This window comes from Myotis nattereri (genome assembly GCF_964212035.1).
Source record: "Myotis nattereri genome assembly, chromosome: 11".
Taxonomy (NCBI): Eukaryota; Metazoa; Chordata; class Mammalia; order Chiroptera; family Vespertilionidae; genus Myotis; species Myotis nattereri.
In genome coordinates, this window is record NC_138086.1 from 71,806,166 (window position 1) to 71,941,207 (window position 135,042).

A 135,042-nucleotide genomic window follows, 5' to 3' on the forward strand; every position below is an offset into this window, starting at 1 on the left:
TTGTTATAAGGCTGTGGCCATGATCCTGTAAGAGATGGTAGACCAAGGCAGTTGCGGGAGCGATAGAGAAATAAAGATATTTGGAAGACATCTCCTGGGCATATACACTAACAGAACTTGGAGATCTACAGTTATGGAGTGTAGGAGAGGGAAGTCGCAAGGATGAAGCAAGAATTTTATTAGCTTGTGTGGCTGAGAAATACCACTCACAGAATTGTATAGAGAAAGATCCAGGGATATAGTGCTAATTGAATTTAAGATGCCTGAGGGATAGCCAAGTAGAAACTTTGGGGAGATGTTAGAAATATTGGTTGAGAGTCTAGACACACAAATCTGGACATCATCGGCAAGAGATGGGACTTGAAGCTATGAAAGACGATGAGTAGAGGGAAAGATAAGAAAAGAGAATCAAGATCAGAGCCGTGGACAGTACTGACAGTACTAGTGCTTGAATAGGAGAAATACGAACTGTGCCGTGTACCAAAAGGGTTGTAGACATGAGTAAGTATTCTGGTCTATGACTTCTGTCAACGCCTTTATTTGAAAGAATTTTGGATCTCTTAGAAACTCAAGTTGTCCCAAGCTAACAACTGGGAACTTGGTTGACGGCCTACACTTCTGTGCATGTTGGCTTGCTAGGATCCAGTGTAAGGATAAGGCCTTGTAATTTGGTTAACCCGAACACCCACGTCAATAGCCAAACCCTTGATCAAATTATTAAACAATTAATCTCATGAGCACTTAATGATCCAATCTAATTGGTCAATAGGCTGACCATAATGAAAATCAAAATGCCCCTTTGAAAAAGTTGCACCAATTTATCATGTAGACATTCCTTGAGATAAGCATTTAATTTTTCAACTATTAACAGGCTTCTTGTTAGATTGGCAATGACTCTTAAGCTATGTACCTCATGCTTAAATGCATGAAGCCAGCGCTCAGGAACCTCTTGCACTCTCGTTGCCCTTTCTGAGGGTTTCTGACAGACTTGAGGCATGAGCGAAGGAGGAGGAAAGAAGGAAAGAAAAGAAGACAGGAGAGGGAGAGAAAAGGGGAGAGGGAAGAGTGGAGCGAGAAATGGAAAGAGAGAGAAGGCAGAAACAGAAAAGCAAGTTTATCTGAGCTTGTTCCTGAAGGGTAGGATAAAATATTTCAGCGATCACAAGATTAAGTGAGGTGAAGTAGGAAGCATGTATTTTGATGCCAGACAAACCTGGGCTCTGAGCCCTGGCTCTGCCATTCTATTCATGTGACCTTGAGTCAGGTCACCTCTCTGAGCTTCATTTCCCTCCTCCTGAGAGGTAGCTTGGTAGAGAGGTGAAGAACCACGTTTCTGGGGCTGGGTTTAAAACCTGATTTTGACATATGCCAGCTGCATGGCCTTGCGAAAGTTTGTTAACCCCTAATGACTCCGTTTCCTGGTGTTTTAAGGTGGTATAATAAAAAAAAATCTGCTTTATCTAGATGTTGTGACTCTTGAATGACTTAATACCTGTGAAGCACTTGTAAAAGTGTGCTTGATAATGTTAACTATTAGCTATAAATTGTAATAATTAGATTGTAAACTATTTGTAAAAGCTCCTAGCCCCGCCCTAGCCAGTTTTGCTCAGTGGATAGAGCATCGGCCTGTGGACTGCAGGGTCCCAGGTTTGATTCTAGTCAAGGGCACATGCCCGGGTTGTGGGCTCAATCCCCAGTAGGGGGGCGTGCAGCAGTCAGCCAATCAATGATTCTCTCTCATCATTGATGTTTCTATCTCTCCCTTTCTCTATGAAATGAATAAAAATATAGTTTTTTTAAAAAAGCTCCTAGCCCAGCGCCTGGCCTGTGGAGACCCTCATAAACTGCGAACCACCTTCCCTTGTCTCAAGTCCTCAGATGCCCCAGATGGAGCGAAAGGTAGAAGAACCTTCTCCATGAGGCCACATCCAAGCCCACTTGGGCCAGGGCCTCCCAGGTCCCCGTACATAGGTTGGTCTCTTTGGGTTCTGGGACATACAGATGGAGCACCTCCTGGGAGGAAGATTTTAATAGGTTGCTCTTTTCCAATGTTATCTTAAGAGCAGTTACAAATGGTCTAGCAGTTTCAGGGTTAATTTTGCAACAGCTTCCAAAGCTCAAGACCTGTGGAGCATGGGTGTGGCATATGCCTGGTATGCTGATTAAAGCAACAACCAAGAGAGATCTCAGAGGACAGAATACTTGTAAAGCTCAACAACTGGGAAGTCACTAGGTGTTCATCCTTTGGAGTGCAGAGCATGAAGTAAAAGAGTGAGGCAAATATTTTTATCTTTCCTAAATAATGGTGGCATATACCACACACACACACACACACACACACACACACCACACACCACACACACACACACCACCCACCACACACACACACACACACACACACCACACACACCACACACACACACCACACACACACACACACACACACACACACACACATACACACACACACCACACACACACACACACACACACACACACACATACACACACACCACACACACACACACACACACACACACACCACACACACACACACACACACACACACACACCACACACACACACCACACACACACCACACACACACACACACACCACACACACACACACACACACACACCACACACACACACCACACACACACACACACACACACACATACACACACACACCACACACCACACACACACCACACACCACACACACACACACACACACACACACACACACACACACCACACACCACACACACCACACACACACACACACACACACACACACACACCACACACCACACACACACACCACACACCACACACACACACCACCCACCACACACACACACACACCACACACCACACACACACACCACACACACACACACACACATACACACACACACACCACACACACCCGCCCCACACACTTCCTTTTCTTTTTCTAAACAAGAGGATTTATTTATTTTTGGTTAATCCTCACCCAAGGATATTTTCCCATGGACTTTCAGGGAGAGTGGAAGAGAGAGGGAAAGACAGAGAGAAACATCAGTGTGAGAGAAACACATCGATTGGTTGCCTCCTGCTAGAGCCCCGACCAGGGCCCAGGCTAGGGAGGAGCCTGCAACCAAGGTAAGTGCCCTTGACTGAATTGTACCCGGGACCCTTTGGTCCATAGGCCGATGCTCTATCCACTGAGCCAAACTGGTTGTGGCAAGAGGTCCTCTTTTTTAAAACAATTTTTTATTGCCTGGCCAGTGTGGCTTAACCGCTGAGCCTTGACCCAGGAACCAAGAGGTCTCAGGTTCACTCCCCAGTCAGGGCACAAGCCTGGGTTGCAGGCTTGATCCCCCGTAGGGGCTATGCCGGAGTCAGCCAATTGATGACATTCCTCTCTCATCAATGTTTCTATATCTCTATTCTTCTCCTTCCTCTCTCTCTAAAAATTAGTAAAAATGTATTTTAAAAACATAAATAAAAATTTTTATTGATTGATTTTAGAGAAAGAGGGGAAGGGAGAGAGAGAAACATCAATTCATTGTTCCACTTATTTATGCATTCATTGGTTGATTCTTGTATGTGCCCTGTCTGGGGATGGCACCCACAAACTTGGCATTCCAGGAGGATGCTCTAACGGTTAGAGTCTAACCAAATGAGCTACCTGGCCAGAACACACTAATTTTTCACAAAATTCATTAAGCTGCATTAAACCAAACCTTATTATTTTTTTTAAAGCCATACTTTTCATATTTAGCACAATTCTCACAAACCAAAAGTAAAAAATTGGGCAGGAATAAATCCTGAATGGAGAAGCATCCATGAATGAATGTAGAGAGCGCTGCATGGCAACTTTATTCCTGCAATAAGAGGAGCACAAAAGTCATCCCTCTCCCACCCTACCCCCTCCACCTTCTTCTCACAGCCTCCAGATTACCTCTACTGTACTGTGATTTTCCATTTGCTGTCTACTGCCCTGCTCAGGGGACTGGAAGAAACCATGACAGATCCCCTCTGGTGCCAGCAAATGTAGGTGATGCTAAATAGTTTAAGGGAGATGAGCAGATGGGTCTGGCATCAAAATATCTGAGTTTGATTCCCACACTCATCCCTTATTAGATTTATAAATTACCCAAGTTTCATATCTTCTCCTTGCCTCATTTTTCTCATCCCTAAAATAGAGATGGAGATAGAACTGACCACCTAGAGGTGCTGTGAGGATCGGATCAGATGATTAGATGAGATAAAGTGGTTGGCCCAGGCTGTGACTCATGCTTAGCAGTCAATACATAGTTGCTACTGTTTTCGATAGCTCGAGGTTAAGGTCAAATACCAAGCCAACCGTGGAGAAAATCTTTTGCCCACCTTGGAATGGATGAACAGGAGAAATCAAATCTGCCATAAATGCAGCAATGTGTTAATCACATTGACTTTATCAGGATGAGGCTACCTTTATAAAGTGTTTACTGTGTTCTGCGTTATCCTTCAAGAATTGCTATCTAGGTCACTTGACAGTTGACTTGAAATTACTGATGAAACATTATTGCTAAATATTTGCCTCTTCCACCGTATACGTGGAACCCTAAGCTGCCCAAGGGTGTGTGAGGAATCCTGACGAACGTACTCTGGAGATAAACTCCAGGGAGGAGGCTTGCTAACACTGGCCAAGTGCAGACTTGGTGTGGGAGATGGCAGGGTGTTACGCAGTCACTCTTATATTTCTGCCACCCAGATGGGGGACATCTCCTCTCTCTTAAAGTTGGTTTCCGCTTCTCTCCTGGTGATACCCCACTGTCACATGGAAGAAGAGAGGGAAGGATTGTCATGTCTTTAGGGCTTTGATCTCAGCAAGGAACACCAATTTCTACATGTACTCCTGACACCACAATTAGAGATAAGATCTAGTCAGAGAGAAATGTATTTGTGGGAGGTGTGGAATGAGCAGAGGAGAGCAGAAAGGGGAAAATCCAGGTGATACATACTGGCCTCAAGTGCGGATCACTACTTTTGCATTTTTGGTTTAAATGGGATTAAATTGGAATTGAACGGAGGAAGCAGATTTATACATCAAAATGCCTCTTGTACATCTCTCATATTCCTGTGCCCTGTACTCCTTTATCTTCACCAAATCAATGAGTTAGCTTGGGGAACTTTATTTGAAGGGAGAGATCAGTGTTGTCCTAAAATGGGGGTGGGGCTTCCTCCGTGTCCTATTACACCTGCCTTTGCCTAAAAGCACTGGGAGGAAGTCAAGGGAGGGGGGCGAGATTTGGAGAGTCTGCCTACACAGCCCCACCTGACCCTGTTCTGCCCACTCCAGCCACAACTCTCCCCATCCTGGGCTTTGTTCTGTCTTATTCACTCTTATCTGCAGGTGTATAGAAAGACCTCAATTAACTTTTGTTGAATGGATGAAAGAACTTGGCTTTTGAGGCTCTGTATATTAAGATTACATTTGTGAGTGTGTGCACCAGCCAGAAAGTCTGCATAGAAGGAGGTTTACAGCTAAAAGGAATTTTTTTCTCCCAAAGCAAAGTCTTAGAAGTCCAGAGAGGAGATAATTTTTTTTCCCCCTAAACCTTTCTCTCAGGAGAAGTCTTGGCAAATTTGGTCCCAACTAGTGAAGGATTAATAAAGCACAACTCACTCTTCCCAGCATAAATCAACCACCAATCTAGATTCAAACACATGAGGAGAAAAACACACAGTAGGAAAGAGGAAGGACATAAAATATTAGAATGTTGAAGCTTGCCCTGGCTGGTTTGGGTCAGTGGATAGAGCGCTGGCCTGTGGACTTAAGGGTCCCCAGTTGGATTCCAGTCAAGGGCACATGCCCGGGTTGCGAGCTCAATCCCCAGTAGGGGGGCGTGCAGGAGGCAGCTGATCAATGATTCTCACCATTGATATTTCTCTCTCTCTCTCCCTCTCTGAAATCTATAAAAATATATGTATATAAAAAGAATGTTGAAACTTAAGCAAATTTTAGCCACTGTATCTTCAGATGTATGAGGACAGTAGTGACATTCCCCAGGATTGGAAGACTGTCTATCAATTTAAAGATCATGCTAAGGGTTTGCTGAGGGCAGGGAAGGGGTCTTCTCCCTAGGAGTCCTGTGATTTGCTACTTTTCAGCAGAAAACACTAGATTGTAAACCCTAGGACATGGCCCAAATTCACACGTACAGCTGAGGTAGGATAACTCGGCAAAGCCTTTTGTTCACAGAATTCCAGGTACATAAAGGTGCTCAGGATATGTTGTGAATTGCAGAATCCAATAAATAATTCTCCAGAGCCTGCAGCTACTGTTTTCTGGATCATTTTGAAGTCTAATTTAGGGTGTGCCCAAATGGTCCTAAAACACCACCCTGCACCCTATTTGAAAAATTTCCCTTTTTGGTTCAATCTGAAATTGTTCTTCCAGATTAAAGCCATGGACTTTTTAAAAAAAGAATATATTTTTATTGATTTCCAAAAGGAAGGGAAAGGAAGAGAGAGATAGAAGCATCAATGATGAGAAAATCATTGACCAGCTGCCTCCTGCACACCCCACCCTAGGGATCAAGCCTGCATCCTGGATGTGTGCCCTGATCAGAATCGAACCATGACCTCCTGGTTCATAGGTCTACATTCAACCACTGAGCAACACTGGCTGGGCAAAGCCATGGACTTCTTAAAGCCTCCATTCAAAATAATTTTTTAAAATCTAGGCACATTATCCCATTAATACATTATCTCTGGTTATTTTATCAGATTTCTCCAATAGAATAGGGCCAAGAGGGTAAGGTAAGCAGTGAGTCATGGGAAGTGGGGGCGGGGAGGCGAAGGTTCTCATTTCACCCACTTCAGTCTGATGAGGTAGGCAGAGCAAATAGTTGAACCAATTGAGACTCAGCGGTTAAGTGGCTTGCCTGACACCACAGCTCCAGGACAATGGTCTTTCCCTTATGTAGCCTCCAACTGAGACTTACTTTGTTTATGCTGAGAAATCCAGAGAAATGTCTGGTGAGTGCCCATAGTTCAAGTACACAAGAAATGTAAGATCCCTTATGCCCTCTGGCTTACAGCTCCTGAGTCAAGAACCCCCATGTGCCAAGAACCTCCAACTGAGAAAACAAACATATACTGTCCACAGGGAAATGGGATGTTAATATTATAAATTACATGAATCTATCTAATATTCATCTAACATATATTTATTGATCACCTACTATGTGTCAGGCACTATTCCAGACCCTGAGGATATAATTCTATATAATAAAAGCATAGTATGCAAATTGTCCCCTCGACCTGGAGTTTGTCTGTGGGTTCAACCAGGGGGCGGGGCCAGCCGGGGGAAGGGAGGGAGGCCCCAGCCGGCAGCCGCTAGGCCCCCTACCAGTGCACGAATTTTGTGCACTGGGCCACTAGTAGTAAATAAAAAGTAACAATTTCTGTTCTCATTGAGCTTATATTCTTGTAAGGAGAGACATGCAATAAATAAAACAAGTAATATTTAGAGAGTTGCAGGTAGAGATAATTGCTCTGGAGAAAAGTTGAATGCAGAGTATGGGGTGGGGAGAATGATGGATATAATGTTAAATTGGGTGGTCAGGGATAAACCTATCAATATGGTGAACTTTGAGCCACCTACCTCCCTAGGGAGGTGAAGGAGTAAGCCATGAGTATTTAGGGGAGGAGTGATCCAGACAGAGGGAATAGCAGCGTCTCCTACAAAAAAAAAAAATAATGACATATGTTTAAGAAAACCCTGAGTAAGAAATGTTGTTTGGTGCAGACAGTGGTTTTGATTAAGGAGGATTAATTAATTTAAGCCTGCAGTTTAAACTTTTGGCCTGTAACTACCAGGGAAGAAATCAATATTTGAATCTTGGACTATGGTTTAAGTAAAAAATTATCTTTTTAAATTGCATCCACATTAGGAAAAGCTTTAACTTATTAATTAATAATTTACTGACTGTGAGAAGGTCTTGCATAATGTATTGATCAAACCTGATTCTTTCCTCTTTAAGAGGCGTTTTTGTTCACTTCGTGGCACTGCGCGGGGCGAGGATATTGTGAGCACACACAGATCACCACTATGTTCTAATGCACAATAGACACAATTTGGTTCCACTTAAACTTTATGGAAGGAGCCAGCAGTCCCTGCTTCTGTCTCCAGTCATCCTCAACGCTGGCCTGGTTTGTAGTAGGTATGGATGCCAGGCTGGCAGGTGATACCCTAGGCTGCTCCAGCTGCAGGGCTCAGGGTCAGACCAACTTGGGTAAATCACACTGCCCCAGAGACTGGAATTTGACATCATGGATCATCATGACACATAAATACCCTCGATTAGGGAGAAGATCCTGGGAGCTTCAGAACTCAGCTGTGCTGTTTGGGGGTCTCTAAAATGACAATCATGTAGCTCTGGACACAAATGGAATGTCCTTCCCTGTCTTCTAAATTGTGCTTCTGGAGTTGTCATGCAGTTTGAGGCGTCCTTCTGATCAAATGGCCAGAACTATGACCCAACCTACCCTTCACTTAATGCTACATAAGCCCGCTTATCTGGGAAGGGTGAAATTGAACAGATACAATAGACATCAAATCTCCATGACTTGTCTGAGGGGCTAAGTGGCACAGTGGTACATGGGTCGTATTTTCTGAATCCCAAATAAGGAAATATGATATGATAGAAGATTTGAGGAGACTCCAGTGTATTTTATTTTATTCACGATTTAAAGAAACATTAGAATTTCAGGGACATTTGGGTGACTTTTGAGGACAAGGAGACAAAATATTTAAAGTTAGCAGCGTGTGCCCAGCAGGTGTGGCTCAGTGGTTGAGCATCAACCTATGAACTAGGAAGTCACAGGTCAATTCCCAGTTGGGGCGCATGCCCGGTTTGCAGGCTCGATCCCCAATAGGGGGTGTGCAGCAGGCAGCCGTTCAATGATATTTCTCTTGTCATTGATGTTTCTGTCTCTCTTTCCCTCTCAGCTGGGGTAGTGAGGAGGTATAGCAATGCTTGCCTTTATGTTCAGCATATTAGATTGTTTTTGCTCTCTTCAACTACTTTAGCAAAACTTCCAAGGAGTTCCTACTTCTTTTAAGAGTCACAGCAACCTGATTAATGGAGGAAACCAAGAGGCAGGGATGAGAGGAGGCAGTTATGGGAAGAGGCATAAGTGAGGAAATTCATTCATTTTGCCCACACCTGAGGGCAAAAACCATCCAAAAATACATAGTATTTTCTTCATGTGCCATTCTTTTACTGCTCTAATAAAGATATATAGATTTTGTTGTCAATTTGTTCTTTCAAACTGTACCTTGAGTAGTTTTTCCAAGAGTGATGCACTTGAATTCTATTTCCCCCAATGATTCCCTAGAGATGATTTGTAGTCTGTGGTTAAAGAAGTAAGTAAAGATCATACGTAAATTAAATTAGGTCAGGTAAAGCCCCTTGCTAAGAAAAAGGTATACTGTACAAAATAAATGTTATTTCTCACTCATCACGCCTGCCCCTTATCACAGATGCCAGACTGGATCTATGTCTTTGACCTTACAAAGGCTACCTGAGGATTGTGACCATTTGGATTAATAACAGCAACTTTCTGCCAGTAAAACTTAAAGGGCTAAGACCAATGGACAAAAATATTTCCCAATAACAGAGAGCTCTTTGATCCCCCAGGTCTCCCAGAGCCAGCGTCCAGCTCTCTGGGGCAGTGGAGCCCCGGGCGGGGTCATGCACGGCTCGGTGGCACAAGCATGTCAGTGTTGAAGGCCTTGTTGTGTGGCAGCAGAATCTAGAGTGGAGACTCGTTCCGATGGCTCCCGGGGTTTCCTACCCAGTGACTTCCTCAGCCTATCACAGCTAGGAGCCAGCCTTGCACCAGTTCAGGACTGTAATAAAATGTGACTATGGGAGGAAGATTTGCTTCTTTTCACTCCAGAATTGTCCCACAGGCCCCAGGTACTGTGACGTTTGACTTTGCCACCTTTCAGATCACTTCCCCACTTCAGAGCCCCAGCCCCTCCGTTTATGGGCAGGGCAGCAGGAAGGGTGTGGACAAAATGGACTTTCACACGGGTGAGGTAAATGTCCAGGGGCTCAGTATTACTCACTTAAAGACATTAAACTGGAATTAGGGTTTGGAAAATTGGGAGTGGAAAATGGATAAGAAAAGAGAGTATAACGATGTGTCCTCCAGAAAACAGCACAGCCCTAGTTTGTGCCCTTGACTTCAAATAAGGTCTATTTTAGAGAACATACACTGACCCTGTAAGTGCCAGAGCCCACTGGTGCAGTCCTTCAGTCACTAACAAATATTTTTGGAGCACCAATTTAGGGTAAGACTCTGATTTGCTTTTTAATATATATATATATTTTTTATTTCAGAGAGGAAGGGAGAGGGAGAAAGAGATAGAAACAGTAATGATGAGAGAGAATCATTGACCGGCTGCCTCCTGCATGCCCCACATTGGGGACTGAGCCCACAACCTGGGCATGTGCCCTGACGGGGAATCGAACCATTACTGCCTGGTTCATAGGTTGACACTCAACCACTGAGCCATGCTGGCTGGGCCAAAGTCTGTTTCAAGTAATGGATAACAAAACGGAAGGAATTTTCTTGGAAGCTTATATTCTAGGAGAGACACACAGATAATAAATAAATAAATAATAACAGGAAAAAGCGATTCAGCCTGGTGACGGAGAAATTTGAGTGACATCTGGAAGTGGAAGCGCAGGTAAAGAGCTTTCTGGGAGGAAAGAGGAGCTATTACAAAGACCCTGGACTAAGAAAACGCCAGGTGGTCTTGAACAGCAGAAAAAGGGCCAGTAGGCTGGGGATCTTTTCTCTTGAGACTCAGTTTTATTCTGTTTAAACTTGGTAAGATATAACTAACAAGATTTGCCATTTAACCATTTTCAAGTGTATGATTCAATGGCATTAAGTACATTCACTTCATTGTCTGGCCATTGTTGTCCATCCCCAGAACTCTTTCATCATCCCAAACACTCATTGAATAACAGCTCTTCTTTCCCCTGTCCCTCTACCTCCAGCAGCCACCTGTTCTACTTTCTGTTTCTGTGGATTTGATTTCTCTAGGTACCTCATATAAGTGGAATTATATAAATTTTCCTTTTGTATCTGGCTTATTTCACTTAGCATAATGTTTTCAAGGTTCATCCTTGTTGTAGCATGTGTCAATTTCCTTTTTTCAGCCAAATAATATTCATTGTATGTATCTACCACATTCTGTTTGTCCGCTCATCCCTTGACGGCCATTTGGGCTGTCCCCACCTTTTGGCTATAGTGAATAATGCTGCGATGAACACCCCCTGGACTTTATTCATCCTTGTGGTTTTTCCTGGCCCAAAAGCCAGACAGCTGTGACACTTGATGTAGATGCCAAGAAATTCCTTTCCTACTTCCAAATTTCCACACTAGTCTACAATTCCATCAGATTTTCAGCCCCAAATCAACCAGAGTATCACCACACCCCCAATTTCTCATGTGAAACCTGCAGACAACGTCTCCTCTGGGTTAGGAGAGCAACAGGATGTCCATTTTCAGTGAGTTGTCTCCGTGGTCTAGCACAGTGTTTGTACCCTTGGGAAGTCAGCTTTAGTGGAGACCTTGGCTGTACTGGACCTAACCAAATACCATGCTTGCAATCCTGGCCAGTTTCTACCTGCTGGTGTCCACACTTCCCTCAAATGTAATTAGAATTTACAGCCCAGAAATTACCTCTTGGCAATCTGGGAAAAGTGGATCTAACTTATGACACAGAAACGCTGAATGGAAAGCTGTGGTTGGCAAGATGCCCAGAAAAGCTGAATACACGTCCCTGACCTAACACGGTAAAGAAGACATTCTCCAGATTGGTGGTTTGGGGGAGGGCAAAATGGATGAAGGGGATCAATTGTATGGTGATGGATGGTAACTAGACTTATAGTAGTGAACACTGTGTACAAATATTGAATTATAGTGTTCTACACCTGAAATACATATAATCCTGTAGAACAATCTTTTACCACAATAAAGAAAGATTTAGCCCTAACCAGTTTGGCTCAGTGGATAGAGCGCCAGCCTGCGGACTCAAGGATCCCAGGTTCAGTTCTGGCCAAGGGCATGTACCTTGGTTGCGGGCACATACCCAGTGGGTAGTGTGCAGGAGGCAGCTGATCGATATTTCTCTCTCATCGATGTTTCTAACTCTCTATCCCTCTCCCTTCCTCTCTGTAAAAAATCAATAAAATATATTTTTAAAAAAAGATTTAAACACAGAAAAAAATATATTCTTTGATAAGACTCTTGAGTATACATTTTCAAACTTCAAAAATCAGATCTTCCCTATTAGTCCTTGTCCCACCTCGGTTCCCCTGTTCCCCACCCCAAACTTAAAACCTTATCATACATTCATTCACAAAATAAAGAGCAAGCTCCCTAGCAGACATGGAACCTAACGGGCTTCCCTTTGACTTAGACTCTTCCCCTCCACTCCATGCTCCAGTCGAACGGAAGTACCTGAATCCTCCAAATGCTGTCTCTCAACCCAGGTCAGGCCTTCACCCATATTGACTCCTCTGCCCCAACGGCCTTTCTTCTCTGCTTCACATGCTGTAGAAAACATTTGGCCCTAGCCAGTTTGGCTCAGTGGAAAGAGCATCGGCCTGCAGACTGAAGGGTCCCAGGTTTGATTCTGGTCAAGGGCATGTACCTCGGTTGCAGGCTCTATCCCCTCGCCCTGATCGGGGTGTGTGGGACGGCAGCCAGTCGATGTCTCTCTCTCTGTTTCTCTCTCTCTCCCTTCCACTCTCTCTAAAAATCAATGGAAAAATATCCTCAGGTGAGGACTAACAAAACATAAAAAATAATAAAACACAGAAAAACACTTGGCCTATTTTGACTCACTGTCTCTGAACCCTTTTCGCATGTGTGAGGACATTGCTCACCTTACACATCTTGTTGGGAAACAGCGCTTGTCTCCTGTTACAAAAGGTGAAAGGACCCAACACTCAATTTGCCAGCTTTCCTGGCACCTTAGACGTGGGCAGTAACCTCATCTTGGCCCATCAGCTGCCCCTGTCTGGAAGGTGGAATCTGGAAGCAATGCTACCAAGAAGCAGGGAAGGGAGGACTCCCTTCTGGTGTTGACACTGGTGAGGGCACAAGCATACAGTTCCCTGGGGGCATCTGCAACGCCACACCACAAACAGCAGCCACAACACATGGGCAGAACTTCTCCAAATTGTTCTTTACCCTTCCCCAAACTGTGTGGCCACTGATGTCCTCTCCACGGGTTCTGGCCAGAATCTGTTTCTGTTGCTTGCAGTTACGATTCTGACTGTTATATGTGACTAGTTTCTATTCGTCCTTGAAGACCCTCTCAGTTATGGCTTTCCCCAGAAGCAGTACCCATCCCTTTCTCATCCCTAGCTATGGCTTCTCTTCTGGGCTCACATAGACGTCTGGTCCACCCCGCCTCCACACTAGTGACACCATGTCCTGACCTGCCACTCATTCCCTTGTCCCCTCTTCTAGACTGTAAATTGTCTGAGGACAGACTAGACTTCACTCATGTCTGTCCCCAGAACCCAGCACATATATAATTACATATTGTTTTTGTGATGAATCACTATGCTTTAATTATGTTCAATTTGTGACAATGAAATTGGGGGTCACCACAACATGAGGAGCTGTATTAAAGGTTGGCAGCATTAGGAAGGTTGAGAACCACTGACCCAGACTATTACATCAGCTTTACAACTGGTTCGCCTGCCTCCCCTCTCTGTCCCTGAGGCAGTGTAGCAGAATGGCAAAGTGCATGGACTCTGGAGCCAAATGGTCTGGGTCTAAATCTTGGCTTTGTTCCTTAACAGCCATACAACTTCAATCAAGCTGCAGAATCTCTGTGTATTTATTTCCTTGTGTGTAAATCAAGGACGACAATAGTTTCTATCTCTAAGAATTGTTATGGGAATTAAACGAGTTACTCCATGTAAACACCAAGAACAGTGCTTGGGTCATCTTGAGTGCTATTCGATGTCTTGTTAAACAAATTTACCTCCTTGCTGCTTTCAGGATGAGTTTTCTAAAATTTAAATGGGAACCTTCTGCTGGGAGAGACCATGCTTAACCTGTTTCATGCCTTCAGGCCTCCTTCTCCAATTGCCAGCCCAAGCTGAAACTGGACCTCTTTTTGCACCTTGCACTAAACTCTTCTATTGCAATGATTTGTTTATGTTTGTTTTCTCCCCCCGCCAACCCCACCCCCACCCCCTGCTTTTTTTTCTTTTGCTTATGTTTGTTTTCTTTTCTTTTTTTTTTTTAAATATATTTTATTGATTTTTTTACAGAGAGGAAGGGAGAGAGATAGAGAGCTAGAAACATCGATGAGAGAGAAACATCGATCAGCTGCCTCCTGCACACTCCCCACTGGGGATGTGCCCGCAACCAAGGTACATGCCCTTGACGGGAATCGAACCCGGGACCTTTCAGTCCGCAGGCCGACGCTCTATCCACTTAGCCAAACCAGTTTTGGCCTTAAGTTTGTTTTCTATACATAGTCTGTGAATTCTTGGAAATGTAGACACTTACCTGATTTATCTATGTACGGCCAGTACCTATGTGTCCAAAGGAGGTGTTTAATGAATGTTTTCTGATCGAGTAAAATGAGCAAAATAGTTGGTACTTTGTCCACCGAGAAAAAGATAATGTTATTGTCTTCAAATGTAGTTTCACTGAAAATTGAGAGCAGGAATTCCTGTAGCTATTCCTTTTACTAACTCGCCAGAAAAAATCCAAGGCCATCTTATTAAATGTTACCATCATAGTGATGTTTGTATAGAAATCTAAAGTAATGAAGAGCAGGTGTGGCACTCTCTGGTAGCTCCAAGCAGGGATAGAATCTAGATAGCTATGGAATCTAGATGAGAGGGTAGATTTGCATAAAGGCCTTGAATTTTGATTAAAATATCAGTCAGACTTTTGCTGGACACTGGAGAGTGCACTGTTCGAGGCTATATTCCTTAGCAGATCCTGAAGTTAGAAATGTTGTTACTGATTGAATGTAGACCCACCTGGATTCATTATTGAATGAAAATTCCAGGCCTGCCAAGAGGGTAAGTTTAAATAGAAAGAATTCTTGCCCGGATCTGGAGTCTTGCCACATCATACAAAGGCATAACAGGAGGACACAGGCAGGGCTAGTGATTTATTAAGAAGCCGACTGGAGCCGAAACCGGTTTGGCTCAGTGGATAGAGCGTCGGCCGGCGGACTGAAAGGTCCCAGGTTTGATTCCGGTCAAGGGCATGTACCTTGGTTGCGGGCACATCCCCAGTGGGGAGTGAGTGTGCAGGAGGCAGCTGATCGATGTTTCTCTCTCATCGATGTTTCTGACTCTCTATCTCTCTCCCTTCCTCTCTGTAAAAATCAATAAAATATATTAAAAGAAAAGAAAAAAAAAAGAAGCAGATTGGAAAAAAAAAAAAAAAAGAAGCCGACTGGAATCTGTTCAAATGCCCAAGCAAGCTCTCAGCTAGAGGCCCAGACTTTGGTGTCATTAAGCATAGGAGAGACAGTTCTGGCCAGACCATGAGGGACATTAGAGGGTCTTGAGAAGGCTAGGGGGAATGTCTGCTTCAGAGAAGGGTGGCATTTTGATAGACCCTGGAGCCATCAGCTGCAAAATGTATCCCCAGACAATTTGAACTTACTAGTATTGCATCACCCACAGCAGTGGTTCTCAACCTTGGCTGCACCTTAGAATCACCTGGGAATCTTTTTAAAATCCTGATTTCTGGGCCTCGTCCTCCGGAAATTCTGTTTCTTTGTTTGGGGTGGGGCCACAACATCAGTAACAGAATTTCCGGAGGACGAGGCCCAGAAATCAGGATTTTAAAAAGATTCCCAGGTGATTCTAAGGGGCAGCCAAGGTTGAGAACCCCTGACCTACAGAGATTTAAAAATATCAATGCCCAGGCACCAGATGACTGATTGACTCACTGGGGGTTGGACCCAAGCACCAGCTTTTTTAAAAAAGCTCTGAAGTGGAATAGACTGAGTTGTGTGGCCCTGGGGCAGGGGCTACACACCCAACCTGCCCCAAAGCCTGACCAGCAGCTCCCCCTCATGGAATATCCATTAGCCCTATCCTCTCTACTCCCTGAGGCCCCACCCTGCTGAGCTAGAGCTCCTCCCAGCAGAATCTGGGAAAGACTGAGTTGTGTGGCTCTAGGATAGGGGCCATTTCCGCACGCAGAGCCCTCCCTTCACACAGCCAAATCTTGGTCTGATTGGACCTAATAAACTCAACTGACCTCACCCTGAGACCTTGCCTCACCACAAAGTTGTGCGAGCTTCCAAAGTTGTGTGGCAGCTAGTCTTGGTATAACCTGGGACTTTTGTTGAGTGGACTCAGACCCAGCACTGGCACTGAATTTGAACCTGTATTAATCTGATGAGCACCACTCACCCCACCTGGTTACTCACTGAGAACTTACCTCATGCAACTTGAATACTGGCAGAGGCTCATTCAGCGATTTAGCCTAAAAGGCAGCCGGCAGCTGGAGGTGAATCTCAGGGTAATTTGGAACTTTTGCTGACTTACCCTTTGGCCTGGTGCTGGTAATAGCCAGCTTTGGTGCACACCTTGGTCCTTCCTTCACAGATGCAGTCCCAGCAGAGGCTGTCAAAAACTGAAGATCACTTTATAGCTCCAAACAAATTGTCCAGGGCAAGTCACAGGCAGCACCTGACATTGGCCTGCACCAGAGTCCCTCCCAGAGGCCCAGAATCAACACACCTAGTGACCAGCTTTGGGCAACATCAGAGCAGGATCCAATAACCTTCAAAAGCAGCATATTCAAAGGAAGATCTTGGCAGGCACCAGACCCTGCTGAGGCAGCTAGCACAGCAGCTAGCATGCTGTGGTTGGGGTTAAGCCTCAAGGTCACCCAGCCCAAGGGAAGATCCAACACACAAATGGGCCAATAGTAATATTCAATTACAGTCCTAACCGGTTTGGCTCAGTGGATGGAGCATTGGCCTGCGGACTGAACGGTCCCAGGTTTGATTCCGGTCAAGGGCATGTACCTTGGTTGGGGGCACATCCCCAGTATGGGGTATGCAGGAGGCAGCTGATCGATGTTACTCTCTCAACCATGTTTTTAACTCTCTCTCTCCTTTCCTCTCTATAAAATGTCAATAAAAATATATGTTAAAAAAAAAAAGATTCAATTACAACAGGATGGCCCACATGACCTACACAAGGAACATTCCTGGAGCAACCTGCACAGGTGAAAAAGGAGACTGCCTCACATAAGGCCACCCTGTTCAAACCGGGAGTCACAGAAGATCTACTTAATACATAGAAATAAATACAAAGAGGAAGCAAAAATAGGGAGACAAAGAATATGCCCAAAATAAAAGAGCAAGAGAAATCTCCAGAAAAAGAGCTAAATGAACTTATAAGAGCAAGCAACTTATCAAAAATGGTAATAAGGATGTTCAAGGAAATTAGTGAGAACTACAAGGAACTTAGTGAGAACTAAAACAGCTTGAAAAAGGACACAGAAACCATAAAAAGAACTAGTTAGATAAAAAAATACAATATCTGAAATGAAGAATACACTGGAAAGAATAAACAATAGGTTGGATGAAGCAAAGAACTGCATCAGTGATTTGGAAGACAAGGCAGAAAAAAACACCCTTTCAGCACAGCAAGAAGAAAAAAAAATTAAATAATGAGGATAATTTAACACATTAAGCACCCAGCCTGTTTTGTCTTCTGGATGGAAGTATAGTGTCCGTCATCGGTGACTGACAGGGCACTTAATGTGTTAAGGGACCTCTGGGACAACATGAAGTAAAACAATGTCCACATCATATAGGTACCAGAAGGAGAAGAGAAAGAGCAAGGAATCAAGAACCTATTTGAAGAAATAATGACTGAAAAACTTCCCTAACCTGGTGAAGGAAAAAGACTCACATGTCCAGGAAGTGCATAGAGTCCTAACCAAGATGAATCCAAAGAGACCTACACCAGGACACATCATAATTAAAATGGCAAAGGTTAAAGAAAAACAGAGAATCTTTTTAATATATATGTTTCTATTGATTTCAGACAGGAAGAGAGAGGAAGAGAGAGACAGACATATCAATGATGAGAGAGAATCATTGATTGGCTGCCTCCAGTAAAGCCCCCATTGGTTAGTGAGCCTGCTACCACATGATGTGCCCTGGTTTAACATAATATGGATGCACCAGCCCTCTCTGTGTACATTGAGAGGATTGCTATTAAATGCAACACTTCAGAGAGTATTCTTGAACATACATCTTTGTACATTTATGCAAATAAAATTGAACTAGATATTTAAATAGGTAAAACATCTAGAGATCTCCCCGTAGGCTGGAGACCTTTTCTAAACTAAAAAGAATAATCGCATGGAGGTAGGAGGTTGGGAGAGTTCGGGAAGTTTAAATTGTTCCTGCCTCGGTGAAGATCTGAGTTTACAAAATGTAGGGCAAACATCACAGGGCCATAAAGTTGAAAGAAACAATTGTCACAGTTACCAAGAGAAATTTGTGCTTCCACAAGTCTTCTCTTTGATAAGGTGCTGTAGGTTTTTATGTTCTAGAATTAGCACAGGTTTTAGCTCTATGGGATCATCTTTTCATTGAGATCTGTTGTAAAAATTATTCTAAAAAATGGTTAACTGCAATAAATGTCCACGTAGCCTCCCTGAGTCTGTCACTCTGCTAGTTTTGTGTGGATCTGGGAGCACTTATAAGCTAATACCTAATAGTGCCCAGGAAAGGCAAAAGCAATACAAGGGGAGTCTCCCTAGTAATTAAGTAATGGCCTGTGCCCTCCACTTTTTACTCCCCCTTCCACCTTTGTAGTTCATTCTCCATTGCCTCCCATATAGATTCTTCTCATATTTTCCTATGTTTTATTTTAATTCAGCAACTATCTATTGGGTATTATAGCCTAAGCTCTGGGATAGAAGTATTGATAACAAGTTAGAGTTGCCACCCTAAAAGAGTTTACAATCTCCTGGGCAGAAAGGGGATGCAGAGAAGTTAACAGGCTTTCATTTATTTGTCCACTTAATGAGTGCTTTCTATGAGCCAGGTCTTGAACTAGAAGTTGAAGAGATGACAAGATAGTTAAGGTCCAAGACTCTTGGAGCTTACAGTTAAGTGAATAAGACAGAGAGAAACAAGGAAACTTACAAATATAATAACTGAAAATTGGCACACATTCTACAGAGAAAACAGGGTGCCTGCAATACAGTGCAATAGGGAATCATACCTTCCAAAGGGTGGTGGTCAGGGGAAGCTCCTCTGAGAAAGTATCATTTAAGCCAAGCCTGGAAGATGAGAAGCCAGCCATGGTAACAGTGGGGGAAAGAGAGTTCCAGCTAGAGGCCACAGCCTGTGCAAAGGCCCTTGAGCAGGAATGGGCTTGTTGAGGAAGTGAAAGGAGACAAAGAGTTGAAGAGTGTTGAGTGAATGGCAGAGGTCTGAAATGTTTGGGTGAGATCATTCAGGGCCACGGTAAATAGTCTGACATTGACTTTATTCTAAGGACAATGGGAAACCAGGGAAGGATTTTTATGCAGAGGACTAATCTGATCTAATTTGTGTTTGAAGAAAGTCATTCTTGGTGCTGATTTGTGAATGAATTGGAGAAGGGAGAAGAATGGAAGCACAGAGAATATATGGTAGTCTTTATAGCACTCCAGGTAAGAAGTGAGGGAGAATGGCTTAAGGTGGGCCTGGTTGGTGAGTGAATTTGAGTTATGGTTGGAGCTGGATTTATCAAGGCATTCTGAAGGATTAAAAGTAGAGAGGTAATAAGGGATCAAGACTATCTCCTAGGTTTGGGGCTCAAGCAATTGGAGGGCTGGTATTGCTATTCACATTTTTCCATTTAATAAATATATTTTACTCATCCACAGTTTGTTGTTTTTTTTTAGCCAAATCTAACAGGATTCAAACTCTTTGCCTATAAGTCTGAATTCTTTGTCTCCATTATATAAAAACGTTTTTAATTTACTTGAATATCCATAATACCAACTGAAATAACTGTCAAGTTAAAAAATACATATGTATTTCTGACTTAAGAATTTGATCAGTAGAATTTTATGCAAGACTTCTATTTAAAATATTTAACAACAGGTACAATATGGGCACTATCAAATCTGAATGATGATTGTGAAGCAGGAATTTTCGGGTAACATAAGCAGGCTTAGGGATTTCTTAGAATTGGGGTCCATGGGAAAGTGTGGGGCTGCATTCTGGGAGAAGGTACATTTCCATAACACAAGGAAGCCAGGTGCAGTTACATCTCCATAAGACAAGGAAGCAGCAACAGGTATATTTCCATAAGACAAGGGAACTGGAAGTAGCCAAGGAAGGTCTATATTTACAAAACAAAGAAGGAGGGAGAGCCCTAACAGGTTTGGCTCAGCGGATAGAGTATAGGCCTGCGGACTGAAGGGTCCCAGGTTTGATTCCGGTCAAGGGCATGTACCTGGGTTTCGGGCACATCCCCAGTGGGGGGTGTGCAAGATGCAGCTGAATTGATGTTTCTCTCTCATCGATATTTCTAACTCTGTATTCCCCTCCCTCTCCCTTCCTCTCTGTAAAAAATCAATAAAATATATTTTTTTAAAAAGAAGATAAACCTTAAAAAAAAAAAAAAAAAAAAGGAGGAAGAAAGCCCAGAAGGAATGTGGAGAACAATGATGGAGGAGAGCCTCACATGTTCCATGTGAGGTTTGACCTTTGAGCTTAGGAATCACTATAGTAACCAATTCAAAGGGGAATATTGACCAATCAGAGGGGATATCAGGACACAGGAACTGCAGCCTTTATAAACCATGGTGAAAAAGAACTCAGTGGGACCCTTTCCCCCACCCTACTTGGGAGTCCCTTCTGTGGGACTCTTCCCCGCTCCCTACGTGGGAGTCTGTACTTGCTCTTCAGTAAATCTCCATCTTTGCTATACCACTTTCTGTCCATGGACTCGACCTTCGATTCCGGCGGACAAAGAATCCTGGTTCCAGTCCAAAAATTCGGTATGGCATAAACAATAGATATATCTACCCTACTATGTCCTGGCTGAATACAGGCCTGACTTCGGTGTGGTATTAAACTAGGAAATTTTTGATTTCTGGCTTAAGATTGGGATTTCAAACTTGAAAACTTAACAAGAACCAAGCAAATGATGCAAATAAAGGAAGGGGGCTGAGGGTAAGACAAATATAAACCAGTGAGACCTGGTCAGATTTTAAAGTTCAACAATCACTCCCAGAAGAGAGGAACAACTTAGCTCCAGCTGACTGCTGCCTTGGGAAATGTAGACTGAAAAGAATCTCAAAATTTGGATTTTTGGAAAACAACTCTATTGGCTGGGTGTGGTCCAAGGATTGCCCGTTTGCTCATCTGTTTTCTAAGACCATTCTTGAGTTTTCACTGGAAAAAGTACAGAAATTTCTCATTTGTTTTGAATATCCTTTAGCCAAGATTGACTCAGAAGGAAAAAATTCAGGACTCTTGCTTCTTTTAAAAACATCTTTGTGGGTTTTTTTTTTTCCTATTAAGACTTTGTGTATTTAAATGTATGATAGGACAATAATTATACTTTTGGATGAATGCTTATTGATCCTTTTTTAACAAAATATAAACTTCGTAGTAAGCATAAAACTACATTTTCATAGTAGTTTTACATAAGGTGCTATACCTTATGTAACTTTTAATCTCTGGTCTTTTCTTGACTCTTGACTTTTATTCTCTTTCCACAGATCTGGAAAATTTTTTTCTAGTTACAGTGGACAGATAGAAAGGGGTATAAGTGATTCTGGATGTCACTTCCATTTCTTCCTGTTTCCTAGTTGGGAACCACTCTAAATTAATCTGATTTAATTTTTTTCCTTGAAAGCAGAAAAGAAATGACAGAAAGGAGGAACGTGAGTGGAAGCGATGAGGAAGAGGGAGGGGAGGGAACACTACCTAAAAAAAGCTTAAAGAGTATTTCTGAAATACTATACACGCAAAATGTTTAGCTCTTAGCTTTCATTATTCACTTGGTCAAGTAACATGTATTGAGTGTCTATTATATGTCAGTGTAGAAGACATGCTCTATGATTCATCTTCATAGAAAAGAAACAGCATGTGGCCAGTCATTACTGAATTTCCTCAGAGCAAACAGGATGTGGGAGGTGGGGAGAGGGTATGAGAGCCTGTGCAGGTGGCTTGATAGCACATGTTCCAGGAAGATTCCACCCGTGGTCGGCAAACTTCAGCTCGCGAGCCACATGCAGCTCTTTGGCCCCTTGAGTGTGGCTCTTCCTAAGCCTTAGGAGTACCCTAATTAAGTTAATAACAATGTACCTACCTATATAGTTTAAGTTTAAAAAATTTGGCTCTCAAAAGAAATTTCAATCGTCGTACTGTTGATATTTGGCTCTGTTGACTAATGAGTTTGCTGACCACGGCCCTAGACCAGTGGTTCTCAACCTTCCTAATGCTGCAACCCTTTAATACAGTTCCTCATGTTGTGGTGACCCCCAACCATAAAATTATTTTCGTTGCTACTTCTTAACTGTAATTTTGCTACTGTTATGAATCGTAATGTAAATATCTGATATGCAGGATGTATTTTCATTGTTACAAATTGAACATAATTAAAGCATAGTGATTAACCACAAAAACAATATGTGATTATATATGTGTTTTCCGATGGTCTTAGGCGACCCCTGTGAAAGGGTCATTTGACCCCAAAGGGGTCTCGACCCACAGGTTGAGAACCGCTGCCCTAGACAAAGAGAGGTGGAGGCAATTAAAAAAAGCCTCAGCCCAGTTTTTTAAAATAACCCAATAGGAGACAATAAAACCTAGGTGGCATTTGGGACAGGTTGTAAACTCCAAAGTACTCAGCCAATGAGGAACTGGAGGAGGGATTCTTGTGCAAACTCAAAGGCTAACGCGGGCCAAATAAACAAGGCATGCAGCTCCCCAGGCCGCAGGTTTGACATGCTTGGGATAAATAGTGCCTTGCTAGCTAATTCCAGTGTGTTTGCAACAAAGGACACCACTCTTGAGACTATTATTAAAAGTCTTGTTTTCACCATATTTCTGTCTCCGAGTCCATCCTTTGAATTCGGACAGGTGAACATTTTCTCACACCAGGCACTGTTCTAGGCTCTGGGGACAGAGCAGACAAACTGGTTGAATAAGAAAAAAAAAAAAAAAAAAGGAGCAATCAAGAGTTTGTTTTGCTTTCTAATTGAGTCCTAAGTCCCTGAACCAATCACTATTGCCTGGAAATGTATTGCTCTGATTGGTCAGACTTGAGTCACATGCTGTATTTTTAGCCTTTGAAGCAGAGAGGTTCTATAAAAATATAAACCATTATGGGAGTCACAAATATGAGACAGATGTAAGCTACACATGTAACTTTAAATGTTCTAGTAGCCACATTTTAAAAAGTTAATCCAGTATATCCAGGTTATTATCATTTCAACATTAATCAATACAAGATATTATTAATAAAATCTTTTACACACTTTTCTGGTACTGTCTTTAAAATCAGCATTTTAGCAAGGCTTCTTCTAGTGATGCCAACGTAAAAGGCGCGGAGGGGCATCTCCAAAACATATTTTGAGAAACACTGTTCTACAGGCTCTTTTATTTCTTCTGTGTTCCCCAAATCACAGTTATAATGGCAGGAGGAAGGAGAGATCTGCTGAAACCTATTTGAGCAATTGAGAATTGAAGACAGGGTTGTCACTGTTGAGATCAAGCAGAGAATTAGTGACGTTTAATATTGTTTGCATGTTGCTGCCACCTGTTGGTTGTAGCACATTTTGCAGCCACATAAACCCAACGGGTTTTGGTCATTTGCAAGCCCTTGAAATTTCTTGGTGACACACCTCAACTGTATCTTGAGATAATTTTCCTTCAGAATTCACCTTTCTACCAGAGCTCAGTAACCCTTTTGGTGGGTGGGTGTCGGGGGAATGCTAAATAAAATTTAATACTAAAAATTAATTTCAGCTGTTCCTTTTTACTTTTTTTAAATTACAGTTTATGTTCAATATTATTTTTTTATTAGTGTCAGCTGTGCAGCATAGTGGCTAGATAATCAGATACTTTACAAAGTGGCCAGAAAGTCTTAATAGTTTGTATTATGGATTCTCAGACCTATGTTTACCAGGATGTTTGTGTGTTTGTTTGTTTTTCAGCCCTCTTCAGGACACACAGATTTCCTCTTTTTTAAAACCTTAGGTGTACATGTCAGTAATCTGTCAGTAATCTATTGTAATTGTTCCTGCTTTCTGTTTTTGCAGGTTGTTTCTATCACTATTCTTATACACCTTCTGAAGGCAGTGGACAAGAGCCAAATTATTAACTCCTTGGTTTTTCAGCTGTGAAATGTAGCATAATGTTAGCTGCTTCACCGTGGCATCGTGAAGATTAAGTTGCACCTGGTTGTAAAATGTTTGGCACAGTGACTGACATGTATGGAGACCTCTGCAAATAACACTGTTCATAATGACAAATCCTAAATGGAAATTTGAACAGTGACTGGATATTTGAGGAGTTCATTTTATGTTCCATTTTTTTAAATTCTTATTTTTAAATATCTTTATATTTTAGAGATACATACTAAAATAGTCATGGATGAAAAAATATGACCACTGGCGTTTTGCTTAAAAATAAAACAGGAGGAGGGAAGTGGGTAGTGATATGGGTGAAACAATATTGGTCATGAGTTGATAATTGTTGAAGCTGGGTGATGGACATATGGGATTCATTATACTATATACATTTTTATTTTGTGTGTTTAAAATTTTCCATAAAAATTAAAAATAATAATGAGTTTTTCTATTTCTTACAGCATTGTATACAACTGTGGGTACTGCTTGATTTGTTGATTAATTGCTACATTGGGATGGAATTTTGGCATTTTTAGGAGTTTTGTTATTGTCTTTGAAAAAATATGAATTTAAAAGAACTGGCTGCACATCCTTCCAGAAAAATGTTTGATGGAAGCATGTTTTGGCTAACAACTAAGGCTCATTTTTGTTAGAAAAATAACAAACTGTAATACCTTCGACACAGGGAAATTTTGCGGTTCTTTAGGAAATGCAGAAAGGATGAATTGCAGAAATTACCTCTGAGCATCTTTCTTTTTGACTCTAATAAATAAATGAAGAAAATACTGATTGGCCTGTGGACAGGAATCAAAGAAATGCCTGATTTGTGCAGACGAGGATTATGTTCTTTTGTATAACGGAGAACCCGCTTAATCATAGGGATATCTGTATTTCAACAGAAGTAACATCTCTCTCATCCACGCTTCACCTAATCCCATTACATAAGTGAATTTGTAACCCTGCCTCGCTGTCCCTTTTCACACCCTGTCATGGTCAGAACAAGGTCCACCCCTGACCGGTTTGGCTCTGGATTGAGCTTTGGCCTGCGGACTGGAGGGTCCCGGGTTCGATTCTGATTAGGGGCATGTGCCTTGGTTGCGGGCACATCTCCACTGGGGGGTATGCAGGAGGCAGCTGATCGATGTTTCTCTCTCATCGATGTTTCTGGCTCTCTGTCCCTCTCCCTTCCTCTGTAAAAAAAAAAAAAAATCAAAAAAAGAAAAAAAAAAAAAAAGGTCCAGCCCAACTGATGTGGTTCAGTGGTTGAGCATCGACCCAGGAGCCAAGAGATCACCGGTTCCATTCCTGGTCAGGGCACATGCCTGGGTTGTGGCTTGTATTTGGAATCATTTCTTGAAGCATTAATGGTAAATTCCTTCATCTCTGCCCCAACATATGCATTTCCTTCTTGAAGTTTCCTGCTTTTTCAGAAGTTACCAGAATGAACGACGTGAGAGAACACTGTCCTCCTTCAGGGCAGGTAGTACCGGTGGCTTTTGGCTCTCAGTTTACTTACACTGTGACTCACTATTACCTACTCAATCAACCACAAATGTTTGATTAGCATTTTGATACAATTTTGGTGTTGTTTAAGCGTCACTTAAGAATATGCAATTTAACAGGAACAAAGGAGATGATTAGGAAATGAAGTACTTTCTTCATTAAAACCACAAAATATCCAAGGGAGAGGTCTGTATAGCAATAACTCTGAGACCATTTGAACTAGTTTGTCTCCTGGAAAAACTCACTGGCACTCAAATGCTGTCTGTGTGTCTGCTTCTAGGAACAGTCAACAAAAACAGGGACCAATCAGATATTTGAAACCGAAGTGCGGACAGAACGACCCTGTTGGACGAGTACAGCAGACAGTTGGAAATATGGAACTGGAGATCAGGAGAGAAGTAGAGACTGGAGATGAGCAACTAGGAGCTATCCGGACATACAGACAGGTGCTAAAGTCATGAAAATGGTTGTGATGACCAACATGCTGTGTACTGAGGAAAGAGCAGGGAGAATGGACACTGGATATCATTCACGTCTTTTCCCCTAAAACTGGGCGTAGTTAGGTAAGGAGTAAGTTTGAATTAGTGTTTCAATCCACAGTGCCGGGGCACTAACCTTCCAGAAATGTAGAAGTAACTTTTACCCACACTGTCTAGTTCACGCAAAGCAAGAATCGGACCTTAGACCTCTTGAACACAACGTTTTTCTTTCTTATGAAAACCTAAAACCCCATCAACCACCCCACCCATTCTTCCTTACTCCACTAGGGCGTTGTGTTTGCCAGCTGAGGGGGTAGGTTTTCTACAGATCGCCGGTTAGCGTGCTCAGAGCCAGGGGCTGGGGAAGCCAGGCTGTGGCCACATCCCTCGCGTGGCATTGGGTGTGGGGCTGGGGGCGTGGAGGGGGCGTTATAAAGCTGTGGTTCAGACCGAAGGCTTTGACCTCAAAACTACAGTCTTCTCTCCCTTGAGAGATCTCAGGGGTATTGTTTAAAAACTCTCCGGGCCTCACCCAAGAAGTCGAAACACTCGCAGTTATGTCAGTGATTTTCAACCGGTGTGCCCTCACTTTTAAAACACGGAGCACCTGACTACGTAGGGGCACTGACCTCTTTTCCCTTAGACTGTCAATTTTTTTTTTTTAAGTGACAACAGCGAACACAACAACAGTGGTCCAGCGAGAATGAATAAACACTATAGTTAATTTCTGGCGAGTTGCAGAACTTTATAATGAGTTTGCGTGTGCCATGAGATGGAAAAGGTCGAAAACCGATGCATTGCGGTGTGAAGGTGAAGAGAGGGAATGCCTGGAGAGTGCTCAGATTCCCTCGCCGGACACAATCAGGAGCTTGTCAGACAAAGGTCGGTCTCGCCCGTGTATTTATCTCGCCTTCCCAGCAGATCGCATTGCAATTCCCCACACTTTTTATCCCCGCCCCCGACTGATCCCGTAGCCACAAAGCACTACGCTCCTTACGACAGTGTCGCACGCCGAGCCTGAAGGAAACGGCTGTTCCTGTGGGTCCGGCCGCGCTGGCCAATCGCGCGGCTCCCAGCCAATGACGTCACCGCGCTCGTGCATGCGCAGGGCGGGGAGACCTTGGCGAGGCGGCGGAGGGGCTTGGCGGAGGTGAAAGCGGTGGCGGAAGGGAAAGTACGGCGGCAAAATGCAGAGCTGGAGCCGGGTATACTGTTCCTTGGCCAAGGTGAGGGCCCGCTGGGTGGGGTCGTGCTGAGCCAGAGGCACCGAGGGGCGCGCTGACGGGGCCGAGACGCCGCCTAACCATTGGGAGCGGGGGAGGCGGGCGGCCTGAGTGGGACCCCCCTGCCACCCGGCCCCGAACTGGTTCTGTGCCGGCGGCCCCACCCCACCCCGGAGGCCGAGGCCCGGCCGGCTGTCGGACAGTCCGCAGTCACAGGCTCTCCGCTCCCAGGCCAGGGCCGTGGGGCATACGGTCGCACAAAGGCCTCTGCACCTTGGAGGAGGAAGCCGAACGTGCCCTTGTGCCTTACGGCCGGTCGGTCTGGCCCGTCCCATCTCCTACCCTTCCCTAACCTCGGCTCCCGGTGGCGCAGCTCTCCGCAGTGGTCAGGTTACCTGGGCGCCAGTCAGACTTGGGGTACCCCAGGAATGCCTCCGAAGTCTCTTCCGTGCTTGCAGCTTTCAGCGGATTCATGTTCTTTGCCGTCTCGGGGCGTATTCTTCATGGCAGCCGGTTGTCGCCGCGACAGCCTTCCCTTTCCATCCTCATACCCGCACAGCCAGATTGTGTTTGTGTGGGGTCGTGGCCGAGCGCTGTGACGGAGACCCTGGGAGTAGCCTGTGTTCCCCGAAAGTTTACACCTGGGAGTCAGACGCTCCGTGGGGGCCAGGGCCCGGCTGAGGCCTAGGCTGCCCTCTGGGCTGCCTTCCTGACCACAGGTGCGAGAATGGCCTCGGAGTAGGGAGCATCACGAGGTTCCGTGTAGGTTTTGGCACGGCCGCAGTTTGCCTGCTGTGCTGGGAGGTATTGGGTTTGTTTCTTGGCGCCTCACTCTTTCTAGGAAACAGTAGGCATCCCTATTTAGAGATGGTTGTGGAGATTATGGTGACGTTTGTAAGACCGCAGGAGCTCTTGAAGGCGAATGCGCTACTTAGTGCGTTTTCCGAAATCACCGCGTCTAATTTTCTGTTTTTAGCCGACGGTTCGGGAACATCTCCATAGATGGGACAGGGTAGATTTGAGTTAGGAAGCAATAGTTACAAGCAAAAGGATTGCCATCACGTAGATTATTCAGATACTGAGGTTAGAGCTTTAAGAACTTAAATATTCACCTGAAAATGGTCCCTGACATAAGTGAGCCATGCTTTCTGAAACTTTAGTGAAAAGTAACACTTGAGTAACGTTTTTTATTAGGCTGAACATGAGCTGTTCGAATATTGACAATACAAAGATAATGTGGTAAGCTGAGGCTGAGGACTTTAAATAATTGCTATTATCAAAGAGGAGAAATTGCCGAAACCGGTTTGGCTCAGCGGATAGAGCGTCGGCCTGCGGACTGAAAGGTCCCAGGTTCGATTCCGGTCAAGGGCATGTACCTGGGTTGCGGGCACATCCCCAGTGGGAGGTGTGCAGGAGGCAGCTGATCGATGTTTCTAACTCTCTGTCTCTCTCCCTTCCTCTCTGTAACAAATCAATAAAATATATTTAAAAAAAAAAAAAAGAGGAGAAATTGGTAAGTAACCTCTGGGTGGCAGTGGAAGATACATTAATAAATACGTTTGCTCAAAATCATTATTTTTCATCGACCTTCAGTAGTTCTTTGCTTACATAATAGGGACATTTTCTTTTTTTCTTCCAGAGAGGCCGTTTCAGTCGAATACCTCACGGCCTACAGGGAGTTTCTGTAGTGCCTCTGAGAACTTACGCAGATCAGCCACGTAAGTACTTAGTCAAACAGTTTCCCCTCAAAATTGTTCATAGATTTATTCACGTAAATGTTTTCTGAGCGCCTAGAGTGTTCTAGATGGTGAACAAGACAAAGCCCTGTTCTTATGAAACTTACAGCCCAGTTCCATGAGATATAAACAATACACAAGTGACATAAATATTTTGGGAAGTGATGGAAGATTAAAGCAGGTAATTGGGAGGAAAAGAGACTATTTTAGATGAGGTGTCAGGGCTTTTCTGAGGAGGTATATCTGAGCAAGTGCCCTAGTGAAGTGAGGGAGTGAGAACATTATTTCAGGCAAAGGGAAACAGAAGGGTCTCAGGTGAGAATTCGATTGTGAGGTTTAAGGATTTGCAAGAAGGCAGGAGCACAGACCCATAGAATGTAAAATCAGAGAGGTAGGTAGAGATTAAATCATGGAGGGTTTTGTAAGCCAGGCCAAGGAGTTTGGATTTTACTCCAAGTGTGATGGGAAACCACTGAAAGGTTTTGAACTGGGGGGAGGGTGTGATCCTATATAATAAAAGCTTAATATGCTGTGTCCAGTTGACAAGTTGCTATTACGTGCATTGACCACCAGGGGGCAGACGCTTGGACTGGTAGGTTAGCTTCCTGCTGGGGTCCGGCTGATCGGGACTGAGCAAGGTGGGCTGGACACGCTGTGGAGCCCTCCTACGGCCCCTCCCTGGTTGGCCAAGAGCTTAGAGTACTGTTTGTAATGTGAAATGCATGCTGTCAGGACTTATTTCAAGGTAGCTGGGATAGAATATAGGTAGGTGAACCAGCTTAATTCCGTGGGTGTACACTATCAGTAATTCACTGTTGCTGAAGCTTCAATTGCTTGGTATTAGTGGGTAAGCAGAATGTGATGGAAGATGAGGCTGGAGAAATAGTTCCTGAAGAAATTTGTATGCTGTATTTAGGAACTTGGACCTTATCCAACAAGAGACAGGGAAACCAATGAAAAAATAGGAGAATAAGGTCCAAATTGGGTTTTAGCAGGGAGTAACACTGGAATAGTGGTGTGTGGGGTGTTATGGATGGTGGGAATGACAGTGGAGGCTCCGAGACTAAAGTTGGGAGGTGGACCTGAGAAGGGAAGAAACATTTATTGAGTGCCTTATAAGCCTGGCATCCTCCCAGGGTCTTGACATGCATTATCTCTGATCTTACAACCCTGAGATGCTGGTATTAACTGTCATTATTAGCCCTATGTTACATCAAAACCCAGAGAGATTAAATAATTTGCCTAAGAAATTAAGAGGTGGTGGAGCTCATATTTGAACTTCAGTTTACTTCAAATCCATTTTTTCATTTACTATATTTCTCCTTTATTGTCGAGGCGGTTGTAGGGTTTTGATCGGAAAATGAAGTATTAGAATTCAGGATTTTAGAGCAATTTTGGGTGGTGACAAGTATAGACTGAAATAGACTGAAGATTAAGGGCATTGGCAATTTAAAAACAGAAACCCTCCCTCTGCAATACAACAACAAATTAACCTTACCAAGTTGCTTTATACTCATTTAGTGAATTTGGTAATTAATGTTTACTGCCTTATGATATCTCTTTCTATTTCTGTTTTCTTTTTTAAAATAATTTTGATTTATCTACACTTTGATATGTGCCTGTTTCTCCTAATTATAATGTAAGGTTATTGAAGGTAGTGATGTTTTCACATAGGGTAGACATTTATAAATATTTATTGATTTCTTTCTGAAAGTGAAGAAGCTTCCTTGCTTTAGCCTGTTTGGCTCAGTGGATAGAGTGTGGGGGGGGGTGATGGTGGAGCAGGTGAGCAGGTGGCGCCAGGCCAAGGCAGGGCAATTGCCCCACTGATCGCCCTGCAGAGGGTGACCAGTGGGGAAGCGGGGCGCTGCCTGGCTCCCAGGCGCTGAGGGAGCCCAGCAGCCCAGCCTCGATTGATCGTCCCACAGACAGCGGGGGACCCGGCTCCTACCGATCACCCTGCAGATGGTGACCAGTGGCTGGCAGGCCCTGATCACCTCTCGCTGGCTCCCTGGGGGTGGGGGTGATGGGGATGGAGGTGAGAATGTGGGGTGTCTGCCAAGCTTGCTCTCACTGCTCCTGCTACCCTCCCCCAGGACACCAGGGCTAGCGTGCTAGGGAAGTCCCCACACTCAGGTGCTGGGCACCAGCGAGGAGCCCACCCTGCACCCGCGCGGCCTCTTCCGGGTGAGCTGGACCGCAGCTGCCGGGTCTGCAGGGGCTGGTCAGGCTCCCCGTCAGTTCGCGCAGGAGCCGGTCTGGGCGGTCGGCTGGGAGAGAGCGTGCTGCCCCACTCGGCTTCCTGTGCGATGCTGCTGGGCGGCCCAGAGGCCCACGCTGTGCCTTGGCCCACGGAGTCTGGCCGCACTCACTGCATCTCTGCATGGGGACTCGGGCACCGTGACTCAGGCGGAGGGGGGCGCACAGGGGCCCAGGTGCTGCCCAGAGGTCAGCTGGGACCTGCCTTTCCATGCTGGGCGCTTGCACTTCTATCACCAGCCAGGCCTAGGGACCACACCTGTACATGAATTTCATGCACTGGGCTTCTAGTTTATTTATAAAATCAAAGAGGTAGAAGAAGTAATTTCGTAGAAGAAATGGACTTAGGAAATAAGTTATAGAGGCAAAGGAAAGAAGGGCTCTTATAGCTTAGAAGTGAGAAAGGTCAAGGGGAGGGGAAGTGGAGGGAGTATGGGGAAGGAATGAGTCTGGAGGAGAGGGAAGGGAGGGCGCTGCTGGCTCCTGTATCCTATGGGTTTTAAGGGTGTAGATCTTGAGACCAGCCATCGCCAACCTTCAGACCTCACGCACACCAGTCCGTGGACCACTGGTTGGCGACCGCTGCTTTAGACTATTCGGCAGCTTTCCAGGTGTGTCTTTACTGGGTCGGGGTCTTCACGGATTGGTTGGTCAGCACAAGGGCAGTGGGTCATTATTGAATGCAAAACCAGACCAGCAAAGCCAAGGCTAACCAGGTCCTGAGGTCAGCCTTGGCTTTGCTGGTCTGGTTTTGCTGCTTTTCTGGGCCTGGGGCTGAAATACAACTGAGGCCTACATGTTACCCCTAGGGAAGGAAGGTCAGAGTGTCCAAATTGCAGGACCACTGATATGCTAGGGTAGGAAAGGTCACCCTGAGGACCGTGTCCCACCCTGCAGTTGTCCTTTGCTAGAATTGATAGCTAATCAGTTATCTTCCAACACAGGTTCTATGATTCTGTTCAGGGCCAGCTAAGGTTTTTTGAATGATCATAGCACTCCTACCCCCTCAGGGTTGTATGTTTTGTAGGAGAAGGGGATGGTAAGACATTAAAATTGCCTTCTTTGTAGGTCAAAATATAGCTACAATGTAGGGAATGCTTTTTATTTATCTTCCAGGTCTGTTCTAACCTGTTGACATACATTATTCTGTGTTCTGACCCTATGAGGTAGATATTTTGTGGTCTTTATTTTGCAGATGAGGAAAATAGCTAGTAATTCTAAAGCTTGATATTGCTCATGGGGATTTTCGTTTATGATCCTTGAAACTGAGGAAAGGCATAGTATTGAGTAGTGGAAAGACCATTGGAAGTAGAGACAAAAAGCTTAATTTTGTCTCTGCCCCTTGCTTGCTAGATGATCTTGGGCAATTGACTTCTCTGAACCTTGTGCTTCGTCTGTAAAGTGTTAGTTATATGTCATCCTTACCTTCCTGTAATAAACAACAGTGCCTTAAATTACTGATGTTAGGATTGAATAAGGTAATACCTTAGTACTGTCAATAAATATAAGACTGCTTATTATCTTAAGCATGTTATTAAAAAAAATAAAAACTGCTAAGTGCTACAGTAATTGGGGTTGTAAGATTAGTGGAAGGGGAGAAGGGAGGGAGACTCTCCTAACTTTTAAAAGTTGGATTGAGGAGAATAGGGATAATTGGACTTACTTTGTACATTTGTATTACAATTATTAAATTCCTACGGCTGCTGCTCAGAGTTAATTCTTAATTTTTTATCTTTATTTGGTAAATATCCAGAAAAGTTAATTGAATGCTCTGGTTAGCTTATTATCTTAAACTATGTAAAAATTTTCAGTATTCAAATTCAGTTTAAAACATTTGCTATGTGTTATAGGAAAGCTGATTCTCTCTTCCCTGATATCTCAGAAGAACCTGAAAGGGATAATCAGTCTTATATTTATTGACAGTACTAAGGTATTACCTTATTCAATCCTAACATCAGTAATTTAAGGCACTGTTGTTTATTACAGAAAAATTAAGTCACTTGGTCACACAACTAATAAGTGTCAGAGCTGAGATTCGAAGACAGTTATGGTCAGATTCCAAAGTTCAGGCTCTTTACATAGATGTGTGTATTCCAGTGTCACTTAATGCCGGCTCATTATCATGAAATAAAAGTGTGGAATTTAGCAAAGTCAGTAGATACAAAATTCATAATGAACAAATGTAAAATGAAATATAAAAATCTATGCTATTTTCAGTTACATCAAGGAACACCAAGTACCTGGGAATAAAATAGTACTGTGTAGAAAATGCTGATTATTTATACTTCCTTGGAGGTTTAAAATATCAGGTTGTTGTTTTTTTATGCACTGATTTTGGTCAACATTAAGCAATTTACTGTTTTATATCAATTTGCTTTTATTGTAGTTGAAGCTGATGTAACAGTGGTAGGTTCTGGTCCTGGAGGATACGTTGCTGCTATTAAAGCTGCCCAGTTAGGCTTCAAGGTAAGGGTTAGACTAAAACTGGGTTTTGATTCATTTTTATTTGGGAATAGTTGATCATATTCACAAAATACTTTGCAGCCCAAATGGCATGGCTCAGTGGTTGAGCGTCGACTTGTGAATCAGGAGGTCATGGTTCACTTCCCGGTCAGGGTCCATGCCTGGGTTGTGAGCTCAATCCCCTGTATGGGGCGTATAGGAGGCAGCCGATCAATGATTCTCTCTCGTTATTAATGTTTCTATCTATCTCTCTCTCTCCCTTCCTCTCTGAAATCAATAAAAATATTTTTTTAAAAACTTTCCAGGTAGCTAATAATAGTAAATAATTTCTTAATTCTGTACATTATTTTTAACCTGAGACTAATGGAGAGAGGGTTCATTAGTTGGAGTATTCTCATGAGGGCTGGAAAGTGAAGTCCATTATTTTTTCCCTTCCCCCAATACTTTTCATTTTGGCTTTTAATCACGCTTTGAAAGGTACAGTAATAGAGCTAGAAGCATGTATTTAGTAATATTAAACAAAAATGTCTCTAAGAATAATTCACTTCTGGTGGGTTAGCTTGAGTTTGGTATTCAAATGATAAGTTATAAAAGAATATATTTTATTCTCACAAACACAGCTTGAGTAGCTTGTTTTGTAGAAGGAGGAAGAGAGATATACTTGGAATTTTAGGAAAGTGGAACATTGCAGCTTATGTGCTGTTAAATACGTAATGTGTTTTTTTTGGTTGTAGACAGTCTGCATTGAGAAAAATGAAACACTTGGTGGAACATGCTTGAATGTTGGTTGTATTCCTTCTAAGGTGAGCATACATTTTTGTACAGAGCAGAAATTTTCTTCATTGGCCACCAATTAGATATGTTTAGACTAGAATATTAGTCATTAAAAAAGAAACAGTCCATGGGTGATAAAAACCACTTTTTTTAGTTGTAAATTTAGAGTGCTGTTACCAGTCTGCCATACATTCTTGAAATAGCTTCCTTGTCTCAGAATACCTAGCCTTTCCAATCAGTCAGACTTAAGTTACTTTTTTTTCCTCTTTAGCTTTCCTTTACCAATGAAACACATAGTAGGTAGTAAATTCTTTTAGTTACTTTATGTATTTAGTAAACAAGCCTGTACTTTTCATGTCATGAAATGGAGCAAACACCCTGAAATGTGTATTTAATGCCTTTGCTTCTAAAGAAAGTAATTTGTTTTCTTATTTGTTAAACATTTTTCATGTCATTGTTTGTCTTAGATTAATTATAGAAATTGACTTGGTGTACTACTTCTTGTACAGACTGTCATTTCATAAGTGCTTTTCTATTCTGCTTTTGAAATTTTGATAATTTTGTCTTATATCCTTTAGGCTTTATTAAATAACTCTCATTATTACCACATGGCCCATGGAAAAGATTTTGCATCTAGGGGAATTGAAGGTAAGTATACTTTCCATATTTAGTGATATTAGCAACCATACATGACTTTTCTGACTAAAGACTTATGTGTGTTTGATACATGTGTAATAAATGTTTAGGGAGGGAAGAGTGAGAAAAAGATCTTAAAAATATAGAAAGATTTACTTATGAAAGACGGCTTAATACAGATTTCTGCCATGACATCTTCTGTTCCTCTGTTAACTTTTGCAAGCAGCCCATTCAGTATGTGTGTGAATAAGTGTGTGTGTGAAGAGTCAGTTTTCATTTTTCTGAAACCTGGAAGTCACGGTGGTGGCCGCTGGATTCCTGAGTGCTATGGGCAGGTGAAAGAAGAAAGGTCTACCTTAATTGTTAGTATTGGAAGAGCAGAGGAGAGGGAGGGATGGTGGCATAGTGGAAAAGGACATTTCATAAAATTTTAATGTGGTTTTTCTTCTGCCATTGTTTTGGGTCTGTTATTTCATTCTTTCTCTCCAATTATTGTTGTTGACCGATACATCAAAAGGGTAGTCTGTTCTAGAAAGGGCTTAAACACACATTGGAGGACTGTTTTTTCCTTCGTTTCTTTGTAGCAGTAGGCTTTTGAAAGAATGGGATATAACATAGGCAATCCGTTGGGTTTAGAGGTGGTGAATATACATTAGAGCAAATACTGTATTAAACTAGATGAAAAGTGGAATCAAAACCCATTTTCCTTACCCACTAAGAAAAGAAGAGACAGGGTTAGTCAAGAGACGTGCATTGTAGACAAAGATTCATGTTCTAGCTCTGTGACCTTAGGTAAATCAAATCTCTCAGGGTCTTTGCTTTCTCATCTCTAGTATATGTTGGTTGCATGAGCTCATTTTAAAGATAGCCTTCTAAAGTTCTATGAGTTGAGCTTCTCTTTATCCTCTTACATTGTTGCTTTTCAGAGTTCTCTTCCGAATTAAATGAGTGATTGAACTTTTATATTAAGCTATCTATATTTGAAGTTTTCTCATGTATGTTTTTATTAGTTTTTGTTTCATGAAATTTAGCATTTCCTTTTATTTAAAACTAGAGGCCCAGTGCTTGAGATTTGTTCCCTGGAGGTGGGGGGTGGGGGAGGTCCCTGTGCCCGGCCTATGCCCTCTTGCAGTCCAGGAGCCCTCAGGGGATGTCCACCTCCTGGTTTAGGCCCAATACCTCTTGCAGTCTGTGGCTCTCATGGTCCAGAACCCCTTGCTCCTTACTGCCCGCCTACTCACCAGCTGTGAGCCCAGCTTCTGGCTGACCAGTGTTCCCCCTGTGGGAGTGCACTGACCAGCAGGGGACAGCTTCTGCATTGAGCATCTGCCCCTTAGTGGTTGTTGCGCGTCATAATGACCGGTCGTTCTGCTGTTCAGTCGATTTGCATATTAAGCTTTTATTATATAGGATTTCAGGTAATGTTTTCCTATGCCATTTCGACTTAAATCTCTTCCAGACTTATGATGATCATAAGGTGTTTGGAGAATATGTTGTCACAGTGGGAAATATTTTATTTTGGACTGCATTTTCCCCAAAGGCGAATTTTTTTTATAGTATTTGATAAGTTATGTTACTATGATATGATGCTGTTAGCCTTTTGCCAGCTAGGACTATTATATCAGTTATTAAATTTTAAAATGTTAATACTGCCTTACATACAGTTTTATAAGCATTAGGTTGAAATTTTCCATACCATGATTAGTGAAAAATATCATGTTGCTTCAAAATTTAGCTAAGTACTAAAGATTTATTTAACAAATTACAGTGTCTGAAGTACGCTTGAATTTAGAGAAGATGATGGAGCAGAAGAGTACTGCAGTAAAAGCTTTAACAGGTGGAATTGCCCACTTATTTAAACAGAACAAGGTCAGTGTGTTGAATATCGCATTTTTGCTTTATTTTATATACACATTAAACATTGCTTTATGCTGATAGAGTGATACTATTAGAACTTGGCTGCTGAAAGATAGTTACTTAATTTAAAACAATATGCTAACCTGAAATGCATAACAAATTTTTTTCTGCTCCATGTGTAGCATTCCTAAGTAAGGAAGCATTTTGTATTGTATAAATTATTTAATAGAATAATTTTTTGCTGTTAATCGTTTTTTTGTCAAAAAATTTATTTTAAACTTTGTGAATTTATATTTTATAAAGGTTGTTCATGTAAATGGATATGGAAAAATAACTGGCAAGAACCAGGTCACTGCTACGAAAGCTGATGGCAGCACTCAAGTTATTGACACAAAGAACATTCTTATAGCCACAGGTTCAGAAGTTACTCCTTTCCCTGGAATCACGGTATTTGTTTCTTACAATTGTCAAAGCCTTCCTTTGGAAGTATATTTTATAAACTACTTTATTCATGCTATTTATGAACTTTGAGAGATTTCTTACTGAAATACTGTTTGTTGATAGTCATTCAATTTTGGGAAGTTGCCTGTCTTTATTCTGCAGTGATTTTGACCAGAAATAGAACATTTTACATTAAGATATATTTGAATTCAGTCTTAAGTTAAAGTAGATCATTTTGTTTTGACATGCTGAATGATAAGATTTAAGTATTTTAATTTTTAATTGAGTATATGGTTAGAAGTCAAGATACCTTGAAACAAATAAATGACTTAGTATTTTTAGTGATTATATTGTGTGAGATCACAGTTTATAAATCTCTTAAGTTTTCCAAATAATTTTGATTGTATCTTTTTTTTAAATATAGATTGATGAAGATACAATAGTGTCATCTACAGGTGCTTTATCTTTAAAAAAAGTTCCAGAGAAGATGGTAGTCATTGGTGCAGGAGTAATTGGTGTAGAATTGGTAAGTGATGTCTTTTCTGTCTCATATTATCTCATGGTGTTGGAAGCGACTTAAAGGTCTCCTATTTGATTCTTTGTATAATGTCGAAGACAGATCGGCATTGAAATTTACTTCAATACTTCTAGTTGTAAAGAGTTTTCAAGACAACTTATTGTAATATAATCATTAGTCATTAGAACATTCTCTTTTATTTTGGGATTTGTTTCCCTGTATCTTCCACCCTTCCTATTTCCTAAAATTTGACTAATTGTTAAAAAATCTTGACAATCCTTCAGCCATTTAAATCTGACAGCCCTTCAGGCCATTCAACCTTTGAGAAGGCAGCTCTTATTCTGAGAAAATTGTATTTCGGACAAAGACTGTGACTTACATGATCTGGCTCTTTCCTTCCTCTCCATCCTCATCTCAGTCCCTCTACACTTCCGTGTTAGAAATGTCAAACTACTTGCAGTTCTCTGAATACCATGAAGTTTCATACCTTCTGCATTGTTCTCCCTTTTGTCCATCTGGCAACTTTCTTATATTTCTAGTGATCTCTTCCCTCAGTTTCAGTTTTCTTTTCCATGGCTGTTTTACTTTGTAATCATCAAGAATTGCTTTATTTCTAAAAATCACAAATTAGACCTTTTATTCTCTAACCATAACCTCCTTTCCTCTCTTACTCTGCTATTCCTAGTAAACAGGCATTTTATTTTTTTATTTTTTATTTTTTTAAAATATATTTTATTGATTTTTTACAGAGAGGAAGGGAGAGAGATAGAGAGTTAGAAACATCGATGAGAGAGAAACATGGATCAGCCGCCTCCTGCACACCCCCCACTGGGGACGTGCCCGCAACCCAGGCACATGCCCTTGACCGGAATCGAACCTAGGACCTTTCAGTCCGCAGGCCGACGCTCTATCCACTGAGCCAAACCGGTTTTGGCCCTAGTAAACAGGCATTTTAACTCTATCAGGTTTTCTAGTCCATAGATCCCTCTTCATTTTTGCTATCTTCCCTTTCTTGTTTTGACTGCTTTCAAGCTCAGCTTAAGATTCCATAGTATATCACTTTAACTATTTCTTACAGCTGTTCTTGAGTCCTTTGCCTTGCTGTCATACCTGCTTGACAAAACTCTGGTCCTGCCTTCTTTATGCTATATCCAGGCTATTGACTACACCAGGAGAAAAACACAAACCCTGCAGATTAATGCTTGTATAAATTCTTGGTCATAAATCTCAAATCTCAATAGGATTAAACCTGCTGACAATCCCCATTATTGTCCTAGTTGGTACACTTTCCTGTTTCATTTCTCACTTGTCTCAAACTGTTGCCAGTATACTGTCTTTCCCTGCCTGCAGATGACCTTGTCCTCTAAATCTATCTTACCTAATAATAGACAAACATGTAAATTGACCATACCTTCGCTACGCTAACCAGCCAATCAGGAGTATGCAAATTAACCCAACAAAGATGGTGGTTAATTTGCATACATAGACTCCAAGCGGCGGAGTGAAGCCTGACGGCCCCAGGGCCGGCTCCAGCCGGAGCCTGACCAGAGCAAAGGCCTGGGTCCCGGGTGCCAGAGGCAAACCAGTGCCAGCAGCCAAGGGAAGGGAAGGCCTATTGCACGAATCTCTTCATGCAACAGGCCTCTAGTATATATATAAAAGCCTAAGCAACCGTTAACGACTGGTCGACCAGTTGCTGCGATGTGCACTGATGACCAGGGGGCAGATGCTCAACGCAGGAGCTGCCCTCTGGTGATCAATGCGCTCCCATAGCCAACCTCCTGCAGCCAGCCAACCTCCCACCGTCTCTCCCCCCAGCCAGTGCCCCCAGTCGGCCCTGATCGGGACTGGGTGAGACAGCCCCAATTGGCCAGGCCGAGAGATCCCACCTGTGCATGAATTTGTGCACCGGGCCTCTAGTATCACATAAAAGAGAAAGAAACCATCAGATGAAAACTCCCTTAATTTGATAACCCAGATTTGAAAAATGTTTTTATCTATTGTTACACCAATTCTCTTGATCTTCTATAACTGGAAATGCAATTTTTCCTAACATGGAGCCTTTCACCTCTGCTTAGTATTGCATCATCTCCTGCCTTCTCAGGATCTTGGCTTTGTGATTTTTATTTGTGCGTATTTTAAATCTTCAAACTCTCCCCTCTTGCTTCCTTCCTATTTACGTCTAAACATCCCTCTCTGTGGGCACCTATGTGCCATTTACACATGCTCAGATGCATTTGCACTCAGACACAGGCTGTGTACATATAAATAAACCTCTCTTTATCCCACATCCTCCTGCAGTTATTAATCTCCCTCTCACCTTTTCACAGCCAAACTTCTTTGAAAGAGTTGTCCATACTCTATTTCACCAACTCCACTCACTCCTTAAGTCCATGGCTTCTGGTGCCATCGAATTGCTCTTGACAGGACATGAATGGATTTGTTACTTAGTCTAGTGGACTGTTTTCTTCACTGTTTTATTTGGTAGCAGCAGTGCCGATTTTCTTGTGTTTGAAACTCTTCCCCTAGCTTCTCTGATTCTGTTGGCTTTCTGTCCATCCTTTGAACTGACTTCTTTATTTTCTATGCAGGTTTCCCTTTCTCAGTCTTCCCTTGAATTGTTAATATTACTCTGGATTCTGTCTCAGGGTTCTATTCCAAACCCTTTTTTGTCTTTCCATAGAATATTCCCTTCACTCCTGTATCAGTTACCTAAGGACTTATAAATATTTGTAACCTAATTTTTTCTCCTTGCCTCTAAACTTTATATTTGAATGCCTGTCAGCAGTCCTCATTTCAGAAATGTGTAACTTACCCTTAACCTTACCCTCCTTCTTCTTCCACCCTAAACAAGCAAAACAAAACCTTTTTTAAAATTTCCCATCTCAACAAGTGGTACTGCCATCCCTCTAGAGACCTATGCAAGAAGTTTGGGAATTATACATGACTTCTCCCATGCCTTCGTGCTCCATATTGAGTTACTGGCTCCTAATGCGATACTACCTAGTAGAGATCTCGTGAATATATGCTCTTCTTTTTCTTTTTTATCCTCACCCGAGGATATGTTTCTATTGAATTTTAGAGGGAAAGGATGAGAGACAGAGAGAGAGGGAGAGAGAGAAACATGATCTGTTGCCTCGTGCACATACTCTGACCAGGGATTGAACCTGCAACCTTTTTGGTGTATGGGACAGTGCTCCAACCAACTGAGCCACCCAGCCAGGACTATCCTCTATTCACGTACTTACTTGGAGTCCCTGTTCAGGGCAGCATCATGTCTTGTCCTGGTCTTTCTGGTTTCTTTCATCTTTTTCTAATCTATATTCCCCAGAGTTGCTGGACTGATCTTTCTATAACATAAATGTAATCATGTCCCTTTCCTGCTAAAACCCTTTAATGACTCACAATAGCTGTCAGGGTAAATCTAAACTCTTAAATGTTGTTTAAAGATATAGCAGGATGTGGCACTGACTCAGATCTCCATTGCTAGCTCCTCTTTCTCAAACGATGTTCTAGTTATATTGAAATATCAGTTCCTAAACTGGGCTTTCCTTTATCTGTAGGCCTTCCTTCTGTTTGGAACATTTCTTCCCTTTAGTCTCTGCACTCTAATGAGCCCTTTACCTTCCCTGACTACCTACATGTCCTTAGGTACTCTTGCTGAGTGTTCCCATTGCACCCTGTACTTCTTGTTACAGTATTATCTCCCTTTTTTGATATTACTTGTTCACTTGTCTCTCTCTCTCAATAAATCATAAACTCCACGAGGACAGAGATCCTGGTTTTTAATTACTATCTTTAGCATCTAGCATAGTGGCTTTTAGGAAAAATTATTACTCAAAAAGCTTTTATTGGTATAATAACTTTCAACAGTCAGCTTAGAAGTTACCTTTTTGGTGAAGACTTCTTTTAAGAAAGTTCAAGTTTGTCTTTTTTTGTGTGTCTGTAATATAATGTGTCTATATCTTTTTATTATCTAACAATAGATTGCATTTATTTGTGTTTCCTACAGAACCATAACTGCTTGAAGGCAGGGACTGAGTTTTATTCATGTTTGAATCTCCATTGCTTAATGTTTATTATTAGATTCTGTAGATACTAGATCCATTATTTTGTCATTATCCTTTTAATCCAGTCTAGTCTGTCTGGATCACTTGTAAATGGTGTTTAACACTAAGCATAATCTGGATTTTGGAGAGAATAATGTCTTTTGATATGTGTAATATACTTCTTTTAATGTAATCCTTTATGATCAGTTTGTTTACTTCATTTAAGCACATAGCTTGTAGTCAGATGAAAACCTTATATCCTTTGCTTTAAGAATTCTGATTTTTTTAAACTTAATTTGATTTTGATTGCTATTTTAGTTTCCTTACTAGTGATTGGTCTGTTTTTCTATTTCTTCATGGTTTAGTCTAGGAAGGTTATATTTTTAAGAATTTGTCCATTTCTTCTAGGTTACTGAATTTTATGGCATATAACCTTTCATAGTAATCTTCTATAATCCTTTTTCTTCCTATGGTGTTTGTTGTAACTTCTCTTTCATTTCTGACTTTATTTATTTGAGTCTTTTTTTTCTTACTGAGTCTAGCCAGAGGTTTGTCAGTTTTATTTATCTTTCCAAAGAATCAGTTCTTTGTTTCATTAATTTTTTTCTATTGTCTTTTCTTCTCTATTTCATTTATTTCTGCTTTAATTTTTATTTTCCTCCTTCTACTGACCTTTGGTTTCATTTGTTGTTTTTCTAGTTCTTTAAGGCACAATGTTAGATTATTTGAGATTTTTCTTGTTTCTTGAGGTAGACCTGTACTGCTGTTTACTCCCCCCTTAGTTCTGCTTTTACTGTGTCCCCCCAAATTTTGGTATGTTGTATTGTCATTTTCATTTGTCTCTATCTTTTTTATTTTTTTTAATATATATTATTGATTTTTTACGGAGTGGAAGGGGGAGGGATAGAGAGAAACATTGATGAGAGAGAAACATCGATCAGCTGCCTCCTGCACACTCTCCACTGGGGATGTGCCCACAAGCAAGGTACATGCCCTTGACCAGAATCGAACCTGGGACCCTTGAGTCCGCAGGCCGATGCTCTATCCACTGAGCCAAACCGGTTAGGGCTGTCTCTATCTTTTTATTGCTTCTTTGACCCAATAGTTGTTCAGTAGCATATTGTTTAATATCCACATAGTGTGGTTTTATCAGCTTTCTTCTTATAGTTAATTTCCAGTTTCATAATGTTGTGGTCAGAAAATATGCTTGGCGTAATTTTAATCTTCTTAAATTTATTGAGATTAGTTTTGAGCCCCAACATATGGTCTGTCTTTGAGAATGTTCCATATGCACTTGAAAAAGATGTATATTCTGTTGTTTTGGGGTAGAAAGTTCTATAAATATCGATTATGCCCATTTGACTTAGTGTTATTTATGGTTGATATTTTATTGGCTTATGTGATCTATCCATTGCTGTCAAAGGGGTATTCAGGTCCCCAACTATAATTGTATTTTTGTCAGTAACTTCCTTTAGGGCTGTTAATAATTACTCTATATGTTTTGGTGTTCCCAGGTTGGATGCATGCATATTGATGTGTTTATCTTCTTGACAGATTATCTCCTTTATCATTATAAATGTTGATTTCTGTCTTGTTAACTTTTTTATCTTGAAATCTGTTTTTTTCTGATACAAGTATGGCTACACTGCTTTTCTCTGGATACCATTTGCTTGGAGTTTCATTTTTACTTCCTCACTTTGAGCCTATTTGTCTTTGCAGGTGAGATGGGTCTCCTGAAGGCAATATATAGTTGGGTCTTGTTTTTTAATCCATTCCACTACTGTGCCTTTTGGAAGGCAGCTGTGCTCATCACTATACCATCAACGCTGCTCTGTGCCTTTTGATTGGTGAATTCAGTACATTTACATTTAGGATGATTGTTGATACAGACAGTCCTCGAGTTACATCAGACATCAGACTCGATGTACGCCATCTCCCATTTATTTATAAAAAAAAAGTTCCATCATTTCGACGTATGTACATATGTGCTTTATGTTTTTTATTATTTATTTACCACAAGTAAAGGTCAGGAATTGTTATCTTTCTTTTACATTTTTTTTACTGTTTCACTTCATTACTGCTGTGTATGTGCTCCATGTGAGTGACATAGGTGCTTATGTAGGTGGCTTCCGACTTACGATGAAAATCTCGTTACACTGTGCTGTAGGAACCGGATCTCCGATGTAACCCGAGGACCTACTGTATATGAGAATTTACTGCAGCCATTTTATCTTTTGTTTTATAGTTGCTCTGTATCTCCATTAATTCTTTTTCTTCATTTTTTTCATTATTGACAGTATTATATATGTCCCCATTTTCTGCTCCTTGGCCCCCTGCTACTCCCCAGGTCTTCTTTTCCTTTGTGTTTCTGTCTGCCATTTTATTTATTTAATTAATTAATTATTTATTTTTAATATTTTTTTATTGATATTTTACAGAGAGGATGGGAGAGGGATAGAGAGAAACATCGATGAGAGAGAAACATCAATCAGCTGCCTCCTGCACACCCCTTACTGGGGATGTGCCCACAACCAAGGTACATGCCCTTGACCGGAATCGAACCTAGGCTGATGCCAAACCGGTTAGGGCTCTGTCTGCCATTTTAAAACTAAAATATATTCTGTGATTTTTTTTTCCTTCTTTTTTTTTTTTTTTTTTATTAAATCTTTATTATTCAGATTATTACATTTGTTCGTCTTTTTTTCCCCCCATAACTCCCCTCCACCCAGTTCCCACCCCACCCTCTGCCCTTTCCCCCCCACTGTCCTCATCCATAGGTGCACAATTTTTGTCCAGTCTCTTCCTGCTCTCTCTCTTCTTCTGGCACCCTTATAATTTGGATGTTGGTACGCTTGAAGCTGTCCCAGAGGCTCCTTACACTATCTTCATATTTTTGGATTTTTTTTTCTTTTTGTTTTTCCAGTTAGGTGTTTTTTGCTTCTTTGTATTTCAAATCTTTGACTTGATTCTTGGGATCCTCTTGTCTGCTGTTTGATCTTTGTATATTATTCTTTATTTCAGTCAGTGTATGCTTAATAATTTTTCACTGGTCCTTTTTCATATCCTTGAGGGTTTTACTAAATTTATCGGTGGTTTCTAGAAAATTCTTGAGTAACCTTATAACCATGGTTTTGAACTCTATATCCAGTAGTTTCCTTTCCTCCATTTCTGTCATTTGTGACTTCTTAGTCTCCGCATTTTGGCTGCATCCCTGTGTTAATAGAGTGGCTTTGTGTGCTAGGTGTCCTATAAGGCCCAGTGGTTCAGCCTCCCCAATTACCTGAGGTGGATACTCTTGGTGCACCCCTTTGTGGGCTGTGTGCACAGTCTTGTTGTAGTTAAGCCTTGATTGTTGTTGGTATCACTGGGAGGAATTGACCTCCAGGCCAATTGGCTGTGAGAATCAGCTGTGGCTATGGTGGGATAACTTCTGTGCTGGAGACACCCTTCTGGGTTAAGACTTGCTTCAGTGAGGCCACCCAGCAGGAGCTACACAGAGATCTGCAGATTCCACTTCTTTGTTTGGGGTATGGAGGTGCCAGATGAGGCTCAGTTGTGAAGCAGTGCAAGCTGCTGTGGGGCCTTGGGCCTTCTTTTGTATGGTCTGGTTTTCTCTGACCCAGCTGCAGTTTGTTAGGTAATTTTCAGATTGCAAAGGGCCAGGTCATTCATATGCAGAAGCCTCTGCGCACAGCTTGGGTGGAGTGGGGTCTCAGGGAATCAACAGGGCAGAGCAAACAGCTATGGCTGATCCTCAGTTCTACCCTAAGGGGCCCCAAGTCTCAGTGTCCCGGTAATTGCTGCAAGCACCTCCGAGAGAAAGCCGCCCTTGAGTTCTGCCCGATGCCAGACAGTCCAGTTTCTCCCCGTATGAGTCTGGGTCCCCAGAGATTCAGCCGGAACTGGAGTTCAGAGCAGTCGGGAGCATGTGTCTCCCTCCCGATTGAAAAAGACAACCGCATCCTCAGTTGCCAGCCCTTTCCGCACGCGCCTCCGTACCTCTGCACTTCTGCACCTTCTCTGAATCTCAGTGTGCTTTTCTCTTTCCTTCCAGTTGTAGAATTTCCACTCAGCCAGCCTTCCTGTGGTTCTGGATGATGTCCATTTTGTCTTTTAGTTGTATTTTTGAAGTGGTTGTGCAAGGCAGCAATTTCAGGTGTTTATCTATGCCACCATCTTCCAGGCTAAAACATTTTTTGTCTCAGTTATTGAGTTCTTCAGCTCCAGAATTTCTTTTTGGTTATTTTTTACCAGAGGCCCGTTGCACAAATTCATGCACAGGTGGGGTCCCTCTTGGTGGCCTGTAGGGATCGGGCCAAAACCCGCAGTCCAACACCGCCTGGAGCACCTACCTGCCACTCCTGCTTACCCCGGCCCCACTGTGCCCGCTGTGGACATGTGCCCAATCAGTCCCGATCACGAGAGGCTCGTGCTGCCACAGCAGCACTCGCCAGCCATGAGTCCTGCATCTGACACCCTCCCAAGGGGAGTGGCCTGTGGGATCAGGCTGAAACTGGCTCTCCGACATTCCCCGAGGGGTCCTGGATCATGAGAGGGTGCAGTCCAGGCTGAAGGACCCCACCAGTGCATGTTCAGGCCGGGGAGGGACTGCAGGAGAGCTCCAGGGCATGTCTGGCCCATCTTGCTCAATCCTGATTGGCCAGACCCCAGCAGCAAGCTAACCTACCGTTTGGAGCATCTATCCCCTGGTGGTAAGTGCACGTCATAGCGAGCGGTTAAGCAGCCTTACCATATCATTAGCATATTACCCTTTGGTTGGTTGTCCTGCCATTTGGTCTATTTGCATATTACCCTTTTATTATATAGGACTAGTGGCCTGGTGCATGAAATTCGTGCATGGGGGGGTATCCCTCAGCCCAACCTGCACCCTCTCAAATATGGGACCCCTTGGGGGATGTCTGATTGCCGGTTTATGCCCTGTGGGATCAGGCCTAAACCGGCAGTCAGACATCCCTCTCACAGTCCGGGACCGCTGGCTCCTAACTGCTCACCTGCTTGCCTGCCTGATTGCCCCTAACCCTCTGCCTGCCAGGCTGCTCGTCCCCAACTCCCTGCTCCTCTGCTGGTCTGCTTGCCCCCTATTAGTTGGGGGGTGATCAGGCCCCCCACAACCGCCCCCCCCAACTGGCCTGATCACCCCCAACTGCCCTTCTCTTCTGGCCTGATTGCTCCAACTGCCTCTGCCTCAGCCCTGCCACCATGGCTTTGTCCAGAAGGTCTCCTGGTCTAATTAGCATATTACCCTTTTATTAGTATAGATTAGCGGTTCTCAACCTGTGGGTCGCGGCCCCTTTGGGGGTCAAATGACCCTTTCACAAGAGTTGCCTAAATACATCCTGCATATCAGATATTTACATTACGATTCATAACTAGCAAAATTACAGTTATGAAGTAGCAACAAAAATAATTTTATGGTTGGGGGTCACCACAACATGAGGAACTGTATTAAAGGTTCATGGCATTAGGAAGGTTGAGAACCATTGGTATAGATAGTTTCACTCTCGTATTTCAGTACTCCTTTTTTGTTGTTGATTTTATTCCTGAGCTCATTGAAGTGCTTTTCTATGTTTTCTTGTTTCTTACTTAGTTTTTTTCATAACTGCAGTCTTGAATTCTGTCACAGTCTTCCATGTCTCTGAGTTTGGTTTCTGGGGACTTCTCATTTTCATTCTGACCTACCCTGTTACCTTGATATTTATGGTACTTGATGGATTGCTTCTCTGCCTGGTCATTTGCGGTAGTGAATTTTCTTTTTTAGATACTGTTCTGTTCTTAACAATTTAACAGGTTAAGTTGAGGTCTGTCTTTTATTGTCCAGTAGATGGTGCTATAGTGGTTTTTATTTTTTCTTACCTTACCTGGCACCCCAGAGATCTTGGTGGGTTGGTGTGGTCTTGGTCTAGAAAAATGCCTTGTACTAGTACTACCTCTGGAGGTAGGTATCCTCTCTCTGTCCAGGTTGCCTTGGCCTTAGGGTATTATCACTGTAATGGGGTATGGCTGGTGAAGGGGCTCTGGGCCTCGAGTTCCCAGTGCTGGCTCCTTGTAACTAGAGGCTGTCAACCAAGCTGTGCTGAGGCATCTCTGCTGCCTCTATTGGGTTCTGCTATCATGGGTTCGGGGGGGCGCGGCTTGATAGTAATGGTGGGCACTAGTCTACTGCTGTCACACCGCTGCACTGCATGTCCACCCTTGTCGCCAGGTTAAACTTGAACGGGTGCTGGCCACTCAGGCCGGGATGGTGCTTCTGCCCCCCCGGCCCTATGGACTACCGTGCTAGGGCTGCAGCCTGACTTCTGCTGCATAAGCTGGGGCTGTGGCAGACAACTGCATCTGCAGCCCAGTCTGTTTTTCTCCCTTCTACCTTCCATGCTCGTTCTACTACATCCACCTTCATTGGCTTGATGCATGGATCTCTCAGACATGTTTGTGTGTTGAGCAGGGAATCAATCATTTGTTGAATTATAGTTTTCCAACTTGTAACTTTAAGAGCAAAAACCAAGGGTCTTCTCACTCTGTGATGCTGATGTCATTGTCCTCTTTTGTGTTCTTAATATTGTCTTTTGAAGAGTTTTTAATTTTGTAAGATGTTACTTTCTATACATTTTTTCCCTTTTATGGATTGTGCTTTTGTTGTAGTAGCTAAGAAGTATTAGTGTTACTCAAGATCACAAACCAGAAGTTTTATAGTTCTATGTTTTACATTTAGGCTCCTGATCCATTTTGAGTTAATCGTTTTATATGCTTGTTATTTACGTCCTCTTGCTTGTTTTACATATAATTATTCAGAAGTTACAATTGTTAAAATGTTCTTTTTATAAAATAACTAGAGGCCCGTTGCACAAAGAGATTCGTGCAATAGGCCTTCCTTCCCCTGGCTGCTGGCACTGGTTTTCCTCTGGAACCTGGGACCCAGGCCTTTGCTCCGGCCGCAGCAGAGAAGCCAAGCCTCTTTAGTCTTCAGTTGTCTTCAGTCTTCGCTCTGAGCCTTCATATGCAAATTAACTGCCATCTTTGTTGGGTTAATTTGCATACTCATCCTGATTGGCTGATGGGCGAAGCAGAGTGACACCAATTTGCATGTTTCTCTTTTATTAGTGTAGATATTTTTATTGATTTCAGAGAGGAGGGGAGGGGAGGAGAGAGAGAGAAAAACATTAATGATGATGGAGAATCATTGATTGGCTGCCTCCTGCATGCCCCCTACTGGGGATCAAGCCTGCAACCCGGGCATGTGCCCTTGACCGGAATTGAACCTGGGACCTTTCAGTCCACAGGCCAACGCTCTATTCACTGAGTGAAACAGGTTAGGGCTTAAAATTTTCTTTAAAAAACCAGCATTCAGTTTAAATTATAACTTCAATGAAAAAGTAAACATTTCTCTGTTGAGAAAATAAAATATTTTTTAAGCGTTAGAAATTAATAGCATTAAGAGGTAGTATTAATATTTCTCAAGCGTTAGAAATTAGTAGCATTAAGAGGTACTTCTTCCTCTTCATGGGGCCTTTCTTCCCACTTGTTCCTCTCTGGACCAGTTGCCTGTATAGTTCATTCCTTCTCTTCCAGTCTTTGGGCAAATGTCACTGCTAGTGAAGCCTTCTCCAGTCATACTATTTAAAATTGCAATTCCTTTCCTTTCAATAGTCCTAGCTCTACTTCCTGCTTTATTTTTCTCATAGCACTTTACCATCTTCTTTATGAATTTTATTTATTTTTCTCCTCTACCGGGATATAAGCCTAGCATATGGTAGGTGCTCAATAAACATTGAGTGAATAGAGTGAATAAATATATAAAGTTATAAATACCACAGTGTTAAAGCTCAGAGCCTCTAATAGGAACATAATAACAAAGAAAATAATCTTGTAATAAATTATTTAAGATAATTCAGTAAACATTTGCTCTAGAAATCTTGATTCATGATTTTTTATTGTTATTTGCAGGGTTCGGTTTGGCAAAGACTTGGTGCAGATGTGACAGCAGTTGAGTTTTTGGGTCATGTTGGTGGAATTGGAATTGATATGGAGATATCTAAAAACTTTCAACGCATCCTTCAAAAGCAAGGATTTAAATTTAAATTGAATACAAAAGTTACTGGGGCTACCAAGAAGTCAGATGGAAACATTGATGTTTCGTAAGTATGCTACATTTGATTTTGATGATACCCTCATCTTTTTCTTTAAGAAAAATTATCAACCTTTCAGTATTTTATAATTTTAGGTTATTTTATAATATAAAACCATTTTATTGCTTAGTATAACTCAGTATTGTTAAATCAGTCTATTGAAATTCATAATTAAGAAGATGGTAGAAAAAGTAATTCAGTGTTCTCATTGTAATCATTGTTACAATGATTAGTGTGGTTTCTTTTTCATAGTATACATTCAGAAAATTTAAGCTCACAAGACTCAGTAAAATGAATTCAATATTTTTAGACTGGTATGTAGGGAAATCAGTATTATTAACTAGATTTACTATGTGCCTGGCACTCTATTTATTAAACACTTTTATAACTTAATAACTCGCCTATGGTCACACAATTAGTGTCAGAGTCACTACTTATACTTGGATCTTTTTTACTATAAGACCTATTTTCTTAACCTGTGTTATACTGTCTGTTTTTTTTAAGATTTTAATGATAGACCTCAAGGGAATATGTATGTTTTTTCATCGTCTGACCCTATGTTATAATTATAATAAAATAAACTTACACTATTAGAAGTGTCATCAATACTTGAGAACTGTCTGGTCTTAACATTTCCAAGTCTATCAGCTATTTATGTAGAAGTGTGTTTAACAGTTGTAACACTGTTCATTATCTAGTATTGAAGCTGCTGCTGGTGGTAAAGCTGAAGTTATCACTTGTGATGTACTCTTGGTTTGCATTGGCCGACGACCTTTTACGCAGAATTTAGGTCTAGAAGAGCTTGGCATCGAACTAGACCCTAGAGGTAGAATTCCAATCAATTCCAGATTCCAGACTAAAATTCCAAAGTAAGTTGCATAATTAACTGCATTTTCAATAATTTTGAAGTTTATGTCAAACACTACTTTGAAAATAAGACTTCTGTCATGCTTAAAAATGCTGATTTGGCTCAGTGGATAGAGCGTCGGCCTGTGGACCGAGGGGTCTCAGGTTCGATTCTGGTCAGGAGCATGTACCTTGGTTGTGGGCACATCCCCAGTGGGGGATGTGCAGGAGGCAGCTGATCGATGTTTCTCACTCTCTATCCCTCTCCCTTCCTCTCTGTAAAAAATCAATAAAATATATTTTTGAAAATTGCATTGGCTTTGGGGAAAAATAGTAAATTATATGTGAAAGCAAAATAGTTATTTTCATTACTGAAAATTAGAACCCAAACTTTGATATTTAAAGAGCTGAATTTAATATATTTTTGGGTGACTTAATAACTAGAACTTAAGATTTTGTGAACATGGCATAACTGAAGATGAGTATCTGTGCTTTCAGAAGTTTACTCTTTCTTTTGATCTGTGTTGTAGTATCTATGCTATTGGTGATGTGGTGGCTGGTCCAATGCTGGCTCACAAAGCAGAGGATGAAGGCATTATCTGTGTTGAAGGAATGGCTGGTGGTGCTGTGCACATTGACTACAATTGTGTACCATCAGTGATTTACACACACCCTGAAGTGGCTTGGGTTGGCAAATCAGAAGAGCAGTTGAAGGAAGAGGTAATACTGCACTAGGGTCGCTTTACTCCAATGTGTGTGAATTGAGTTATGATACTGGTGGCTGAGAGTTATTAATATATTAATGTGTTTTAATTACTATGTAGAACATTATACTTTTAGTTTATATATTTTTCCCTTAGTATCATGAAGGAGATCATTCACTTGCCTGCATTCCAAAACTAATTCTAGAGCTTTTCATTTTGGCTTTGACATATACACAGATGGATTGAAATTGGCATTTGTTTGTGTTTATACCAAAATATATCTCATTAACAAGTCTTTTGGTATTTCCTTCTGTATGTTCTGTGAAGAATTACTTTCTTGGCATTTATTTTCTGAACAAATGGCGGATGGTTTCACCAATGGGAATAAACTTTTTCAGAGTTTATGTAGGTTGTCATTTTTCTGTCTTTCACAGGGTATTGAGTACAAAATTGGGAAATTCCCATTTGCTGCTAACAGCAGAGCTAAGACAAATGCTGACACAGATGGCATGGTGAAGATTCTTGGGCACAAATCAACAGACAGAGTATTGGGAGCACATATTCTAGGACCAGTGAGTATTGTAAAACCAGAAATTTCATTAGGGTTTTTGGAAAGCATTGCTATTTAGTAGATTGATTTAAAACCACCAAGTGTTTACATTCTGAGGTTATATTTACCAGTAAAGTTTGAATATGGCTTCTTTGTGCACCATTTCTAGCAAGGTACCAGCATCACCCTCACAGTTTTACCCACTGTATCATATACTATCCACACTGCAGCCATGATTATTCTTTTAGAACAGTCTTTCTTTTAAAAATATATTTTTATTGATGTCAGAGAGGAAGGGAGAGGGAGAGAGAGAGAGAGACATCAAGGATGAGAGAGAATCATTGATCTACTGCCTCCTGCACACCCCACACTGGGGATAGAGCCAGCAACTTGAGCATGTGCCCTGACCGGGAATCAAACTGTGACTTCCTGGTTCATAGGTCAACACTCAACCACTGAGCCATGCTGGCTGGGCTAATTATTCTTTTAAAACATGCACCATATGCCTGCTTCACACTCACCAAGTTTCTTTTCAACTGAAGACTTACAAATCCTCCCTGAATCTGGTCCTGCCTACCTTTCTGCTTCATCTCTTTCTACTTTTCCTTTTTGGACTTTCTCTCGATTTCATAAGAGGTCAAATTTTTTTCCTGGTTAGAACTTTTGTGTTTATAGTAATACCCTTTGCTTAGAATGCTCTGCCTCTACTTTGTGTGATTGGCTCCTTTATTGTTCGCGTCTCAGCTCGTGTTACCTTTTAAGAGAAGCCTTTCCCTACCACTAAATCTGAAGCATGCCCTCGCCCTAGGTATCTGATGTAACAGTAATGAAAGTAGAACATTTGAATTCCTACTCTAATCTTTCCTAAATACATGCATTAACTTTAATTTTCATAACTCTATGAGGTAAGAATTTGCTATTCCCATTTTTGAGGCAAATAAATGTAATGAAGTAGTCTGTGAGTAGTTGAGGTAGTAAGTGATATAATTTGAATCCAGAGTCCAAGTTCTTGACTTCTGTGCCACCTTTTTCTGTTAAGCTTTTCCTGAGTGAGTGGAAGAAGTTAGTTAACTGCTCTTACAACTAATCTTCCTTTAGTGTGTAGTTGTTTTTGCCATGGAAATAAAATTACTTTTTGGCTTACTATTTTAAAGGGTGCTGGTGAAATGGTAAATGAAGCTGCTCTTGCATTGGAATATGGAGCATCCTGTGAAGATATAGCTAGAGTCTGTCATGCACATCCGGTAATTATTAACAACATAACAGAATCAATAGCTACTCTCTTTTCTTCTGACACAAGTCCTTGATTTTTACTATTAAATTTCTCCTCTTGCAGACCTTATCAGAAGCTTTTAGAGAAGCAAACCTGGCTGCATCATTTGGCAAACCAATCAACTTTTAAATTTGAAGATTATATTTTTCTGAAATTTCCTGAGAGTGTTTAAGAGATCACATTTCTGAACAGGATATGCTCACAGCTCCAAGAAATTCTAGGACTGAATTATGAAACTTTTGGAAGGTATTTAACAGGTTGGAACAGAATGGAATAATGTCATAGCTACATTTTAAATAAATTTAATATTTTGTTTTAGTACATTAATATTGCAAAAGAAATGCTACTTATAGTAGCACTCTGGAAAATTTTTTAACGCATATTTCCATGCTGTTTGTATAAGGTTCAACCTCAGTGAATTTGTTAACTAGCTTTTATCCCTGGTATAGTAAAGTTGGATTTACTTATTACATGGATGGAGCTGGAGTATGGTATGTGAAAGTATGTTTGAAGCAAGGTGATCAAGTTATTTTAAACTTGGTTTTCAGTATTGGACATAAGAGTCAGTCATTAAAATAAGATTTAAATATGTATAAACTGAACTCATGTAAATAAAAAATGATTGTCTCTCACTTGGTTTATTTAATACCGAAATTCTTGCAGTTTAGAGGTAGAATTTATGTGTTTAGGTTTTTAAACTATCATCAAAGTCTGTAGTCTGAAGTATATAGTTAACCACATTTAGGAGGTATTCAAATGTTAAATAGCCACTCATGTATTATAATGGGGAATGAAGATATGAAAATAAACATTTCTTAAGTATTCATTTATTGAGTGGATATCAAGATAATCTGAGTTCTTTTATGACTACTTCTTATGCATTCTTATTACTTTTTTAAAAAATTTATTTTTATTGTTGAGAGTATTATAGATGTCTTCCATTCCCTCTCTCCCTAATCTTTACCCCCCTCCACCTGGCTCCTGCCCCACCCCAGGCCTTCACTGCACTATTGTTTATGTCTGTGGACTATGCATGTAATTTCTTTGGTTTACCTCTTTCCATTCCCATCACCCCTTCACTCTGAGTTCTGTCAGTCTGTTCCATACTTTCATGTCTCTGGACCTATTTAGTTCATCAGTTTATTTTGTTCATTAGATTCCACATATAAGTGAGATCATGTGATACTTGTCTTTCTCCGACTGGCTTATTTTGCTTAGCATAATAATCTCCAGGTCCATCCATACTGTATTACATTGTAAGCTTAATTTTTTGTTTTAAATTCTCGCCCAAGGATATGTTTGTAATTTTTTATTTTTAGAGAGAGGAAAAGAGAGAGAGAAGGAAACATTGATCAGTTGCCTCCAATATGCACCCTGACCTGGGATTGAACCCACGATCTAGGTATGTGCCCTGACAGGAAATCAAACTGGCAATATTTTGGTATATATGACAACACTCCAACTGACTGCATCACCTGACCAGGGCTTATTTTCTTTATTATCTATACTAATAAAGGGGTAATATGCTAATTAGACTGGGAGACCTTCTGGACAAAGCCATGGTGGCGGTTAGGGCCGAGCAGGCTGGCTAGAAGGGGTGGCAGTTGGGGGCGATCAGGCTGGTGGAGGGGTCGGCAATTGGGGGCAATCAGGCTGGCAAGGGGGGGCTGTTAGGGGTGAGCAGGTCAGCAGGGTGGGGGGAGTTGGGGGTAAGCAGGCCGGCGGAGGAGGGGCAGTTGGGGGCGAACAGGCCAGTAGGGGGTGCAGTTAGGGGCGAATAGGCCAGCAGGGGGTTGCAGTTGAGGGCAAGCAGGCTGGTGGGGGGGGGGCGGGCAGTTCGGGGCAAGCAGGCTGGTGCGGGGGGCAGTTGGGGATGAGCAGGCCGGCAGGCGGAGGCAGTTGGGGGTGATCAGGCCAGCAGGCAGAGTGGTTAGGGGTGTTTAGCCAGGCAGGCGAGTGGTTAGGAGCCAGCAGTCCCGGATTGCAAGAGGGATGTCCAACTGTTGATTTAGGCCTGATCCCTAAACTGGCAGTCAGACATCCCCTGAGGGGTCCCAGATTGGAGAGGGTGCAGGCTGGGCTGAGGGACCCCCCCCACCTCCCCCACCCCCACCCCCACCCCCCGCACAAACTTTGTGCATCAGGCCACTAGTAGCTCTTACAAACTTGATGTACCTTTCCCCCACATTGTAGTATTAAGACATTTAAAAGGTCATTACCCTTCCACCTGTTTTGGTGATCCCTACAAACTGTTTAGCTTGTACTTTTGGAGAAACAATGTAAGCGAATCTTTAATGTGTCTTTTCCTATGTAGGTTTTCATTGTGTTCTTGGCTGGGTAAATGACTGTTTCTTTAAAGTGTAAACTGTTTTCTTTAAAGTTATATTTCTTTAAAGTTATACAAAAAATTTTATTTATTGGTAAATATTTAAGATGGCCTTTCTTGAAATATTTAATGGTGTTAAATGACAAATAGGCTTTTGCATGTATTAACTAAATTTAAGAATCATTTTAGATTAAATAGTTCTCCAATTTGGGATAGCATGAATTTAAAGAGGAAAATAAGCTGTCTTCAAATACTAGGAATAGGCAAACTAGATATTCATTTGATTAAAATTTAAAGGTTATATTAATCTTAAGGAAACGTTGGGAGAATATAATTTATCAGCAGAAAGCTGTATAGAATGCAATACCATCAGTTGATCATAGCTAAAAAGAGAATCTTTAGTATTTTTCAGGTTTTAATCATATTATATATGGGTCATATTTTCCTTTTTCTGATGTCTAGTGATCCTGGATTGTACATGATTCTTATGAATGATACTATGTAAAGATTCTGGATTTTGTTACATACTTAAAAATAGTGATTTTTTGTTTCAGTGGGCAGTTAACTTCTTTGTGGGGGACAGCTGCCGAGATCTCTATTCGGGTATTTTACCTTCACCTGATTGTCTGTTCATTGCATGTATAGTTATCTGGTCAACCAGAGATTGGGCACAATTTGGGGGACCTCTCCTGTGCCTCTTGCTTTTCTGGTGTTTCCCTCCTTCATATTTCAACTACTTTGGTTGCCCTAAATTCTGTCCTCCTAGTCTTGAACCAGTAAAACTTGGCTTCTGCCTAAAAGTTGCCACTTATTGGGATCTCCCCTCAAGTGAAAAATTGTTAAAAATGGGAATTTCATACAATGTTGATCTTTCTTCAGTGTCAACTCCCCTCTGCCTGCTTGGTTAATCTCTAATATCTTTAGGGGGGAAAAACACATTTTGTGTAGAGTTTGCAGTTATCAGCAAGAGTGTTGGTCAGATATATGCTATTTGCCATTTTTTTGAAATCCCAATATTATGTGAAGTGTTAGTTTATTTAAACCTCAAACTCTAGGGAAAAAGTTTCTAATTAGAGAATACTGAAATACAATTTAATACGAAGTCCTAGCTATAGAGAGACACAAAGTAATAGTTAAATTCAACTTTAAAGATTTCCATTCAATATGGGAATGCAAATTTATTGGGGTGGGCCTGAGTAAACAGTAAGTGAAGATTTAAAATTTGTTTTATAAGTTTGAAATACTTTCTTGGCTTGTGAAAGGTGGGGCTGAGCTCATTGTCCAGTTCATTAAGCTGATTAAAATTCGTAGTTTCAATGTGAGATCTTTGGTTGGTTAGCTGTATGGGAATAGGGAAGTAGTGACAGTGTCTATTTTAAAATACATAGGGGAAAAAATAGTTTCTCTAGTAGGTGATGCGGTATGACCACTTTCTTAAAGTGACAAAATAACTGCCTCGAACCAGAGGGAAGTTGCCTTATTGTTTAAATTACAGCTGTTTACATAACTTTTGTTCAGGCCCAGCTTCAAATGCAGCTGTGTTAGATGTGTGGGTGGGTAAGTAGTACACAGAATGGTTGCTGAAGAATGTGTGAGAAAACCAGGGCTTGGCCTGTTACCCAGCTAGCTCAGCTATAAAGTTGGCACAGGCTTGGCAATTGTATTCCCGTTATTTTCTTTGTCATATGATTGTTTTGGCCTCACCTACAGATCTTAGCAAAGAATCTGTAGTTTGTGAGTTAAAATATAATATAAAAGCTGAGAAATTACGGTCTCATTCTGTACTTTCTAAACTCTGGCCCACTTTAATTTAAACCTTCCCCAGAGCAACCCCGAACCTGTTCTAGGTGGTAATACCTAAAAGCCACAGTTTTCTAAAAATTGCTTTTTGTTCTTTTTCCTAGAGCAAGGAATACTGTGGGAGTTTTGGAGGTTGGAGCAGCTAAGCAGCCACTGAAATTGTGCAAGTAGCTCCAGCTCTAGCCTGGGAGGTGGTTTGGGGTGGATTTATGGAGGATATTGACTTAGCAAAGAGATGAATAATAGCTTGTTTATAGACAACAGACATTGGGCTCCATGGAGGCAATCAACTTGTTTATAAATCCATCTTTACAGTGAAAATAACATTCTTTGTTCAAGGGATTCATGAACACTAAAATCAGTAAAAGTAACAATTTAAGAAATATACTAAACATATTTATACAAAAGCACTATTCTTTATTAAACTCCATACAAAATGTGGTGATTAAGAACATTAAATAGGCCATGAGTTTTACTTTGAAGATCAGTAAGTCAGTTTTTAAATGTAGTTATTTTACTTTGGTCACCTCAGCTGTCTTATAGCCCTTCCTCCTTCATTACAAGCAGGTGCTGTAAATAGTAACTTTCTGGCTTATATCCTTCAGGAGTGAACGGACTTCTCCTTCCAGTCTTTCTAATTCTTGAGCTTTATCTTCTAAATATTTTTGATTGTCCTCATATTTTCTTTCTAAATCTGTGAGAGAGAAAAAGAAAAAGTCTGAGCAATTTATACTGTGATGATCTCAAAACCTAATAATTATCTTTGCTTATAAGGTTTTATTAAGTGCCTGAGACAAAGTGAATGGATTTTCACCTTTTAAATAAAAAACTATTAATGTATTTATTTAAAAATGCTTTGTGAAAGCATGAACCTAGGTGAACAGACCTACCTTTCAGGAGCTGAAGCTTGCTGTTTGCTTGAGCCAAAAGTGTTTTTGCTTCATTTTGTAGCATTTCAGCTTTCCTTCTGGCATCAGCTGACTCTTCGGTTTTTTTGGCAATTAAATTTTCTACTTTCTTATATTTTTCATCAAGTTCACCATCCAGAGTCTACAGTCCCACATTTAGACACAACGAAGTGATAATGTTAGTGTCAGTAATTACATAGAAGAACAGTAGTATAATTGTGGCAAGCTTGGGTCACATAGGTATTAACTTGGACAGCAAGCATTCTGGATTAAGGGTCCCCATCAAGGGGGCTCAGGCTTCAAGCTATTCAGTGGTAAACAATTGAAAACTTAATCTTGAAACAGTGGAATTACATACAATATTGACATAACTTTTAAAAACATTTTGGAGTTTTAACAGGTCTCTAGGGCTAAGCCCTCTCCTGCTGATTAGCACTTTTCTATGGAGACATTGTAGAGAGAGTAGGAGTTTCTCAAAAGTAGATGTGCTGAGATCTAAACATTTAAATTTCAAAAAGGGCTCATTTTGAAGAAATGGAAGGAGGGCCATCTCTGGATTCTTGACTAATTTAGGGTTTGTAGAGACTTGTTACTAAGAAATTGGGGAAAAGACAGGTTTAATTAAAGGAAGGGTGAGATGATAGCATATGTGGGTGGTTAAGAGGAGAAATTGGTGTAGGTTTGGAAAGACAGTTACAAGTGATTCTTTTGAGAAACACTCTGAACAATAGCCATTGTTAATAGGAATTTCACGCCAAGGGGTTTTGTTCCTATTTATTGTAATCAATGTCATGTATGCAAAATGATCTGTAAGAAGATTATTTGGGAAATTTATGCTCTCAGAACTGCAGGAAACGAGTGGAAAAGAAAGATGTGGAAGTGAAATTTTCTTATTGTATTGTTCTTTTCCCTGACCCAAGAGGTATAGGGTAGAGTGTAAATTCTACAACTAGAGAAGTGAAGAAAGAGCATTGAGACCAGTAAGAGCTGGCACCTGGATGTGCTCTTCTTTAAACTGGGAGGGAGATACAAGTTCCCACCCCAAAGCCAAAGTAATTTCAAGAAAAGTCTTGAAATTAATTTTAGTTATAACTCCCTACAGTGTGAACATTCTCCCCAAAAGTTTAAAAGGGTTCCTTGGAAATAAAACCCAGGAAATTTAGAAATAAATTACTTGGCTTCTTGGTGAAAAAATTGCATCATGTGAGATTTTCTCTGCAAAATTAGAGTACCTTCCAGTGAGAAGCACGAGAAGGGGGGTTTAATTCAAAATGAGTGTGGAAGGGTGAGATGTTGGTTCCCCTCCTACTAGCTGGTCTCTGTTGTGAACTCTTTAATGATTCCTCAAGTGGCCAGGTAATTGCTGTATGCCATAAAGATCTTCCTGATTGAAATACAGAAATAGATGCTCAATATGCTTGTTTTAAGACTTCCACCCCTACGTAAATTTCATTTTTCCAAACTCTGTCTACGTTTGGATTTGAGGATCTAGGTCACGCTTATTGGATACTTTTCATATCCACTTCCATTCTTTTCCATCTGTGTCTTTAAAGACTGCTGTGTCGGGACAGGTCATTTGGAAGTTTCTGATGACTAACCATATTAGGGCTGTGTTCCTTAATCCCAAGGAATGCAGTGAGACTAGTTGCTCTTTGACCAACACAGCCATGAAGTGACAGAGATGTACTTGCCTTTTTAACGTCTTCGGCACTTTGTTTCACAGCATAGACTACTTTTTCAATATATTCTGCCTCCCCAGAGTTCTGCGCTGCCTTCCGCTTAAGTTCCTCCATATTCCTTTCCAGCTCGCTGATGCGCTGGGAGGCGTTGAATAAGGTTTCCTCAGAAGCTGCTGTTTCAGACTCAATCTAAAAATATAATGTCAGTCATTCAGCAAGCCATTAACCTAAGAGGTGGTAGGAAGTGCTGTGAACATAAGTTACTAGGAAGATTTAAAAGACTGCTCTGCCATTTTTTTCTAGACGAAAAGAAGTAATTATTAAAAAGAAAATATAAATTCAAGGAAGCATAGTAAAGTGCCCAACTTTAAATGGTGTTTGACACATCTCATGTTAACACATTGTTTGCGGGTAGTTTTTATCGCGTGCTAACAGGTGGCGTGGGCCATTTTTGCAGTTGAATAGATTGATTACTGTTATACCTGGAAGTACATACATAATTTACCATTGTATGTGTTAGAGACCCAAATTTTGTCCTTTGGAATTCGTATATCTGCCTGTTAGCATCCCTTTAGAGCAATAAAAAAGTATAAAAATAAACGTATTTATACGTTACCCGCATTCTACCGCTAGTCTATAAAAAACGTATTAATACGTGTCCTGCGCTCTACTACCAGTCAACGTAAAATGTATAAATATGTTTCCCGCATACAATGTGTTAACTATATTCTTTTGGTACTTCTGGTGATCTAGGCTGAAATGCATATGAAGTTTCTCCTTAGGGTAAGAACCACCCCAGGCAGCTTGATGTGTTGAGAAGCACTTTAAGGACATCTGCAAATGTTGGCCAATGAGCACAAATAAACAGATGTGAGAAGAGGGATTTCCACATAAACTGCCAGATGTTTGTGGGAAAATTATAACTTCCAGTCACCTTTATTTTTTTCTATCAACTTGAAAGGAAACTCTAGTAATGGAGTTTATGGCACTTCAGAAACTACCTGTAAAGTTAATTACTGAAGACAGAGACCAGGAATGTTAAGACTGCACAATTACTGATAGGATTGGGATATGGGAGCTGTAAATAAAGTTAGGGGAAACACATCATCTGGGCAACTGGCGAAAAATCCACATTTGATTTCTTTTCAAAGTATAATGAATAAACATTGATTTTTAAAATTTTTTTAAGACTAGCCAAAGTAAGCAATCTGGCCCATGATAGATAGAAAAACCAGTTTCACTCAGCACTCCTTTTTTCTTAGAAATGATTCTTAAGGATGGGCCTATTTCCATAGGATTATCTCTGAGTAATAATAATGCCATAGTGAAACTAAAATTTGTTTTTCAAACCAAATGATTCTTAACCTAAAAGTTTATCTATTAATTAACTTAGAAAAATTCTTAGAGGCGGATAAACCAAGATGGCGGCATAGGTAATCACCTATATATGCTGCCTCTCACAACCACATCAAAATTACAACTAAACGGCAGAACAACTACCACCCAGAACTGCGGGAAAGCTGGCTGAGTGGAAATTCTACAACTAGAGAAGTGAAGAAAGTGCATTGAGACCGGTAAGAGGTGCAGAGACTCGGAAAGTGCTGGCACCTGGATGTGCTGTTCTTTATTGTATTATTTTTATTTTTTAAAATATATTTTTTTACAGAGTGGAAGGGAGAGGGATAGAGAAGTTAGAAACATTGATGAGAGAGAAACATCTATCAGCTGCCTCCTGCACACCCCCTACTGGGGATGTGCCCGCAACCAAGGTACATGCCCTTTACCGGAATCGAACCTGGGACTCTTCAGTCCGCAGGCTGATGCTCTATCCACTGAGCCAAACCTGTTAGGGCGGATGTGCTGTTCTTTAAACTGGGAGGGAGATACAAGCTCCCGCTTGCTTTGAACTCCAGTTACAGGCAAGACTTGGGGGGACCCAGACACATGGGGAGAAACTAGACTGTCTGTCATTGGGACAGAAACGTGAGGGCGACTTACTCTTAGAGGTGCTTGCAATAATCATTGTTCCTGCGTGGGGTGCGGAGAACCAGGGACTTCTCTGGTTCAGGGCAGCCATTGCTGTTTGCGCTCTGCCCTGGTGATTCCCAGAGACCCCACCCAATTTACAACCCACCCAAGCTGTGCGCATCGGCTTTTGCATATGAATAGCCTGTCCTTTTGCCTAAAACAAACTGCAGCTGGGTCAGAGAACTCTAGAGATTCCAAAAGAAGGCCCACTACCTGGCAGCAGCAACGGCCTTGCTTCACAGCTGGGCCTCGTCTGGGCACTTCCAAACCCCATACAAAAAGGAGGAATCTGCAGATGTCTCTGTAGCTCCTGCTGGGTGGCCCCAGACAGTGGCTGACCTTGCACCTCCTTGGAGATGATAATGGATTACAACTCTTCACATCCATGAGAGACACACTCAAGGGGCAGACTCAGCACCAAAGCCCTACTGAAGCAAGTCCTGCCCCATGAGGGTGTTTCCTGCACAACAGATCTTCCAGTGTAGACACAGCTGGTCACCACAGCCAGTTGGCCTGGAGGTCAATTCCTCCCAGTGATACCAACAGCAATCAAGGGTTAACTACAACAGGACTGCACAAACATCCCACAAAGGGGTGCACCAAGAGCATCCACCTCAGGTGACTGGGGAGGCTGAGCCACTGGGCCCTATAGGACACCAACAACACAAGGCTACTCTATCAACTCAAGGAGACTTAGCAGCTAACCAGTACATAGAAACAAACACAGGGAAGCAGCGACAAAGAAGTCACAAATGAAAGAAATGGATGAAAGCAAAATACTGGATATAGAGTTCAAAACCACGGTTATAAGGTTACTCAAGAATCTTCTAGAAACCTCTGAGAAATTTAGTGAGACCCTCAGGGATATGAAAAAGGACCAATCAAATTAAGTATACAGTGACTGAAATAAATAATAATATACAGAGATCCAACAGCAGAAGAGAGGATCAAGTCAAAAGATTTGAAATATGCCCTAACTGGTTTGGCTCAGTGGATAGAGCGTCAGCCTGTGGACTGAAAGGTCCCAGGTTCGATTCCGGTCAAGGGCATGTACCTTGGTTGCGGGCACATCCCCAGTAGGGAGTGTGCCGGAGGCAGCTGGTCAATGTTTCTCTCTCATCTATGTTTCTAACTCTCTATCCTTCTCCCTTCTCTGTAAAAAAATCAATAAAATATATATTTAAAAAAAAAAAAGATTTGAAATACGAAGAAGCAAGAAACAACCAACTGGAAAAGCAAAAAGAAAAAAAAATCCAAAAATGTGAAGATAGTGTAAGGAGCCTCTGGGACCACTTCAAGCGTACCAACATTTGAATTATGGGGGTGCAAGAAGAGAGAGAGCAAGATATTGAAAACCTATTTGAAGAAATAATGACAGAAAACTTCCCCTCACTGGTGAAAGAAATAGACCTACAAGTCCAGAAAGCGCAGAGAACCCCAAACAAGAGGAATCTAAAGAGGACCACACCAAGACACATCATAATTAAAATGCCAAGGGCAAAAGACAATATTAAAAGCAGCAAGAGAAAAACAGTTAATTACCTACAAGGGAGTACCCATACGACTATCAGCTGATTCCTCAACAGAAACTATGCAGGCCAGAAGGGAGTGGCAAGAAATAGTCAAAGTGATGAATAGCAAGAACCTACAACCAAGATTACTCTACCCAGCAAAGCTATCTGACCTTCAATTCTGAATGATAAAGAGCTTCACAGACAAGAAAAAGCTAACTGAGTTCATCACCACCAAACCAGTATTGTATGAAATGCTGAAGGGTATTCTCTAAGAAGAGGAAGAAAAAGGTAAAGAAAAATTATGAACAACAAAGTGACAACAAATACATATCAACAAGTGAATCTAAAAATCGAATAAAAAAATCTGAACAGAATAAACTGGTAAATATAATAGAATCAGGGGCATAGAAAGGGAGTGGACTGACAATTCTCGGGGTGGGGGGGAAAGGGTGTGGGGGGTAGAGAAAGAGATTGGACAAAAGTCTTACACCTATGGACAAGGACAATGGGTGGGAACTGGGTGAAGGGGAGCTATGGGGGGTAAAAAAGAGGAACAACTGTAATCTGAACAATAAAGAATTATTTTTTTAAAAAGTTAAAAAAATGAAAAAGAAAAATTCTTAGAGTAGTTATAATGCATAGGAGATAAGCTTTATAGTTTTACTAGCGACCCGGTGCACAGATTCCTGCACATTGAAAGAAAATTAATTAGAAGGTGGCTGGCGCGACTGGGCAAGACAGGTTGGACACGCCTTGGAGCCAACCTCCTATGGTCCCTCCCCAGTGTCTGCGGAGTGAGCAGGGTCCCTCCGGCCGGTAGAGTCCCTCGGCCTGACCTGCGGGTTATGGGCTGAAACCAACTCTGACATCCCCCGAGGGGTCCTGGAGTGAGAGAGGGCACTCTGCAAAGTTGCTGTCGTACAGGGTGTGGAACACAAATGCAAGTGTGCAGTAAACCAGATTCGGGGCTGACAGTGCCTCAGCAACAACCCACAGCCGAAGGTTGGAATCGCGCAACCTGGTGAGGAATCGGGATTCCTCCTCTCTGGTTCTGGGGTGTGTCACCCAAGAACCACTGCAGCTCAGCAGCTCCTGTGCTGAGCATCTGCCCTCTGGTGGTCAGTGCACCTCATAGTGACTGGTTGGACGTTTGGACTCTCAGCACATTAGCCTCACATAGATGAGTGAATTGGTTCTGACAAGCTTTTCATTAGCATAGTTAGTTGTCTTAATTTCTTGTCACTAACCTAAAACACTTATTGTCCCCCCCATTCCCTGAGAAACAGACCATTAACATGCATCATTAAGGCAAATACAACTCACCTAAAATTTGATTAATATTTTAACTTGCTTTTCAAAACAGTAATTTAAAAAAAAATTGAAATACTGTTCATGTTAGCATACTGAAAAATAATTATAGTGTTAGAACATAATTTTCTAAATTTGAACATGTAGCCTCAAGAAAAGGCTTTATTGGTGCTCACAGTTTAAGAGGAAGTGGCGGCTAAACTGCCGGGCCTGTCTTAACTGAGAGCAATAGAGGTTTGTATCAACTAATGGCAGGAAGGCAGTTTGAATAAACCATCTCCCAGGTATTAATAATCATTAAGGGCAGTTAGCCTGAGATGGCTCGTAGTACTAGAAGCATCTAATCTTAAAACCTAGTTTTATAAAAAATGAACATTCCTAAAATTGGAAGGAAAAATTTGCTTAGAGAACTGATTAAAAAAGAACTATGTTTGTATTACTTTGAGAGGATTTTTACAATAAAGCATTAAATGCACGTGAAAAATTCTTTGTTATCTGGTTGTCTCTAAGAGTATTGTATATAATAAAACCCTAACATAAAAGTTGATCAAACAGCATACGACCAGTTACTATGATGTGCACTGACCACCAGGGGGCAGATGCTCAAAGTAGGAGCTGCCCCTGGTGGTCAGTGCACTCCCACAGGGGGAGTGCTGCTCAGCCAGAAGCCGGGCTCATGGCTGGTGAGTGCAGTGGCGGGTGGTAGGGAGTGAAGGGTCCCGGACTGCAAGAGCCCTGAGACTGCGTGGGGGATGTCTGCCGGCCCGATCCCCCCCGCCCCCAGGGGTCCCGGACTGCAAGAGGGAGAAGGCACAGGCCAGGCTGAGGGGGACACCCCCCCCCATGAATTTCGTGCACCAGGCCTCTAGTTTTACTTATAAAACATGTTTCCCATGCATTTTGAACACAAGATTGTTTATGTTAAGATCTCTTAGGTTCCTCTAGAATGGACATTGGAAACTGTCATTTTGACACTTTGTTGCTTTCCAGTCCTTTTCAAAACTAGTAGAATTTTACTAATGATCATCTCATAAATCTTAAGACAGAGGTGTTAACCATGTAGTTGCTTTGGGGCTGCTTCATAATAGCAGGGGTTTTCTAACAATGGACCTTGAAATTAATACCATACTTCATACTGCGGAGTGGACTCTATGGGATCTCTTGAAGGAACAGGAAACTTATTTTAAGCTTTTTGGGGAAGTGAATATGAAGGGGGGCTTAATGTTCCAGTGTTGTCAGAGTCCTTTTTCGTCTTTGAAAACACGTCACTGTTAGCATCTGTGCTAAGGAAATAGTTCAGATTTTTATTCAAGTGAAAGGAATCCTTAATGTTCAATTATAAGGATTTCGTAAGTATCAAAGGCCCTTTTGGATAAAAGAGTACATGCGAGTGCTTTCACCTACATATAATAATGACTAATATCTTACCGAAGTTAGCAGGTTCTGGGTTCCTTGGATGTCTTCATCTGCTTGTTTAATTGCCTTCTCTGCTGCGATCTGGGCCTTTTCTGCTTCTTCCAGAGCTTCCTTTACCATGTCTGCAGTGACTTTAACACTTGTTGCACTTTTGCTGAGTAAAAGAATGAGACAGTGTATTATATGTGAACATGAAAAGAGTACTTCTTTCAGAAAAAAACATTTAAAGAGCAGCCTTCCTGAAATGACCCAGAGAGACTCAGAAATTTCTGTTGGTTAATTACTTCTTTTACTCCAGCCTAGATACACAGAATAAGCCGCCCCAAATGCTGTTAGTGTCTTCAGATACCTGGCTCTTTTAGCTTCTTCTAGCAGCATCTCAGCCCTGGCAACGTCAGCAGCACTTTGCTGTAGAATAACCTCCACTTGAGAAAGGCTTTCAACTCGTTCACGAATATCTTCAGTCAAGTTCTGTAACTGCTCTGGGGTGCTAGGCATCTCCATTTTCAATACTTCATTAGCAACTGCTTCAATGCTGTCCAAATCAGCACCATCCTCTGTTAAAAGCAAAGATGTTCCCGTAAAGAGATGAAAATCATATGGTTCACTTATTCAACCACTTAATGGTCATCTACTATGGTACTAGCACAGTGTGGTTACACCAAGACAAAACTTCCTGTAGGATAACGAATGTGCTGCGGTCTGGGAGTCTTTGTGGAGATTGAGGAGCCCATCAGGTTTTGGAGGATAACAGTATTTGAAAGAAGAAAGGACATCTCTGAATGGAGAGACAGTGTGGGCAGAGTGATATGTGAAAGTTGAGTGGTGTGAATGATTAAGATTGTAGAAGATACAGAGGCCAGGGTAGAAAGCTGGTACTTGATCCTAACAGGCAATGAAAAATTTCAATTGAGGTTGAAAGATTAGGTAGGAAACTACTATAAATGCAAATATAAATAGTTGCTATTCCTTATAAACGATGTGGATTCAGGAAACTAAAGAAAAAAATCCAGACAAAGAAGCAAGAGAATCAGGCTGGTATATCTATCAGAAGCCAAGGAATTTCAAATGTCAAATGTGAAAAGAGGTAAAAACAACAGGTTAAGCTTTAACCCTTTTAAAAAACTCAACATAAAAATGGACCCCTAAGATTTTAAGTATAGGAAAATATGTCATTGAATGAAAACTTCCACAGAATATTCCATGCGGTATTTTAGTAAGTACTGTTAGCTTTCTTTATTAGCCATTTCCCCTCCTTCCTTGCTAACAAAATACTGATTTGGTTCGGGCACCTACCTCTAAGGTAAGGTAAGCTTATCAAGTCAGAGTTATTAAATCCTGATTGTGTGTGTTTTGTGCCCTTCCGTTGGTTCCAATGCCTGGCAACCCTATGAGTGAGCTATGTTCACATAAATTCTAATGAGTCTGCCAAACAAATATGGTAGTTCCATTCCATTTGCCAGTGACCATTATGCATGGGACTCATTTCTGGCCAGTGAGATTTATGGAGATGACTGCTCAGAGGGTTCTGGTGAATACTTCATTCCTTTAAAAAAGATGCTACAAAAGGGACAGGTGGTCTTGTCTTCCATTAGATATCACAGTGTCTTTATATGAAGGCTGGAACTTTGGCAGCCACCTTGTAACCATGAGCAGCGAGGCTGAGAACAAAGCTGATGTGCTTAAAATGGTAGAGCAGAAAAGATGAAAAGTACATGGGTCTTTGAACCATAGAGCTATCCTACTATTGAAGTTATGTTATACATCTTTTTTTATTAATTCCATTTCCGTTGAGAGTTTTCTGTATCTTGTAGCCAAAACTATACTTACTGATAACCCTCAAATTGACAGCAATACTTACGTGCTAGACCACAAATTCTCAAGATTTTCTTTACAAAACACTTAAGGTACAGAACTGTCTAACCATAGGTCTAATATCCTGTAAATAAAAGCATTACAAGGCTTGGGGGGCAATGCCAAAATAAACTATTTCAAGTTAAGGTTCTAATGACATTATATGTAATCTCTAACAATTTTCAAATTCAGTTCTTACAGTGTATGATTTGCTCTCACTTTTTGATTTGCTCCTTGGGTATCAGGTGTGTCTGTATCTGCCTAAAATCAGACAAGATTATTGACATACACATAGATAAACTTAAGAAATGGAAACATTTTTAAATTTGGAAATCTTATTTCCCACCAGAAACTGATTTTCTCTGCAGATTTGAATTATGGCCTCCCAAACACATACTCTTATAGAATACTTTTATATTCCAAGATAGGAAGAAATATCTATAAGTAAAAGGAAAAAATTCCTTACGCATCAAAAAGTCTCTGATCTGCTTGATTAGATTTCGCAGGTCCTCATTGCTCTGGTCCACTTTTTCTTTGGTAGCATTGGTTTTCAACAGAACATCTTGAGCATTCTGTTTTGCCTCATCTGCCCTTAGTTTCGCTTCAGAGACCTAAACATGAGGAATAAATTACCCAGGGAACAACTTCATTCTTTCTAAGCAAACTAGAATTTTATAAACGGTCCAAAAAATGATGTTGAAAACTAGCATTTGGAATCATGACTTTTTGAAACAAGTATCTCCCATTTAACCGTATTATATTCCTTTATAGACTGAAAGTATTCAGTATAAGATTCCTATATAGTATTCTCATGTAGGTAGGGCCAGCATATTATTTTTTTCCTAGTTGTTTTTAACTCCTTCAAAACATTTGGTGGCCTATAAATGTTCCTTAGTCTTTTTCTCAGGTACCCACATACATACTTCAGTTGATATGAACTTAAGACTTCATGCATCACTTCAGAAGAATAAATGCTTGGTTGCTTAGTAGAGAATTTTTGTAGTGCAGCTGGATGTATTCATAACCCTGCACCCATGGTAAGTAACATGGTTATCTCAAATTATTGTCATGAGAAGAAAGCAAATTCTTAAATATCTATTTCCCTGATCTCGCAAAAACTTGCACTTTCATACGTGGTGTGAAATGCCCTTTTTTTTTTTTTAATAGTCAGCACTTTGAATTGGTTTCTCCTTTTCAGACCTTCCACTCCACACTGAAAGCAAACAAACAGTAAAGATGAGGCTGTCCGCTGAATTACCATCTTGGAGAGCTGTTCCACCTCGGCCAGGGCACTCAGGATGTCTCGGTCAAAGTCCACGGCCTTCTGCCAGGCGCTGTGCGCGGCAGTGACCAGACCACCACAGCCAGGCCCGCCGCACTTCTTCTGTCCTTCGTCAGTTCTGCAGTTGGGGCCACCACATTCCGTCTCGGAGCAGGAGGCCCCTGGAGGCGTGCCACAGGTCTGCAGCAAGCCAAGAGAGAGGTTCAGACAGTGAGTGTGCTGCAGCGTAACAGCTGGGCAGGGCCTGGGTGGCCCCGGAGAGTGTGTAGGTGGTCCTCAGCGAGGGTGCAGGATGGAGAGAGGAACAGAGAGTTTAGGGAATAAACTAACCTGCTTTTTTTGCAAGGAAACAACAAAAATGTACGACCCTCATCAGTACCTTCTGCCCTAATGAACTGGAATACCAGCTGGGCTCTGTGCAGGGTGCAAACATTATCTGCTCTCTCAGATTGAAGCCCGCCAATCCGAGAGCCACAGAATGCTACCCCTGTACTCTAACTAGTTTTGATTAAAAAAAGAGCACACAAAAACCCAGGTATTGAGAACCTTCTGTAAACTTGTGCCATGCTAAATGTCCTGGTGAATAGGTTGACACAAAAGGCCTGTTATCTAGCCTTTTAGTAGCTTCTCATCTAGTTAGGAAGACAGGATCATAAAGCAGCCAAGAACAGGTCAGATGCAGTTAAGCACGAAGGACAGCAGACAGAGGAGAGACTACCGAGGACTATAGTAGTTGTGGTTGGGGAAGGGTATTGGCTGGTGGGATTTGAGCAGGGGACATGGGGGAACATTCCAGATGTGAGAGGGAGAGAAAACTAGAAACCAAGATGGATGTAACTTTTCCAAATAAGCAACACTCCATAGACTTTCCTCCTTCCTTATCTACCAAAAATCTCCAAAGATAGAGCTTGGTCATGCCATGACATGGCAACTTGGTAAATTACAAGTTTGCTATATGATGTAAAGGGCTGAGCAGGAATAACATTGTATTTAGAGCTTTTGTAGAAAATGCTTGTACTAAAAAGAAGCAAAAGAATTACTGCAGGGTAAAGCAGTTAACAGAATATTCCCAAACAAGGAAATTAATTTTAAAGATAGAGGGGAGGTGAGAGGGAGGAGTCGGAGAGAAACATTGATGTGGGAAACGAATGTTTCAGTTGTCTCTCATGCACACCTTCACAGGGGATTGAACCTGCAACCTAGGTATGTGCCCTGACTGGGAATCAAACCCGTGACCTTTCAGTGTATGGGAGGCTGCTCCAACCAACTGAGCCACACTGCCCAGGGCAGAAAGTATTCTTTTTAAGAGGTAAAAAAGTATTTTTTTAATAAATAAAGTCAACTCTTTAGACTAATAATTTTGTGATAATTACAACCCCATTGTCTCTCAAAATGAATCTTTCATGTATCTGGTTTACAGCACATAAAAAACTGCAGAAATAAAATTTATTCTGTGTGCTACAGAGCACAGCTTTAATCGGAGCAGCATAAGATCTCAGGGATGCTTTCTAAAAACAATCTGACAGCACATTAGATCTGTTTTATTTCAACAGACAGGGCAGGCCTGGAAAAACCAGCACGGGTCTAGCTAAATAGACACAAAGACAAAGAACTGAAGGCACTTGAAAAAACACAAAGGGACAAAAATCTCCCTGGACAGGAAGTGGCGGTATGGAGTTCTCATAGAATAATTAACTAAGACCAACACATACCATGAGAGACCATAAGAGGCTGGCTAATCCCTCGGTAGCTAGCTCACCACATGGAAAAGCCAGCACAGGGGAGGGTGCCCATTCAGATGGCCAGAGGCGCCTGCCACCGCCACCCACTCCCAAGAAACTTCCTCTGATGCCAAGCAAACATCCTTCAGCATGCTTGGCTGCTTTTCATTTTAGTTTGCGGATTTTTTGTGATTCGTGGGTCTTTATTAGACTCTGTAAGGAATACTGAAAGCAAAGAAGATGGAAAGAACTGGCGTTTCATGCTCACGTGTAACAACTTTGTCTCCCACTGGGTGCCATTTACACATTGCTCTAGGCCTCCGTTCTCTATCAAATAGTGACAGGATTACTTAGGCCCTGTTTGCACTCGATGAAATAATGAGTATATATTGTAGACACCAATTAAATTAGTCACACTGCAGCACAGACAGTGTTTTTGTCCATTTCAGAGAAGGGGGGGACGGTGGGGACAGGCAGGGAGGAAAGGGGACCATCACTAAGACAAACCAAATGGTCTGAGCTCTCACAGCTTGCTAGGCACTTACCTTCCTCTCTCCACTGACCCTATTTCTAAGCTAAGAGAGCATAAGCCTTAGGAAATAAAAGTCTGTACAAAAAGTACCCTCCAAATTCTCTGATAGCTACTCATCCATGAAAAACAATAAGGAATCAGGAGGAAGAAACAGGCTCCCTTTGGCTTTTTTTGGCCTTCAGCCTGATTTTCATCAAAGTCACTACTCAATTTCATTTGGCTCCAGAGTTACCGTTTAAAAGCTTCTGGAAAATGCAATCTTTCTAGGCGGGTCTCAGGGTTAATCTTCACCAGGTAAAGTTACTGGAACAAAGGAACATTTTCATGAACACCCATGGAAAAAATTCTTTAGCTCCCTCTAATTTTTTTTTTTTTAGAAAATCCCAGAATGATTCTGAATTGCTCTACCAAAATGGAGTTTGCACTTCAAATCAGAACCAAGTGAAAAAGAAATGTCCACAGCATGAAAAGGATCAAGTTTAAATAAGTCACAGTACGTGAGAGCAGGCATGGTTCTCTGGGTGTTCCACAGAGAGACCGCTTGGAGAGAAGGAAGATTCGAAGCACAGAGCCTTGTTTTTAATCTGGTTCAGTCATGGTACCCACATCGGTGTTCAGAGATGGGACCACTCCTGGTTCCTTTGCAAAGAGAACAATATTAAAGACTAAGCAGGGAGTTTTCCTCCTATAGCACCACAGCTTTGAGGCCACGCCCCCTAACCCTTACCATTTCGGCAGCGGCTGAAAGGTCTAGACTTTGCAGTTTGCCTGCCAGTTCGTCCAGAAGACGGGCCTGCTCCTCTTGTTTTTCCCGGAACTGGGACTCCTGCTCCATCATCAAGTGTTCCACGCTTTCTCTGGTGAGCTCCGACTGCTCCACCGTGCTGTTGGGGTCTGTGGTGGAGGCATTCACCCTCTTCTCTGCCTCTAGGGACATCTGGAAATACTTGGTGATGCTATCCAGGGCGCCTAGGGCACGAAATCCAATTGCCCACAGTGAATCCCCTTGTACTCAATCTCATTAAGCAATGTCTGTCTGTGGTGTCTTCCAGCCTAAAGGTACTGTATGGTTTGTTATAAAATGCAAGAAATAAAATCTTCATTGAGAAAGATAACTTTTCTGTCATGGTCAATGAATAGACTGTCCCATTAAGCCTCCTACTCTGGCTCTGGAGGACGCTGAACATCTGAATGAAAAATTAAGTCACCCTGCTGAATTGCTTCTATACAGGCAGCATCCAGGTCTTTCTAAACAGCTGGCGCCAGGCAGCCTGCAGATTACGTTTCCCACTAATTTCCCCTTTTCTCAGTCAGATGCACTCGCAGGGCTAGCCCTGTATACATAAAGCAGCGGGCTGTCGTGGCTTTAAGGACCCAGCCTAACAATAAGTGATCACGTATTAAACAGCATGGATAGTGTGACTTGACATATTTCTACGTCCTTTTGCTTTTTTGGGGGTGGTCCTATTTAGACCATGCTATGACAACAGTAAATGAAGGACTGGCCAAAATTATTTCCTGACTAACCAACATTCTTAAGTAGCAACTTAATTTCTTAACTACTCCAGAGCCTCTTTCCAAGAGAAGCCCAGGAGGTTAAACCACTAACTGAAAAAAATCAGGAAACGAATGCCATTCTAATGAAGTGACCGCTGTGTACTCCTGGGGCCTCTGCTGGGCCCCAGTCTCTCTGTGGCCCAGGTCCCACATTTGTAAAATGGAGACTTCAGTCCTCATTTGGTTCAGAGACAATGAGGAAAAGCTTTAACATTGTTAGAAGGCGCTTAATTTTTTTTTTTTTTTCTGGAAGTACTGTATGAAAGAGGTTGCACAGAGGGTTAAATCCATGTCCAGGATTGAGTGCTTGCACGGAAAACTCTCACCTCGAATATCTGAGTTTTTGATGAATTCCAGTTGCTCAGCAAGTTCTTTCACTGTGGTGTCCAGGCTCTCTGCTTCTGCCTGGAGAGTGTCCAGTTCTTGGGCTGTGCTGTTTCTTTGTGAATCTGTGTCAGATAATTTCACTTCTACTTGAGCCATCTTTTCCGTAACATCTTTGGTTAGTTTCCTGCAAAGAGAAGGCTAAGTTTATCCAAGTAAAATAAACCTTTTTACATTTTCTAATACAGTGATTTCAAACCAGGTCAGGAGTTGGTAACAATTTATTTCTAAATTCTGGTTTTATTCCCCTTATCGTTAAGAGACTGTATGACATCCAACAGTTTTCTTTCTTCAAGGACTTTGAAGGAAAACAGAAGCACCGCTGAGCTGTGCGGTGGCGGGTGGGCCATGTGAAGGGTGCCGAACCTCTGCTGTAACATGAGCACTGCCCAGAGTGAGGAGTCCCAGTTCAGTAGGTGAGCAGCTTCAAGTCCATACAGTCTCTCAAACTCGAGGGACTAAGCGACTCCAAGCGTAGAAGTATGCCTCCCAGCCAACCACCGGAAATGCTCTGATCCAACCTCAGGGACCTCCTTCAAGATGGGACATGCAGGACAAAAGCCCCAGAGCCCGCAGGGAGACAGCAGGAGCCACCCTGCCTTCCACACGGTCCCCCCTTAGGCAAGGGCCCAGCGAAGGAGCCTCCTCCTTCCACCAACAAGCAACCCTTTCATTTGACAGGAGAAAGAAGGCAGTATCTACGGAGAATGAAATATGATCAACATTTAGCTTTCACAGCATTTCACTGGGATCTAAACCCAACTGCACTTCGTTCTGTATCTTCAAAGCTGTACGTGACGCACCTACTTATCTATACAGTGTACGTGCACATACATCACAAAAAAGGTAATCTTTGAGGAGACGAGCTTAGCTCTGGGTCTTACTGAGTCACCAACTGAATATAATTGTCTTTTCAGGGACATAATAGTATAAAAAACTGGGAAAATGTAGAGATGCTGAAAGGTTGGGGGCCATTAGAAAATAATGGAATTTAAGGCTGAGATGCCATAGCCCAATTCAGAGAAAAAGCACTTAAAAGGATTTGTTAGGTTCAATTACATTTTATAAGCCCAATGATTGTTTTCCCCAGGCTATTATAGTTTTTCAGTCTTTGCTCTTACTACCAATCTGCTGACTGGCAGAAGGCTTTCATTTCGTAAGTCTCATACAATGTGACAAAAATCTAACATTGCACATTTTTAAATAATGCCACTTTGGAACCTGAAACTTGCATCCTTGTATATTGTGTTGAGAAAAGATTCATGAAACCAGTTTCTCTGAGGTGCTTACAATCTACCTGTGAATTGACTAGTGAGGGTAAAACAGCTGCTTCGGGAATGTAAACGCTCCTCCGACAGGCTGAAGGGCACCACAGTTTTTCGTTCTTCCTTAGCTGCATGAGACCAAGGCCAAGAATCATTTCCTAAATGGGCTTGCACTCAGCACACAGCCTTCTAAAACCCATCGCTACGTTAGGAGGCTGGGCTGCTCCAGCCTTTTCACGAGGCAAAATTCCTCAGTAAAGGCATTATCGCCCACATGGACATTTCCTAACAGCCCGGTCAACCACATGGTCTTGGACACAAAACCTGAGGTTTGACATCAAGGGACTTTGAATGTAGAAGGCCTAGGAAGGACCTTCTACCAGGTACATGAGCTAACGCCAGCTGTTCCCTGCCTGCTACTCACAGGTAGCGGCGAGATGAAAAGTCCATCTGGCTTCTTAGAGATGCTGATTAAAGTCCCGTAAAAAAATGTTACTGTCGTTTTGTCCTAATGTAAAATCACTTCAATGTATAGGATTTAGCTATGAAACATTCCCTTTGCTCACACCCAATGGTGAAATCTGCAGTAAAAAACAACAACACAGCATTTGGGGAAACAAATGCTTCCTGCCCTTTCCTGCTTTGTTCCTCAGCCTAGATCTTATTGTGCTGGTTTTGGGGGTCCTTTTTGGCAGAGGTAGTTGGAACGTTTCAGAGCGGGAGAGAGATGGCGAGGAGAAGCATGGACCCTGTGGAGTTGGCACCACTCAGCTCTCTGCTTCCACCGGCAAAATAAACTCCCCGTCAGAGAGGTGATTACCCAGAGAGAGCTATAAGGAGGATCTTTCACTGCAGGGAATTGTTATAATTGGATGAATGAAGCACTGTTCCAGGGGACCAAAGGCTAGGCAGCGGAAATAACAGTCTTATCTGTGGTAATGGAATTTCCCTGGTAGTTGCAAAACATATAAAATGATGTATATTTATAATGATTTCTGCAATTACATTAACCATTTCAGAGATCACTCTTTTTGCTACTCTGTAAGGTAAAGGCAAACATTATTCTTCCCTCCTCCACAGGGGAGAAAAGCAGCTCAGGAATAGGTGAGTCATTCAAATTCACAGCCTAGCAAGTAACCGGGCTGACTCCTCAGGGGTCCTTTGTCTCCGAAACCAGTGTTCTTGCCGTGCAGCTGCCTTAGAGCACCATTTGCAAGGAGGAACGCTGAGTATCACACGCACCTTCTATACTGCAGCTTCCACAGTTTGGGTCCCCAGTGATGTGCCAACGTGCACACACCCAAGGCCCAGAGTAGAGACTGCCGGGAAGTGAATGGCCCAGCATCTGCTTTCACTCACAGGACTAGCCGTGCCTCTGATGGAAGCCCCACGCCAAGCCAGCTCTGAAACAACACTGACCTCTCACGCACGCTCATTCACTACTTACTCTGCTTCCTCAAAGAGACTGCCAATGTTTTTCAGCGGCTCCGCAGCTGGGTTCTGGGCCAGGATGTCTCTGATCTCATTGACTTTCTTCTCCACCGAGTCCACAGTCTCCTGGTAAGGCCCGATCACACCACTGATCTTCAAGGCCTTGGCTTTCTCCAGGAACTTCTGGGTCCTGTTGGTCAACTCAGCGATGATCACGTCCCAAACAGCAAAGCACTGGTGGCAGGGTGTGCAGTCAGGGAAGACCCCCGAGTACCCTCGAGTGCACTTGTCACAGCGCAGACCTTCGACACCCTCGACGCAGACACACTGGCCGGTGGACTGGTCACACTGCGCCGTCTCAATACCCCGGGGGTCACAGTCACAGGCTAGAAGGGAAAGAACAGTGCTAGCTGATCTACTAGGTCACAAACCCCAGGGATGAGGTTTGGCATTCAGAACCCTCAGTCACCGTCACAGTGGCAAGGTAACAATCATCCATGACCATAGCTTTCCCGGAGAGACCGCAGCGGCTTCCTCCAAAACCTGCATTACCTCAGTCCTTGCTGACCACTTTGTAACATAACTAAATAGTGCACTTTTTTTTGCCTTTAGTATTAAATATATTTTTATTGGTTTCAGAGAGGGAGGGAGATAGAGACATCAATGAGAGAGAATCATTGATTGGTTGCCTCCTGCAAGACCCCTACTGGGGATCAAGTCCGTAATCCAGGCATGTGATTAGAGCAACGCTCAACCACGGAGCTACACCGGCCGGGCGGAAGCTGTATTTAAAAAGGACAGTTATGCCCAATGAATTGTAGCTGTGTATGCAGTGGGGGGTAGTGACCATGCTTTCCACCCCTGGTAGGCCTTGGTGCACTATGTTGAATCACTTCTTTGCCCTCTCCCATGATAATTTGAAATCGGTCCCTCTGTGGAGAAGTTTTTAAAGTAGATTATGGCTTTTTTGCAGCAGGTTTGCTGCCATACAGTGCATATTTTTTAAGGTTATGCTTACTGTGTGGGCTCTGTAGAAATGGTTTATATGCATCGTCTCACTGAACCCTCACAATAACCCTGTGGAATGGGTGACCTGCCTCAGGTCTTACAGCAAGGAAATGGCTGACCTGGGGTTCAGATTTAGCCCTTTGCAACTCAAGAGTCTGTGCTCTTAAGCTCTGTCCTGCCTCTGCCTCCCTCTTACTGGGACTTTCCTTAGACCCTATCAGGACAGACAAGTCAGGTGACTTCCTGATGCCAGGAGGCATCTGGCCTAAGATACAACACAGAAGAGCAGCTAACACCTCGACCTACCTGGTCACGAAACAGAATGGTGAATACTTGGCGAAATGCAATGAACTCGATAAAAAGGAAACTAAATCCGAAACAAGTCACTGGAGTCCTAAGAATCTAGTTCACAGGCTTTCTACTAAGTACAATCTAACTTGTGGGAGCTGCCACTGTGATGACTGCTCACAGCACAGGCTCTTGAGAGGTCAGTGATGGAAGCCACTCCAGTCCCACCCTCTCCCTGGCTGGGAGGGCTGCACCTTAGGCAGAGCCTGACGGTGCCGGGGAAGACTGGCGGGCCTGGCCAGTGGACGGTGGCTGAGATTCCTCATCACAACGCCTGTGCCACTGACCCCTGGCTTAGTCTCAAACCTCAGGTGAAACACTTATTTTTGTGTCAACACTTGACATTTCTGAGTATTTGTACAGAATTTAAATAACAAAAGACCTGTGCACACATCTGATCTCTGGCCTTAAATCCTTTCTGGGAAAAGGTGTGGATTAATGAAAAGCAAGCCGAATGTCTTATTTCCATAACTAGACAGGATTCCAGGGCCCTATTTCCATTTTCAGCACCGAGCACAGGGTTAACTTGCAAACTGGAGTTGTTGTCTTTGCCAAATGAGGCCCTGACCTCATTTCTGGTACAGGCATTCGAGGGACATTTACACGCTTCTATAACAGAAAATAATCCTCCTAAAATGTCAACGGTGACCACAGCACAACAGACCCATACTCTCTCAGATGCCTTTATAAAATCATCTTGGGCCAATGCTATGACTTGCCTCTGAAAGACTCCCTAATTGAAACATCCTCTAGCAGTGGTTCTCAACCTTCCTAATGCCGCGACCCTTAATACAGTTCCTCATGTTGTGACCCCCAACCATAAAATTATTTTCGCTGCTACTTCATAACTATAATTTTGCTACTGTTATGAATCGTAATGCAAATATCTGATATGCTATATGTGTTTTCCGATGGTCGCGACCCACAGGTTGAGAACCACTGCCTAGCGTCTAGACCAGTGATGGCGAGCCTTTTGAGCTCGGTGTATCAGCATTTTGAAAAACCCTAACTTAACTTTGGTGCCGTGTCACATATAGAAATTTTTTGATATTTGCAACTATAGTAAAACAAAAACTTATATTTTTAATATTTATTTTATATATTTAAATGCCATTTAACAAAGAAAAATCAACCAAAAAAATGAGTTCGCGTGTCAGAGGTGACATGCGTGTCATAGGTTCACCATCACTGGTCTAGACCCAGTCTCACTGACGTCCTGAGAGCTGCTCACAGCACCTCTATCCTCCAAACCCAGAGAGATGTGTTTGCAGCCTGGGACCTTGCATCTGACTCTCCCTACATCCTGCCTTATATTATTGGTTGTTTTCATTGCCTTTGTTAGCCAACCACACCCAAGTGCTGGAGTGGCAAGTTTGCGCAGTACAGTGTCGTGGCCAGAGCACAGCCTGTGGGCTCCACTGCCTGGTTGTGAACCCTGCCATCCCCACACCCCAGCAATGTGACCCTGGGTGGCAAGGAAACTGAGTCACAGTTTCTTTATCTGTAAAAAAGGATCCATGAGTATACCTAACTCATAGGATTGCTTTCAGGATGAGATAACTTAATTCTAAAGTGCCTCAGGGGAGGGCTGACTCACAGTAGGCACTCAGTAAATGCCTTTTATTACTATTACTTTCTGTGTCCATATAAGCACCAGGTGGTCTCCTGCTCAAGGTGTTGCTTGATCACATTTCCATTGGATGAAGAGAAAAAAGAGTGGTCATAGCCCTGGCCAGTGTTGCTCAGTGGTTAGAGTGTTGGCCCGGGCACCAAAAGGTTTTGAGTTCTGCTCCTGGTCAGGGAACATACCTAGGTTGTGGACTAGATCCCCGGTTGGGGCGTGTAAGGGAGGCAACTGATTAATGTTTCTCACTTTGATGTTTCTCTTTTCCTGTCTCTTTAAAAATCAATTAAAAAAAAAAAAAGACATACATATCCTTGGGTGAAGATTTAAAAAAATAAAGAAAAGGCAAGTGCATTCCCATTAAGGTTTTCCTCATTTGTCTTTTACATAACCATGTTTTTTTTCCCCCCATAAGGAGGATACCTGGCTATGGTTTAAGTCTATTGCTAACAAGGTGGCAACAGGAGGTCTAAAATTCTGTTCAACAAACGATTTCACTGGACATTTTTGGCAATTAACTACATAACTTGAAAAAAGCAGCCATGTTCTTTTCCCATACTCCATCTAATTTGGGGTGACACCTATTCTTGTTCCTGCCGATCTCTGGGTCCTGTCCCTTTAAGAGCAGTATTCTGAAGGGCCGGCAGGAATTCAGCTATTTCCAGTAGGCAAGGACCAGTTCGGCTGAACTGACCAACATTCCTTTCCTTCAATTGAAAAGTAGAGAGTCAAATTTCACAGACGGCTGGACTGCAGTTTCATCAATGAAGAACTGATTCTGATCTCTCTCTGAAAAGATACCAAATGTCTAACATGCATAAGGTTTTAATGTCAAATTGCCGCTGGGAAACGGCTAACACTCCTGAGGACCTGTGCTTCCTTCCCTGCCTGTTGTTCCAGAATTGCTTCTCCAACCGGGTAAAAAGACGCCCCAAGAGTATTTTTTGACTGAAGTGGACAGGTTGGTTCTCACCTGACAATTTAAAACTTCACGGACACAAACTAGGAAGGAGCCCTCCAATCATCCCTTACACTCACGGGCACCTACAACACTGCAGCAGTGCAGACCATCTCGGATGAGCGCCCGCGGATTTTCTCCTCTCGAGGGAAAGGGAGAGGCGACCAGGTGGGCCTGGAGCTCAGCCTTGCTTTAAGAAATGGGATTTGGGGGCAGAGGATCAAAAACTTCCTCTTGGAAAGAAGGAGAGAGTGTACAGCAAAAGTGAACAAAGCAGGATGATGAAGAATAGCACTTCGAAAATGAGACAGTCCTTTTTAATGGGCCATAAGAATTCCACCTTCCTCTGTAAATATATTCTTGGTGGTGGGGTCAGTAGATTTCCTCCACTTTTACTGTTTTCTTATCATTTCAAACAGGCTCGCTGAAAGGTAGGTAAATGAAGAGTATTGCACCATTTAATAGATACTGAGGCCTGGGGAGGGGGGAAAAAAACCCCTAGTAAGTCAATGCGAGAATGGGAAACAACCAATGGAACTCTTTGTCAGTAGGTATAATCTTTCTGCTTTTTATATCCTTCCTCACTTCTCCAGCCCTCCTCTGCCCACTGAAGGAAGTCCGCCTCAGTGGCTTGGTATACAAGGCTTTTCACAATCTGGTGAAACAGAATCTCTCCATGACTCTGTCCAGTGAAACCGTTTCCTGAGGGCACCCCTCCCACCCCAGGCTTGCTGCTACATGCTGTCCTTACGGTCCTTTAGCCAGAACAACAGTTCTCTCTCTCTAAATATCACAGCAGGTCCTCACTTGCATTTGTCTTTGGGCAAATCACTTAACCTCTCCGAGCCTGAGAGGGCTCTGGACTGTGAAACGGAGATGACCCTTCACTCACAACTTGTTTTAAGGATAAAATCGAGAATTTGCATCCCATATCCCCCAAAGTGCTCAGCACACGGCAAATGCTCCGTAAAGGACTAGAGCTGACCTTTTCTATGAAACCGTGCCCAACGACGTTAGCTCCTGCTGGTCTTGCCTCTCTGACAGGTAAAAAGGTCGCCGCCACAGGTTTCTTGCTCCTGCCATTGCACGACTTTGCCCCGTTTCCCCAGAGAGCCTGCAAGCACCTCCGGTTCAGGTGGCAGCTTGTCTCGTGTGTCCACGCCCTGCAGGCCCAGGGGGCCGCGCTCAGGGCTGTGTTGGTTCTCGACCTTTCCTTCTGAAACAAACCCACCAGGGCCAGGGAAGGTGCTATGTCCAACCACCAGGAAACAGGTCCATTCTTTTCCGCCAGCAACCTTGTCCCAAAGTGACATGGGACTCCAGGTATCATTCCCAAAGGTTTACTGACACTTTACCTCGGCATTTCCATTCTACTGTAAGGGCAGGAAATCTAAAACTTTTAATCTCTTAAATGTCTTGTTTTTTGCTTTACATCCTCTTCCACCCCTCAGCTCCGCCTCCTTTTTAGCCTCAGTAATATAACTTCGGTTTTGGAATGAAAATTGGAGTCTGACTACGACTTCACCTGCAGAAAAAAGCTGGCCGTCTGGTCCAGGGGTAAGCAAACTTTTTCTGTCAAGGCCCAGATAGTAAATATTTAGGCTTTGGAGGCCAGTTGGTCTCCGTCACACTATTCAGCTCTGGCATTGCGGCGTGAAGGCAGCGCTGGACAATTCGTCACACACGGGCACAGCTCTGCCCAATGAAACCTGACAGACAGTTAGCTGTACTTGGCACATGGCCATGGTTTGCCTGCCTCTGGCACAGCCCAGCTCTTCAGGGACCATGCCCTGTGACCAGAATTATGTAAGACAACCCTTCCCTCTACTAACAAGAGTATGATGATAATCTAAAGAACTGAATTAAATCTGATTTCCCGAGTCACACTGACAATATATAAAGAATAAAGGGGTTGTAAATGAATCCCAGGCTGAGAAAGGAATACAAGCATTCTAAAAATTTATGCCCGGCCAAAGAAACGGACTTCATTTTTCTACTAAAACCATGTGAAATGAGCAACAAGCATGACGGCCACTGCCCAGAGCGTCCCACCTCTGGCCCACATTTCCCGCTTGCCCGGGTTGAAGGAACACTGGCCTTTCCCAAGACGCGCGACTCTTTGCTCCGAGTCCACAGAGAGATTCCTCGTGTGACCCGTGGACTCCGAGGGGCCGCGCAGAGCTGCAGGCTGAGGTTGTCTCTGACATGGTCAGCGGGGGCGGGCGCGTTCCCTCCACCCCAGCACAGTGGTGGGCTTGTTCAGACTGGGCGCGATCGGCCAAGCGCCTCAACCCGCCCGGACAATAGGAACATTCAACAATTTATATGCTGGAGCCTCCACTGATTTGTCTTGTACGTCACGGCATTTCTTCCCCCCGAGGAGAATGCTTAGCGAGGGCCTCAGCTTTCTATAAGGTTATTGTGACTGAGGTGGCACCACAGAGTCTAAATCCGTGCCCTGTTCGACTGGAAGATCTGAAGTTGAAGACAACTCGGCGATTCACTATGTAATGTGAGAAAAGGGGTCGCATTCTTCTCTCATAGTTCCCTCTGATTTCCAACGATAACCGTTCTGGTCCCTGCCGATCACTGGGGGGCCAGTCCCTTCAAGTTCTTGTCCTCCCATTACCATTTGTGACGACACCCCAGCGCACGGAGAGCCCCGGCTCCATCCGCTTCTGCATTTTTGGTCCCTGCCCTGGTCCTGCTCCTACTGCCTCCCGGCACACGCTCTGCGGCGCCGGGGCCTGCCCGGGGTTAAGTCACTCCTCACTCCCGCTGGACCCTTTGTGAACCAAGAGCTTCCTCCACAGGGTGTCAGAGGCATCTGGGCCCCAAGTTTCTTATGTAACGGACTGACCTTTTTTCTGGGTAAAACAACGAGTTTGGCAAACAGTTCGTTGCTTTCGCTCTTTGCAAAGTTTCCAAAGCATGATCAACTTTTGACCCAAATAAAACTGATACTGTTCCTACGCCACCATTTTTCTGGCAGATTGAGAGCCAAGACTTTAAAGATAAAGGGTAAAGATCCAAGTACTAAATGGACCATTCTCTGGTGGACTCCAGCTCCGGTCACAGGCTTTTTATGTGAACTGAGCTGAGATGGAGCGAAAGGTCAGAACGCTTTGGCAGCCAATGCAATTTTCCCAGTGACACATGCTAATAGAATCGGGCTATGAGCAATGATAGAGCCATTATCTGGGGGAAATCAAGCCGCTGGGACCTTAGGGCCATTACAAGATTGAGGGGTGTAGCAGAATAGCGGTCAGAACTCTGGGGAAACCAGATTCCAGGCAGGGTTTTCCTTGCAGGAGATATCTTGGCGCACGTGGTGCACGGCATGTCCTGGGCATTGAATGGTAGTGAGAGAATCAGCTCCCATTGAAACCAACATCTGGGCCGAGGACCGATGAATGGAAAAGCACTTGTTTGTTGACACAGCAAACATCATGTCCTTTGTGGAACAAACCCTAACCCAACTTAAGATGTTGGTCCAAGTCCTTCTGGCTCAGCCTCAATTGGAGAAACAAGTCATATGCCCTTTGTTCTGGTCTTGTCCACTGTTTGAAATGTCCCTGCTGTTCAGGAACCGTGGTTGACTTAAAGAAGACACAGTATCTGGGCTTGTGACCTTTGGTAGGAGAAAACTGAATGGACTGCTAACTTTCTCACTACGGTTGTACCCAAAAAAGAAAAAGTTGATACGTTAAACAATTTTTTTCCCCACTTGTACAGGGATAATACACTGTATTAAATATGTAAGGTCTTAATCTACCTGGGTTTGATTACAGAAACCAATAAAGTATTCTGTAAATTAAAAAAAAAGGAAAGAAAGAAAAAGATAATTTTTAAATTTAAAGCCCAACAGGGACCTAGAGTTTCAGATATGTAACAAAGAAAAGATATCAAAGAACAAGTATGAAACTACAGAAGATGTTTAGCTATAGTTTTAAACTTAAAACACAGGGAAGAAAACCAAATAGGAAAACAGAACAGACACAATCTTTTAAAATCTTTTCTGTAAATGTTTTTACTTCCATATCTGAAAAGTAATCTGGCAGGTCAAAAAAATATATATTGCTACAGCATAAGACTTGAGCAAGCCTAATGACTCATAGGACTTTAACAGGTTTCTGTTCTTAACAAAATGTCAGGCTCTCTCTCCCAGTCCGATTCTACCAGAAGCTTCGGTAGGAGTCTGGGCTTTATTCACATCGACAGACCTGCAGCTCCTGTCCTGTTTGCCTTGCTGTGCAAGAAGGCGCCCGTGACTGTGCCCTGCAGTTCCCCGTCGCGGGGACGCTGCACAGGGTACAAATGCCGAGGGTTTACCAGTTTATCGAAATACACGGCTGCTATAAGCATTTTGCAGAAAAGCATTTTAAGAAGCAATTTTGTGTATCTGTGATACCTGTGTGTGTGTGTGTGTGTGTGTCTGCAGAGACAAACAAGCATTTTAAGGAGGAACACAGCAGGTCCATTTTTCACTACCCACACTTCCACAGGGCCACGTTGTTAGATTTTTAAACCAGTAAGTGTGAATTCATTTTGTCATTAAACATAGAGTTTGTATAGACAACTTAATTTGCACTGCACTTTAGAGTTTACACAAAGCTGTTCCCTCCACTCTGAGCAAACGCCAGCCCAGGCCTTACCTCGGCACTCCACGTTGGGGTCTCCCCAGAAGAGCTCCTGGCACTCGCTGCAGGTGCGCCCCCCAAAGCCAGGCATGCACTGGCACTGCCCTGTGAACTGCAGCCAGAAACAGGTCTCCGTCAGCGGGCTGCAGGGCACACGCTCACACTCTCTTTCCCGGCTGCCAGTTAGGGGAATGGGACTGAGCAGCTGGCCTGAGGCCTCCACACCCTGACTGGAGAGGGAGTCCTACTTCTGTCCCGGGTGCCAGGGGCTAGCTGCTCCTGTGCCGAGCACATCACATCTCATTTACATGCTTCTTCACCTCATGGACAGGCCCTTGGGCTCACCTGCCGGGGCAGCCCTCCTTTCCTTCCCGAGGGTGTGTCCATGAGCAGCTCTGACAGTGCTGCCGGGGCTACACGGCTAAGGAAGCAGTCTGATCCAGCAGCCAGGGACCTTCTAATGTGGGTCGGCAGTGGCGGGGGGTGGGGGGGGGCCCTCTATTAAAAGGCTACGGCTGCATCAGATGGGGCCTCCATGTATGGTGATGCCCCAGCCGAGGGGAACAAGTGATGGCTGACAGGCAGTCTGTGCTGTGTTTGCCAAGCTGTGGGTCATAGAGGCATCTTTCCTCAGCCCTGAGGCCTCCCCGCCCACCCTCACCCCACCCCCCACAGCACCTCACCTCATTACAGGACGGCCCGAAGGAATGAGCTGCATCACAGTTGCATGGGTCACACCCAGTCCCGCTGGCCAGCTGCCAGGTATTGGGGGCACAGCGGTCACAGTTCTGCCCGACCACATTGGGAAGACACGGACACTGGCCGGTGGTTTTGTCGCACTGGCAGTCGGAGCTGTTACAGTAGTCCTGCACGGTGCCCAGGGAGTTGCAGACACACTCTGGAAAAGAGCACGACCAGACTGACTCACACAGTCACGTTCATAAACTCCACAGGCAACGCAAGTGAGCTAGCCACCTCCCAAGGGCTAAGACGTTCCCTCTCCAGGCTGCAACCTGGAAATGCAAAGAAGCAGTGAAAAGAATGGAGGTGGTAAAAAAACCAGAAACACCACAAACACACAAGGAACTCCAGCTATTGCTCTTCAGAGGTTCTGAGGATGTTCTATTCTGCACAGTCCTGACGTTCCCCAGGAAGACGTGCACCACAGCACACTCTGTCTAGCAGAATTTTCAAAATACTATGCACATTTAATAAGCTGCTGGTGAACCATTGTTAAATTGAGGATTTAACTAGAAATAATAAAAAAATATGCCGTGGGAACTGAGACATTTAATGATTTCAAACTCTTGGCAGGGAGCTGGCAGTAATGGATGTGTGAGACAGCAGATAGGAGCCCTTAAGCTAGTAAGACTTGAAGGAATCCAGCCCTGCAGGTCCTCAACATTCCACACGTGTTTGCATAAACAAGGACGGGGCCTGGGGCTGTGCACAGGAACAGCAGGCAATGCTCCCTGATCTCGGTAAGAGAGAAATAAGAAAGTTCTGAAAGAGAGGCGTTAGAGGTGGTTCTTTCTTTTCCTCAACCCCGGAGGCTCTGTCCATCCATGGCAGACAAGGCATGGACCAGAGTGGGCATCGAGGATCTCCAAGTCCTAGCCAACCAGCAGCTTCCTGGGCAGCACCTGGAGAAAATCAATACACTTTACTGGATGGCATGGATCAGCTACACAGTTTTTCCTTTTGGTTGTCTCTCTCAGGCACCGAGTCATACCTTGAGACTTCAGTTCTGCTAGAAAATGAGGATATAAAGAAAAGAAAAGGAAGGAAGGAAGGAAGGAAGGAAGGAAGGAAGGAAGGAAGGAAGGAAGAAGGAAGAAGGAAGAAGGAAGAAGGAAGAAGGAAGAAGGAAGAAGGAAGAAGGAAGAAGGAAGAAGGAAGAAGGAAGAAGGAAGAAGGAAGGAAGAAAGAAAGAAAGAAAGAAAGAAAGAAAGAAAGAAAAGATCAGTCTCATCTTTCTTTTGCCAAAAGAGGACTTTTACCTCTCTGAACAAGGGACAAGTGTATTCCCAAAGCAAAGAAATACCAGAAGAAGGGGATCCCCCAGGAAGAAGAAAGCGGAAACCCTCCCAGTAAGCGGCACAAGGAATGCACATCTTACTCCGACAGTCCTGCTGGAGGGCGTCCCCGTAGTAGCCGAAGCGACAGCGCTGGCAGTGCTCCCCTTCCGTGTGGTACAGGCACCTGAGGCACCTCCCAGTCTCCTTGTCACAGGCGTCTGGGTCGGTCGTGTCAATGTTGTGGTGACAGTGGCAAGGCCGACACGCCCCTCCAACATCAGAGGGATTGCCAAAGAAGCCCGGGGCACAGTCCTCGCATCTGGAGCCTGTTGTTCAATGAAACCAAGCGCAATACTTTAGCCTGCGGTCACAAAGGCCCAGTCCATCCACATTCCTGCCGGGAGTCGGCCAGGCTGTGCTCCTCGCCGCACTAATCACCCAGCTCGGGGGTCCCTCCCACACCCTAGGGGGGAAAGCCAGGCTTCTGTAAGTAACACTGCTGCAGCCTGGCTCAGAGGCCACAGGGGGCATGGACACCTGGAGGAGTTCCGGCTCAGGGGCCTTTAGCTTCTCACGGCCCAGGAATCAAGCAGATTAGGAGCTAAATTAATGATCTAATGGGTAACGCTTAGCTTGGTGTTAAATCCTAATCCAAGGATTGTATTGCCTGAAAAATCACTGCTCCTGCCTGAGCAACCTGAAAAATGGGGTCCTTCATGACGACCAAATTCCCTAAGAAATCCCGAAACCACAGGTAAATGTTTACTGAGCCTGGATAAGGGTAACGAGTATTTGAAAGCATGGGATCAAGTGTAAAATAAAAGGGAGTTTATTTTCACAACCCGCTGCACTCCTTGAGTGTTGACAGATAATGTAAGTATAACCAGCCAGAAGAACGTATCTAGCGATGGCTGACTCGGTGCCCTGGGGACTCCCTACATGATATTCTTTTCTTCCCTCTGTCCGTCCATTGGCCACACCACTCCTTTGAGAGTCTTCTGCTAGGAGCTGGCCAAGGGAAGGGAGAGGTCAAATGTCAATTAAAAGTGTTCACAGGGATTTGTTAATGGATTCAAATGAGCTTGCTCTCCTGCACGGTACTGTAACATCATCATCGAGACTCAAGAATGACTCTATCGCACGTGCCAAACAAGAAAAGAGTATCTTTTCAGATTCCCTTCCCTGGTAATGAAGGATCGGCTCATTCTTCATCTATTTCCTTCATTAACAACTAACTCATAGAAGACACCTCTCTTCCTTCAGGAGTTTCTACATGACTTACCAATGTACCCAGGGTTACAGACACACGCGAGCTGCAAAGTGACAGGATCCTGATAGCAGCTACTGGCAAACTGGCGTCCGCTGTCGGGACCGTCTGGGCAGGGACAAGGGCGGCAGTGATCTCCTGACCCAATGATGGGGTCGCCATAGTAACCCGCCAAGCACCTACATCAGTCACAAAAGAGAGAGGGCCCTGAACCAGACTTGTAAGAAACCTGCTACAAGAAAACGTCTTAGAAGCTGCATTCTCTGTTTGGGAACACACTTCCCAATGGAACAGTGGTTCTCAAACGTTAGTTCTAATCAGAATCTCCCATTTCTGACTCAGGTGGTCCCAGGTAATGCCGACACTGCTGGTCTGGTTTCACACTTGCAGGGCCATTGCATTAGGGTGCCACCCCTGGCCTCACCGGGACCCTCCCTACCTCCTTCCCAGGGAAAGAGGTATATTTCCCCATGTGCACCCGACTGTCCCGTCAGCGGCCCGCCTGCCCTGAGCATTCTGGTCGGCTCCCTCCTTGCACCGAGTCTGGGGAAGGGGTGGGGGGACCTGTGGTTGTCGGCCTCTGCCTCTGCCTGAGAGGGTGACATCCTAGCTAGCCCACCATGGAGGTTCTGCAGCCCAGCCTTTACCAGAAACAGAGCTGATAAGGAAGCGCTCTAGCTGCACGGCTCTTGTGTCTATCTCTCAGGTGGTTTCAAAGTTGGTCAGGGGTGAGGAATGCTATTTATCAACTCCTACGTCCCATCTCCTATCCTCGCAGATAAGGAGCCCTTGGCGGTTAACTGATTTGCAAGGCTTACACAACTCGTTAGTAACGAGCCAGGATTTGAATCCAGCCTCTTGACTTCCAGCAGGAATTCTTGGACTATGTCATGCTGCTTCTCAATATGAATGGAGTTTAGGTTACTTGCTTACTTCCTATAACCTAAGAGCGTAAAGGAATTTGAAGATCATCCAATCCAACCTAGTTATTCACGAACAGAAAGCTGGATACTTGGAAAAGTGAGATCACTCCTCCAAGGTAATAAAGCAGGTCAGAGGCAGGACAGGGCCTGGAACTCAGGTCTAAGGATTTCCGATTCAGTCTGTTTTTCATATATATATTATTTTCTTTTTTTGAGGCAGAGGTACTATTTTTTAAACGGGAGTGGGGAAAGATGAAGAAATAGAAGGGAAAAGTTGTTCAAAGGAAATTAACCATGTGCTGGGGGAACTGGTGGTGGTGGAGCAATTTCATAACTGGGTTTTGAGAAAGCTTTCTAGGTGAAATAAACCCAAATGCATTATGACAGAAACTGAGTGTCCATTTCCTGGCTCCCCCTCCACTCCTCACGTCGGGGACAATCTGAGCCTGGAGCTTCTTTTTAAATTCATGGGCTTGATACTAATTATCTTGGAAGAGGAAAAGAATGATGAGAAATCGGCTCAAGCAAGAAGTAAATTACTTAATAAAGTTTTGTCATCCAAACTAGGCTAAATATCTTTCCTCCTCCTACACTCTCTCGTTGTCCAGCAAGAAATCAAAACGCTTTACAAGTAAATCCAAGAACAGTCGGAAATATAAACCAAGCCATTCTCACGGGATGCTCTTGCAAAGACATTACACAGTGTGCTGATTGCGAATCAGCATGTGGACACCACCTTTGTTGACTGTGCTCCCCTCATAATCTGATTTTCTCATCTGTCTCCTTTTCTCTAATTCATTTTCTATCTCCCATTGAAAAAATAATGGGAAATTTAATGCAGAAAACAAAAGAGGACACCAGTATACTAATTTCTTTCTTCCAATCTTGTATAATTCTTTCCTAACAGCCTTTTACAACACAGTTTTGTGGTTGGAAGGAGTAATTTTTACTCAAAGAAGTAATCGCTGGAACCACCAATTCTTGAATATCCTCTAGCACAGAGCCAAGAGCCACACACTGGCTTCCATGCACACCTTCATGCCATAAGTTAATCACATATTCATTTTTACTAACAATTTCTCTTTCATGTGATGAGCGACTTTTGCACCGACTGAGGCGACTTGCTGAAATTTTAAAAACAAAAATCCCATATAGAGTGGACGGATATTAAAAGAGAAAATTTATTGACATGGAGGGTGAAGACCAGTACTAAAAAAAAGGCAGGTTCTAATAGCACATCTGCCTCTCTTAATTAGTGGTGAATAGTTAAGTCAGCATGTCGTTCTCTCATAGGGACTATTTCTTATCGAGCGAGCAGGGCTGTAATGTTATTAGAAGCACGTTCTACGTCCCATGCTTATTACACCCAGTGCGGTGCTTTGCATCCGTAACAACTCTCCCATTCACATCTGCTGACTGCAGAGCAGATCTACTTTTGCACATTTTATGTGGGCCGGTCTCCTGGAAACTATAGCTACATAAAATGTTTTAAAAACACACACACACAACACACAGCTATTTAAAATGACTCATCCCATTTGGATTGGGTTTCCAGTTTGCCTGAAGTTAGGCATCAACATTTCACAATTCTCATCCTCCGCCAGAATCTGCTGGGACAGAGGTGATTTCCGCACAGATCTACGGCGGCCTCCAGGACGCCCCTCCAAGAGGGCAGATGCCCGCCGGCCGCGTCCCAGCCCGGAACAATGCCTGCCTGGCACACAGAAGGTGTAAACCAGAGAGGCACTCGGCGAATGACTGAGTTCCTAGAAAATCCTGACGTGGTCAGAAACGACCGAGCCATCTGGAGCCCGGTGAGGTTCCTTCTGTGGTTTCCCGAAGATGTTGGCTCGGCCGAACATGATCTCTGTTCCCTTTACTTCCCAGCGGCGCGCCCACGTACCTTTCGCAGTGATGACCCGTGGTGTAGTCCTGGCAGCTCAGGCACTCCCCCGTCACCGCGTCGCAGTCGTCGGCGTGGCCGTTGCACTGGCAGGGCTGGCAGCTCGGGAAGCCCCAGTACCCGGGCAGGCACCGGTCACACTGCCGCGCGTACACCCCCTGGAAGCAGTGGCACTGGCCAGTGACGGGGTCGCAGAAAGCACTGACAGACCCCTGCAGGTGGCAGTCGCACGCTGGAGAGACACGCAAGCGGGGAGCCACCCTGAGAAACTCATCCCGTGCGAACACACCCCTCGTGTCGGCTCCCGAGGATGCCCACGGGCGCCCGGGACCGACTCCCAGAGGGAAGCAGTGCCCCCGAGGCGGGGGCAACCACGCCAGGGTTTGCCAGGTCATCTGGACGAGCACCTGACGGTCAGGTTAACCTACGTTTGCAGCCACTGGGGCCAAAGCCGAAGGTTCCAGGAGCACATCTGTCGCAGGTTCTTCCCACCACGTTCGGCCGGCACTGGCACTGGCCCCCGTTGGGGTCGCAGACGGAGCTTAAGGAGCCCTGCGGGTCGCACTCACACGCTGCAGGGGAAATCGAGGTCACCACCTGGGACACAGCGGCGGCTCCTCCCACAAAGGAGGGCAGCTTGCCACCCCCGGCTCCGACCCGGCCTGTCCCTTCCCTGGGGCTCTCTCTGGCCCTTCCTCCCTGACTCCCTGGGCCGATTCAGAATTCCCACGGAAACCAATCTCATCCCTGTCATGAGCAGGAGGGAAGCCACAGGACACACAGAGTTGGCAGATACAGGCCGTTTTTCTAGGAAGAGACCACTAAGGTTTTCTCTCCTTCAAAGCTTAAACATCACAGGACCTTAAGACAAAGGCCCAGGGACCTCTGGGAGATGGTCCGACCTTTCAAAGAGAAAACCAAATTTCAGTTCTGCACGGCTCCTCTGACCCCCGTCCCAGCGGCCCACCCTGCCCGTGGGCACGCTGCCGCCTCCTGCCGCCCACGTGTGTGTCTTGAATATTGATTGCATTTGCAATGGGGCTTTATCACTGAAATATTCTTTAAAAAAAAAAAAAGACAAACTATTTTTTGTTGTTGTTCATCCTCAACCAAGGATATTTTTCCATTGATTTTTAGGGACAGTGGAAGGGAGAGGGACAGACACAGAGAGAGAAACAATGATGTGAGAGAGACACATCGACTGGTTGCCTCCCGCAAGTGCCCCAACCAGGCCAGGGAGCCAAACCGGCTAAAGGCGAACAAATGTTGAGACACGATTTTTCCTGTGCTGACTGCCTAACAGCTATCTATACGGCGTGCTTTCCCACGTACCTCACGATGCCAGGTGTACTCTTGGCTCTCAAGAAAAAAGGGCAGAAGCAGCTGTGCTAACACCTACCCAAGCCTGTCTGGTGTATCAGCGCAGAAATGCTAAAGATTATGTTCCTGCAAACGTCAGTCATTGGCGTTTTCACAACGCTTCTGCTGTTCTCCAGACATCGGTATCTCTGAAAGATTTCCCAGGCGCCGTTGGTGACAGGCCCATCCCCTGAACCGCCCACGGTGAAGATGTCCAGTGACTGACAGAACGGCATGAGGACAAGCTGTGAAGAAACGAGATCAGCAAAGTGTTCTTACACTGGTGCCCCGTGTCCACAAGGAAAGCAAGTAAACGTAAAAACCCAGATGCCTCTTTGACTCTTGAAAAGAAAAAGTTCCATTCTTTTCATAAGCCTTCCCATTCTTAAAATCTTCCTGCCAGAAGGAGTTTAGATTGATGGTTTTTGAAGTGTCATTTTTAAGACATTTCATATTTTCAGAAAGAATCAGAGGGTGGAGTTTTTTTTTTTTGTTTGTTTGTTTTAAATCCTCACTTGAGGACATGCTTAGAGAGAGGAAGGGAGAAAGGGAGAGAGAAACACCGATCTGTTGCCTTCAACATGTGCTCCGATTGGGATCAAATCCACAAGTCAGGTACATGTCCTGAAGGGGAATCGAACCAGCAACCTTTGGGTGCACAGGACGATGCTGAAACAACTGAGCCACTCAACTAGGGCCAGAGGCAGGGTGTTACTAAAATAAATAAGCAAAGCATCCTTCGAGGTAGAAAGATGACTCTGCCTAGGCTCTCAGCACGACCCCTCCACAAACCCTTGGGGAAGAAGATGAACACTTCCCGCCCAGCCTTCCCTGCGCGTGTCGGAAACAGCCCTGCACTTACTGAATCGATAAACGTGTAGGGACTCTCCACACCGCTATCGGAGGTGGTGTACTGGGGCAGCTCCAGCCTGACTGTGTAGTTCACGCCCTTCTCAAAGCACACGGGGCGCGGGAGGACGACGTACCTGCCCCAGATCAAGAGACAACAACAAAAGTCAACCTTTAAGTATCCAGTCGGTCAATCAGAGTGCTACGCAGCTCTTTCCGAAGCGAGCAAGTCAACAGTCAGTGTTTGCCTTTGGCCCTGACATGGAAACTGTACAACGCACAAGGCAAGATACCGAAAAATAGAGAAAATATTTAATTTGCATATTGGTTCTATTGAGCTGCAAACCGCTGTCACACTGACCTCGACCCAGGCGACAAGGACACCACCTGGTTGTCGTCATCAGGAACTGTGTTACCACATCGGCTGCTGGTTGGAATCTTCCCGGGTCGCTGCACCGTGATGACAGCCTTTTCCCATTGGTCGGGGAGCTAGAAGGAGAAGCAGCCAATCAAAAGGACCATCGTCACTGGCCCACTGCTCCTGTTTATACAGACCTCTGCCAAGTTTCACTGGAGAACTCTTGCTTGCGTTTCTCTTCCCTCTTTACCACTTCCTCTGCTATCACCCCAGTTCCAGCCCTAATCCCTTCTCACCTGGACCTGAAACAGCTCCCCAACTGCTCTCCTGGCATCTCCCAGCGTCCCTTCCCACCCATGTTAAAACACGGGTCAGATCATGGCAATCCCCTGCTCAAAACCTTCAATAGCTTCCTCTTCATAGAGAGCCCAAGTTCATTCACTGGTCCTAGCATCTTTCCTAGCAGCATGCCTGACCATTTCCCTCACACCCAGCTATGTGGGATGACTCTCAAAACACTCTCCTCTCCGCTGCTCACGCTATTCCTGACTTCCTCGTGTCAAAATGTCATCTATGTTGAAGGCAAGGCCTGCATCTGTTTCTAGGCAGCCCTGACCCAGCCTCCAGCTGAGAGACTCTCATTCTGATCTTACAGTTAGGGGCCTGTGTCTGTGCCTGGGAAGTGCAGGTCCTGAGGGCAAGGACAGGACCTGGTACATTCTTGCCGCCACCTCAGCTCTCAGCAAGGTTAGGTGCCTGACAAGAGATTGCTAAATGCTCCTGAAATTGAATTCAAGAAAACTGTACATTTTCACTTCCCTGGAGGCTGGAAAGTCAGAGAGACGTTCTCTATTCCAGTGTAACCTCCAAATTTCACAAAAACAGTGTCCATTAGAGGAAAGACTTCTCTACCAACATCCTCCCCATCCCCAATAATTCATGGGGGGTTTACCTGTGGCTCGTAGCGAATTAGGATTTCATACTCCATGGAGTACGGTATGTTGTCAATGACAAACTCCAAATAAGCCCCTTCAGGCACTTGGACGAAGCCCGCTCCGGTCCAGGAGGGAATCCGGTCCTGCACGTACTGCCGCTCCACGATGGTGACCCCCTGGGGACAAGCGGACAGTCTTTATGCTTTACTTGCAGTGCAGTTCAATGGAATATAACAAAGTAATCTGAAGTCACCCAAAGGTGCAAAACTGTATTATTATGCCTATTTTTTGTAGTCACATTTTCCCAGTAGCCTGTAAAATGTTTTTAATATATAAACAGCAAATTGGTTTTTTAGTTTTGTGGTTGAGGTAGTCTTGGGATATTGGAGGCAGGACTCAAAGGCCTAAGACAGACCTTCTGTGATATAACCAGTGGGATGAGCATAAAGGAAGGAAAGAGGACATCCTACATGTTGCTGTGAGCCAGTTTAGGCGTCACAAGGCATTTCCCAAATTTTCTACAACGTCAGTCCAATATTTAGTGGATTTATTTCTATTTGTCTTTCTCATTGACATTTGTTTCAAGCACCAAGGACAAGTGAGGAAACGAGAGAATCAGGGATGCTCACTACAGATGAGTTCACTGTGACTGTCACTGAGGCTGAGAACTGACCAAGTTGAGCTGCTTAACTCAACACACATTCGGATTTGTTCACAGGGTGACATGGTGCCTGTGATTAGTCATCTCCAAAGAAGTCCTGCATTCCCTGTGTGTGTGTGTGTGTGTGTGTGTGTGAGGCTTTACTCAGGAAGAGGTAGGACCTACATTATCTCATCCTCAGATCTGGTCTAGACTTATGAGGTGATCAAAAAAAAAAGGCAAGAAAATGACACTCTGGGTCAGGGGTCCTCAAACTTTTTAAACAGGGGGCCAGTTCACTGTCCCTCAGACCGCTGGAGGGCTGGACTATAGTTTAAAAAAAAACTATGCACAAATTCCTATGCACACTGCACATATCTTATTTTGAAGTAAAAAAACAAAACGGGAGCAAATACACTATTTGTATTTGCCTGTGGCCCGCGGGCCGTAGTTTGAGGGCCCCTGCTCTGGGTCTTCGGGGCCCAGGCTTTAAGAGACCTGATAGCTCTGTTTCCTCCTCCTTGGAAGCCAGGCGCCATGTAAGAAGTCTCACTATCCTGCCTCCATCGTGCTGTGAGGAGGCGCGAGACAGCTGCATGGAGAGGTCATGCAGAGAAAACCGCCCAGCCAGCCACCAGCGGCTTCAGCCACTCAGGCCAAAGTGCCAGACACACGGCTAAGCCAGGACATGCTAACGGCTTATTCCACAGCAACAGAAAATGGAAACAACGTCCTCTCTGAGTACTCATACAGCAGCTCAACAGCAACTGTGCAGCGTAAGTGGAAAGAAGATGGGAAGAAGAAAAAGCACACAAAATCACCCGCAGGCACCAAAGGCCTTACTAGTGAATGTCTCGGGGTGTCTGCGAGCCACCTATTTATTTGGCTTTAAACATGACTGTTCCCAAGTTTGTATGGGCCTGATCCTTACTTTGGGCTCACCGAAAAGATACTTCTGGTTTGTTTACAAAATGTGTACACGCCGTCACTGCTTCCAAACGCCGCGTCACCGACCTGCCAAGCACCCCGCTACTTACGGGCCCAAAGTTGGCTTCTTCTGCTTCGTAGATGTAGTGATCCAGGGTGGTAAAGTAGTAGCCTGACTCCACTTCGTTGCACTGACGTCCGATCATGTGGGGCCGACACATGCACTGGCCCGACTCTGTGGAGCAGCTGGGAAGGAGCAGAGCCGGTCAGCGCGCTCGCCTCTTAGAGAGGAACCCACCGGATGTGGTTGCACATCTGCCATTAAACACTAAGTGGGGTGCGAGATTCAGGTGGGATTTTCTTATTTCCTTTGGAAAATAAGTACTTGGAAAAACCATCTTCCGGGGTTAATCCCAAGCTCCGCATGACCTGGTCTTCCACGTTTCCCTCCCCTGCCCTGTCTTCACTATGCCCTGTCCACACCATCTTGGGGGTTTCTATAAGATATAACAAATGTTCCTGTTTAGATTTTTTTTTCTTCTCTTGCTGCTTAGATTGCTTGCCTAATTTTCAGCTGCAACCCCTCTCCTGGGCCTTAGACCCAACTCCTAGGAGGACAGTTCTGACTTAGCTGTCCCAGAGACTAGCAGCACTCACATGGACAGCACTCAATGCCTCCCACACTCTCTACTCGGGGAAACACCACCAGTGAGTCAACCAAGTCAGAGGCCTGGAAACTACTCTCTGGATTCCTTCTTCATATCAGTCAGGAACCAGCCTCTGCGAACTCGCCTCCCGCCTCTGGTGCGTCTCTTCCCCTTTCCATGGGCTGCGCCATGCCTTTCTTCCTTCTCTCACTCACAGGAAAAGCAAATACGGTCTTCTAACTGGTATCCTTGCTGCCAATCTTCCAACTTCCCAACCTAAGCCACTGCCCCAGAGCTGCCCAAGTGCACCTCTCCAGGATGCATGAACTGCTGCCACTTCCTGGCTACAGTGGCCTTGGGAGGTGCCACAGGACTTCCACAATCTGCCATCTCTACCTTTCCAGCCTCATCTCTCCCCTCCGCTCCCCCACCCTGAGCTGCTTACAACCTCTCAAATGTGCCGGGGGACTCGGGACCTCCTGCCTTTGCTTATGCTGTTCTTACAGCCTGGGACGCCCTTCTCCTCCCTGACTCATCGGCAAAGGTCCACCTACTCTTTCCAGATTCACCAAGGGCTCCTGCCGTGGCACTCCCTGGCCCTCATCCCACTCCATCAAATGCAACACCTTCTCTTTATGCCACCGCCTCCTTGCAGAAGGAAGGATGTATCTACAACATCTACAACAAAGCTGTGACACGGCAGGTGTTCATTAAAGTTGAGGCCCTGTGTCTTCAAATCCTACTTATTTTTCAAAGCCCAGCTCAACTTTCATGAAGTTTCGTTTGGTTCCCTCCTCCTACATTCTCCACTGGTGCTTCCTGAGGCTTCCATTATTCCTTAGCTGTCCCGTTAAGGCATTTACGGCCTTCTCTCTGTAGTATAATTATTGGCAGACCTATTTAACCCCTCCTGGACTGCAAACTCCTTGAGGGCTGGGCTGTGCCGTATTCACCTCAGTCACCCCGTAGGGCCTGGCCCAGGGCTGAGTACACTCAAACCCCTGCTCAACAGACAAATGCATGAAGGACAGGAGTTCTGAATTTTAAAAAAAAACAAACAAATGGAAAAAGAATAGGAGATTTACTGTAATAATACAATTTTAAAAAAATTAGTCCATTACTCTTTTAGGTAATAAAGGCCTCGGGATGAACTATAATTTATTCCTTTTGTTCTCAGCCTACGTCTATCTTTTTCCTTAGTATCATGACTTTGTGTACATGGTAAAACCAAATTATACACATTCATTTTTACTTCATTAAAGTCATGTGGTTTGAAACGATTACTTTAAACCCATTCCCAGACGTCGTTATTTTTTTTTTCTCATCCCAAAGTTCATTTTAAACCAAGTCTCTAAGTCCAAACAAAGTCTTCTTCTGTATATCATGTGAGTCGTTTTTACCCTGCAGGAATATGAACACTTAACATCCCATAGCCGATTCCCGGAGGAGAAAAGCTTGTTCCAATTAGGACCTAGCCCTCTTTTGGCCCAGTCCACCAACAAAAGCCATTGCCCAAAACCCAGGCACCAAACGCTACATCCTATGGACAAAAGAAAATCTTCAGTTCCTGCCCAGATGATTACCAAGGGAGCATATGTCCAAAACACGAACCCCCGAAGAAAAGAACTTGAGTCTTCAACGCCATCACTAGAAAATAAGCAAATAAAGCTGAGGACAAGGCCAGTGGGCAGACCCCTGGCGTGGCCTTACCTGCAGCCCAGTTCTAAAGAAGAAACAGCGCAGGAGGACCCGACCCAGGTGAAAGGAATTCCCTTAACAGCAGCCCTGGCACTCATTCCTCTTTGTGTCCACAGACCTGAACTGTTGCCACTGCGCGGCACGACTCCCATCCCACACTCACTCCTTAGCGAACTCACTCTTTTTTTTTTTTTTAAATATATTTTTTATTGATATTTTACAGAGATGAAGGGAGAAGGATAGAGAGTTAGAAACATTGATGAGAGAGAAACATCGATCAGCTGCCTCCTGCACGCCCCCTACTGGGGATGTGCCTGCAACCAAGGTACATGCCCTTGACCGGAATCGAACCTGGGACCTTTCAGTCCGCAGGTCGACGCTCTATCCACTGAGCCAAACCGGTTAGGGCTGAACTCACTCTTGTGGCTTTACCTGCTTCTGAGCAGACGGCCCTCACACCTACAGCTCTCGGCATTCATTCAGCCGTGCTCTGGGTGTACACGTCCAGCCACGAATGGGACATTTCCATGGTTTGCCCAGCGGTCATCTCTAATTCATCTTGTCCCCACCTGCTCGTCGCCTCTCCCACTGATTTCTTACATTCAGCTCTGCTATTTCTGTCAGCAGATTTAAAATTCTTCTGATGTTTTAGGCGAGACATAACCTTCCCCTTTCTTTATCCCCAATATCCAAGTCTTATTTCAAGATGTTTCTCCACTCAGTTTCTGCTCATTGTCACTGCCACTCTCCTAGCCCAGTATGTCATCTTTCTATACCTGCTACTCTAGCAACCTTCCACACTGACCTCCTAAGCTCTTCTCTGCCCCTGCCCAGTCCATCCTGTCTATACAGCCAAACCAATCTTCCCACAGCACTGCTTTCAGCATTTCACAAAAATCCACGATTGTTTCTGCTCATCTTATATCAAGTCACAAGGCCCCTGCCTGGTTTCCAGCAGCCTCTATAACCCATGCTTCTTTCTCTGGTGCCCGCCCTTTAATTTCAGATCAGCCACACTCCTCATACTCTTCCACAAATATTTACTGAGCAAATATTGGTCCTGGAGGCTATGCTTGCTGGTGTTAATACTCTCACATTTTGGTCCATTGTCAATGTTCTTCTGAATCAATCCTTACTTCCTTGGTAAAGTCCATTATTTCTGGCTAAATAATGAGAAAGGAAAATGGGGAGGGAGGGGGGATGGTCCTTGTCCTTAAAGAAATTACCATTTAATTTGGGAGACTAAAAAAATAAAGCAATTGACCAATACAGCAAATAAAAACGCTCTAAGTACTTATATAGAGTTACAAGCTAAGTACTGTGGGCTTAGAGGCAGGCACTGCTCATCTGATTAAAGGCAGCATCATGAAAGAGGTGACTCTGAAGGTCGCAGAGGATCTTGACAGACAGAGAGGACAGGAACAACAGGAGCAAAGAGGCTAATAGAGGAATGTGAGCAGAGATGGTCAAGATCAGACCAGATCTGGACCTTGCCACACTCACTCCCTCTCCATGCCTTCAGCAGTCTTCTTCTTCGCAGCTAGAAGGCTTTGCTGCCCACTTGTTACACCCCTCAAATCTCACTCATTTTTAAAAAAGCCAAGCTCAGAATGGGCGGGGGGAGATGGGGGGGGATGGGGGGGATAAGGGCACATATGTAATAACTTAATAAAAAATTTAAAAAAAAAGGCAAGCTCAAATGCTATCTCCTCCATAGTGAGACAAAAGATTTATTACGTGTAATTATCCTTCCCTGTGTTCAAGGAAAAATCATATTGGATAGAAATGGTACATTTAAAAGTATGTTAACTAGATACAGATTTAATTCATTTGGATCAGTAAGGTAGAATAAGGATGTAAGATAAGACAAAATAAGTCAGGACTTACGGTAGGAGATTAATGACCCCAAAAGATGTCCATGGCCTGATCCCCAGAATCTGTGGGTATGTTACCTCACAGAGCTCAAGGGACTTTGCTGATGTGATTAAGGTTAAGGATGTTGGGATGGGCCCAATCTAATCAAGTGAGTTCTTCCAAGTGGAAGAAGAAAGCAGAAAAGCGGGTAAACGTTGTGACATGAGAATCATTTGACTCACAGTTGTTGGCTTTGAGGACGAAAGGAGAAGGCCATGAGTCAAGGGATGTGGGCAGCCCTGGGGAGCTGGGAGCCAGCAGGAAAACGAAACCTCATCCCTCAACCCAAAGCAACTGGATTCTGCCAACAAGTCCGGTCGGCAGGAAACACATTTTCCTTTAGAGCCTTAAGAGAGGAACACAGCCCTACCGACATCTTCATTTTAGTCAACAAAAGTTTCTCATAAATACAGAAATTAGCAACTTATTTAATTGGAAGGAACATTCTATTTCATTTAAATAGTGTGAAGCAGAGCAAATACTGTACAGTTTTAACTTTTTTCTATTACTGAGAAACTGGGAGAAAAGTGAAAGGATAACAAGATCATTCATAAGAACCACCACGGTTCAACACTGATTTCTCCTCCATCATTCTGATCACAAATAAGAGTTGGTTCTACATTGATTAGCAGTCAGCACTACTCATTTTATCCAAAGCAGGATACTTTCTTAAAGGGAAGGAGCTGTCCTCTGCGATCCTTTTATGTCCAACTACCTAGAATTAACAAAGGGTTAGATGCCCACTCAATATATTGATGAAAACATATATTAATTTCTGCTCTTGTTTCAAAGTATAAGCAAGTTCATTTCCTCATTTATTGATCACCTGCAAGGCCCTCTGTGCTGGGTACAAAGGGAGATTCAAGAACAAGTAAGACACAATTCCTGTCTAAAGAGACCTTTCGAATACAAACAGCTATAATACGTAGCCAACTAAAATAAGTGCGAAAAGAGATGCAGAAGTAATGTGTTGTTGAATGATCAAGTGAGGGCAGGGGACTTCGGTCTAGGAGTTAGAAGTCTTCAAGCCAGATATCAGTCATAAATTAATTGATGAAATGATTTTGAGGAAGGATACAAAGGTGTTTACATTTTTAAAAGTTTTTTTTAAAGCATTTATAAGTAGTATTTACCTAGCAACCATTCTTATGTATCCATTAAAACAGGTTATCTGGTAGACAAAACTTCGTTAACCTGGCTTAGGTTATATTATTCACATTAATTAGGTCTTACTGCTTAAAAATATTCAAAAGTCCAGATTAGCTGTCAACATAATAGACCCGGATTACTAAGCTTTTATTGTTCTCCAAAAATCCATTTGGCTCATTATACAAAACATTTTAAAAGTTTTTCCACTTCACATGATTTTTACACTTAGTTCAGTCCCTGGCCAAAGTAACTAAGGCATGTTTGGGATCACATTTAGATACTGCCTTCTTCTCAGGGGCACATACATAGTTTTTATATTTTAAAAATATTTTGTTTCTCAAATTCTTTAAGTCAATCGACATTTCATCAATACCTACTATGTGTCCAAGGCGAGGTAAAGGAATATTATCAGAGAGAAGATACTGATGAGTGGTTGCAACAAACCATTCATTTCGCAAGTATTTCCTGAGAATCTGCTCTGCCCCACGCATTCTCCAAGTGGAACCGGTGCTTCAGAGACTGGGCCTCAACCACTCCCATGGGGGTCCTAGAGAAAGTCCCCTGGGGGCCAACTTGGAAAAGGATCTCGACAAAACACTGCAGAGGCACAGGACCAGAGGCAACGCGAAAGGTTCTTTTTCCCATCACTCATGCCAAAAGATAGAGTGTCTCATCAATCACGTTAGAGAGATCAAATTACCTGCCTTAAAATTTTCACTAAAACATCTGCTTCACAGACTCTCTTGATTAGCACACTCTGGTTTTCACTAGTATACATTCTTTTTGCAGGAGACAGGAGGGGCAGCTCAGGGGTTGTGGAGGGGTGGATTCAGAGACAGGAAACGTGTGTACAATAGAGAAAAAGAGGAAGGGAGTGGAAGTAATAGAAACCATTTAGGGTAAAGGAACATAGGACATTCCTGAGTTTATGACATAATTTGGAAAATTATGGGTGCCATTTTCACCTACTCGAGGAGTGTTCGAGGTGTGATGACAGTTTGGAACTGAGGAATAAGTCACTAAAGGAATCAGTGCATGTTCTGGGAGTCACAAAGGAAAGCCAGAGAAGTGGTTCCATAAGCAGGCAAGTAGTTGGTCTTTCCTTCCAGCTTTTATGGAATTATCCTCGCTTCCTCCCCTCTGGAGGTTTTCGAAGAATAGACATTCAGTACTGGAGTTCCAGAGGGCTACATACACGCTGTGTTCAGTTTGCTACGCGTTCTGGAATAGGACAGACCCAAACACAGGCCAAACAGAACACGCTCTTGCTGCCTGGAATCCCATTCCCTCCCAGCAGACTTCCATGGTGTTGAGAAATAATCTTGTAAAAAAGTCAATTTATGAGTACATAAAGCTTGCTCAATGAATTCAGCATGTTCTCTCTGGGAAAGTTCAGGGCCAAGGAAACATCTGCCTGTTCTCTCAGCAGCCACTCACCCTATCTTTACCAGATGTTCTGACTCTGATCCTGTAACCAACGGAGACCAAAACTCTCTTCGACTCCAAGGTGGTTCATTAAACGCCCAGAAATTCAACATCTTGCCAAATGTGTATTATGATTCATTTCTGGTAGAGCTTCATGTCTCCTCTATTCAAGGAATACCAATGTATTTAAGTAACTAAAAGGTATTATATGTCATTTTCATTAATAGGCTTGGAAGCTGAATAAAATAAAATGAAATGATTCTTTACACAAATCAAAATGGGAGTTCATTTTTCATCTTATGGATTGGTGAAAAATAAAATGATGATGCCAACTGCTGGTGGGAATAGAGAAAAGGGTACTTTTGTAACTGGTTTGTAGAAAAATAAATCAGCACAATCTGTCTGCAGAACAACCTGACATTCTATTAAAATAAAAAATGTACATCCACATTGACTTCGAAGTTCCATCATTAGGAACCTAATCTATAGTTATATCTACATTCATCAAAATCTATCTACAAGAATATTCACTGAAACATACTTAAAAAGCAAAAAGACTGGAAGTAAATAAATCATCGCACTTTCACATGATGGGGGTAGATAAACACATGCTGATATGAAAAAAGATCTCTAGATAAAAAAGCAAGTTGTGCAATTGTGTACATAACATCTATTGCTTTGATTTTCAAAAAATGTCAGTAACGTGAAGTGGGAAATCATGGGCTTTTTTTCTTTGTACTTGTCTCTTTTAAAAAATAAAACCTAACATGTTATTTTAAAAAAAATGAGAAGAAAGAAATTGTAATTTTTAACACATATTCTGAGCACTATTATTGATGTCTACAGAAATACAAGAAACTGTTAACAGTGGCACTACTAGGTAATGGAACTTGAGGAGAGAAAGGACAGGATAGCTGTCAGAATTGTTTGAATTTTTTAGAACTACTAGAGGCCCAGTGCATGAAATTTGTGCATTGGGGTGGGGGGGGTCCCCCAGCTCGGCCTGCACCCTCTCCAATCCTTGTGCAGGGATTGGGCCTAAACTGGCAGTAGGACATCCCTCTCGCAATCCAGGACCACTGGCTCCTAACTACTCGCCTGCCTGTCTACCTGCCTGCCTGATTGCCCCTAACCCCTCTGCCTGCCTGCCTGCCTGCCTGATTGCCCCTAACTGCTTCTGCCTGCCTGCCGGCCTGATCCCCCCTGACTTGCTCCCCTGCCAGACTGATTGCCCCTAACTGCCTCTGCCTTGGCCTCCGCCACCGCGGCTTTGTCTGGAAGGACGTCCAGAAGACATCTGGTCTATCTGGTCTAATTAGCACATTGCCCTTTTATTAGTATAGTGGGCATACACTGTTTCCATAATTTAAAAAATACTGTAAAGGGAAAGCATAAAAACAAGGAATATCAACACTATTCAAACCAAGAAACATAAACATACTATAAGGTTTCAAAGCTAACTCTTGGAACGAATAAGTCTTTGAAAGCATTGAGACCACAGGGAAAGTAATGATCAGGCATTCAAACCAAAGGTGAACACACTCTTGAATATCTCCTTCAGAGAATGATGTCACTCCTCCTAGGGATAAGGGGGGCTTCCCTGGGTGACGGAGTACGAACGTGTAAGTGAAGCCCCACTCACCTACTGTTCAGGGCTCCCCCAAAGTCACAGTCACAAGGTCGACATCCATCCAAATCGTTGCTCAAGCCCCAATGCTCTGGCTGCAGAACAAAAGATTAGACATCTAAAGGTGGGTTCCTGTAATTACACAATAGACTCAGCAAGAAACAAGTTATGGCGTGTTTTGGCTGTTCCGCCAAGCGTTCATTTGCACCGGGAAAGAAGAAAGTCTACAAAAGAAAGGAGTACAAGTATTCTGAAATAAGGACACCCAGGCTGCAGGTCACAGGGGTCAGAGAGGGTTACACATAATCACACGATAACCCCAGATGGGAGTAGTTTCTTTGCCCTGCAAATAGCCAATCGCCACGAGAAGGTAGCAAAGATGCCAATTTTCTTCAATAGAATTACTCTGGCAGTAAGAGAGTTTTGGCAAATGTTTGGCAGGCCTTTAAATTTTTCTAAAGTTCGGTCTGTCATAAACTCCATAAAGAAAGTTTTTCAAGGATTTGTTTATGTGGAAACATAGCCTAAAAAGCAAGGACTATTTTCACAACTGAAAGGTGAGGCGATCCCAGAGTCCTGGAACCACTGGAGATGGAAAGAAATGGGACAGAATCCATAGAGGGGTAAAGAACTCTTATGCCTCAACATATGCATGTTTCCTAATGAGCAGATAAAAACCGGGCTCAACATTTAATTCAGACTTCCAGAAATTTAAGAATATGCTAGGATATATGCAATATGCATATTTAGTGATCATATAGTTTGGGTTCAGTAGTATTTCTTCTCCCAAATTATAAAAGCAATCACAAAAATGTTGTAAGAGATATAGGATAATTTTTAAAAATTACTCTCCTAATTATTCCACCTGGAATTCAGGATGATGAACTTTTGGGTATATTTCCTGCCAGATTTTGTTTTCCTTGATGAATTGTTTTCTACATAATCAAGATACCACTCATATCATGAGGTTTTGTTTTGTTTTATTTTTATACCACCATAAGCATTTCCTCATGTTGCTGTTATTTTCAGTGGCAACCAAATATCACACTGTATGGAAGCCCCCAAATTTACTTAACTATTTCTCCCCACTGTTGCTTCTAAGTTTTTTTCTGTGATTAATGAAAGATGCAATGATTTATTGGATGATCACTTCATTAGACACATAATATCTAATCACTATGTTATACACCTGAAATGAATATAATATTGTATGTCAACTGTAATAGAAATATAATCTTAAAGATACTATGAGTCCTCTGGTGAATCCCTCTTTGTCCAATTTTCTGATTCTTTCTTTAGGATCAATACCCAGAAGTGTGATTACTGGGTCAAAGAATATGTGCATTTCTACAGGCTATTGATAAACTCCAAATTTTGGAGCTCCAAATTTTCAAAAATTATAGCCAATTTGCATTTCTATCAGCAGCATATGAGTACCAGCCCTTCATTTTGTCTGTGTTAGTCAGATTCCCATTTTTTAAAACTTGTATTAATTTTGTCTGTAAAAACGGCATTTCACTGAGGTTTTCTTTTACAATTCCGAGAGTGACGGTGAACAGCTTGTCAAAATTATTCCTTCGTAGTCGATGTGTCTCTCTCACATTGATGTCCCTCAGGTGAGGATTAAAAACAATTTATTCCTTAGTAGTTCCTCTTTTGTGAAGTATCTACTCATGTAACCTTTACATATAAGGGTGATGACAGAATCTACAATAGGGAAAAGCATTCTCTATTAAAACACGTCACATTCACAAACTACCCACCCAATGCGATGAGGCTTTACCTACCACACACTGGTCACAATGCTGTCCTGTCACCAGACGCTTACAGTAGCAGTAACCACTCTCAGAGTCACAAGGATTCGCGCCAGGGATTGTTCCCAGAGGATTGCAAGCGCAAGCTTTAATGAAGATAAAACGAAGTAAAGAAACATAAACCAAGCGAGTCCAAAGCAGGAGTCTGGATTTAGAATTGCAAAGGAATCTGGGACTTATGCACACATGAGAACTCCCAAACTTTTAAACGAATGTACTTACATTGGCAACCAAATGGATCTTCGGCACTTAAGCCATAGAAGCCTTCTTTGCAAATATCACAATGTTCTCCTTCCACGTATAATTTACACCGACACTGACCAGCAATGAGCCCCGCAGAGAAATCCGTGTAACTGTCACAGATTCCCTCGTTCTGAGAGCCAGCTGGGTCACAGGTACATTCTAGCAAGAACGAAAAGCACCAGGTTACACAACGTGTGTTTGTATAAGTACATATATTCCCCTTGTCCTTCAAATGTCACAAAAATAGACTAAAGAAGGCTTTACTTTACTACCAAGTAAATTCCACTCCCGGCATCCTATGCAGCAGATAAAATAAGGCTGAGTCTCATGCCCATACGATGAGTTCCTACAGAAGGATGGTGACTACCACACTGTTCAAACCGAGCCCGACAGGCCCCACCCCGTGGCCTGTCCCCACTTACGTTCACAGAAGTTAGGATCTCGGACATCTCTCTCTGGGTGCTGATAGTAAAAGGGTTTGCACTGCTCACAGCTGCGCCCCATTGTGTTGTGCTGACAGTCGTCACACACTCCTCCACTGACGTTCCCGGTGGCCAAGAAGACTGCCATGTCAAAGTGGCATGAGCTGGAATGTTCGTTGCAGTTACACTCTGCGTGACAAGACCAATGTCAAGTGAAGCCTTTTGAAGTCTGTTGACCAATGGAGGGTGGGGGTGGCAGGAAGGAACCTCATTGTGGAAACTAGGGATGAAGTTCAGGCAAAACAGCAACGAGCCAGAAGGCACTGTGGTGGAAAGGACATACCCACCGCTGCGTCACCTGAAATCCCGTGTCAAGCTGGAACCTTCAAAGTGTGGACTTTAGGAAAGAAACTCAACAACCTGCCCTCCTTGGAAGACAATGGGCTACAAAACGTTGAAAACCTTTGGGGGGAAGTCCCCGTGGGGGCTTCTTGGCAGGAAGGCTGTCACTGCCCGGAGGGCCCCTTTGGGTCCCGCTCGGGGTGGGATGGGAAGACGTCAATCGCCCAGAGGATTTTCTAGGCAATGTGTTCCTGGCACAGACTGTGCGGGCCGCCAGCTTTGAGGAACATGGTCTGGAGGCCTGATTCACTTCCTCCCCACTCCCACCCCACACCAGGCCAGGCTCCTCAGTGAGAACTGAGGTCTGCTGAGCAGCCAGCTGGCCGGCTTCAGGGCAGTCTGTTCCTCCTCTAGCCTGCTCGGCAGTCATCCTGGTCCAAGCCAGCTTTCATCATAATCTTCTCACTCTCACGATCAACAATCCCCCGGGATCCCTTTATCATCTCACAGTGAAGCTTAACTCAGCGTGGCCCTCACGGGGCTTTACATTCTAGCCCAGTGATGGTGAACCTATGACACGCGTGTCAGAGGTGACACGCGAACTCATTTTTTTGGTTGATTTTTCTTTGTTAAATGGCATTTAAATATATAAAATAAATATCAAAAATATAAGTCTTTGTTTTACTATGGTTGCAAAGATCAAAAAATTTCTATATGGGACATGGCTCCAGAGTTAAGTTAGGGTTTTTCAAAATGCTGACACGCCGAGCTCAAAAGGTTCGCCATCACTGTTCTAGCCTCATCTCTCCCCATCACACATGTCCTGGAGACAGAGAAGGTGTCTTATCTGCTGATGTCTGCTCCGTGCCCAGCAGAATGTTGCCCTTGATACATTGGTTGAATAAAACCTTCGAATCATTTCCCAGCCTAGATGCTGTGGTGGTCACCAGATGTCCCTGGGCTTTGTGCTAAATGTTGTTCTCCTTATCTTAACTCCCTCCCACCTTCTCCCCTCCCCTTCTTCTTATCTAAACCAGTGGTTCTCAACCTTGGCTGCACATTAGAATCACCTGGGAATCTTTTTAAAATCCTGATTTCTGGGCCTATTCCTCCGGAAATTCTGTTTCTTTGTTACGAATGTTGTGGCCCCATCCCATAACAAAGAAACAGAATTTCCGGAGGATGAGGCCCAGAAATCAGGATTTTAAAAAGATTTCCAGGTGATTCTAATGTGCAGCCAAGGTTAAGAACCACTGATCCAAACAATCTTAACTATTCCCCCAGGGACAGCTGGGGTGTATCACTAACAAAACCTGGACCACTCCAGCCCGCACTGCTTTCCGAACTTCTAGAACAGCCCTTCTCAGTGGGGGCAGAGGCAAACACGCTCCGGAGGGGAGGACAGTATATGGGAACCACTGCTTGTGGGGTTAGAAGGGTGGTGGTGGGCAAACACCTCTGCCCAAGAATCCCACTGGGATGGATGGATGGATGGAAGGAAACCAGAGGCTGCAGCTGGGCTGGCAAAGAAACAAGGCCAAACATTCTACTCCATAGCCCAACCTTAATCATCTACCAGGCCATACTTTTCTTTCATTTTTCTCTCCTAGGCATCTTGCCTTCAAAACAGGTACAATGTCAGGGACAACATCTTCGTCTTCTACTGAATTTGCTAAACACCTAGGTGCTGCTCAGTAAATAGTAATTTATTAATTTAACTGGGTGAATATTGGTCTCCTTAGAGTATCAGGGTAAAGCTGGGAAAAGGGTAGTAACTTTTCTTTTTTTTTTCTTTTTTCAAAATAGTGTACTATCACCTTCTCTCTTACCAAAAGATGGATACTGGTGTCCGAATTGACTCAAAATGTCCTTCTGGCTGAGACTTACTTTTGCAGGCATGGCTGTTTCGACCTTCGGCTGGTCTCCACGGTAAATCATGGTAGAAGTCCATGCACAGTTCACAGTTCAAGCCCTTGGTATTATGCCTGCACATGCAGTGGCCATGAACCTTGAAAGTTGTAAAAACAGGAAAGAGCAGAGTAAGAGGTATGCCAATGGCTAGATTTTTCCACGATCAATGGAAAATATAAACCCCTTTTCATACCAGTTCTAAGCTCTAGTGCACCACAGTGGGGGTTTGTTTTTATTTGGTTCCTCCCCACGGTGAGTTCCATCTATTTTGTTGATGGCTATAGCACTCATCTCTAGGAACTGTTCCTACTATATAATGGAAACTCAATACATATTTTATTAAAGTATCAATGGAGAGAACCCAGATGAAGGAAAATAGTAACATAGGAATATTTTAAAAACCATAAAACTAGTTACTTATGAGTTTAAAAAAATGTATTATGATAGAAATCAACAAAAGTTGTAATGGAGAATTAAATTATACATACCACTTGGGAACAACTCACATTACTGCAAGTTTTGCCACTTATGCCATATGAAAGATATTTGTTTGCTTGTTTTGTTTTTTTACTTCTGGCATAGCACTTAAATTTTTTTCCAACCAATTATTTTACGTTTACATTCTACCTTTTACAATTTTTTTTTCCTTTAAGAAAGGAAATATAAAAACTCAGAAAAAACATACATATTATTTTGCTTTATGAGGGCCCATGATGCACTATTTTGCATTGTGTCACTGCAAGGCACACTTAAGCCCCTGAGACACATAAACCGTAAGTTCTCCCAGCCTACCAAATGGCATGTATGCAGGCGGGCATCTCACCTTAACACTAGTCTCTGCAGAATGGAATTCGGGAACAGGACAGACAGGTCCACCCTGCACCCACTCTGTCAGGAATGCAGTTAGCAGAAGACTAATATCATGTCATTACAAGGTGGTTTCACATAGACTGAAAAATAGCTCCAAAGTACATACCACAGGACTCTACGGTTTCTGAACAAACAGTCCAATGCATTGCGAGATGCATGACAGTGACATGACTGCAAGACATTAGCTACACACCCAAAAGGCTACAGCGAAAGTAAATATAATCTTGACAGGGTTCTCTGATGTCGTAACAAGATTAGGATGAGTCCTCCCTCTAAGCTCCGTTAAAAAGTCAACTTTATGCAACAACTTCTCATGAGAGTGAAGGGAAGACAAATTTTAGACGGTCAAGTGCACTCAACCCTGCATCTTCTTCGATGGGACTAATAAGCTTTGAGAAGGCAAACAGCAAGCCGTCAAGACCCAGCCTTCATCCGGAAGGAAGGCCCGCGGTCCAGAGGAAGGAACCCTGGGGAAGACTCGGTTTGAATCTTCATCTGTCACATACTTATTTAGGGCCCTCTGGCAAACTCAATGCCTGGTCTCTTCTAATAAGGACGGTTGGTTTAATAAATCCTGTCTGGCTTTAACATCATATGGGTCTACAACAGGGCTGGGCAAACTACGGCCCGCGGGCCGGATCCGGCCCTTTTGAAATGAATAAAACTAAAAAAAAAAAAGACTGCACCCTTTTATGTAATGATGTTTACTTTGAATTTATATTAGTTCACACAAACACTCCATCCATGCTTTTGTTCCGGCCCTCCGGTCCAGTTTAAGAACCCACTGTGGCCCTCGAGTCAAAAAGTTTGCCCACCCCTGGTCTACAAGAATTATCATTGTACTTAGAAAACTGGTAAAACACTCTATCTTAATCCATTTTGCAAATCACCAAAATCCCCAGTTTTTAAAAGTACATGATTCAAGAACACAGGGGAAAAGGATGAACCTAGAAGATATAAAGAAACAAAGTCCATTTAATTCCTAAATGATATTCTGTGGTTCTAGGTTCAAATTTCCAGTTTCTTTAGACTGGGATCAATTTCTAGCATAAAGACTGGAATGCTTGTGATTTTTAACCTCCCCTAAAGTAAAGGAAGGTGTATTGTTATTTAGAGAACGTTAATATTTGTTGATTAAAGTATCTACTGTAGTATCAGCCCGTAGCAACAATCTCCAAAAATGAATGCAGTGTCTATGAGCAGTCCTCACATCCTCAAAGTCCAAGAAAGTCAGCAAAGGGAAAATCAACTACGCTGCAAAGGCCTCATTGTAAGTCTGGAAAAATAAAACCCCTAGAAAACGTGAAAGGCTCATGGTAAGTCCAGCTTCCATTTTCTTCACCTGTGTAAGCAGAAAGCCGCATGGAGCATTTGCTTACCATTCCTTCCACCTCTTCGTCGACTCCATCCACAGGGGCACATTCGCTGGCATGGCCGTAGCAGAAGCAATTTCCTCGAACCACCATATCATAAACTGCATAGTAGTACTTCTCCCGGATTTCCATCCTGGAATCCAAAAGGTTATCTCCCAAAGTATGTAGTTTCACAAACTTGATTCTCAAGTTGGTGATTTTTAAGAGATCTATGAAGGACACCAAGCAGATGAAACGTTTGATCAAAGAGGCAAGATTTCTTTTGCAGCTACACATCGTTTCTCTTCACCAAAAGGCATGACAAACTAAGATGGCTTGTGTCAAGTTTACCCTCCTTGTCTGATCTCGATGATCATGATAGTAAAGTGTAACACGATGGGACAGTCTCTGGAAGACAGACAGGCTACAGCCTTCCCTTTAGTTTAATGAGAACGTTTACTCTGTGACAGATTTGTGTGCAGATTGATGTTTCGGGAAGAATGGAAGAGCGGAGACATTTATGACTGAGGTGGCATGACTGTCAGAACCCACGGGCACACAGTAATCTAACTATTGCAATGCCACCTGGTTCCTGTAGCAACCAGTGCCAGTCTCAAAATCAGAAAATTCCATCCAGGTGGGAAAGGGTTTATCAAAGCACCCAATTTCTCATTAACATCAGTGTAAGGTAGTTAGGAAGAAACATACAGGGTGGGGCAAAAGTAGGTATGCAGTTGTTCATATAGGAAATAGTACAATAATCTATATATATAAAAGCCTAAAGTGACCTTTACAACCAGTTGACTGAACGACCAGTTGCTATGATGCACACTGATGATGCACACGCTCAACACAGGAGCTGGCCCCTGGTGGTCAGTGCTCTCCCACAGCCAACTTCCCATGCCAGTCAACCTCCCACGGTCCCTCCCCCTGGCCAGCCTGGATCGCCAGCCAGGCCGAGGGACCCCACCGGGCATGAATTTGTGCACTGGGCCTCTAGTTAATAAATAACAATACAAGTATAAACTCTGTGTTTTGCGTACTCACAACTGTAAACCTACTTTTCCCGTACCCTGTATTTCTGTATTTATTTCTGGAGAGGTAAATACTATCTGAAATTCCCCACCATTTAGATGTATTCCAAGTTACTAAAATAGATTTAACACTATAGGATAACCACATTCCAGGTACAGAATATCTCAACCAAGTTTTGAGGCAACATGACGATCTATAAGTTTCTTTGTCCTAGTTTTACAATACAAACTTAACAACAAAATACAGTGGCAGAAGGATAAAGGAGCTTAGTATTAGCATGATGGGGCAAATGGTTTTTTTCTCAATCTCTCTTATTTTATCTTCTTTTTCCTGGGTCTATAGATCTATGCTGATTACAGAAGCTGGGCAGCCAGTTGCATTCTACAGTAACTTTATAAACCAAGAGCCATTCCACCTTCTGATCAGTGTTTTCATTAATTACTAAGTCGCTCTTGCTACAGTGGACACCACCAGATTGATTGTTCCATCTGCCCTCCCTCTTAGCTCTGTAGCCTGAAACTGCTCCTAAGCTTTACTTTCATTTCTGCTGATGCAGCCTTATTTCCCACCCCCAGCCTTCTAATTTACAACACAAGGCAACAGGGAATTGGCCCAGCACGTCAGATACTTTCAAAGCTTAAGTACAATTTTAAATACTTATAATATATGCATAGCTTACAATAGAGACGATAGAGGAGCCGTGGGTGGAAAGAGAAAGTCCATGACTCCATGCATTAAAGTTGGGCTCTTTGTAAAATCAAAAACTAAACAGAGGAACCGAATGGAATTTATGAATGCCAACATTTCCTCCTGCACAAATGCTCCTACGTAGAAAGAGCACAAGCGCCCATTGACGAGGCCAAACAACAAACTTGAAGAGCAGCTGGAGTATTTAGAAACCCTTGAACTGATCTTTGTGGAAGCCCTCAGAAGAGCAAATACACTCCCCTCCGCTCTCCTGACATATTTTACAACAACGGAGTCTCGCACTGACTGCTGTTCCAAGAAGCAAAAATCACTTGTGAAGTGAGTCTCAAAGGTCTCAACAATAGAAACAACCAAAGAGCGATTGTTCCCTTGATTACAAAGTAAATCAAAAGCATAAACAGCTAAAATGGATGCTTCTTCGATCTAGAAATAGGTTTTCTGGTTCCATTTCACAACAGAAGACAACAGAATTATAATGGCAACACGATCCCCAAGTCCCACAAGTTTCACCTAAAAAGGAGTAGACCCTGAGTCCTTCTAGGGACGTGGCATTGGGGCCTGGGGGTGGGGGTGAGGGGTCATAGGAGCCCAGGCGGACATTTCTCACAGCTGGACTTTGAGAGCAGGGAGGGCAGGCCCCACAGAGCTCACTCAGAAATCGCACAGGGCTGGACGTGCCACTAAATATTTGTTTTACAACAGAATGAAAGAGCAAATTGCAGATCAGAGACAGTCTGGGCCACAGTGAAGTTAAGTTAAGTGGGGAAACAGCAGTCTCCTGGCAATGCCCCCTGGACTTCTTCCATTCTCCTTCTCCGTGCTTCAGGCTGGGGGCTCCGTGGGGCGCGGCCGTGGTTAAACAGGCCATGCCCAGCTGGGAGGTAAGGATTGCCCTGCCCCACTACCTGACTGTATGCAGCTCAGAGCCCCCCCCCTTTTCATGCTGACCGGGGACCAGGTCTACACAAGACCTAAGCCACCGCTGACAGCAACAACAGTAGCAGCGCAGCTTCAACCTACCGAACACTTCCTATGCGTCAGGCATGTTGGTAGGTGATTTATGTACATGAACTCATTTTCCCTCCCTAACAACCCTAAAGTCAATATTACTCTCTCCATTTACAGATGAAAAAAACAGAAGCTTTAAAAAGTTTTAAGCAAATGACTTGCTCTAAGTCACAAAGCTATAATACACAGGCACTGGGACTGAAACCCAAATCTGTCTCATTCCAAAGCCCATCCTTGTAATTAGTGCCTATTCTGCCTCCCAGAAGATCTTAAGGTAATTCTGAAAAAATCGTAAGCATGGTTACTGAATGCTGCATAGAGCTCTGAACTGACAGTCCTAACTTAGGGGTTTAGGATCTGACATTAATGTCACCTCTCTCTCTGTCTGAGCTTCAGTTTACTCAGCTGTAAAATGGAAATACAACCCTCACCTCACTGAACATATTGAACGTGGCTGAGACTTCTGATTTCACTATTTTCTTTTCTTCCTTTGACATAAAAGCCCTAGTCAAGAGTGTGAGAGCGCATGGCCATCTAGCTAGAGTTGCTCTGCAGCATAGCCTGCAGTATAGTCATGTGACCAATTGTGGCCAATGAGATGTGAACAGAAGTGATAATAGCTTCTGTGTCACTTGCCCTTCACTTCTTCCCCTCCCACAGGTTGGGACAAAGCCATTGGTTCAGTTCTAACCATGCGGACAGATAGAATAAGACGGAAGGCACCTGGGAACCTGGGTGACCTACTGGCTAGGGTTCCCAGATTTAGCAATAAAGACACAAGAAGCTCAGTTAAATTGAATTTCAGACAAACCATCATTTTTTAGAATAAATATGTCCCAAATATCACATGGGACATAGTTATACTATGGGGTATACTTGTGCTAGTCACAGATATTACATAGGACATAGTTATATGAAAAAAATAATTCACTGTTTATCTGCAAGTCAGATTTAACCGGATGTCAGTCTGCCTTTTAAGTAGTGAGCCTACATGTGGCAATTGAGCACCTCTTCTCTGAAAATCCCTCTGGGTGATTTTGTCAGAGAGAAATAACCTTCCATTTACTTGAGCCACTGTATTTTTTGGGACACTTCGTTACAGCAACTTAATGTGAGTGTGTGTGTGTGCTTACACACACATACTAGTAAACATATATTACACTGAGCAAAATAAGTAAGGTATTAGGACAAGCATAACTGCTTGAGTATTATGACATCAGTCTTTTACTCTTATCAAAATGTATTACCCATCAACGAGGACTTTGATTACTGCCAATTTCGAGTTTCTGGTAGGGTTGTGCAGAGAAGAAAAGAAATGAAGAGGGTGGATTTAGCACTGTATATTTAGATTCTGGGTAGCAGTGCTCTGGGCTAAGAGTTCTTCCATGATTGCTATTTTCCATCAAAGTTTTATCTGAAAACAAGCTTACTCTGTATCCTTGGACTATAAGGATCATCTATTTTGAACGCAGGATCTAAAGCCCGAAATATCACCTAAAAATAGAGAGAAGAGTAATTGGTATTTCTGCAATGATCAAAAACTAGATTTGCAAGTAGAATGTAATACAAAAAAAGGCAAACAAACCTCTCCTTCTGTTGAAGGTTCAATGTCAGAATATCGGGAATCACAAATTATATCATCGACGTTCTTCATGGGGCCAGTGGAAACGCCCGGAAATGAGCTCTCACAGTCATAAGCGAAGTATCTGTACACGCCCCAGGTTTTCCCAAAGTCCGACGATCGTTCTATCAGCATCGCGGCTGGGCGGAATGTCTAAAGGCAGGGTGGGAAAGACTCATTTGATGTTTTTCTGTTGTTGTTTTTTTTTTTAATCTCAAATGAAAATAACACTCAACTGTGTGCCACACCATGAATGCTTGTGGCTGGTATTGCAGACAATAGCTGGACTTCAAGTACTTCAAGCTGTTCCACGGAACCTCTTCTTGCAAGGAAAGTGTCTAGCCTCTAAATTTTGCACTTTCTCCCACCCTACCAAAGACTAGTAAGCTGTTTCTCTTTAGAAGCTGATTACAAACAGGCCTTACTAGCCGACAAGTTTTGATACATTTAGTCACCAGGCCCATAAGATGACTGGTTAGCATGAGTGCTTATTCTTTCCATCTTTCATTTAATTATTCAACAGCTGTGTAATGACTACTGCTCAGTACCACACACTGGTCTATATGCTGTAGACAGTCCAATGAGGTACCAAAATAGATATAAATCATTTATAACACAATACATCAAACGCCACAGTAGAGTCACATATGGTGTGCTTTGGGAAAACAAGAGGAAGGAATTACTAACTCAGGAATCTGGGGAATCCACTCCTTAGCTATACACCCAAAAGAACTGAAAACAGGGACTTGGACCGGTGTGTGTACATGAACGTTCATAGCAGCATTATTCACAACAGCCAAAAAGTAGAAACAACTCAAATGTCCACCAACAAATGAATAAATAAAAACAATATATACATACAATGGAATATTGTTCGGCCATTAAAAGGACTGAAATTCTGATATTTCCTACAGCACAAATGAGCCTTGAAAACATTATAGTAAGTGAAATTAGCCAGGCACAAAAGAACAAATATTTCACTTACATGAAATGTCTTGAATAGGCAAGTACACAGAAATAGGTTAGAGGTTTCCAGGGGTTGTAGGGAGGGGTCAATAAGGAGTTACTGCTTAATGGGTAGAGTTTCTATTTGGGGTGATGAAAAGTTCTGGAAATAGATAGTGGTGATAGTTACACAAGGTTGTGGCTATACCTAATGCTACTGAACTGTACACTTCAAAGGGGTGAAGAGGGCAGAGTAGGAAGGAATTTGTTTGCCATGCTAAGGGGTTTCCTTTATCTTTATGCAATGAAAGGGCAATAGATTTAACTGGACAAAATGAACTGATCAGATTGCGCTTCAGAAAAATAACTCTCTGGCAGAGATACTGGACACGGAAATAAAATGAGACAAGGAAACCAAGAGACAGAAAAAAGATGAAGGTCTTAACTCAAGCCTTACAGTTTTAATACAGATAAAGGGATGGAACTGACTACTGAAAATGCAGTGAAAGTAAAATATACTGAATTTTGTACTTGGGGCTCAATTAGGTTTCAGTGGAAAGGGAGGGAGAGGAAAGAAACACAGGCACCTGAGCTTGGGTAGCTGTGGGGACTGTGCTGCTAATAACAAAGACACAGAAGAGCTGTGAAGGCATTTGGTTTTGGACTAATGACATGTGAGGCATCCACATGACGATGCCCACTGGACAATTGAAAGCAGTGGTCTGCAAGGATGGAGCGTGAAACATGGATTTGGGAAACACTGTATATATACAATATTTGAAACCTCCACATAAACAACTTCTCCCCACAAAGCAATGGGCAAGCCCTGGCCGGTGTGGCTCAGTTGGTTGAGTGCCGTCCCGTGCACCAAAAGGTCGCTGGTTGAATTTCTGGTCAGGGCACATGCCTGTTTGCAGGCTCGATGCTGGGGGCGGGGGGTGGGGGGCCAAGATAAATGAAGGGGGCAGCCAGTTCATGTTTCTCATATCGATGTTTCTCTCTCTCCCTCTAAAAACAAAACAAAACAACAACAACAAAAATGGGCAAGATAAAAGAGAACCAGTCAGTGCTCCAGGAAAATCCATCAGCAAAGGGCTAGACAAGGAAGGAGAGTGGTGCCTTGAACTTTAATTATATTATTTCATTTAACCTTCTGTTATGGACTGAATTGTGTGGTCTCAAAATTCTTATGTTGAAGACCTAACCCCCAGGATCTCAGACTGTGACTGTACTTGGAGGTATGGTCTTTAAAGGCATAAGTAACGTGAAATGAGGCCATTACAGTGGGCCCTCATTCACCCCGACTGGTGTTCTTTATAAGAAGAAATTAGGCTACAGACATGTATAGAGGGAAGACCATGTGCAGACACAAGGAGAAGACAGCCGTCTGTAAGTCAAGGAAAGACAAGGCCACAGAAGAAAGCAACTCTGCTGACACCTTGACCTGGGACTGTCGTCTAAGATAGCGGTTGCCAATCTTTCGGACCTCACGGACCACAGTGGTCCACAGACCAGCGGTTGGCGACCTCTGGTCTATGCCACCCAGTGTGTGGTGCTTTGGATGGCAGCCCTAGGGAACTACTTTGGCCTCACAACACATTTGTCTTACGGATGAGGAAACTGAGGCTCAGAGATATCAACTGACTTGCTAGCTATCGGCAGAGCTCAGATTCAAATCCAAGCTGAATGAAGACCAAACCTATCTTTCTGCCTCCGTAGCTAACGGCATAATAGAAGACTGAAAATGGATGTCAGACAAGAAGGAACGAGAAGATAGAAATCCTGGAAACTGAGGCAGGACAGAGGTTTAGGGGGGTGTGGTGAACAAGGTCAACCGGAAATAAGAGATGAATTAGAATGAGCATTGAAAGCAGGCAAAGGCTTCAACACTGATGTAAGCGCATTCTGGGACGTGAAGTCAGATCCCAATGGAGGAAGATCAAGAAAGTGAAGCGGACCTTGCAGACAGACACTTCTGAATTAAAACCAATGCCCAACAGAAATCTGGGTGACAACTAAAGGCACATTCCCAGGCCTCCTCTTGCCTCTCTTAATCCTGATGGTCTTTTCCATGGATAAGAGGAGACAAGTGTCCGATAATGAAGGTCACATTTTGACAGTTTTTGATTTATTCAACTACTAGTTGTTCAAGTCCTTTTTTTTTTTTTTTTTAAACCTATTCAGGAATATTAAAAAAATGATACTTTATTAGAATTTTAAAGTAAGGGGGGAAACCCTAATGGCTAACTGAACCAGGGCACACTCCCCATGGGAACAGCTTCTGGGTGGTGATGTGTGGGGACAGACCAGCCTGATGTCTGTGTCATAAGGGAGCAGAGAGGAAAAGCCTCACAGCCAGTCCTGGCGAGGCTTCCTTCTCCCTCCCTTCTGGAAATTTCTGAGTCCCAAAGGGCCACCGGAGGATTATCCAATTTCCTGTGGAGTTAAGAAGCTGCTGGAAACGAGAACAACACATTTTACCTACAGAACGGAAGCCTTTCCACGCTCTCTGCTTAGTCACCAACCTCTTCAGGCCTCACACTGCTGCACAGTTGCCTCTGAATTTATACTAAATAAAAGAGCTGTGCGTTTGAAAACATCTGGCTATAGGCAAAAACACACCGAGTATATGCTAAATAAATTTTGCTAGCAATCCGCTTAGCAACCGGCCATCTCCATGGCAAACACGATTAAGAGTGACATGTATTCTCCATCCTCACCAGCTTCCTGTCCTCACCATTGTTAACAGTGTCACTACCCTCTAGTTACTCAGCTTCGACATCTGAGTGATCTTTGATTCAGCCCTTTCCTTACCTTTCCTTCCACTGCTCAGCTCATCTTTCTCCAAGTCATGGTTTGAGTGAACTTTGATTCTAAGGGGTCCAACCGACTTTCTTAGAAAACGGGCTCCACCTCTGGGCGATGATTCTCAGAGGCAGGAGTAGCAGGGGCAACGGGATATGTGTGATCAGGAAAGCTTCCCAGAATGCTTCCCAAGACCTCTGGACTGCAGGAGGCGGCTCCCTCCTACCTGAGGGTCACAGACAGCCTGTGTGTGGACACCAGCCATCTCGTCAGTCAGCCCTTCCTCGACACTGACCTCAACAAGAAGCCCCCAAGATTGTCCCAGGCTCTCCTTCGCCATTTCCGCTTGACTCCCTCCCTGAAACACAGGTCTCTATTCCTTGTCAATTGTTCCCTATTTCCTATGAAGTTCACATTCCTCAGCAAGGAGTCAAGGTCCTTCTGTCATCTTATTTCCCTTCCTCCCCTCACGGCCCACAGCAAATCGACACTGTACGTGCTGAACAAGCCTTGCCAAGAGAGTCCCATCAGCAGGGCCCTGTTCTCAGGCTGTTTCCTCTGCCCAGAAGGGCTTTGCTTCCACCTCCTCCCACTGAAATCCTGCTCATTCCCCCTGGCCCAGGTCCAGGGCAGCCCCAGTCCTCTCCCCATGAGGCTTTCTCTCCTATCCCAGGCTCAAGTTACTCTCCCACGCCTCCATGCTAATGTACATGATCTGAACTTCTGCTATGGCAGTTGGCATATTCTGTCTTGTATTAGAAGTTATTTGTAAGTATGTTTCTTCCCTAGAAGCCTGGAAGCTCTGGGTAGGCAGTAACTCCTCTATCTTTAAGCCCTGGCCAGGATGGCTCAGTTGGTTGGGCATCAGCCCGTGCACTGAAAGGGTGCCAGTTCGATTCCTGGTCAGGGCACATGCCCGGGTTTCAGATCTCCATCTACAGTAGATGTTGTGTAGGAGGCAGTTGCTCGATGTTTCACTCTCATGTCGATGTTTCTCTCTCTTTCTCCCTCTCTCTTCCTCTCTCTCTAAAAATCAATTTAAAAAAAATTTTTTTCAAAATCCCATGAAGCCTGGACCAGTTTCTCACAAACACAAGATGGCTGGTTTATCAGTAAATTAGAGCAGTTATGTGCCAAGCATTAGCATATATACAAGTGATCACATTTCCACTATGGGCCCGGGGAGCAAGATTACCCCTATAACCAGAACAGAGGGGTATGTCACACAACCTCATAACACAGGTGTTGTTACTGTTCCACTTTACCAAGGGGGAAGCCAAAGCTCTGGCCACACCTGCCAGGAAGGGGCAGAATGGGGATTCACACCCAAGTTTGTCCAACGCCACATAGATGTTGCTGTTTACACACGAGCTAGAACCAAAAGGATGAGTTCTCTCTCATAAAGTCTGACAACTTGCACCCATTCTTCACATCTCAGTTATGAAATCACCACCTCCTCCATTTGACCTTCTGCACTGTGGTGCAGAATTTCATCCTTGGCCCACTGGGTTCACGTGAACGAGTTTCAACTACAGAATACGTGCCCCAAGGACTTTTAGATAACCAAAAAAAATCTCAGAGCTACCCATGTATGTAAACAGAAGCCTCTTCCAAAGTAAAAGATAGGACCATAAATATTAATAAAGATGACTGAGTATATTCAGGTGTCACATAACATGAAGGCAGTACCCTCATGCGTAGCTGCGTGTTCATTTCAACTGCCAGGTTGAGTGTGCGATCAATGAAGGGACAAGAGTAAGTGAAGAAGGTGTTTAGTGGAAGCCCTCCCCACCCTCGCGGTATCGGGTGTCACAGTGTAAACGGTCAGCAGTAACAGCAGCGAATGAGCAGCCCAGTACCTCCCGGTCACATTCTGACCTCCTCGCCCGCCCCTGCCCCCGCCTCCCCGGCTTCAGTAGAGGCCACAAGCGAGACTTCCATGGCCACCTGCCCACATGGTCACTCTACCCTGGCACCTTCTCTGAACCCGAGAGGGGGTAGATAAGGCCCCCGACTCCCACTGAAAACGATTCACAGGTGATTTTAATCGGAGAAGTAATAAGTAAATTATGGGTTTTGTGTGAACCAACATGTACTCTAAGCCATGTGAAGTCTGTCATTTCCAGGCAGCTGCTGAGGAGGAAACAAAGGGACTTTGTACAGAGGCATTCCCTGGTCCCGGAGTCATTTTACATCTCGAAAAGAAAAAGAATGAGAAAATCCGCGCTTAAGAAGGCCTGCACATTTCGCGAGGAACTGTGCACTGTTCCCACAAATTCTGCAAAACCTTGGAAATGAAAGATAATACACTTCCTTTCCAGTTACCAAACTCAGCACTAAATCAGCAACACAAGCGATCAGGGAGTTACTCTCCAGATGTTTTATGGCGGTTGGGAGAGTCAGAGCTGCCTCTCTCTCCCCGGGGAAAGAAAAAGATACCTAGTTGAAAGTTTACAGCGGGAGCACCTTAGAATAGTGGCTTTCTCTACTTATTGCTGTGTAGAGTATTTAAGCATAGTTATTCATGCCCGTGTTTAAAAACCTGCTCAACTATCCCAATTTATAGCAACAATCATATGTAAGTGCCCATTTAGGTCAATTCGCAACAGGCATCTGTTTTGAAAGTGGGAGTATAGGGTGCTTTCACGTGTCATTTGTGAGAAAGTTATGGATTCCTTACCTTGAAGGTCATTATGAGATGAGTAAAATGGAATTCTGCTTCCAAATCCAGTTGGATGGTTACATTTTCCACACCTATAGATATTTTTAAATAAAAAGGAAACAGCAAGGTAAACAGGCACATCTGTGAACAATTGAGACCATTAAGTTATTTTTTTAAAAATACATTTTATTGGTTTTTTTACAGAGAGGAAGGGAGAGGAATAGAGAGTTAGAAACACTGATGAGAGAGAAACATCGATCAGCCGCCTCCTGCACACCCTCCTACTGGGGATGTGCCCGCAACCAAGGTACATGCCCTTGACTGGAATCGAACCTGGGACCCTTCAGTCCGCAGGCTGACGCTCTATCCACTGAGCCAAACCAGTCAGGGCCCATTAAGTTATCTTTACGCTTCTCACAGAAAGCCTCTTTGTCTTCTACCTTAACCTAAAGGTGCAGACAAGACGACAATAAGCCTCTGCCCCGCCCGGCTGGCGTGGCTCAGTGGTTGAGCATCAACCTATGAACCAGGAGGAGTTCACGGTTCGATTCCCGGTCAGGGCACATGCCCGAGTTGTGGGCTCGATCCCCAGTAGGTGGCATGCAGGAGGCAGCCGATCAGTGATTCTCTCTCATCATTGATGTTTCTACCTCTCTCTCCCTCTCCCTTCCTCTCTGAAATCAATAAAAATATATTTTTTTTAAAAATTCAAGTGGTAAAGCCCAAGTCCAAGGATCCTCGTCTCCCACACACCCTTCTGGAGCTCAGCATGTGGAATCTGTTCCGGGGAATAAGGCATCTGGCAGAGTGCCTCCTGCTGCATCAAGGACATCTTTTCTTAGGAAACATCTCCCCAGCCCTCTAAGCCAAGAGGCTCTCCAAGGGGAAGGAGAGGGGCGCTTCCTGTGCACAGCAGGGACTGGGCTTGCAGTCTAAAGCGCAAGGGCACAACCCGCCTTCAGAAGAAACACAAATGCTCCCTTTTGTCTACGTAGCAGCTAGGAAAAGAAATGAATCTACCACATATGTTAGTCCTACTCCAACTTAGAAAAGCCCAGCCCTGATGGAGAAGGCTTTGGATGCATTTCCACAACTGGAAAACAATGCCAAAGAGACAAAGGGTCGGTCCAGTAAACAAACGAGCCCAGACAAATACTATCATCTCCCCTTTCCAGGGGAGAGCCTGCACAAACACATGAGTCTTTGCACCAGGCCCTGAGGGTCCATCAGAGCGGCTTTCACACACTGAAAAACCACTGGAATTCCAGAGATGGAAAAGGCCTGCCACCCCAGCCCTAGCACCCTGCCTGTTTGGGAAAGGAGACCTTTCCAGCTTTCCTACACTTCAGAGAGCTTTGGGGGGTCCACCTTCCAGAGCAAAAGAAGTCTTAAGTGCAAGAAGACAGGAATGTGTCAGAATGAATCATGGCACTGGCACTGGCACTGGTGTATTTTCAGGAAACCAGCAGGACTTTTGAAATAAACTCTCATGCTGAAACTCTACCATGTCAACTGGGGGGAGGGGAAAGTGCTCACTGGGATGGATATGCATTAGTTGGGAGGTTAAAGAAAAACATGATAGTTATACTAACTTTATCTAAATTCTTAAAAAGAACCACATTATAAACCTGTTCTGGACATTTCCTTTCAGATGAAATGTTAGCCAAGTAACCACATGTCTCCCCTCTCCCAGGCTTTTAAAAACTCGCAATATTTGTTCAAAGTGAAGAGATAACGAAATAACATAAATACCAACAAGACTGGTGCCATTTCTGCAACATAAGACCATGTGCTGCAATGTGTGGCCTAAAAGCACATTCCATTTTAGATTTATAACCTAATAAAGCACTACAGCTGTTTGTTTTTTTTTTTAATATGGGGAGAAAAATCCATGGAGAAAAGAAACAAGATCATCTTCCACAGTGTATCTGATTTCTGTCAGACCTAGGAATGGATCACCTTGGAGGGTAAGTTAAAAGTAGCTGTATATGCCGAGCCTGATTCTATGCCTGAGAACTGATCACTTAATGCCTTCATGTAAAGCTCATTTTGGACAGAAAACAGATAAAAATCACATTTACAAAGAAAGTCCTTAATTGTCAACTATCAGACAACAGAGAGATGACAGGGGACAGTAACAATAGTCTGGCTTTCTAAAGACCACGTTCCATCAGTCTCGTGTCATCTAATCTTGTGCCAGAGCGACAGAGGAATCTAATTGAGAAACATCTCCTCTGTGGCATTTGGCCTCTCTTGCCACACAAATTAAAAACTAGAAATTTTTAAACTCCTGATGTTACCAAGAAAAACCCCTCCTCTAGAACTACAGCACCTGTTCTGGACATTTCCTTTCAGATGGAATGTTAGCAAAGGAGACCTTTGCTGACCTTGATGAACTATTTTACTGTCTATCACCTAAAATGGGAACGGTCCCCATTCTAAAGCTCAGGCATCCTTCCTCTGTCTCTCCATTTCACTGGAAGAATGAGAGCAGTCAGGAAATGCTCAGAGTCTACTCATGAGCTTGTGCTATTCCAGAAGTCCTTTGTGATTCAGGAACAGATTTCCAGAAACTTCTTTCACCCTGATCTATCAACCAAGACATCCTCCCATCAGAATTAACGAGGCTCTGACTGATGCATGCTCTCTGCGGACCAGTCTATCTCAATCAAGCTGGTAACCAATGGCGTCCTAAGGCCAACCAGTGAATAGTCAACGCTCCTCCGAAACCAACAATCTTCTAGAATGCATGTGGGATTTTATAGTGGATGATGAAGAAGTCTACTAAGAGTTCTTCTTTACAGAATGATGAATGACTGCCAGCATCCACAAACTTCTCAGGTGTAGGGCATGTGATAATGAGATCTAGTAGTGTCCATGCTTTCTATGGCCAGGCTCAGGTTCATTTCTGAAAGCCCTTTCTCATATTTTTTAAAAATATATATTTTATTGATTTTTTTACAGAGAGGAAGGGAAAAGGATAGAGAGTTAGAAACATCGATGAGAGAGAAACATCGATCAGCTGCCTCCTGAACACTCCCTACTGGGGATGTGCCCGCAACCAAGGTACATGGCCCTTGACCTGAATCGAACCTGGGACCCTTCGGTCTGCAGGCCGACGCTCTATCCACTGAGCCAAACCGGTTAGGGCTCTCATAATTTTTTTTTTTAAATCTAATGAATTACGAACATCATAACTCTATCTCTATTCCCCAAAGTTCACATTCTAGCTTGAAACAAATGCAAAACTAATTTTGGCTTAATTCCACAGCAATAATAACAGTATATTTGATGAATTTATTAAACCAAAATCCAAAAGGCAAAGAAGGGACAAAGGATTGAAAGGGACACACTCACTGGGGAAACTGACTTGGGTACATTCATGTCGACCAGGTCTTTGAAAAACCACACCCAATGCTTACTCATAGCACTATTATTAAGTTTTCTTTCGATAGTAGGAAGGTGGTGATAGTGGTGGGGGCTTGGGATTGATCAAAATGAAAGATGCTACATTTTTGTGGAAGAAGACGGGCCTGCAATAGTACAGGGCCTTCCCACGCCCTCCTCAGCACCTGCACACACGCCCCAAAGGCCCTCTCAGAATGAGGACTGCGAAATTCTTCGGTCTAGCATGAAAGACTGCCTTCTGGTGGGAAATGCATGAGAAGTCAGTGCTTCGGGCAGTACATCTGTCAAAGGCTGTGCTCACAGGACAGAGGAACCATCGTCATTATAAACACCCAGGAGTCTGGAAACCCCTTTCAACCACATTCCACAGACTTGTTCCCACACCAGCCACATACCATTTTCAGATTGCCACCAAATCTTAAGGCGGTTTGGAGCAAATGTAGTGACCACATTTTCAATGAGATGACTGTCAGGATTGAGGGTCTCATGATAAGGATCTTGAGAATTGCAAATGAAGCATTTTTTGTCCTCCTGAAAGCAAAGTGAGTTTCATGAGTTTAGGAAACAATCTCTCTCTCTCTCTCTCTCTCTCTCTCTCTCTCTCTCTCTTTCTCTCTCTCTCCACAATAAAAATCAAGCCCACAATACAAAAATCAAACCTGCTCGCTTCCAGAAAAATGAATGTGCCACAATTACTTAAATGACATATCACATGCCTTTCACTTCAATTTACTGAGTATGAAATTCTCCTGAAAATGTCCTCCTCTCTTGCAAATTCAAGGTCAAAAGTAAAAGAAAGCATTGTTCCCACCAGCTATTAATGTAATTAAAATTAAATTTCTAGGCTTAAGGCTTAATCTCAGTAAATAGCTAGAGGAGCTTAGTCTTCAAGGAAAATGCAGAAGAGGTCTCAGAGAATTTTTGCTAACATAAAGCAAACAGAAAATGAAAGGGGGGAAAAACACACAATTTGGCCCTTATTTCCTAAAACCTACATCAGGCAGAAACCAAGTATTAGGCAGAGGTATTGAAGAAGCTTTAGGAACTACAGAATAAGATTTCTTAGCTTCTACCCTGCCCAAGCTGTGAACCAGTAGCGGTGGCCTGCAGGCTACCAACTTCTCAGGATACCTGGGGAGGGGGTACCAGGCTGCCCTACTGTGTTGGGAGCACTATAAACTGTGACCAACTCAAAGAACACCAAAGTGGACCTGGACTGGAATTGAGGCATACTTTAGGTTTTAGAGTAGCTTTCAACTGCTCTCTTCTCACTTTCCTTCTCCCTAAAATGGGGGCCACAGACACTCTGGCATTGGGTCAGGAAAGTTCAAAAATCCCCTCTTTGTCCTCCAGCACCGCAAATCATCAAGAGCCAAACTTAATCGTTCCCTTCTCCACACGGGGCTCTGCTCTCTACCTAATTTTTCTGAAATGCAAATTAACCTTAAGTCTGGAAATGATGCCGAGACTGAAATCTATAGAGACCCACACACACATCTTACAAATAACATTTAAGCAAGGGTGATGTTCCTATGAGGACAATATCAACTGACTGTACTTTTACAATTTATCTCCTTCCTCCCAAAAGGATTTAGAGCCTGGCAAGATGCACTAATGAACTAACTTACAGAGCGCAGAAGTGAGGAATGCAATAAGACCCTGAACAAAACACATACGCTTCCTGACTCATTTAAGTTTACGCCCACTAAATGCCTGAGAAAAGTGCACACCCAGGCTCTTTCTTTGGGCTCTGATATGTGGAGAGCACGCCACCATTTCTTGGGTAGTCATGTGAACCAGAGTCCAGCGCTACTTGCTTTCAACACAAATGGTCCAATTCTCCTCTGGTCAAAGCTGGTTTCAGAATCGGGGGACTCATGTACAGGATGTCCAGGCCTCTGAGATAAGTGTTGGCATAAGATTCTAGGTAAAATTGATATGCCAATAATAGAAAAAGTAACATTTGCCTTCATTAACTTGTAGTCAAGGACACGAATACTGAAGAACAATTACCAGAACTTACAAAAAGGTTAATTATAGCCTCCCTTTTAATCAGGAGGAAGCAGTCTAGACATCTCTGCACAAACCTGGAAGCAGAGTGGAATCCACTTTACCACATTCCTTTGGTTTAATTTATCAGGTCTCCAGAATAGGCTCTCCTCTGCTGTGGAAAGGCGGCTCCAGCCTAAGGAATCTACCGTGTAAGGCATGCCACCCTGTGTCCTGCTCCTGGAGGGCAGGTGGACAGGTGGGTGGAGCGACCAAAATTAGAGCAATTGGCTTGGAACTGGCCCCGCCTGTGAGACTCACTTTCTGCTTGCTCCAGAGACCAAAGCTATCAGTCTCCTTTTTAAAAATCGAGGAAAGGGATTCTCATTCTGGACAGTTTACACTTTAAATAATTGGTTCTTTTAAAAATTGGTTTTGATTTTGTAAAAATGTGACTTCTGACATCTAAAATCTGGTTCTTCTTTTAGAAACAGAAAACACCCCGAAATTTCATGCAGGTCCTCACGGTACCATGGCAACCAGCGCATTTTGAAAAAGAACGCATGTGAACCTGATAGCTAATAAAGGTAGGTGGGAGAACAGCGCCAAATGAGGCGAGGAAGACAGGGCGGATGACTGAAGAGACCTTACAAGGTGTCTGTCAAGTGCTGGAATAGCCTTCATCCAAGTGCAAGGTTTGAAAAATAGAAAATCCCAAATCACTACTCATTATTTAAAAAAAGCAGAAAGAAAAGAAGAGGGTAAACCACTTTTTATACACATTTTCCAAAGGGGAAAGATCATACCACTCACTCACTCCTGGAACCCCTGGGTTTAGGGCGCGGGGCAGGGGGCCAGGTCTGTCTGCAGCTCTGCCTTTCTATCAAGCCTGTGCCGGCAGCGGTGGCGGCAGGAAATGTTTGGCGGATGCAACTGTGCAAACTGAGATGGGGCTAAAGGGTGAGCTACCAGCCGAATCCGGGGCCTCCCTGGCTGGCCGGGCTTCCTATCTGGATCGCTGGCAGGATGTGGAGTCCCCGGGGCCTGCCCCTTTGGTCTGGACTGGAGGCGGCTCTCCGCCCTCACCTGGAGGTGGCTAACGATGCAGTAAGGCTCGGGCGTGTGCAGCCCGCACGTCGAGGTCACCGAAAGCCGCTGCGCCCTGCCGATGAGAAGGTCGCCGGTGGCTGGGTAGCAACTGCCCTCCGCGCAGCCGTAGCTAAACTCCGGTTCTTGAGCGCGCACTCGGATTCCGAACACGGCTGCGGAAGGGGCAGATGGGGGGGCGGAGGGGTGGGGTGGGGGATTCGGAGTAGGCAGCGAGCCCGAGCAAAAGGAACAAGCAGGGGCAGAGATAGAGTAGGTTTAGATGAAAGCAGAATGCATAGAAAAGACACAATGGAGAGGTGAGCGTGGGGAAGGAGGAGTCGTATAAAACACACACGGTCCCAGGTTGGTCCAGCGGCCAAGGGCATCGCGTCCACCCTGACCTGCCCCGGGCACAAAAGATAGATGTGCAAACCCACCACTTCGATGTGACTGGACTTAGGCACAGAGACGCGTGCATCTGCGCTGGAGTGTGTGTGAACCCGCGTGCACGTGGCAGTCCGTGCATCCTCGCAGTGAGTGCGAGTGTGCGCGCGCGCGCGCGCGCGGAAATCTGTGATCGTGGGGTCACAGAAGAGGGTGTGCATGTGTGTGCGTGCATGCGCAAAGACCCCTGGTTTGAGGGGCGAGGTGACGGGCTCGCGGGGGACCCCGCTTTCCCCCAGCAAGGGGCGAGCGGACAATCCCTGAGGCTTTGGAGTGGCTTCAACGCTTCGCCATTCCAGGGAAGCTCCGCGTCCAGCTGTTCCTGGCGCCATCCGGGGGCAGACAGCGCCGGTAATGAAAGCCACATGGCCCCAATCTGTTCCCAGGATGAAGCCTGCGCTCAGCTGGGGCACTTTCCTGGGAAATGGGTTCCCGGGGAGCCCTCCGCGGCTGGCCCTGCCACCCCGGGGAGCCTGCCCCGCGGTGGAGAGCCCCAGCAGGGACGCGCCGAAGGTGTAAAGTCCCGCGCAGCGGCCACGGGACCTGCAGCCCTGGACCCGGAGCCCAGGGGATGCGGGTCGGCGATGATCCTCGTGCGCCGTCTTCAGCCGCCGCCGAGGGCGCTGGCATTTAACCCTGGGCTAGGGGATGGTTTCCACTCCACTCCAGCCCCTCCCGATCCCCCAGGCGCCCTGGGAGCTGGGTCAAACGGCCAGGGGGTGTTCGTCGCCCACCTCCAAGCCCACCCCTTCCCCCACCGTTTCCTCGGAATTACCTAAGACACCGAAAGCGAGCACCTGGAGCAGCCCCATGTCCAGTCCCTTGAGCCGAGGGGACCCGGCGGAGGAGCGATCACCGAACCGCCTGCCCTGTCTTCCCGTGGTCCTTTATGGAGAGGTGGAGTGGGGGGAAAAGGCAAACGTTCAGACAGAGGAGAGGGGCCCTTCCATTTCCTGCCTCTCCCACGGAAGCGGGGGGCGGGGGGGTAGGGGGTGGGGAGGGGGAAATCGCGCAGCCACTTTGTTCAGCTCACCCGGCGGTGCGAGCGCTCTCCCGGCGGCCGGCAGCCTCAGCCAAAGAAGGGAATTAGAAAGTTTAGCCTCGGGAGGAACCGAGGGAGGCGCCTGTGCTCATGCGCAATTTGCGAGCCCGCGGAGGGGGCGGGCAGCGGGAGGCCACTGCTTGGCCAGGAGGGGGTGCGGTCCCACCCTTCGGGGGCGCTTTTGTTTTAAAGGACGCGCCTGCGGTCGCTGCAGGATTTGGGCCCGTCCAGTGCCCTGTGAGGGGCGACGGGACTGCCGCCGGGTGTGCGCCCCGGGGGTGCGCAGGGGGTGCGCCGCGCGCGGGCTGGTCCCGGCGGTGGGTGTTCAGGTCGCCAGGCTGGGGGGGAGGGGAGGTGGTCGGGACCTCCCGCGCACTTGTGCAATTTACATTTGTAAGGGGTGAGTCACTAAAAGGTGCCCAAGGCTACTAACTCTGGCACTGAGCTTTGGGGGAAGGCGGGTTAAACCTTTCGAAAGGGTCGACTTGTCAGGCTAATTCCTGAGAAAGAAGAGACCCGTCTGGTGTTGGTATCACTGAGCTAGGGCCAGGCGGGATATCTGTCTTCGTACGAGGGAAGGAAACTGCCCTTCACGACGCTGCCTTTGCGCACACATTTACCCAGGACCTGCCCAGGTGGCCACCCATCTGGTTCGGTTTTTTTTTAAATGTACTCCTTACCTATATCTAGAGACGATGGCTCTCAGATTTCTCCAAGGACACTTTTGTTAAGCGACGCCTTTACCTATCTCACCTTGACACGGATGATTCAGCCACGGAGCTGAAGGTCTCTCAGGAGACGCACTTCCCCACAGTTTTAACTAAAGCACCACGTGGGCCATGGTGAGGTGGGAGAGGGCCTTTAATGAAGGCTCTCAAATGACACCACGTGTGACCGGTCTGGTTAAACAGGGGTAAATGGAAGCTCACTCATCGCCTGGGGGTTGGAGAGGGAAGAGAGGTACCTTTTCCCTGAATTAGCCCAATTCTGCTGCCTTCATGGATGGAGTCAAGGCTTAAGGTTTCCTGACACACACACACACACACACACACACACACACACACACCCGCGCCCCCCTGCCCTGGGTAAAAGTGCTTGGAATGAGTTATTAGTCCAGTTAGTTCCTAACTGTTAGGAGATTTTGCTTGTTTTCTAATTAATCACCCCAGGAAGGTTTATGTGGCCAGCTGGTCAGTTTTTAACTTAGCTGTAATGAAATAGAGCCCAGGAAATTTAATCATTAGACCATACAGTAAGCTACTTTATGAGTTTATAAACATGCTTTCCACCAAGGGAGGCAGGAGCCTCAGGTCTCAGGGATGCATTAATTATTCACCAAATCAGCACTTGCCCTGCTGCAGCCTCTGACTTGCTCAGGATCCTAGGTGCTGGCTGGGCAGCCCCAAGAGCGCCGAGAAAGCAGGTGCTGTTGTGGGGGCTCTAAGGTTGCAATGCCGGGTCTTCAGAGCTTCATGAAAAGAAAAATATTAAAGGGCAAAACTTTCCCCCCTGTCCAGGTTTTCATTCATACAGATTGCAAGCATGGCTCTGCCTCCTTCCCCAGACTGGCCTCCCATGGCTCTCACAGCAGCTGAGCCCTCCTGGCTACACGGCAGTTATTCCTGGCCCTGGTCAGTGTCCTCTCCAAAGGGTCAAGAGTTCCTCACCTTCAACACTCGGCTAAAGCCCCTCTGACCTCACTCAGTAGTAAACAACACTGCTAAGAAAATGAGATGTGTTGGTTTTTGTTGTTTTTGCATGTATATGTGCAGAGGGGCGCATGTATGACATTCATCTTCTGCCCACTCCATCTATGAATTTGTCCATCTTTATCTCCACCTTTATCTTTTGGGCTTCTGTCCTGGACGTGTGTGCCCTCATCTCACCGAAGAATAGCGTCCTCACACACAAACCTGCCTTTATCCTACATACCTTCTACTCCCCTCCTTTCCTCCCTGTGCCTTCCGAGCCAGGTTCTTGGAAGGATCATCTGCACTCACTGTTGCCTCTGCTTTTTCCTTCTTCCTATTCGAATGCCTTCCAGCCCACCAGTGGTCTCAGTAGTTGCCAAATGCAATGGGCATTATCCTCTTGGATCCCTTTGCGGCGTATGTTTTACGGGGTCACTCCCTCCTTCCCGAGAGTCCTGTTTCCTTGGCTTCCAGGACACAATTCCCACAGGACTCTGACTCCTCCTCTTCCATTTCTCTTTCCCTTCTCTGATCCCTCAAACTTTGCTGCTCCCCGGGGTTCCCTCTCCAGCTTCTTTTCCCTCTGCACACTTGCATCCACATCCAGGGTCTCCACCCCCTTGGCCTTGGTCCTCCCCCCGTCTGTAACTCTAGCTTGTACCTTGCTTGGAATTTACATTCAATTTCTTACAGCCTACTGAATACCCCTACTTTGAGGACCCATAGGACATGTGTTATAAAACGGAACTCATCTCTTCATTCACCCCTCATGAAACAGAATGTGTTCATCTGTTTCCAATTTCAATTATTGGCACTGCGATCCACCGCTTAGCTCAAGGCAGGAACCTGGAAACAGGACTGGCTATAGGATTTGTAGGGCACAGTGCAAAATGAAATTGAGTATAGGGGACCCATTGTTCAAAAATTAATGATTTCGCTATGGCGTCAGTAGAACCCTGGGAGACTGCACAGATCACATGCCTTTTGAAGCCAGCCCAGCTTGGGAATCATGCCCGACATTTCCCTCTCCTTCACCTCGTTCCACCCATCCCCAGGTCCAGTCATTTCTGCTGTATTAGCAACTAATCGCCATGCCCTCATTGCTCCAGCCTCATTGCCTTCGTTTAGTCTGTCCTCATGTCCCAAAGCCCACAGGAGTTCCCTCGCTGGTGTTCCTACTTCCAAACTCTTCCCTTCTCCAGTCTAATCCTCCATAACATCGCCAGAAGGATTTTTTCAGAGGCACAACTTTTGATCAGGTCACTCCCTTGTTCAAAAGCTGTCAATGACTTCCCTCTGACCCTGTGAGCTTCCTGAAGTTCCCTATTCATGACATACTCTTCATACCTTCATTTCTTTCTCTCTGCGGAACGAACCCTCCTTGACCTCATCAACATAGTAAACTACAAGGCACCTTTGAAGCCTCCACTTAAACATAACCCTCCTCCCTCTTTCTACCAGCACATTGCAAAAGCCTGTTGTAGCATGAATGACATAATGCGGTAACTATTTTTTTTAATGTCCTTATCTTCCCCCATAGACAGTGAGGCAAGGACAAGTACTGTGAAACGTTCATTTGTGCATAAACATTACCTGATGTGACATGGGGCACACTGTAGGTACTCAATAACTGTTTCTTGAATGAAAGTAAAGAGTAGTTTCCACGTTTTAAAAAACTTTCTTAAATGTTCACTTTCTACCTTGCATGAATTTCTAGTCCAGGGGAAAAAGAAAACAGATTTGAGTTCATGTTAGGAATACTCTCAAATTTCACTCATGAACAAAGTCCTCTTTTTTTTTATTATATTTCATTCGACTTCCTATGCTTTCTGAAGGTGTTACACATTTAGGAGGAATGAATCACTTTGGTTAGTAAAGTCCATCCAGGCTTTTACTTCTGCTGACACGACCCTCTGCTCCCCACTTGTACTTACCTGTCACTACCTGGAGTCTTTCCTGGGGAGTTCTGTAGAATTTTGAATGGCAGATGGGATTGCAAATTGTTGGCTGTTTGTGGCAAAGACTGTGACAATTATCTCCCTGAGGCATTTATTATTTTGTTTGGAGAAGAAAAAAAAAGAACTACTTTCAAGGTCACCTTTCAAACAGTCTTAGAATGCCATTCATGCATCTCATCTTAAATGATGATTGACAGTGAAACAAGGATGTGACAGTAAAGACTTTGAACTTTAGGTCCTAAAACCTGGCTGTTTATTTAATATAATTCTCATGAAAAAAGACTAGGTTTTTTCTATTTTGAAATAGATTTAAGTGTACTTTGTGAGTTCAGAATTTATCTAGAAAAAATAAGTTCAGAATTTATCTAGAAAAGTGTAGAATTGATCTAGAAAAATACATTCAATGACCAGTATAATTCAAGACAAATGTTACACAGCACTTTCTACATACCTCTTTTAGAATATGTAGGACAGTAACTTGTAATTTTGTGTTAATGTTCTTGCCCACAGGAGCTCTTTGAAGGCAAGGATTGTACTTTATTGGAATTTGTATTTCCA

At 43.7% G+C, this 135,042-nt stretch overlaps 2 protein-coding genes across 5 annotated transcripts; one reads left to right on the forward strand and one right to left on the reverse strand.

Moving 5' to 3' along the window:
- The first annotated feature begins 27,531 nt into the window (after positions 1 to 27,531).
- DLD (dihydrolipoamide dehydrogenase) lies at positions 27,532 to 73,378 on the forward strand. Of its 4 annotated transcripts, none has more exons than XR_013996588.1 (16): positions 27,532 to 27,657; positions 29,294 to 29,372; positions 34,036 to 34,115; positions 34,847 to 34,915; positions 35,465 to 35,534; positions 37,291 to 37,391; positions 37,683 to 37,826; positions 38,245 to 38,346; positions 50,349 to 50,539; positions 51,229 to 51,399; positions 51,907 to 52,096; positions 52,515 to 52,652; positions 53,785 to 53,874; positions 53,967 to 54,149; positions 69,935 to 70,228; positions 72,649 to 73,378. XR_013996588.1 is itself a non-coding variant. In XM_081102206.1 (14 exons), exons 1-14 carry the CDS (start codon positions 27,619 to 27,621, stop codon positions 54,030 to 54,032), a joined length of 1,530 nt encoding a protein of 509 aa, XP_080958332.1. In that variant the 5' UTR covers positions 27,532 to 27,618; the 3' UTR covers positions 54,033 to 54,727. The 4 variants fall into 4 exon arrangements, 2 of the variants coding, with proteins under 2 accessions (XP_080958332.1, XP_080958333.1); XR_013996589.1 differs by having other exon boundaries at positions 69,935 to 70,196; XM_081102206.1 differs by lacking the exons at positions 69,935 to 70,228; positions 72,649 to 73,378 and having other exon boundaries at positions 53,967 to 54,727.
- Positions 58,426 to 116,598, reverse strand: LAMB1 (laminin subunit beta 1). The gene is made up of 29 exons (XM_081102205.1): positions 116,416 to 116,598; positions 116,261 to 116,324; positions 112,107 to 112,309; positions 109,834 to 109,954; positions 107,605 to 107,793; positions 107,162 to 107,341; positions 106,913 to 107,025; positions 105,141 to 105,220; positions 96,776 to 96,911; positions 95,116 to 95,274; positions 94,167 to 94,294; positions 93,819 to 93,942; positions 92,997 to 93,201; positions 92,026 to 92,169; positions 91,598 to 91,829; positions 88,787 to 88,950; positions 87,606 to 87,830; positions 86,170 to 86,384; positions 85,502 to 85,598; positions 76,925 to 77,294; positions 74,155 to 74,339; positions 72,999 to 73,240; positions 69,995 to 70,198; positions 69,203 to 69,347; positions 67,232 to 67,439; positions 66,895 to 67,036; positions 60,629 to 60,805; positions 58,920 to 59,079; positions 58,426 to 58,723 (listed from the first exon to the last, which is right to left on the reverse strand). Exons 1-29 carry the CDS (start codon positions 116,584 to 116,586, stop codon positions 58,587 to 58,589), a joined length of 4,920 nt encoding a protein of 1,639 aa, XP_080958331.1. The 5' UTR covers positions 116,587 to 116,598; the 3' UTR covers positions 58,426 to 58,586.
- Between the last annotated feature and the right edge of the window lie 18,444 nt (positions 116,599 to 135,042).

Bases quoted from the DNA above. Each gene is read 5' to 3' on its own strand.
- DLD (XM_081102206.1), top strand. From the start codon at position 27,619: ATGCAGAGCTGGAGCCGGGTATACTGTTCCTTGGCCAAG. The intron at 34,916-35,464 runs GTGAGCATACAT...TATATCCTTTAG, and splicing joins TTGGTTGTATTCCTTCTAAG to GCTTTATTAAATAACTCTCA. The intron at 52,097-52,514 runs GTAATACTGCAC...TGTCTTTCACAG, and splicing joins AAGAGCAGTTGAAGGAAGAG to GGTATTGAGTACAAAATTGG.
- LAMB1 (XM_081102205.1), bottom strand. From the start codon at position 116,586: ATGCTGATAGAACGATCGTCGGACTTTGGGAAAACCTGGGGCGTGTAC. The intron at 107,026-107,161 runs GTAAGTACATTC...TCTTCATTAAAG, and splicing joins AGATCCATTTGGTTGCCAAT to CTTGCGCTTGCAATCCTCTG. The intron at 59,080-60,628 runs GCAAGTACATCT...GTGGGACTGTAG, and splicing joins GTGCCGAAGACGTTAAAAAG to ACTCTGGATGGTGAACTTGA.